Source organism: Diabrotica undecimpunctata, chromosome 3, assembly GCF_040954645.1.
Source record: "Diabrotica undecimpunctata isolate CICGRU chromosome 3, icDiaUnde3, whole genome shotgun sequence".
NCBI lineage: Eukaryota > Metazoa > Arthropoda > Insecta > Coleoptera > Chrysomelidae > Diabrotica > Diabrotica undecimpunctata.
The window spans coordinates 101,814,039-101,935,066 of NC_092805.1; the positions used below are offsets into that span (position 1 = coordinate 101,814,039).

Genomic DNA, 121,028 nt, shown 5'->3' on the forward strand with positions numbered 1-121,028 from the left:
GTTCACTATTATTGTTTGGCTGAGTTTTAAGACTGCTTTGTTATAGTGCCATATTTAGCAGCCTTTGACCTCTCGATGTTCTGAAAAAATACAAACCAAATTTAGTACAATTGAGTTTGGGGAACCTCAACTGTACCTCCAAAATAAACTGTAGACATATGACTTTACGTAGACTTCTTCGTATCTGCAAATTTATTTATCCACAATATTTCACTTAATTGAAATTATTTTACAAAATTTTGTGCAGTACGCCTACCTAGAATATTATGTAAAACTCTTAACTCCAGTTACTTAACGAGCTGACATAAACTATAAAATTTTAGCAAATCTCGTATCTCCATGCTTTTATTAAATCATTATTATAAACTCACTACTTTTGCATGGTACAGGTTAGGCTTAAAAATTAAATTGTTTTGTACTTACTTTTCCATATTTAAAGTTCAAAAGAGCACTTAAATAACGTCAAAATACAACAATAAAAGAACGATCAGTCTAGATGCTTCTCATAGAATAACAACATGACAACTGGGAGTTAGAAGTTGTGCCAACATGAAAACGACAGACTGGAGTTAAGAGGTACGCTAATTCTTTAATAGAACACAGAATAATTTTTTTTTTTCAACTCTGCCTGGATTGGTATGGGGTGAATTGAGTAGCTCTATAACCAATGCAGCCGGTCCCAAGCCCGGATAAAAGAGGAGGGATAGAGGAGTAACACCTCCAAAAAAAATCAGGGTTCAGCTGACCCAGCTGATAGCACCCTGTGAGGGTCCCTGCCTGGGGTACAGGTGAAAACCGGTCAACGCTTTCGAGAGCAGAGGATGGCTAGAAAAGTCACAATGGTCGAGAGGGAGGAAGAACCAAGAGCGTCTGATCCAGAATGGGCGGCTAAAGAATAGGTCCTCCAAACGGGGGTTGTGGCGTTAGGAATTAGCAACCTAATACACAGAAAAACATAAGGGTAAGAAGAACGAAAATCGCAAGATGAAAAAGCCAAATACGGAAACACATCCCCAGTGTGGAAATCCACACTTCTGATGGAGGGAGCCCCATCGGATATGGGGGGGGGGGGCAATGTTGCGAAGATGTTCGAAGACCCAGTCTTATCAAAGCTCAACCAAAAATCAAAACGAAGAAAAGATATAACATTCATATGTGCAACATGGAATATGGATGGAACAAAAAGGCGACGGAAGTGATCAAGGAGTTTAGAGAAAGCAACATCGACATACTAGTAACAATAGAAACCAAAAAGAAAGGAAATGGAACGGAAACAATAGAAGACCATATCCACTGCTAAAGCGCAGTTAATAAAGAATGTAGAGCAAAGGCAGGAAGGGGAATACTAATCAAAAATAAGTGAAAGAACAGGGTTAGAACATGGGAACCAATCAACGAGAGAATAATTAAAATGCATATAGACATATACGGTAAAGAGACAGTGATACTCGGTATATGCAGTATATGCACCAACAGACGATTCCCCGAGAGTAGAAAAAGAACATTTCACGAAACAAATTCAACATCAAATAGAGCTAATTAAGAAGAACGTGGAGATAATTATAACAGGAGACCTTAACGGCAGAACCGGAAGGAAAGAAAACGATAAAGTAGTGGGGAGATTTGGAGAGGATGAACAAAACGATAACGGAGAACGTCTGATTGAATTATGCGAACTAAACAACCTAAAAATCACCAACGGATTCTTCAGACATAAAAATATTCATAAATATACATGGACGCAAGAAACGCGAAAGATAAAATCGATAATAGACTACATGATAATCAAACAAGATACCACAATAAAGATCAAAGATGTGCGAGTCATAAGAGGAGCAGAATCTGGAACGGATCATAAACTACTGACAGCAAAAATGGGCATTAATTGGAAACATAACAAGACCCCCTCTACAGAAGAACCGTTGAACACTATAAGAGAAAGACAATACAATATAGAACTACTCCAAGAACAATCAATAAGAGAACTATACCAACAACGTCTAGACCAAAAATTAATAGAATTTAGATACGGCAACATCGAAGAAATATACGAGCATATAAAGGCGAGTATAAAACAAGAAGCATTCGAAGCCCTTGGAGAAAAAGAACATATAACAAATAAACAGCACTATTATGAAATAAATGAACCAACAAAAAGAATAATTGAAGAAAAAAAGCAACTATACAGAAAATGGCTGACTACAAACAACGAAGAAATTTATAAAGAATATAGAGAAAAAGATAGAGAAGTGAAAAAACAAATAACACAACAAAAGAATGAAGAATGGGAAAGAACCTGCTTAAATATTGAAACATACATAGGAGATACAAGAGCTTCGGAGTCATGGAAAGTACTGAGAGGATTGAAACAAAACTCAAAAGAAAAAATTTAATTGGGAAATATACAGGACAAAGAATGGAAGGACTATTACAAGGAACTGTTAACAGAACAAAGACCACAATTCATTGGAAAAGAAAACAGGCGAAGACGAAGCAGATCCCCACAACAAGAAATAGAGATAACAGATAGGGAAATGAGAACGGCCATAAAAGCAATCAAAAATAAGAAAGCACCGGGACCTGGAGGCATCTCACCTGAGCTTATAAAATACGGATCAAAAAAATTACACCAGATGATACAATGGATATTTCAGAAAGCAATAAATGGAGAACAAATCCCAAAGGAATGAACGGAGGCATATATGACATCTATATTTAAGAAAGGAGATAGAAAACGACGCGAAAACTACAGAGGAATAAACGTAATATCATCAATAGGAAGATTATATGAGAAGATACTGCGAGAAAAGATAGAGCAAGCAATAAAAGGCAAAATCGGGGAGGATCAGGCAGGCTTCACGGCAGGAAGATCATGCATAGACCACATATACACACTGGAACAACTGTTGGAAAAGAAAAAAGCAAAAAATAGAGATATACATTTGGCATTTGTGGACTTGAGAAAGGCGTATGACTCTGTACCAAGGTCAGAACTATGGGAGGCAATGTAAAAATTAGAATGTAGAGCTAGTCCAACATCCGGTGACATTCCACTCTCCAATATTTACTCGTTTATTTTAAATTGTGATTATACTACCTGGGAGTGAAACGACCAGTTATCGAGAGCACAAATGATGGTAGCACCGCAGAAAGTGAGTTTATCATATTTGTAACCCTCTGAATAAAATTTACTATTTTTGATGTGACTATATGTTTCTCATCTGGAAACATCAGAAGAGAAAGACGTACCAGGAGTGAAAGATCTGCTCTTTGAGTCATCTTTAAATGAAAAACATTAATCAGTTATTTAATAATACCACATATCCAAATTTATTAATACTGATTGCTATATGCATTAATACGCAGTATTATCACTAAAAATTGCATTAGAAGTTTTAAGATTGCACTTGAGGTTTTTCTCGAGTGTGCAATCTAAAATGGGCATTGAGATTACTTTTCTGAGTAAACAGCTTAAAACAAATTTCACACTTGTAAGGTTTTTCTCCAGTGTGTAACCTCAAATGTACTTTCAAAGCCCTTTTCTGAGAAAACTGCTTAAAACAAATTTCGCACTTGTAAGGTTTTTCTCCAGTGTGAACTATTTTGTGTCCATCCAAAGCATTTTTATGAGTAAACAGCTTAAAACAAATTTCGCACTTGTAAGGTTTTTCTCCAGTGTGAACTATTTTGTGTCCATCCAAAGCATTTTTATAAGTAAACAGCTTAAAACAGATTTCACACTTATAAGGTTTTTCTCCAGTGTGTAATCTAAAATGTACTTTCAAAGAACCTTTCTGAGAAAACTGCTTAAAACAAATTTCGCACTTGTAAGGTTTTTCTCCAGTGTGAACTATTTTGTGTCCATCCAAAGCAATTTTATGAGAAAACTGCTTAAAACAAATTTCGCACTTGTAAGGTTTTTCTCCAGTGTGTAATCTAAAATGTACGTTCAAAGAACCTTTCTGAGAAAACTTCTTAAAACAAATTTCGCACTTGTACGGTTTTTCTCTAGTGTGAACTATTCTGTGTGCATCCAAAGCATTTTTCCAAGTAAACAGCTCACAACAAATTTCACACTTGTAAGGTTTTTCCCCAGTGTGTAATCTCAAATGTGTTTTCAAATTAATTTTCTGAGAAAACTCCTTAAAACAAATTTCGCACTTGTACGGTTTTTCTCTAGTGTGAACTATTCTGTGTGCATCCAAAGCATGTTTCTGAGTAAACAGCTTAAAACAAATTTCACACTTGTAAGGTTTTTCTCCAGTGTGTAATCTCAAATGTGTTTTCAAATTAATTTGCTGAGAAAACTGCTTAAAACAAATTTTGCACTTGTATACATTTTCTCCAGTGTGCAATCTCAAATGTAGTTTCAAACTACCTTTACGAGAAAACTGCTTAAAACAAATTTCACATTTTAATGTTTTTTCTTCAACAGGTCGATCCATACGTTGTTCTTTATTACATGAACGCACCGATATCGTTTTCATGGTTTCAGATGTCTGCTTTTCTTCGAGAAAGGCTGAAATAAAAACAAAAATGTATGTTTTTTATTTTAAGGAAAAATTGAATCAATATTTAATCCCATTATATAAACTGACTCGCAGAAGTAACCGGACACTAAGTTTATCTTAAGTAATGTTACGTAAAAATATGAGTCATAGTTTTAACCTGTAAACATGTTTTTATTCACATGTTTATGTTTTAGATTTTACGAGAGGCTTCTATTTACCTGAAGGGACCTTCCAGAAACGATCGAGCCGATGTAAAAATACCCGTTTGCCTTACCGTTATAATTTCGCCGCTAGTCGAGAAGGCTGTTCGATGGTTCTAGCGTAAAGGCAATGGCATATATAAAAGGACATTTTATTTGGAAGGGACAGTTAGTTAAGATCCGAAGACCGCGCCCGCGATTTTTAATTGTCACGTTCGCTTTTAAATAAATTATGTATTTTTAGTGATAAATAATTAATATAAGTTATTGTGTATTTTAATAAATTAAGATAAGAACCTTTTGATAAAGACATTATAAATTAAAGTCATAACAATAAATAAACTCACAACAAATGGTGTCAGAACAGTGGAATACTTAAAATAAATTGTGAAAATGGCTACGATTTATGAGCTGACAGTGACTAATTTAAGAAGACATCTCGAAGACAGAGAATTAGCTTCTACCGGAAAAAAGGCTGAGTTAGTCCAACGACTAAAGAACGCTTTGCTAGAAGAAGGACTAGATCCAGAGACTTATATATTTGAAGATGCTGTCCTCTCGTCGATTTCGAAAGTTTCTTCTGATGTAGCCAAAGTTTCTGGTGACATCGCATCATTAGAGAACAAAGTTTCTGGCGATATTTCGAAAGTTTCTGGTGACATCGCATCATTAGAGAACAAAGTTTCCGGCGACATCGGAAAGCAAAGTCTCTGCTAATATCTCTTTGGAAATCTCTAAAGTAACTTCTGAGATGTCTGCCCTAGACGATAGAATATCTTCGTTAAAAAACCAAGTTGCTGCCGATAAGTTGGCCTTCGAAGAAAAGATTAAAGAGATGGAAAGGAAGATGGAGGAAACAGGGACAGCAGAGAGAGGAAACAATCCAATTACAGTGGAGACAAAAGAAGAAGAGACGAAATGTAAGTTGGAAACACGGCCGAAATTTGAAGGAAGTGGAGGTTCTGTCCATGTGAAAGTCCCAACCTTCGATGAAAAATCGTCATGGAACAACTACATGAAACAGTTCGAATCAGCCGCAAGAGCAAATGGATGGTCTGAAAAAGAAAAGGCGGTAAACCTGACTATCGCTCTTCGAGGAGATGCCTTAGATGTGCTTCAGACCATAGCCGTAGAGGAGACCGATGATTTCGAACAACTGAAGAAGAGGTTAAATATGCGATATGGCCACGAACATTTGGAGCATGTATATCAGTCGCAGCTTAAAAATCGAAGACAAAAGAAAGATGAGGCTCTTCAAGAATATGAGGTAGATATTGCCAGATTAGTACGATATGCTTATCCAACAGCTCCCGAAGATATGATGGAAAAGTTGGCCGTTCAAACGTTTATTGATGGTCTTCGTGATCATGAAATGCAGAGAACACTACGATTAGCTCGTCACAAGACGCTGGTTGATGTCTTATCCGCCGCCCTCGAATACGAGTCAGCTACGCAGGCCTCTGGAGGATACAGTAAAGTTAGGACTGTAAAAGAGGAAGGAGATGAAGATAAACTTGACCAGCTCGTTAATATGATGAAAATTATTACATGCAAGAAAACGAAGACCATAAAATCAAGAAACTCACCATCAGGAAAACCAGAACGAGTCGGCTTTAGGGGAGCAGCTTCGACCCGGAACTTTTCCAAAGACCCTCTTATACTAATAGCTTCTTTGAAATGTCGTGAAGATAGTGTATATGTAGATGGAGAAATAAATGGTAAAAGACATACGTTGTTGGTGGATACCGGAGCGACCAGAACCATTATACGCCCGACATTTATAAACAGCCGAAAGAAACTGTTACCAACGAGGTTGCGACTTCGGACCACTACAGGTGAAAATGCCAACATTCATGGAGAAATCCAGGTACAATTGGGAATTGGAGCAGAAAAGTTTGTCCATACTGTTATAGTTGCTGACATCGAAGAGGATGTTATATTAGGAATGGACGTAATGAATATGTATGGATTCCAATTGGATTTTAAGAATAAGGTAATCAAAGTTGGCAACGAGGAAGTATTTCTCCATCCACATAATGACAACACTGTGCAAGCAGCCATTAAAGAAGATACAGTCGTGCCTGCGAGAAGCGAAACGATCATAGTAGCGCGGCTACGGGGAATTGTGGACGAAGGGAGACCTGTTATGATGGAGCCTTGGAACCACGACGATGAGGTTGGCCGTGGAATCATAATTGGAAAGGAATTGGTGACTTTGGCTAAGGAAATTCCTGTGAGGCTTATCAATGTCAATGACTACCCAGTGACCATCAAGAAAGAGACAAAGGTAGGAACTTGTGTACCTGTGACATCCATAATCCGTCAGGCGACAACATCTGATAATGCCAACGACAAATTCGACCAAATGGTTGCAGTTGCAGGACAGTCTCTAAATCAGATGGAGAAAAGGAAATTAAGGGAATTTCTTCGGCAGTATCGTGATATTTTCGTACCGAAAGGAGGAAAGACGGGAAGAACTACCGTTGTTAAGCATAAAATTGATACTGGTAATGCTAAGCCAATTCGTCAAACAGCTCGACGATTACCACAGGCGAAAAGAGAGGAAGCTGAAACGATTGTTCAGGAAATAAAGAAAGACGGGGTGATAGAACCTTCTACGAGCCCATGGGTCTCTCCGGTGGTCCTGGTTAAGAAGAAAGACGGAACGACGAGGTTCTGTGTGGATTACCGTTTGCTGAACAACGTTACCAAAAAATATAGTTATCCTCTGCCTCGGATCGATGACACATTGGACACATTGGCTGGAAGTAAATTGTTTTCTACTTTGGATTTGAAGTCTGGATACTGGCAGGTAGAAATGGACCCAGTAGATAAAGAAAAGACAGCCTTCACCACAGGATCTGGATTGTGGCAATTCAACGTTATGCCATTTGGACTCTGTAATGCTCCTGCGACATTTGAGAGGCTTATGGAAAATGTGTTGAGAGGGATATCTTGGAAAACATGCCTGGTTTATTTAGATGACATAATCGTCTTGGGGGAGACATTCGAAGAACATCTGAAAAATTTAGAAAACGTTTTTAATCGACTTAAAGCTGCCCAATTGATGCTAAACCCCAAGAAGTGCCAGCTATTTCAAGGTAGAGTCAATTATCTGGGTCACATAGTCAGTAAAGAAGGAGTGGCCGTGGATAAGGGAAAAATCGATTCCATTAAGGAATGGCCAAAACCAACTGACAAACATCAAGTGAGAAGTTTTCTTGGACTATGTACTTACTACCGGAGGTTTATTAAGAAGTTTGTAGATATCGCTAAGCCATTAACGCGACTTACAGAGGAAGCAAGAGAATACCGCTGGGATACAGACTGCCAAAATGCCTTTGAGACCTTAAAAAAACATCTAATAACAGCACCAATTTTAGGGTATCCACTGCCAGAAGGAGAGTTCATCTTAGATACGGATGCAAGTAACGTGGGAATTGGAGGAGTGCTGTCTCAGATTCAAGGAGGACAGGAACGAGTCCTCGGATATTTTAGTAAAGTTCTTTCAAAACCTGAGCGGAATTATTGCGTCACGAGAAGAGAACTTCTAGCAGTAGTTAAATCAGTAGAGCACTTCTATCAATACCTCTATGGCAGAAAGTTTCTAATCCGAACCGCCCTTAAGTGGTTGATGCAGTTTAAGAATCCAGAGGGTCAGATAGCCAGGTGGATCGAACGACTCCAAGAATACGATTTTAAAATTGAGCACCGGGCCGGAGTTAGCCACAGAAACGCTGATTCTCTTTCCAGAAGGCCATGCCCAGCAGAGTGTTCCCACTGCAACAAAACGGAATCCAAGGGAGCAGCAGTGCTAAGAACGACGATTGTCAACGACGACTGGACGCCTACTAAGATAAGGGAAGAACAAGAGAGAGATCCAGTTATACAGAAAATCCGAAAATGGAAAGAGGAAAGCCGTCGACCACCTTGGCAGGAAATATCAAACCTATGCTCAGTAGTTAAGACGTATTGGGCCCAGTGGGACTCATTTATCATCGAAGATGGCTTGCTTAAACGAGTCCTGGAAAATGATGACGGTTCAGAGAAGAGAAGACAGTTGGTGATCCCAAAGAGCAGAATAGCCGAAGTACTTCGTCAGTTACACGACAGTCCATCGGGAGGGCATTTTGGTGTAAGGAAAACCCTTCAGCGAATTCGGGAACGGTTTTATTGGATGAACAGTTCCGACGATGTAAAAGACTGGTGTAAGAAATGTACTATTTGTGCCACGAGTAACGGGCCTTACCGAAAAAGGAGAGCTCCTATGAGACAATACAATGTTGGAAGCCCGTTTGAAAGAATAGCTTTGGACATCGCTGGGCCATTTCCAGAAAGTGAAAATGGAGGCAAGTACATGCTGGTAGTAATGGATTACTTCACTAAGTGGGTCGAGATTTACGCACTTCCAGACCAGAAGGCCGCCACCGTTGCAGATAAGTTGATCCAAGAATATATCAGCCGATTTGGAGTGCCTTTGGAGATCCATAGTGACCAAGGCAGGAACTTCGAAAGCGATCTATTCCAACGAATATGTGATAGACTAGGCATGAAGAAAACAAGAACTACCGCGTATCATCCGCAATCGGATGGTATGGTAGAACGAATGAATAGGACGGTTGGCAAGTATTTGAGAAAGATGGTGTCCGATCATCAGCGAGACTGGGACCAATACCTTCCGTTCTTCACAATGGCCTACAGATCTGCTGTTAACGAATCAACAGGCCAGACACCAGTCAAAGTCCTATTCGGACGCGAAATGCGACTACCTTGTGATCTAGAGTTTGGGTGTCGACCTGGAGAAGATGTAGCAGGTGAAGATTATGTGATCGAATTACGAAGAAGAATGGACGATGTACATGAGTTGGCCCGTTCCCACCCTCAGATCGCTAGCGACCGAATGAAGAAACGGTACGATACACAAGCCGAAAAGGGTTGCTTTAAGAAGAACGACAAAGTCTGGCTGTATAATCCCAAGAAGCGGAAAGGTTGTTCTCCCAAATTGCAGCAGTTTTGGGAAGGTCCATACCTCATCATGGAGAAGATCAACGATGTCATCTACCGAATAAGCAAGATTCCGAGGGGAAAGCCGATGATAGTACACCATAACCGGCTGGCGTCTTTCGAAGGTGACCACGACGTAGATGAAGAAGTGGAAGTAAACCAAGTCCAAGATGTGTCTGACCTCACGTTTGAGGAATTCATGGGTGCCTATGGAGGTACCGGTAAAGCGAGACATGGTGTTACCACTGAAGAAAAGCAAGATCTACTCGCGCTCCCCGATGACTACTCGCTGGCCCTTACCATCCCGGCCAGTATCAAAGACGCACCAGGGTTGGCATCCGTCTTTCGAAGGAAGTTTGGTCGAGTTGCAGAACTTCAATGCCAGGTGCCAGCTCCCGGTAAAACCTTGAAACTCCAAGATGCATCACGTTACCTTTTCTACCTGGTAACAAAAGACACTGCCCGTGACCAACCTACCTACCGAGATGTATGGGAAGCCTTACTTCAACTGAGAGAGCACGTACTAGAGTCCGACGTGCAAAAGTTAGCCATGCCAAAGTTGGAGTGCCGCCAATTAGATTGGAGGGTTATCCGAAATATGGTGGAGGAGATCTTTAAAGACACCGAAGTCCAGGTGTTAGTCTGTTGCAATCCGCATAGTTACTGGTGCAGAGAGAAAACCGTCCCTTGTCATTTTTATACAACTGGAAGTTGTAAAAGAGGGTCCAGTTGCCGATACCAGCATACCGTTCCAGTTCTAGTCCCGACAAGGTTCCAGGAGGAACCATCTTTTGAGAGGGGGGCAATGTTACGTAAAAATATGAGTCATAGTTTTAACCTGTAAACATGTTTTTATTCACATGTTTATGTTTTAGATTTTACGAGAGGCTTCTATTTACCTGAAGGGACCTTCCAGAAACGGTCGAGCCGATGTAAAAATACCCGTTTGCCTTACCGTTATAATTTCGCCGCTAGTAGAGAAGGCTGTTCGATGGTTCTAGCGTAAAGGCAATGGCATATATAACAGGACATTTTATTTGGAAGGGACAGTTAGTTAAGATCCGAAGACCGCGCCCGCGATTTTTAATTGTCACGTTCGCTTTTAAATAAATTATGTATTTTTAGTGATAAATAAATTAATATAAGTTATTGTGTATTTCAATAAATTAAGATAAGAACCTTTTGATAAAGACATTATAAATTAAAGACATAACAATTAATAAATTCACAACAGTAAAATAAAAAGAATTAGAAAAACTTCAATTTTAATAAATTATTTTTGTTTAATAAAAAACCATAAAATAAAAAACAATTTCCAAAACAATGAATAATGTAACAACAAATAAAAATTTACATTTTTTTTTATTCCTGAGTAATATATTTTTCAAATATTTTTAAAATTAAAATACTAAAATCGAGCATTTGCTTCACGAACTCGAATAATCGCTCTTATCAGTTCTGGCATTCTTCTTCTTCAAGTGCCCTCTCCGCTACGGAGTTTGGCAATCATCATTGCTATTCATATCTTTGAAGCTGTTGCTCCAAATAATTGGGTTAGATGTGCACTGGAACCAATCTCTTAAATTGCGCAGCCAAGATATACGTCGTCTCCCCACGCTTCGTTTACCCTGAATCTTTCCTTGGATAATTAACAGGAGCAATCGGTACTTTTTCCCTCTCATCACATGACCAAAATATTCCAACTTTCTTCTCTTGATGGTGATCAACAGCTCCCATTCTTTGTTCATTCTTCGAAGAACTTCACTATTTATTACTTTGCCTGTTCAAGGTATTTTCAAAATTCTTCTGTATATCCACATTTAGAAGGCCTCTAGTTTATCAATATTGCTCTTGTTTAAAGTCCAAGTCTCTACTCCGTACATCAGTATCGAGAAGATGTAGCATCTAACCAATCTTATTTTCAGGTTTAAGTTAATGTCATGACTTCCCAGAATGTCCTTCATATTAACAAAAGCAGCTCGAGCCTTTCCAATTCTAGTTTTTATTTCTTCTGTGATGTCATTGTTGTTATTAACGCTTGTTCCAAAATATTTATGTTTGTGCACCCGTTCGATTTCATTATTGTGAATGTACAGGTTTGCATTCAATCTTTGTTTTTTTTAAATAATCATTAATTTTGTCTTCTTGACGTTCATTGTTAACCCTTTCTCTTCACTAGCTGTGACTACCTTGTGTAAAATGGCTTGTAGGTCTTCTACTGTCTCCGCCATTAAAACCGTATCATCTGCGTATCTAATATTATTAATTCGTTGGCCGTTAACTTTTATCCCAATCTCTTCCTACAATGCTTTCTTCATAATTTCTTCCGAATAGAGATTAAATAGCATTGGTGACAGCTTTCCTTTTTTTTTAATTTGAATTTCATTTGTTGTGCTATTTTCGATGCGTGCGACTGCTTTCTGATTATAATACAGAGTAGATATTATTCTTATATCGCGAGTGTCTAACTGTTTAGCTTCCAAGATCTCTAAAAGTTAGTCATGCTTGACGTTATCAAACGCCTTGTTGTAATCAATGAAACAAGCAAATACATCTTGATTCACATCCAAACACCTCTGTGTCAATATGTTAAAGGCAGATAATGCTTCGCGAGTTCCATATCCCTCCCGAAATCCAAACTGAGTTTCTCCGATATCTTCTTCCAATTTTCTGTAAACTCTATTGTGATTTATTTTGAGGAATATTTTTAAGGTGTGGCTCATCAGACTGATCGTGCGATGATCACTGCACTGCTTAGCATGTGCCTTCATGGGTAGAGGGGCAAACGTTGATCTTAGCCATTCTTCAGGAATTATACTGTTTCATAAATCTTGTTAAATAAGTCTACTAACAAGTGGATTCGATCTTCGTCTATCAACTTTAGTATATCCGCTGGTTCTGGCATAGACTGGAAATCATAAATCTCGTTTTGTGGTATTTGTTCCCACTCGTTTATTTAGCGCCTGTTCTGAAGCTGCCACGGTTTCAAATTCGCCATAATTTTGCCTAACTACCCTTTTTAAGTTGTCCCACAAATGCTCTATCGGGTTAAGGTCTGGACTTCTACATGGCCAGGCTAGTAACTGAATACCTACATCTATAAAGTATTGCATTATTACCCTGGCTATGTGCGGCCGTACATTACCCTGCATTGGGAAAAATGTTTACCTACAAAATGCATATAAGGAAACACATGTTCTAGACATTCTCTAATGTACCTATCAGCATTAAGGCCACCTGCCTCTAACATAACAAGATCTGTATGTGATTCCAAAGAAATGCCGGCCCATACCACTATACCTCCACCACCTGTATTTTGTAACACTTGCCGTGCTACAATAATATATACAAGGCCTGAATCGCTCACTGTCGAAGAGAATTGGGCGGGGTTTTCTTAAACATATAGAAACTATATCGTATCTTAAATTCAAGCACAATTAGATAATATGAAATTATAATTTATTATTGGATGCCACCCCTGGTTTATCCTCGAAGGGGAAGAGCAAAAAAAAATTAAGATTTATTGAAAGTTTACAAGAAAACTATTCTTTATTATTTCTTAGTAATGAACAAAAAGAAAACATTAAAAGTTACGTCATCCCAAAGGGATTCCAAAATATTATTTTATGTTAACATTATCATAAACAAAAAATCTTTGTATCGTATTAAATTAAGAATTGGTTATAAAGAAAATGAATGTATATATATATATTAACCCCAAATTTCGAAATTTGTTTACATTGAAAATAATATAGTTATTTATCAACTAGGAACAATGAAGAAAATAAACCTTTAAATTAAATTAGAACACTTCACTATATTTTCATTTTTTTTTGAGTTCATAATCATTTCTGTTGTCTTGAAAGTAGGTATAATAAAAATTGGTACAACCTTAATCTGCTCTGTTTCTCTTCTTATTTAATCAGTCACCAAATAAACCATTGATTCAGCTACGTACTATATCAAATCACCACCATCCTAGATAAGAGGGGTTAGGGATTCCATAAAAGATACTGCTACTGGGCCATGATCTGGAATAACTCCATAGCAATACTATCTTGCGACGAGTATTAGAAATATAATATCAGCATTATAGCCTCTCCAATAAGGGTCTAAAAAGATAAATATCTATCTGAAATATGGACAAGAAAAGGATTTATTAGCTCACCTCTGAATTGAGACCCACTTTGGAAACACGTCTTAACGGTTGGACGGTCTTAACAGAAAAGAGCGAAACGCTATTATTGCGCTCTCTGGAAATTGGGCGTGAGTGACAAGTTGATGAATAGGCTCATCTACCGGAGATATTTGGGAATTACAGAAGAATCCTTGAGTCGGCTACAAGTAGGTACTTGACAGATAGATGGGGTTAGAAGTTTTATTTAAAAAAAAATAATCGAAATATATAATGAGTTTCTTTTAAATCTTTTGAAACGGTTACACAGCCCTCCCCACGATTTCAACTGGGTACCAGCGTGGAATCGGACTAGGCATGGTGGCACACCATACTAACCTTTTCAAAAGTGGGAATAGAGATACGGAGAGGTAAGACAAACAGAATGGACAAATGTAGCTACAATCTGGACTCACAGAATCCTTCTTTCACAACTCACGTGGGAACAACTCAAAGATTTCAGAACAAAGCGAAACAGAACGCATAGAATATTTATGACTCAACTATAAAAATGTAAACAAAAAAAAATTGCATTCTCACTCTCAAAATGCATGGGGTATTTCACCTATAACCAATATCATGAACAAAGCGGAATAAAACAAAACATATCTACAAATCATTATTTGAGACCAAATGCTCGCATTTAATCGAAATAATATAATTAAGATATTACCATTTGAAATTTCATAACTAATATAAAGAAAAACATACTAGTGTTGTCACCAAGATACAAAACAGATAATTTACTGCGTAGTCGTTATGAGACCTAATGTACCCTCTGGATGATCGATTGAAGGTTACACAAAGAACGGTACTAGGCTCGGGCTTCAGTCTGGTAGAGGTATCTTGGTCGGGGTTCTTGTTACAGCTCAAATATCACGGATCAATTAAGGAAGTACTTACGACACAAAGACAAGAAGTTAGAAGAGAAGATAAGAGATAAGAGAAGAAAAGTTATTTGGGCACCACCCTATTTTTAGAGGAACAGGGAAACCTTAAGGCATAGAGAATACGATAATGAGAAAGATAAGATACAGTTAAGATACGCGAGAATAAAATAAACCGTGAGAGAAAAGGTATCTTGATCGTGCGGTACACACTCAATATTTCGACACAGATACACTAATTATACGATAAAACAAATAACATAAATCAGTAAAAATGCCTGAAAGAGATACACCATGCACAATAATATATATTCATATCATAACAATAAAAATAAAAAGCAAAAGGTTCGTCAACAAAATTATATTGAGGTATATAAAAAAAAATACACTATAACAATCTTTACGGCACAGTTAGATGACACGAGATAAGTGATTGATTAATTTATAATCGAATAAAAACAAAAAATATTTTTTTTTTGGGAAAGTAATTCTGCATAACGTAGTATTCTCAAGAATAGAAGAAAGCAAGGGACATTATAATAGTCAATATTCGTCAAACAAATTATTATTATGCCTTGAGAACACTTAAACGTTTACCAAAAATTTTTTTATTGAATGTGATCACCTCAAATCTATATATGAAATTTAACATAAATATACCCTACATTAATATAAAAGAAATGGTCCGTAATTTATACATATATTATATCGTAGGTTCAAACTCATAATAGTTCGTTCCGTTTAACCATAAACAGCAAGGTCACTAAACTAAACGTTGTAAATCAAATTCTTACGGTTTAGGTATCAAAGTTGAGCTTTAGTCAATAAAATTTACTACTCACAATTAATATGCCACAGGTGGATACAGATAGTGGCGTTAGGCCTTCAATAAAGTCACCTGACACTTGGTCCTCGGCAACAGGTAGCTACAGCAACGAATTACGGTTTGATTTCGGCAGACGAGAAGATAAACAGCCAAACAGGAATAGCACAGGTAATAATCGGTAGTAGAGATGAATGATGAATAATGCACAATGAATGGTGAATATTAAATAATGGCCAATGGCTAATGGCTAATGGCTAATCGTTAATGGCTAATGGTTAATCGGCAAACAGAAGTGACCTCGTTCCTTCGAAGTGGAACACGTCTGTTGGACAAAAGAGAAAATATTTAATATAGGACTCACTGTGTAAAGATAAATAAGGGTGAATTGAAAATCCACTTACCGCCGATTGTCGAAGATAAGACCGCTTGCCACAGGAACCAACTTGGAAATGAATATCGGATTGTGAATTTAGAAGGGCTTAGACAAGCGAAGGTTGAAAATAGGGAAGGGATATTGGCTGAAGGATGCCACGCGAAATTGACATTAAATAACCGGAATATTGGGGTTCATTTTCGTAGCGTTTACCAATAGAAAGTAAAGTTTCTACGAAAAACAACTCTTCTGATTTTCTGAGAAGGTAGCTCGGAGATTTCACAATAGGTCCTTTTTCCTTTGTTATTAGGAAAGATTTTTATGTAGCAAAACAAGATAAAAAGAAGAAGAAACATTTGGCGAAGTTATTTCTTTGTTAAAAAAAAGGCGTAACAAAACGAAGGTATGCAGGCATGGGCGGCGTGAAAATAGTTTATTAAAGGGAATAATTTAAAGAAATTATGAGCATGCTTCACAGCCCTTTCCACGATGTAAACTGGGTGTACTGAGTTTGCATCGGAACTGTGAAACAAGGAAGCATGGGAGAACTATCGTAAAGACAAGTTGAGAAAAACAAGGAAAGTTTACGTTACTACGATAACACATACGTACAATATGACCAAGTAACATTATAACATAACATAAAAGATACACTAAATATTATCTATCTAACACAATAGACAAAACATAAAAGTAATTCTACAAGTTTTACAAAAGTTATAAAGGTATATGCTTAATAATTATAATTTTTACAAAAGGTATGAAAGTACAAGCTTAATGAATTTATTTAACCTATATAATATTTTTATACAACTATGTTAATATATACACTTATGTGTCAAAAGGTATAAGAGGGTATCCGCTCGATATTGTTACAGCAAAATAGGACACGTAAGGCAAACAAGGCAATATGGAGATCGTTAAACAATGAGCGAGAGAGTGAGTTCGTCGCGAGATTGTTAACGTGAGGCACCTTGGTTTAAATAACACTGTATCAATAGATAGTCCGAGTATTTTGCGTAGATATCATCACTAGAAAGATAGACTTAACCTAGTTTCAGTGGTGTAAGAAGATAGCTAAAAATCCATATAACGGTACTTATTGAAATATAAGCGGTAATAATAGACGATTAATATGCCAACGTTTTTCGTAACCCGGCATAAAGGTAATAAGACTAATGTTAAGTTTTGGTTAGGTAGGTAGGGAGTTTGTAACTAACAAGGAGAATTGTAATGAGGATTTGCGTACTTAGTATCTCTTAATGATTATCAAAAGTCTATGCAGTATTAACAAGAGATTGAGATTTAATAGAGTTAAAAATTATATTTCAGTAATGTGGTTGCAAAAACCCGAGGTTTAGGAGCAGGGGGTACATATGGTACATAATTTTTCAGGTGCACATAGGGTATTTATTCTGGTATTGATGGGACTAACCTCTTAGGCACCAAAATTAACACTAAGAGAGTCATTTAATTGGCCTCATTCCGGTTGAAGAACGACTGAATTCTTACCACAGATGGTCAATAGAAACTAGGATCCAGATACTATTTTCGGCGAGTCAACTGGCGAACGTCCGCTAACATCAGTCCTAGCCTTCCTCAGTGCCTAGTATCTCTGGCAGATGCTGATCTCTATGACGAAAAGGGGTAGAGAAGATGTTATTTCTATGTTGGGTCTCACATCAAAAGTTAAACCAAGTAGGAAAGAGAGTACTACACGATTTGGGAATTCTAAACACGACAGAGATGTCACAGCCGGACAGTGTGTTTAGGGATTTAGGGGAAGTCTTGTTAGAAACACTGTATCAGTAAAGATAAGGTATAAGGCAATTGTACTTTTTAGAAGGTAAAGGCAAGAAAATCTTAGGTTTTCTTAAATAAGGTAGTCCTTAATTATTCCATTTGGAGTCAAGGTAGTTTTATTCAAGATACGATATGTTTCCAATTTTCTTTGGAAGGTAAGGTGTGTTTCTAACAGATAAGGTACCCTTCAATTTTCATTTGAAGGTAAGGTAAATCTTTTCCAATTTTTGTTGGAAGATAAGGTATATTTTCAACAGATAAGGTACCCTTCAATTTTCATTTGAAGGTAAGGTAAATTTTTCGTTGGAAGGTAAGGTATATTTCCAACAGGTAAGATATCCTTACATTTTTATTTGAAGATAAGGTAAAAAATTTTTAAATAAAGGTAACACGATAAGATTTCTTCGCTTGTAAGGACTACAGCACAGCCTATATAACGATTATTTTATCAACGCAATGAGGTAAGGTGTGTTATAAGATAGGACGAAAAATTTAAGGTAAATCGCATGACGTCGAAAGTAAAAATAAAGACATAGATAAGTAGAAATCAAAGCAATTAAGACTAACCATGAATTATAGGGGTCTCAACAAACATCAATTTACATGGACAGGTAAGATACATCGGTAGAAAGACATGAGAGGTGTTTTCACGAATCTTGTTACAACAATGTATGTATGAGTGTCAGATAAGAAATAGTAGGAAATAGTAAAATAACCGTTTTTACTACAGACGTATCATAACATATATAGATATGGGAGGTAAAAGTTCCTAGTCAATAAAATTAGATGTGGGCGTTAGACGACAGTTACAAAAGGTATAATATATATATTTCTAGCATGGTAAATAGTTATTCTTGCTCATTTTCTGAGACTTCGGAATCAAAAGAGTCACTATAACACGGCTTTAAATCTTTTATATGCCAGCGTCCAGCATTAGTACCATCTTCGTTTTTTATTTGATACACCAGACGAGAGAATTTTTTAGATATTGTACCCTTGACATACTTGGGAGCAAGCTTAGACATGAAACGTTTTGGAGCACTACTAAGAACAATATTTTTGCGCCACACGGTATCACCAACAGAAAATTGAACATCTCGTTTGCGGAGATTATAGTATTTGGCATTCCTTTCATAGGCTTTAGATAGGTGGGTTTGGACTTCCTTGAAGACAGTTGACAGTCCAGTTATTTCAGAGGCATATTCGTCTCTGTTACCGGGAGAGAATTCGATATTTTGGAGCTGGTCATAGGGACGATTATAATAATCTCCTAATAAGGGAACGTTGCGGGCAAAATTCAGAAAAGCTGGGGAGTGTTGAGTAACTTCATGGCGGGCGGTATTAATAGCTTGTTGAATTTTAAAAATTTCTCTATCCCATTCGGAATGTTCGGTAATATAGCTGCGAATAGCGGTACAAATGGTACGATTACTTCTTTCTACGAAGTTGCATTGGGGGGAATAAACGGCAGTGAACCAGATTTTTTGAACTCTGTATTCATGACAAAGATTCTTAAGAATTTTGCTATTAAAATTAGAGGCATTGTCGCATATGATGTGTTGGGGAACACCGAAAGTTAAGAAAACATTATTTTCTAGGAAGTTAGCGACATTCTGAGCGGTAGCTTTGCGTAGGGGTTGTATTAACGTATATTTAGAGAACCAGTCAGTCACGACGAGTAACCAAGAGAAACCTTTTTTACTGCGCGTGAGGGGACCGATAAAATCAATAGCAATTATTTGCCACGGGAACTCGGCTTTCTTCTGATTTCCCATTAAACCCATTTGAGGAACATTTGGAGCTTTCTGTGCTCCACAGACTTGGCAAGAACGAACGTATTTGAGGACGTCTCTCCTCATCTTCGGCCAGTAAAATCTCTCTTTGACCCGGGATAAAGTTTTAAAATAGCCTAAATGGCTACAAGTAGGAGGTTCATGACAGGATTTGAGAACGTCGTGTTTCTGGGGAGAAGGTACTAAAATTTTCCATTCTATTTCGTTAGATTTAAAAGGTAGACAGGTAGGTACATACTTATAAACATATTCATTTTCTACTTTCCATTGGGGGAAGTTATCTGGATTAGCGATAATTTTTGACCGTAAGTTATCGTACCAGGGCTCGATTCTATTTAGATCGACATCGAGAGAAGCTAATTCGGGACTTACAGGAGTTTCGTCCAGAGGGACTTGTTCGTGCATTCTACTGAGTGCATCCGGTACTTTATGGCAGGATCCCTTTCGGTGAACAAGAGTAAAGTTATGTTGTTTGAGGCGCATGGCCCAACGACAAAGACGACCAGAGGGATTTTTGAGGGTAGTCAACCAGAGAAGGGAATAGTGGTCAGTGATGACGGTGAACTTGGTTCCTTCAACGTACGGACGAAATTTTTCAATGGCGAAAAGGACGGCAAGGCACTCACGTTCTGTGACAGAGAAATTTCGCTCGGCTTTAGTCAGAGATCGACTAGCGTAACATATAACTTGTTCGCTATCATCTAATTTTTGCGTCAAAACAGCTCCAACTCCAGTATCACTGGCGTCGGCTTGAACGACGAAGGGTTTCGAAAAATCTGGTTGAACCAGTACGGGGGCAGATACTAAGGCTTGCTTGATTAAGATAAAAGACTTTTCAGCTTCAGGATTCCAAGTAATGGTTTGTTTCTTTTCTTTTCCTTTACCCTTTAGGAGATCGTTTATTGGAGAGACAAGGGTAGAGAAATTTTTAATAAAACGGCGGTACCAAGAGCAAAGTCCAATGAAGCGTTTAATTTCGGTAGTGTTTGTAGGTCTGGGATAGGTTATCATAGCAGATATTTTTTCGGGGTCCGACCGAAGAGAATTATCACCAACGATATAACCGAGAAACTTAAGGGAAGTTTTGAAGAACTCGCATTTATCTACGTTAATGGTAAGATTTGCGTCCTTTAGCTTTTCTTTAACTTTAGAAAGAAGAGAGATATGTTCTTCAAAGGTAGGGGAACATACTATTATATCGTCAAGATAACAAAAAATAAAGGGTTCGAATTCAGGTCCGAAAATTGCATCTACCAGACGTTGTTGTGTTTGTGCTGAATTACACAAACCGAAAGGCATAACGGTAAATTGGAATAACCCTCGACCTACTACGGCGAAAGCAGTTTTTTCACGAGATGATTTTTCCAAGGGGATTTGCCAGAAAGCTTTCTTAAGATCAATAGACGAGATAAATTTTGCACCTCGTAAAAGAGAGAGGATCCTATCGATATTTGGAAGCGGGTAGGTGTCATGTTTAGTGACATCGTTTAAAGTACGACCATCAAAACAAAAACGAAATTCGTCATTTTTCTTCCTAACCAACAAAACGGGTGAACACCAAGAACTACAACTGGGTTCTATCACACCTAGCTGGAGCATTGAGTCTAGTTCTTTATTTAAGATATTCGACATATATGGAGACATAGGGAAAGGACGTCGCTTGAATGGTTTTGAGTCGCCTGTATCTATTGTCATTTGAATTTTATTTGTGCGGCCTATACCTTCAGCGCTACTAACTTCGTTAAAGTTATTAATAATTTTGTTCGCTAAGGTACGGTCGGCTGGACTAAGAGATTCTAACGAACAAAGATGCGGGAAGATAGCTTCTGGATTGGCCATAGAAAAAGGATGATTTGGTTTGTCGGACTTAGTATTCCATTGGTTGGTATTAAAATCAATTGAGAGACAAAATTGTTCAGCAAAATTACTTCCAAGGATAAAAGAACACGGTAAAGAAGGCACTACAAGGCATTGAATTACTCTAAAGACATTATCGGCAAGAATAGGTAAATCTATGAGACCAGTTACTTTTTTATTGGAACCGTCTGCTAGAGAAACTGTCGAGTTAACGGATTTATTTATTGGAATTTTATTTTGATTAAGAAAAGCGAGACCTTGTTGTCCGGCACACGTAATGGAACAACCGGTATCCAATAGTACAGTAAAATCTTGATTGTAGATATTTACAGATATGTAGGGTCTTTTATCAGTCTTTTTAGAGATCACAAGGGGACAGACTTTATTATGAGAAGGAAGACGATAGAAGTTTCTAACTTCCGTAAGGTAATTTTTCCACTCATTTTCGGTCAAGCGGTAGGAGTTTCTATGCGAAAAGTCTCGGTTCTTATTCCATTGTTTTCGCTGACGGGAGTTAAAGGTACTTCGGTGAGATGTAGGAGAACGGTAATCTCGAGGTAGATTATTCTGAATTCTATTTGAAGAATAACTGGAGGATCGGGAGATATCGGACTTCTTGGGATGTCTGGGAATAGAATAGCCGATAGTATTTATTCCGTACGTTAGTTTTTTGGAGGATTACAATTTGTACATTGTGGGAAGGTAACTTGAGATTTTCCACATCGATAACAAAATATTTTCCTCGGACGACGACATTCACGGTGACTGTGTCCTTTGCCTTGGCAATTCCAACACGCAGTGGAAGAGTTTGGCTTAGAAGTTAAGGGAGGTACGTAATTCTTGCCTGAAGAACGGTTCGTGGGAAAGGTATTACTAGAAGAATTGTTTCTAGACTGAAAATGTCTCGGAGGGTTTCTCTGGGCATCCCTTTGGTTTTCTACGCTAGAAATAGAAGGAGGGTCACGTTTGAAAACTGAGGCAGCATTTATTTCGACGGTATTAATGAGAGAAGATAATTGGTCTACGGTATCCACCGTACTAGTGGCTATCATAGTAGAATATTCCGGTAGGAGATTTGAACGAATATAAGAGATTATGGTTTTTTCGGAGGGCTGTCTCGGTAATCTCTTTATTAAATTAAGTATGTCTGCTTGATACAGAACGAAAGGTTCATTTTTTCTTTGCTTACGGCTTTTGATCTGATCCCACAGTTCGTCTTCATAGCCATGCGGAAGGAATGTGAATTTAAGTAATTCGACCAGTTGTGGCCAAGAGGTAAGTTTAGATTTAACGCTGCTAAACCATTTAGCTGCGTTACCTGAGAAAAATTCCACGGCAGATCGGAAAAGTATCGCATCGGGAATATCACGCGATTCAGCAAGATTTTGAATTTTTTCCAAGACACTAAATAGATGCTTAGGATCACCGGAAAATTTAATATTCCAATCACCTACATTGACAGGAGTATTAACATGGACGATAGGGTTAATGGCTGGCATAGGAGCTTGTGAAGTTAAAGGTATATATGCAGGATTCGAGTCGGTAGTGATTATTTTATCATCTAGGTTTGCTTCTAACAGAAGGCAGGTAGAGATAGCTTCGTCTTTAAAATTCGATTCCACAGGTTTCTGTGGATCTGGGGTTAGACGTTGTAGTCTTAGGGAAAGATGCAATAAATGGGCCTTTGTTCTTTTGTAGACAGAATCACTAGGGTTTCCTTCAAATTCAGAAATAAGATTTTCGACTTCGGAAAAGATAGTTTCGATCTGGCTTGATTCATCTTCAAAGATAAGGGGATTTTCCGTTAGATCGATAATCGGAGTGGCTTTCTGAAGGGCTTTCTTAAGGATAGATTTTTTTTCGGAAAGAGTTCTATTTGACTTAATACCTCTGATTTTCAGTTCGTAATCGATCTGATTTACCTTGAGATAAGAGATAACAGAAGAATCCATTTTTAAACTCGTTTAGATAAAAAATAGTCGAGAGAAGAGAAGATACTTATATTTGAAGACTGCGTTGCGGTGCTATTTTTTACCATTTAGCTACCACATTGGACGATATTTTCTTGCTGTTAGCTACCACATTGGGCGCCATTCTTTTCTGTGTACCCTCTGGATGATCGATTGAAGGTTACACAAAGAACGGTACTAGGCTCGGGCTTCAGTCTGGTAGAGGTATCTTGGTCGGGGTTCTTGTTACAGCTCAAATATCACGGATCAATTAAGGAAGTACTTACGACACAAAGACAAGAAGTTAGAAGAGAAGATAAGAGATAAGAGAAGAAAAGTTATTTGGGCACCACCCTATTTTTAGAGGAACAGGGAAACCTTAAGGCATAGAGAATACGATAATGAGAAAGATAAGATACAGTTAAGATACGCGAGAATAAAATAAACCGTGAGAGAAAAGGTATCTTGATCGTGCGGTACACACTCAATATTTCGACACAGATACACTAATTATACGATAAAACAAATAACATAAATCAGTAAAAATGCCTGAAAGAGATACACCATGCACAATAATATATATTCATATCATAACAATAAAAATAAAAAGCAAAAGGTTCGTCAACAAAATTATATTGAGGTATATAAAAAAAAATACACTATAACAATCTTTACGGCACAGTTAGATGACACGAGATAAGTGATTGATTAATTTATAATCGAATAAAAACAAAAAATATTTTTTTTTTGGGAAAGTAATTCTGCATAACGTAGTATTCTCAAGAATAGAAGAAAGCAAGGGACATTATAATAGTCAATATTCGTCAAACAAATTATTATTATGCCTTGAGAACACTTAAACGTTTACCAAAAATTTTTTTATTGAATGTGATCACCTCAAATCTATATATGAAATTTAACATAAATATACCCTACATTAATATAAAAGAAATGGTCCGTAATTTATACATATATTATATCGTAGGTTCAAACTCATAATAGTTCGTTCCGTTTAACCATAAACAGCAAGGTCACTAAACTAAACGTTGTAAATCAAATTCTTACGGTTTAGGTATCAAAGTTGAGCTTTAGTCAATAAAATTTACTACTCACAATTAATATGCCACAGGTGGATACAGATAGTGGCGTTAGGCCTTCAATAAAGTCACCTGACACTTGGTCCTCGGCAACAGGTAGCTACAGCAACGAATTACGGTTTGATTTCGGCAGACGAGAAGATAAACAGCCAAACAGGAATAGCACAGGTAATAATCGGTAGTAGAGATGAATGATGAATAATGCACAATGAATGGTGAATATTAAATAATGGCCAATGGCTAATGGCTAATGGCTAATCGTTAATGGCTAATGGTTAATCGGCAAACAGAAGTGACCTCGTTCCTTCGAAGTGGAACACGTCTGTTGGACAAAAGAGAAAATATTTAATATAGGACTCACTGTGTAAAGATAAATAAGGGTGAATTGAAAATCCACTTACCGCCGATTGTCGAAGATAAGACCGCTTGCCACAGGAACCAACTTGGAAATGAATATCGGATTGTGAATTTAGAAGGGCTTAGACAAGCGAAGGTTGAAAATAGGGAAGGGATATTGGCTGAAGGATGCCACGCGAAATTGACATTAAATAACCGGAATATTGGGGTTCATTTTCGTAGCGTTTACCAATAGAAAGTAAAGTTTCTACGAAAAACAACTCTTCTGATTTTCTGAGAAGGTAGCTCGGAGATTTCACAATAGGTCCTTTTTCCTTTGTTATTAGGAAAGATTTTTATGTAGCAAAACAAGATAAAAAGAAGAAGAAACATTTGGCGAAGTTATTTCTTTGTTAAAAAAAAGGCGTAACAAAACGAAGGTATGCAGGCATGGGCGGCGTGAAAATAGTTTATTAAAGGGAATAATTTAAAGAAATTATGAGCATGCTTCACTAACACAATAAAACACAAAAAAAAATAATGTTATCGTTTGTTCGGAAGCGTAGAGTCTTTCATCTATGACTTAATCCACGAATAACATAAGAATAATAATACAATCGTATCAATAACGCCATAAGATACAAAATACAAATGTGTCATCGTTTGTTCGGAAGCATAGAGTCTTTCATCTATGACTTAATCCACGAATAACATAAGGTAATAACGCAGCGCGTCATTATAGACACATTTAGAAATACACAAATAAAAGGAAAGAGTTACTAATAGTTCAAAATTGGGTACATTAAAGTTCTACAAAGACAAGCCTTAATAAGTTTACTGGGAAAGGTAGACATCAGAATTTCTGTAAGACACATCTATATTTAGAAACAAAAAAAGCTGATGTTTAGTTATTAGTATGACAACTAGAATTTGTGATAACTAACGTGTATCATCCGCCTATAATAGGGACAACATCGGTAGGTCAACTTCGGGTAGGGTTAACTTCGGGTAGGGTCTAAATAATTCTAGATTACATAACTAAACAAGTATTGGAGAACTAAAAAAGTTTCCTGACGCGGGAGGCTGTTATTCTAGATTTATTACTGAAATAAAATTATGAATGGCTTATCATTCCGACGAGTTAACTAGCGGGAATCCGCTTACTTCATCCCTAGCCTTCCTCAGTGTCTGGCCATTCAGAATATAGGATGTTAGACAGCAATAATCTTTTCAAACATTATTTTGGGGGGTTTCGAATAGAGAGTCGAAATTCGAAGGTCTTCACACTAAGAGTAAAACTTAGGCAAAATGAACAGATACTATAATGAACTATCATTGGTAACTAGACAGAGGAATCTTGATATCTTTGGTATAGATACCAAAAAAAAAATTACTTGGATTTATAAGTCCGTAAAATAAGATAAACTGAATTTTGTATCCACTTGAAGACAACTAAAGGTATGTACAATTCATTGTAATATAAACTACCATAAGCATAAAAATATCACATTCTACCAAGGCATTCTAAAAATAAAATGAGATTAAATTTTGCAAACACCCTTAAAATCAATATAGGTTCTTGGTCGGGGTAGCACAAACTCAAGATCTCGATCAATACAAACTAGAGAGAGAATAATACCGAAGTAGAATAAGATAAGATAAAAATAAAATTTATGTCGAAAAGAAATACGACATATATACATATATATATATATATATATATATATATATATATATATATATATATATATATATATATATATATATATATAGACATATTGAACACAATAAATGATCAATATTATAATAATAAAAAGTAAAACAGTTCAACGAACTGGGGTGCGAGCCAAACTGAGTTGCTCTGGAGATCGACGTGCGGAGTCTCCTACACTACTTCCAGAGGCTCGTCTCTTTGCGACAACATCTGAGATACACAAAATTATTAATTGGAATAGGGATAGGTCCACTAATCCACTTGACTATAGCAGGATGGTCCCTGACTAATAGTCAACACCGCCTACATAAAACAAGGGTTGTCGAGACAGCTCAAAAAAAATTGAAACGTGTCAATTTCCTGAAGGGAAAGAAGCACTAGGGGACAGATTTGCCGAAGCAAGGTGGTATTCAATGTACTAAGTACTAGGGTATCAGTGCTGTACTGATTTGATGAATCGACATCAGGTACAGTTCGTTGGCTATTAGGCACAACGACCAATGGCAGATTTCTATAAACATGGCTCTAACCTAACCAAAAGTGTGGAACAGACCAGTGTTAAAGTTTCTGGGAGCGAAAAGAGGGATGCTTCCAGCTCAACAAAAGCGGGTGGCCAACAACACAGCTTAAACAAGCTTCGCTATGGTTATCCACTAGGTAGACAACCTAAATACCATCAAACAATAATAAAGTTGACTATGACAGTCAAGCAATGAATGAATTTCCAACCACTGGTTGAAAATTAAACTAACGCAAAAGAAGAAAGACAGGATGGCCAATAGTTCCATGAGAATATCCTCTGGGATTGATCACAGCGGAAAATTTCCAACAAGGAGACTCTCAGAAGGACAAAAGAAGAAAATAAATCCAAACCGTTAATACACAATCCTGGAGAAGCAGAAAGAAACGGGGTATATGGCTTACAAACCATAATCGATACACAAACAATTCAGTCTAAGACTGATGTTTCCAAAAGAAACAAAAAAAAGAATCATAAGAGTCTTCCACGAAACAAAAGCTTACGATAAGACTTAAAAGGAACGGAAGAATCATTACAATCTTCCTAAGAAATAGAAAAATATTACAGTCCATCGTCAATAATAAAAAAAATCGTGATGTTGGATGTAACACACCACAACAAAAAAAGGTTGAACAGTAAAACATTTTTGACACCTAATTGAATCCAATATGGTCGTCGTACAAATCACAAAGAAATGTTTACCATTCTTTAGCAGAACTCTAACAGAGTCAAAATAATATAAACTTTTATTTCTGAGTGGGTCATTTAACTGTAGTACCAGAACTATTTCAATTGTTAAACAAACGTGGTCTTAACGTTGACATAAAGATAAAAGATAAATTCACAATAGGCGGAAGCGGGTTGTTTCACCTCTGTTTATACAAAGTCACAATAGACAACAGTAAACTACTCCAACCTTCACTTGTACCATATCATGAACACAAGATAATAAATGAAAGCTTTTGAGCCTTAGCCAAAAGTCTCAAAGCGAAAAGATATATGTGGTCTAATAAACTATTAGAAGACCGCAAAAATGTCAACGACAAAAAAAAAGAAAGCTGCTGGATATACCAGTAGTCTGACATCACACAAATAACTCAAGATACAATAATACAGGTCACGTGCCTGTACGTCCTACAGGACATCTCGAGAAAAAAAAAAGGTAAAACCACAAATAATAACAAGTTCCAGTACCAAAAACATACTTCTACTACATCTGACCACACAAAGACATAAAATTAACATAACAGAAGGAGAGTAACAATATTTCCGCCCTATATTCTCAACAAAGACGCCTTAGGCAGAGAGAAACGAAGTCATATCATTACTTCCTTATACATTCAAAACAAAAGGACCATGGACTGTAAAATATAGAAAGCATTTTCCTTTTCAGGAAATAAAATTTTCTTTTCAAAGTACGAAAAAGTTAAACTATGAAAAAATAAATTTTTAAAATAAACGAAAAACAAATTAAAAAGAAAATTTATCAGGTAACAGATTAAACATATTAAAAACATCCAAGATCAAAGAACTCAACTTCAAATCCTCGCAAAAAAATATTTCGCGTAGTATTCTGCACGAAACCAGATAACACATTTTAAAATTACGTAGGGACAGCCTGTATATAGATATAATTCCCAGCTGCGAATAAAAACCATGAGTCAAGGTTAAGAAATCAAATTCACTTAATTGATTTTTCAAATAACAAACGCTAAGAGCCATTTCGTTTATTTAAAATAACCACATAGAGGAATATAATTATTATGGTTCTTATAAACAAAATAAAACTGAACTGCAAAGAAAATGAATTGAGGACTAGAATATAAAATGCTTGAACATACATATTAGCCGGAATAATTTCAAGGTTTCACTCAATCTAAACACTAAAAAAGAACGACGAAATATTATATTACTTACAAACGCTTCTAAGAAAAGGCCAGCGTTTAGATACCAAATCAATTATTTCATGAACGTAAACAAAATTTCTAACATGGAATGTTTATTTTAGACGAGTGTGGAAATACACCGCATTAAGAATACCGACAAAAAGAAAATGCATGGCAAGCATTGGCGAATGATTATATCATCCTAAATACGTATCAGGATCTCACAAAATAACAGACGACAACATTTCTACGTAATTTTACGAAGATTAAAAACGAATACATATAAATACTTTGCAAAAAATTCTAAAATAGTAGCAGTGTTGATTTAATGAAAAATTGGATAAAACAAATACACAATTTAACCAAAAAAATGGTTCAAAACATACAGACTTAATTAACCACATATACAGGGGGGTACAAAACAACTAATAATATTGAAAAAAACTCTGAAGATACAGGAATATTCAAAAGCCCCACGTTGGGCGCCATTTTGTAACACTTGCCGTGCTACAATAATATATACAAGGCCTGAATCGCTCACTGTCGAAGAGAATTGGGCGGGGTTTTCTTAAACATATAGAAACTATATCGTATCTTAAATTCAAGCAAAATTAGATAATATGAAATTATAATTTATTATTGGACGCCACCCCTGGTTTATCCTCGAAGGGGAAGAGCAAAAAAAAAATTAAGATTTATTGAAAGTTTACAAGAAAACTATTCTTTATTATTTCTTAGTAATGAACAAAAAGAAAACATTAAAAGTTACGTCATCCCAAAGGGATTCCAAAATATTATTTTATGTTAACATTATCATAAACAAAAAATCTTTGTATCGTATTAAATTAAGAATTGGTTATAAAGAAAATGAATGTATATATATATATATATATATATATATATATATTAACCCCAAATTTTGAAATTTGTTTACATTGAAAATAATATAGTTATTTATCAACTAGGAACAATGAAGAAAATAAACCTTTAAATTAAATTAGAACACTTCACTATATTTTCATTTTTTTTTTTGAGTTCATAATCATTTCTGTTGTCTTGAAAGTAGGTATAATAAAAATTGGTACAACCTTAATCTGCTCTGTTTCTCTTCTTATTTAATCAGTCACCAAATAAACCATTGATTCAGCTACGTACTATATCAAATCACCACCATCCTAGATAAGAGGGGTTAGGGATTCCATAAAAAGATACTGCTACTGGGCCATGATCTGGAATAACTCCATAGCAATACTATCTTGCGACGAGTATTAGAAATATAATATCAGCATTATAGCCTCTCCAATAAGGGTTTAAAAAAATAAATATCTATCTGAAATATGGACAAGAAAAGGATTTATTAGCTCACCTCTGAATTGAGACCCACTTTGGAAACACGTCTTAACGGTTGGACGGTCTTAACAGAAAAGAGCGAAACGCTATTCTTGCGCTCTCTGGAAATTGGGCGTGAGTGACAAGTTGATGAATAGGCTCATCTACCGGAGATATTTGGGAATTACAGAAGAATCCTTGAGTCGGCTACAAGTAGGTACTTGACAGATAGATTGGGTTAGAAGTTTTATTTAAAAAAAAAATAATCGAAATATATAATGAGTTTCTTTTAAATCTTTTGAAACGGTTACAATTTTAGGAGTGAATTCCAAGCGTTGTCTTTGATGAGCTGCGTCTAGTAAAGGGCCTGTGGCAGGTATATAAGATGATACATTTTGTTCGCTTAATCTTCGACGTACGGTGTCAGGTGAAACTACGGTACCATGAACATATACCAGTTTCCTAGACAAAGCTACAACAGTAACTGTCCGCTTTCGAAGCAATGAAAGTCTAAGAAACAGGTCTTCTAAGGGATTTGTTGACATTGGTCTTCTCTGTACAAGTCTTATTGAATAAGAATCAGTTTCTCGAAATCTTTGTAAAACATCGGATATTGTGCTTCCAAGCATATCTTCGATATATCGAATGAAAAGTCCATCATTATGAGGAGCAACAGCTTGTGCTACTTGATCTGGCCTCGTTACAAATTATTCTTTGTTATTAAAAACACTTTTCATTCCCGAAAAAGCAGCCAACATACACCAAAAAGGAATACAATTAAGTTAACGAGCAATATTTTACGTAAATATTCGATTGATAGAGAGCACCTTGACAATAGTTATTGAAGCGGTGTTTTATGCCGTCCTGTAATAAAAGCACCTTTATTTTGAAATATTCGCATGCGCAGTTTTGCGTCTCTTATTTTTGTCCTTTAATAAATACAGGACGCCTTTATTTAAATTAACTACAGGTCAGAGAACCTTTATTTAAAGATAACTTATTTTGACGTAACCTGTCAAATTACATGTAGAAGGGAGAAATACGTGTAACTTTACTTATATTTATATAGATATTTGATCAAACTTGTATGTTCTGTTTTATTTAATGAATATTATCCAGATTGAGCCATACGGCTCACACTCCCTCTAAGGGGAAAATTAACTCATCCCAGATACTTACCGTATCAAAAGGATTAAGCTTTCCTGGTGGGATTCTTTCCGTGTTATCGAGCCCTAGGTGACTTGGTACGTCGGAGTATCTCCCAAAAATTTTGAGAGATACTCTAGATGTTGAGAGCAGTACTGCTTTTTGCATGGTCTTATAGAGATATTCATTAAGAGCCGTTTTATGTTCTCTAAGAGGCTCTTCGGAATAACTCCAGAATTAGAGAGAATAATAGGTATCGTCTGAGTATTTTCCATTCTTCCTTGTATCCTTATTTGTATTTACAAATTTCCGTATCTGGCGATTTTTTCGTTGTATTTAACACGCAGGTTGTTATTGTTAGGTATAGCCACACATTGTTAGGTAAGTTTTTTTTAACTAGTATGAGATCCGATCCATTATGTGTCACTGGTTGGTTTGTGAGCATAGTGCTGTCCAAGTAAAGTTTATAGTTGTCGTTTTCAAACATCCTCTCAGGGACATATTGATCATAAGGGATATGGTCGTTTTGGAGAAGTCCCAGTTTACTAGCTAGTTCTTGGTGCAGAATCTTTCCTACTGAGTCATGGAGTTCTTTGTAATCAGTTCCGACAAACGCCGGAATATTATAATGAATATCCAGATTTAGTCATACGGCTCTCACTCCCTCTATGGGAAAAATTCACTCATCCCAGATACCTACGGTTAAAAAAGGATCGAGCTTTGGTGAGGCTCTTTCCATGTTATCGAGCCCTAGGTGACTTATTATACTGGAGTATCTCCTAAAAAAATTCGTACACATCTGGACGTTGAGAGTAGTACACTTTTCTGCATGATCTTGTAGAGATGTTCATTCAGATCCAGCTCTTTTATATTTTCTAGGAGGTTCCTCGAAATGACTCCAGTAGTAGAAAGAATAATAGGTATCGTCTGGGTACATTTCATTCTCCATTGTCTCATTATTTGTATTTCCAGATCTCTGTGGTTGGCGATGTTTTCATTGTATTTAACACGCAGATTATTCTTGTTAGGTATCGCAACGTCGATTAGTAATGTTTGTCTCGTTAGTTTATTAACTAGTACGAGATCTGGTCTATTGTGTGCTACTGTTTGGTCTGTGAATACAGTGCGGTCCCAATAAAGCTTGAAGTTGTTATTTTCAAGCATACTCTCTGGGATGTATTGATGATATGGGAGATGGTTTGCTTGGAGAAGTCAAAGTTTGATTGCTACTGCTTGATGAAGAGTTTTCCCCACTGAATCATGCCGTTCCTTGTATTCAGTTGCAGCAAATGCCTGGCAGCCCCTAGTAAGATGGTAGATGGTTTCTTGGTCTTGACATCCATATCGGCATTTGTCGTTTTGGACTTGAGGGTCTTTGGTGATATATTTAAGGTAATTTTTTGTTGGTATAACCTGATCCTGAATGGCAAATAATGAGCCTTCTCTTTCAGGGAACAGCCAATAGTTCGACGCTACATTGTCGACACAGTCTTGACTGACTTGATTGAAATGTCGCCCATGCAGAGGTTTACCCATTCAGGTGCGCATTTTTTCGTCTTTATTAAGATGATTTATGCGCATTTCGAGTTCCCTCAGTTTTATCGGTGTTGTGTCACCTACTGTACAAATCGCTTAAAATAAATTCTTAAATTAGTAATCTGGTTTTCTAATTGCGCACTTATATCCATAAGTCCTTGTCCTCCTAAATACCGCAGTAATGTCGTTCTTTCTACTGAACTTCGAGGATAGTGTTTTTGTGCGTTTGTGAGGTGTGTGATGAGGTGAAGATTTTCTATATCCGTTTTTGTCCACTTAACAATACCAAATGAATAGCTAAGTGCGGATCATGCGTAGGTGTTTAGTGCCTTAAACAAAATTTTACTCTTAAGGTGTGAATAAAGCAACTGTTTCATTCGTATAAACTCAGTAGTTATCTCAGTTTTCATTTGCTTATGGTCAATCTTCCGCGCTTGCTTTATTCCGAGGTATTTATACATATCGTTTTCACACATTTCTGGCCATTTTGCACATCGAATCCGCCAGGCTGAACCTTTCCTTTGATTATATTTAAGACACGGCACTTGTCAAGACGGAAGTGCATACTAATATCATTAGAGACATTTTCTACTGTTTTCAATATCTAATCGATGGCTTCGAGTAGAAGCCAATAGTATTAAATCAGTAATTATTAATGAATATTCCAGATTTAGCCATACGGCTCACACTCTCTCTAAGGGGAAAATTCACTCATCCCAGATACCTACGGTATCAAAAGGATTGAGCTCTGGTGGGACTCTTTCAGTGTTATCGAGCCCTAGGTGACTTGGTATGTTGAGAGTATCCCCCAAAAATTTTCTTACACCTCTGGACGTCGCGAGGAGTACAGCTTTCTGCATGGCCTTATAGTGATATTCCTTTAGACCCAGCTGTTATATGTTATCTAGGAGGTTTTTGGTAATAACACCAGTAGTAGATAGAATAACAGGTACTGTCTGGGTACTTTCCATTCTCCATTGTCTCCTGATTTGTATTTCTAGATCTCTGTACTTGGCGATCTTTTCGTTGTATTTAGCAAGAAAATTAATGGTGTGGGGAAACGCCAGATCAAAAAGTGTTGTATGGTTAGTAAGTTTAGTAACTAGTATGAGATCCGGTCTATTATGCACCACTGGTTGGTCTGTAAGCACAGTGCGGCCCCATTATAGCTTAGTTGTCATTTTCAAGCATTCTGTCAGGGACGTATTGCCTGGCAGTCACCGGTAAGATGTTGGATGGTTTCTTGGGCTTGGCATCCATATCGGTATTTGTCATTTTGGACTTGAGGATCTTTAACAATATATTTCAGGTAATTTTTAGTTGGAATAACCTGATCCTGATTGGCAAGTAGGAAACCTATCTCGGGAAACATCTTTCCTGATGTCAACCAATAGTTCGACGCTGTATTGTCGACATATTCTTGGCTGATCTCATTGAGCTATCGTCCTTGCAGAGGTTTACTCATCCAGGTGAGCTTTTTTTCTCGTTGAGTCAGGTGGTTTATGAGTATTTCTTGTTCCCTCAGTTTAAGCGGCGTTGTATCATCTACTGCGCAAATTGCTCGATGTAAAGTAGATGTCTCAGCCTGTACCTGAAAATAAGTTCTTAAATTAGCAATTTGTTTATCCAATTGCTCACCTACATCCATAAGTCCTCTTCCCCCTTGATACCGCGGTAATGTTGTTCTCTCTACTGCACTGCGTGGATGATGTTTTTGCGCATTTGTGAGAAGTGTTCTTACTTTCCGCTGAAGACCCTTTATAACCGTTTTTGACTACTTTATAATACCAAATGAGTAGCTCAGCGCGGAACAGGCGTACGTATTTAATGCCTTAAAAAAATTTTTACCATTAAGATATGACTGATTTAGTTGTCTTAATCTTCGCACGAACTCCGAAGTTAGTTCAGTTTTTATTTGTTTATGGTAAATTTTCCGCGCTTGTTTTACTTCGAGATATTTTTACATAACATTTTCACCCATTGCCTCGATGTTTTGGCCATCTTGCACATCGAAACCTCCGGGGTCCGGGCTGAAACTTTCCTCTGACTATATTTAGTGTACGGCACTATACTAGTCCAAAATGCATACTGATATCATTTGAGAAATTTTCTACAGTTTTTAGAATCTGATCTAAGTTGTTTAGAGTGGAAGCCATTAAATCATCAAAATACAACAAATGATTAAGCTTCGCAACAACATTATTGTTATTTTTGATGCTAAAACCTGAGCCAGTGGAGTTGAGTAGCTTAGATAGTGGGTTCATCGCAGAACCAAAGAGGACCCAACCAATCCCCCTGGAAAAGGCCCCGGTTAATTGGGATATCTTCAGTTTCGATGTTGTTTTCACCGGGTAGTTTAAGGTGAATTTTAGTCTTCCACTCCGTCATTATATGCTTTAAAAAGGTCACTATATTATCATCGACTTTATATATTTTCAATATATCTATAAGCTATTCATGCGGTACTGAATCAAAGGCCTTCTTGTAGTCGATGAAGACGGTAAAAAGGTTGCCCATGGAACCCTTAGCTCATCCCTTCTGTTGAGGTTCTATGATATTGTTTAGATAAGTGTTCGTAGATACGCTGGGCTACACAGGATGTGTCCAATTTGTACAAAGTTGGAAGACAAGTAATTGGACTGTACTTGGCTGGATCTTGGGTTGTTATTTTGATCCTTCGATATTAGATAATTGGTTCCCTGAGTAAGAAATGGTGATATTTCCTGCGGATTAAAAATAACATTATTAATTAATACTGTTTAAAGCTCGTGTACACTCCAAAACTTCTTTACTCAGAAGTTTTGAACTCCGTCTGGTCCAGGGGATTTCCAATTATGAAGTTCTTTGATAATGTTCGAGACTTCTTCAGTGGTGAAAGGTTCATAGGAAATATTACTGTAGCGTTGACAGTTGTTCGTTGTTTCTTAAATCCATCCAGCATTGTTGTTATGAGTAGCTGGCGTCGAAAGTTGTTTTCCCCAAAACTTATGAATTTCTTCTTGGCTTGGGTAGGATTTATTTGCATTTTCTACAGTGGAATTAAGTTTCCTATAGAAAGCCTTCTCTGCTTGTTCAAAAAGTATATTGTCATATTTCCGGTTGTTACTAACTTTAGGCGATCTGAATAAACGCAAAGTTATTGTTTTAACGCGTCCAGGCAGTGCTGAGCTGTTTTTTTCTGGATCATATTGAGAGTGTCTTGGAGTGTTCAGAATTATTTCTTCAGCTTTCAGCTTTCTAATGAATATTATTTTTAGTATTACTATTATTCCCAATTACTAAATCTTCATGATTATTGTTTTACGTTATACCGATAATATTCGGTTATACCCGATAATAACGGTTTACTCTTATCTTATTTTAATTTTTAATCTAGGATAAGTTATACGAGTAATAGGATCTTATAGGCATGTATAGGTTATTTATATTATAAAAAAATATTTGATGTAATTTTTCAAAGTAAAAGAGTTCTTTAACATGTTAGTAATAATTCTTTTAGACATGAAGTATTTTGTACTTCATTAAAGGTAATAAAGGCATCTGTCATCTCATGTTTTCAATCACAAGCGAATGGAAAAAAGCAACTTATATTTTGATAAATATATTTAATTATACAGGGAAATTCAACAAAACTAAAAGGAGAAAACCACGGAATTTCCCGTGTCCGGTTACTTTTGCGGGTCAATGTGTTTAATATCAAGTGCTTACCTATCAACTAGTACATAATAGGCATTAGCATATAATAAGCCATTAAACGTTTTTATGTATATATTATTACATATTAATTATTATTATATGTGAAAGAGAAATTTTAATACTTTTGTTTATTACGAATTTTGATTTGTTTTTGTTTTGATTAACTTTAACTAACTAAAAGTAGTGTGATTAGGAGCCGTTTAACGGGTAATCAAAGCATTCTAACCTTAAATTTATAAAATAAATTATTTTGTTTTTGTGTGAATGTTAGAACTACATTTATTTAACTTTTTTTTGGTAAATCTATTTTACATCAAGAAAATGGACCTTCATAAACTTGAGGAACATTTTGATGATGAAAGAATATTTTTTTTTAAATAACGTCTGGACCTATACCATACGAGGACGAAAAAATTATATGGAAGATGGAAGATATATATTTGATGATGGAGTTTTTGTTAAGGTTTCGTTTTCATAAAAATACTGTGAGGCAATTCATAAAGAGCATACAATGCACATTCCCGTCTAAGGTCGAATTATTAAGTGTAATCTAGAAGTAACTGGGCATATACTTCTAATTTCATAATGAAACATTTCACGCTTTCCGCGCAATACAACATGACAGCCACCACCCCATAGCTTTCGTTGCATCTGGTTTTTAAACTCTTGCTACGAGTACCGATATGAAAATCTTCATGGGAAAGTATTTTTATGTAGAAGAATAACAACGTTGGGTACAGATGTAGAAAAAAATGCGTTAATGCAATAATACGTATTTTAAGATGAAACTCGGGCTGGTAAAAGAAAAGCATCTATAGTGTAATTAATTTAAATATTTTGAGGTTAAATAAAAGAAAAACGGTTTGATATAGGTTTCAGTTGCTCCGGTAAAATTCTACATATGAGGCAATTCAAGTTTTCGGGTAACTGTTTCTGTAGATTCCAGTTACCCAATATAATTGTACTGTAACTATAAGTTTAATACAGTTGATATTCGTGATATCCTTCCCCTTTCATTTAACGTATCACATGCTCCAATCAGACGAAACACAACCTATTCGCTACCGTCTCTCCTTTCCAATGATGTATCATACGTCACGATCCGACGAACTATTCTACCCCACCACAAAATGCTCAAAAAATTATTTAATTCCACATAATTCTGTTTAACCTGATTTAATTTTATTTAATTCTATTTACCTTTATTTAATTTAATTTAATCTTTTTAGTTGTTATTTTATTTTATTTTATTTTGGTAAAGTAAGGTACAGTAACCTATGTTTTTAGCAATTTTCGAAAAAAATAATTAACTCAGATTTCTTTAAATTATTTTATATTAAATTCTACCTTAAAAATATTATTAAAATTAATTATTAATTATATGATTAGGCAATTAATACAGTATTATTAATTAAAAGTATCGTTTATAGAACAAAATATGATTGAAATATGGTAGTTCATATTTCTTTCCTAGATGGCTCCGTTAGTTTACTCGAGAAACAGTGTGACCTGTCATCATAGCCTTTTATATATAATATATATAATATATATATATATATATATATATATATATATATATATATATATATATATATATATATATATATATATTATATAGCCTGTCATCATAGGCCTCTGGCTTCTTTAAGTACAAAAAAAAACAACTGAACGAATTCTAACATGCGATATAGCAAATGAAAGAAGAGGATATAACGAATATATTCAGATACAAAAAAAAACAAACAAGGCGACTTCCAAAAGGGCACTACACAGTATCTTTATAATTAATGAAATTATAGCTACATATGAGATATCATAGGGCAATATAGATAAACATAGATTTTCTATAAGACTAATTTTGATTTATTGACTTCAAGAAGGCCTCAGGCTGATTACAAAATAAACAACTGATCGAATCTTAACATGCGACGCAACAAATAAAAGTGGAGGATATAACGAATATATTTAGATAAAAAAACAGACTACCAAAAGGGCACTACACATCGTCTTCGTTAATAATGAACTTATAGCGACACATGACACTATGGATGATAGTAGACATATTTGCTTTATATATAAAGTTTAAGGTTATTATAAGGTAAATTTGCTTTATTGATCTGAAAAAGGCATCTGATTGATTACAAAATAAACAACAAGTCTAATACCAGCATATTACACAACAAATCAAACGACGTGAGACGTATAGTACATATTTAGTCGACGTGAGACGTTTAGTATGTCAGGTCCGAAGTGTACCAGATCATACTTAATATTTACTTAGATTATATGGAAAAAATTTATTATTTTAAAAATTTATTAACTGACTGTAGATGACAATTGATTGGATACCCGTCGTTTGCGACGGGCAAAGTTACTAATACATTGATAATAGATTGTCAGTCAAAAAGCGGCCGCAAATATTTTTAATTCAATTATGTAATAGTAATTAGTTTTTGACAAATATTTTACTTCATTCATTTATTTTTTAAATAAAATACGTTGCTCATGTCTCAAAAACAAAAATTTTTTTCTTAATATGATGATAGAAGGTTGCCTGAGAAAAAATGATCTCAAATTAGGGTTGCCAGATATTAAAAACGCGAGGTATCAAAGATAATGTAAAATAGAGTTAGGACGTAACGACACTGGTTTGACAAGTGATAATATGTATATTATGGACTACCAAAGTCTGAGTTTACAATGCGCGGGGCTTATAAAACCTTTTCCAACATTTCTGTTTTGTGTGTATTTTTCCCATAAGAAGTTGGAAATATTAGTTTTTTAATTATTTGAAGAGTAAATACGAACTTTTGGACATGAACATTCATTCTGTGCGATTGGTATTATTTGTTGGTCGTGAATTTGTGAGGTAAGAATATAAAATTATTAAGATAACTCTAATGTATTATAGAGGATCGCATTAGCTATGACAAATCTCAGCTGCGTCAGGTCTTCCGTTTACTTGGCTTAGAGCAAGAGGAATCCACCATATCACATGTTATCCAAGTTGGCAAAGTGTCCAGCTACAATCAAGCTAGACCAGTCAAAATTATTTGTAATGCTAACACGGTGAAATTGGCTCTTAAGTCTAGTAATAAGCTTCGAAATACTGTTTACAGAATCTCAAAGGATCAAACTAAGATGGAACAAGACGCTTACAAGGCAGCTAAAAAGAAACTAAAGTAAACAAAATCTGCTGGCGATGAAAATTTATGCATTAGATACCGCAGCGGTGTTCCTACAGTTTGTGAAGTTAAACTACAAAAAAACTAGTATCCTTCCCATTAACAGTTTTTTATCAAAATGTTGGATTCATTCGTACAAAGATTTCCGAGATCCTGAAAAGTATTTCCTGCTGCTAATATAATTATTTTAGTGGAGACTAACTTGAATGATAACATAACTGATTGTGAAATTGAATGTCATGGTTTTAGTATCTACAGATGTGATAGATCGCAGAGAACCAGTGCAAAGTTAAGTGGCGGTGGTGTACTTAGTGTTTGTTAACAAACTAAAATCACAAATCATTAGTATTCTTGAAGATCGCGTTGAGCAAATATATATCTTATGCCAACTTAATGAAGTCAAGTTTGTGGTCGGTAGTGTTTACATACCTCCACAATCATCTCGCGAAGTATAGAACTGGCATTGTCAAACTGTGGAAAACGTTGTTCTGCAATACTCAGCACAGGATATCTATGTTTTTGGAGATTACAATCTTCCCAATGCATCATGGGAGAATGATGAGTTTGGTGTAATGGTGCATTGTCCTGCAAGTGATCCAGCTTTAAATATTGCTCAAGCCTTTGGCTTTTTAAAATTGTATTAACATAATCATATTCCCAATAATCGTAATGTATTTTTGGATTTAGTTTTTTCTAATGTTAGGGAGCTTAATATCTTAAAAGCAAGTTTATCCCCTTGTAGATCCTAGCATATAGAATCAAATCAAAAAATAGAAATACGTTGGTTTATGATGAGTTGTTTTATGATTTTCGGAATGGTGATTACATTGCGCTTAACAACTTCCTTGCTTCCATAGACTGGCAGGTATGTATGGTTAACGATGTTGAAGTTGCTACAAAATTATTCTATGAAGTTCTCTCTATAGGACTTGCTTACTTTGTGCCATTATATATAGAACATCAACTTTTCTCAAGTGGTTTTCTGGTGATCTTAGAAGATTGACTCTGGAGAAAACATATGCTCACTATATTTATGTTAATAATCGTACTGATGATGACTATATTAGATTTCCCCCCCCTAAGAGCTGAATGTAAACAACTGTCTGAAATTGTATTAAAGGTATAGATACTGGCCTAAGAAATGATCCAAAATCATTTTGGAAATACATCAATGATAAGCAATCTAGTCATAACCTACCTAACTCCTTATTTTATCAAGTCCAATCTGCAACAAATGGTCAAGACATAGCTAATTTATTTATGAACTTCTTCCAAACTGTGTGTTCACAAAATAACAACAACCTTTACATACCTATCCATCCATTAAATAGCAACTTTAGTAAAAATATTTGTCTTTCTAAGGTTACCATGAACGATATTTTTAATGGCATAAATGAGCTGCCCAATAAGCTTACTGCTGGTCCAGATGGAGTGCCTAATTTTTTATTAAAAAAGTGTGTATGTGCCCTTGTAATAACATTTGTTATATTGTTTAATAGATCTCTGGAAACCTCTGTGTTTCCTTCTTAATGGAAAGAATTAATGTTGTTCCTATATAAAAACAATATTGAAAATTATTGTAGCATTTGTATACAATCTGCAAGTCATAGCAAAGCAACTTTCTTGGTTATGTAAAGACTTAATATCTCAATCACAACATGGTTTTCATAGCATAAAATCCACTGTAACAGACTTGGTTTGCTATCAATCTGATATATTATTTCATATGGAAGACCATAAAGAGGTAGATGCAATATACACAGATTTTTCCAAAGCATTTGATCGTTTAGATCACCAAATACTTTTGGGCAAATTAATTAATGTAGGCTTTCATGTCAGGTTTGTTGAATGGAATAAAAACTCTACATCTGGGAGAAGTCAAAGAGCAAATGTCTAATGTTGGCAGATGACTTGAAATTTTGGAAAGTTATAGATAGCTTAAAAGATCAAGCCTTGCTACAAGATGACTTAGACCAACTGCAAAATTCAGTTTGATTCTATATTTATTAAATTAAAAGAGGTAGATCCTTTTAATTTAAGTTTAAATAAATTTAAAACCATGATTTATAGTAAAATTTAGAATTATTTCTAAGTATTGTATTTTAGATTATAAAAGATTATGAGATCTTTCTATGCATTGCTGGACTTCATAGTAAACAGCACTTTTGTTTTTTATAACTAGGTATTCTTATTAATGAATGAGTTTCGATTTACGATTGATCTGCATTTGCGATTTCAAATCTTTATTGATAGTTCGTTAAATGATTTATTTATTGTAAATATTCAATTCAGAATTATTTTTCTTAGTCAAAATTATTGACCTAGTATAAGAATAATAATTTTATTTTCAAAAAATGCACATTTGTAGAAGATGCAGCTTTTATGGTCCACTTTCTGAATATTGCAATGATTGAAACTTCTCCTGACGCATTTCTGTCCGTTTCAACAAAATCTACTACAAGTACTGACATACTGCCACCGCCACCCAAGCGTCTAAAGATGATGGATACTTCCATTAATAAAAATATTAGGTTAGAACAAAAGAAACAAATAGATATGGATTTACTAAACCTATACAAAGACTCGTTTCATCCGTTTTCCATAGTTAAAGAACGAGCTTTTAAAAAGTTTTCAGGGTGGATTCCTGGATATAAACAGCCAACAAGAAAAACTTGTTCATTACGTCAGGTACATTACTTCACGAATGTTATATCCAAACTGAGCAAATTATTAGATCACAAGTTGTTAAAGAAGTAGAAAATATCTGTATTACTACTGGCCTCTGGACATATGGAGTAACTGAGTTACATCGCATTAACAGGACAATATTTAACAGAAAATTTGGAATTTAAAACGGTTTTATTAGGCTGCTGCCATTTTTCTGGAAACCATAATTCAGAAAACATCGCTTTTGAAATTAGTGAAATTATTATCAGTGGGGTCTAAAACGAAAAGTAAATTTTGCAGTAACTGATAATGCCTCAAATATGGTCAAAGCTATTAAAGATGTTTTGGAATGAAAACATTTAAATTGTTTTGCTCATACGTTAAATTTATTGGTGAAGGACGCACTTAAATGCTGTCGTGTACAAATAGATAAAATAAAAAGTCTTTTTTCGACAATTCGGCAAAAAACACATTTCAAAAAAAGTACCTTATCTTCAGAAAGGCTTTTAAAGTATCAATTACAACATAACAAAGTTCCCAAACGGCCAATCAAAGACGTGGAAACTAGGTAGAACTTCACCTATTACATGTTAAAAAGAATGACCGAATTAGAAGAGGCAATCCGTTCCACATTGGTATTAGTTAATACAGACTTAGACTTAGACCAAATCTAAATAATGAAGACTGGATTATTTGTTCTCAACTTTCCCACATTTTACGGCCTTTTAAAGAAATAACAAGTACAATGAGTGGCCAAAAATACTTGAAGGGTAGTTCAGTGATTGTTATGGTACGCTGCCTGCAAGAATCTTGCAATAAAATTTTAGCAAACAGTAACCTTACATCCATAGTATCCGACGTAGTACCGTTCGCGTCATAAAAAACTGGTACAACTCTTATTACCGAAAATCATGTTTTTCAAGTTGTGTAAGTTGATCTTGTCACATGTGTCATTCTAATTTCTAGGGCACTGTTGCCAGTTCAACGAAAATATTATATGAAATCAGCTAAAAGCAGGGCTGTGTGACAGACCGCCAGTTTTGAGTATTCTAAAAACTAAAACATCGAGCATTCTCGATCAGTCAGTCACATTAAATTTGTTTAAACATGCATCCTAAAAAATTCTCATATTAATTTTGTAATTTTTCATTATCACAATTAAGTACTCTAAGTACTTATACCTTGATTTGTGTTTTATTATAATTTATAAAAATATTTCAATTCAAATATAGTGATAGATAAAATCAATCTAGACATAACTTTAAATTATTATAATAAAACATTACAGTGAGGTATTGGATCTGTCACTTTATAATCTACGTAGGATAAAGTATAATGTTAGTTTTTGTTAATGTTATCGTTCATATAATAAATAATAAATTAATTTTGGTAGTTGGCCTGTGACTAAACTTATTGATACAAAATACAGTTCGTGTTTGCTAGGTAATTGAAGTAAAAAATTAGATACAGTAGATGCGTTCCAATGTTCCCTGTGCCAATAATCTAGGTTTAAAGATCCTTCAAATATTTTGGATATTAGCTGAACCCTATCTCTGGTTATTAAATTTATTAAATACGGTTTTTTATTGTTAATGATAAAAATAATACCTATCTAATAATAACTTTATTTTTTTTAATTAGATTTAGTGCAATTCCGTTATCTGTGATGGCAACAGCGAATTAATTCACGAACCACTGTATCCAGTCTGAACCCAGGTTTACATTGGGAAAAAAAAGTGTACCAGTTTTATATGACGGGAAGTGTACAATTACTAATATCGGGTTTAGCACAAAGATTGAGAGGGACAGAACAGAGTGGCACATTGTCATTATCTACATTTATGGATTCACGATTTAAACTGCAGGGATTTTCTGATAAAAATGCAGATAAAAAAAAACAAAAGAAAGAGCTAAGAAGCTGGTAATTTCTATAAAAAAAGAAAAAGAAGATTGTACTATTGAAAATCAACCAGTACAAGAAAAAATAAACCGATAAAAATGACTTAAGTCCATGGTGTAATTAATTGGACATGACTCATCTAAACATACACCTGTATCGAGAGTCCATTACAATGGTGGAAAAACCATCGCCATGTATATCCTAACTTAACCACAATATTTATAAAGTGTTGTAAATGTGAACACATGTTCAAAATCTGGTTTAATCTTAAATAAAAGAAGAACACGGTTAACAAGAAGTAAAGTAGAAAAACTTATGTTTTTAAATGTCAATTTAGACGATTCGCGATTTAATAATAACGTGTAATGTAAATGTAAGTACGATTTACTATTTGTATTGTTTAGTTTATTTTTGGGTTGCCGAGATGAAAACCCTAAGAACAATAATGGGCAAAACAAGAAGAGACAGGGTGAGAAATACAAACGTTAGAGAGCAGTGCAAAATTCAAGATATTGTAAGATGGGGAAGGCAGCGTAAAAGGATGTGGTACAGTGATGTAAGACGAATGGATGAGAATAGACTCCCAAAAATTGCCCTAGAAAATAACCCGCCCGGTTCAAGACCACCTAAAAGATGGAGGGATAGTTGGCAATCTACCTCCCAGGAAATTAACAAGAGGCAGCTTCAGAATTAAACAGATCGAAAGTTCTCCAAGAAGTAGAAGAAGAGAAGAAGAGTTTATTTTTCAAGTTATAATAAATATATCCTTTATTAGTTTCTTTCACTTCAATAAATATACACATAAACGATAATAGTCATTATGTGTGTTTATGTAGGTACTCTCTTACTTGAAACTACTGTTAAACAATTATAGTTACTTGTTTACAAAAATCGATTTTAAGAGCCGTAGGCGCAAAATTTCAGGCCAATGCTTTTTAAATGCATTAATTTTTTTCGAATCCTGAGAAAACTAACAAATATTTTTGAAAAATTTAAACGCAGAATGAAAGATTACATTATTACCGAGGGCCGAAAGTCCCTTAGAATAAACAAGAAGTTTTTTTGAATGAGATATTTGAAATTCAAAATCACACTAAATTTTCTCTTTTTTTTTTCACCCCTGTAACTTATTAAAATAAGCATTATAGAAGTTTTCAGGGACTTTCGGCCCTCGGTAATAATGTATTCTTTCATTCTGCGTTTAAATTTTTCAAAAATATTTATTAGTTTTCTCAGGATTCGAAAAAAAAAAGAATGCATTTAAAAAGCATTGGCCCGAAATTTTGCGCCTACGCTCTTAACGATAAAAACGTCAACGACCCATCCCTAGTCGTTCTCTTTACCTGTATCCCTATTTTGATTCGGAGCTTTGCCCACGCGACACAAGATGTTGCCAAATAATTTTGTATAAAGTTTGTGGCGTTATATGCAGTTTATTATTTTTATTGGAAATAAGGCACAATGTGACTTTAAAATAAGCTTATTTTGATGTTTAGATTTTTAATTCGGAAATCGTACTTAAAATACGAATCATTAATAAATTTTATTTATATAAAACAATTTCGAAAGTGGAAATCAAAATGTTATATTACACTTATTGTAAAGTAAAATTGTGGCATATTCCCAATAAAAAACAGTAAGCTGCCATTTCAATCAATTTCGCCCAAATTTGATTATCTTAGAACATTGTTCAAATGCTAAAAAGACAACAGGTCAAATAAAACCAATAAGTTTGGCAACATTGAAATTCCCCTTTTTTATTATTTCCACTCATGTATTTTCGGCGATATTTAAAGGGCGGACCTAATATACCTCTCCCTTTTTAAACAGGTGTTTCTCACTCCATCTCACGTAAGGTCCTTACCGACCATAAACTTTTACCTATACTGTATGGGAATCAGAGATATTTTTTATGTACTATGATGGGAATGTCCATAAACTATGTCATAAAAAATATTGACTTTTTAATACCCCCTCTCACCTTCGTCCTAAAGAGCAATTTACAGTCGAGGCCCTCCTTCATGTTGATGTCACAATTACAACTCATGACCTGCCCCTTTTCAGTAATTTTTTAAAATTTCAATGTTATTTCTAACCTTTTTAAAAGTAACTACAAAAAACAAGACTGTATTTAAGAATATGTCATAAGAGCTAGTAAAAGGTTCCATTTATAGAGACAATAGTGATAAATTGGAATAAACCTATTCTTATTCTTTATACTATAGTACTATACTCTATACTAGTATCCAATAACTTAGTGTCATGAAATGAACCAATGAAAACATTATACCAATACAGAATTTCTCCAATATGTAAAACTCTAGTAACATGTACCTATAGATAACAAAAACAATACACAAAAATCTCACCTGAGTTATACTTATCTGGCTCATTCTTCAAATCTCCCAGTTTGAGAGATGTTGATAACTGACTCTTTATATATCTAGAGTCATCTTCACCAAACTCTTCCTTCATTTCAACTTTTACTGCCATAACTAATAAAAAATAAGAATTACATGACATTGTTAACTAGGCTTCTATTATTGGTCTTACCTGAGCTACCTTCTGGTTCATTCTTTAAGTCTCCCAGATCAAGGGATGTGGATAGCTGACTTTTTATATATCTTGACTCATCTTCAACAAACTCATCCTTAATTTCAGCTTTTACTTCCATAATTATTTACCAAGAGAGTAGCGCTTTAATGGTTTTTTTGCTGGAAACTAGTATAAAAGTGCTCAAAAATCATGAAATATGAAAAAAATAAAATAAGCAAGTATATAATAGAATAACCAAAAAAATTTACATGAAAATGAAAAGCAAACAAAAAACAAATATAATATATATATATATAAACGCATGCGCCATGCGTCTATTGTCTATTCCCTTTCTCAACTATAGGTGGCAGCACTTATTATGAAAAATGGCGGGTAAAATAGGGATGTCTTTTGTTGACATTGTAAATTTGATAGGGAGTTTTAAAACACCTCTAGTTGAAGGGGAAGCAAGCTCAATATTTTTAAAATTTGATGAAATTTATACCATTTTTAAACTCTAATTTATTCAAATTTTTGACATTTATCCCTATTTTACCCCTATTAGTTATCTACTTTGACAGCAGTTGGCAGAACAATCGTTTGAGAACGCCAGTACTTCTTCTTTTTTGTTTATATGGTTCGACTCCACGCCGTGGTGAAACGCCAGCTCAATTTGGTGGTGACTGTGGTGAGGTGGTGACCACGAAGTCTAGCTCTAACCCTAGCTCGAGACCACTCGAGGTTATGTCAGAGCATAAGGAACAATTTTTGTGTCTATGCTGTGACATAGGGGCACAGAGAGGTGACATATGACGAAAAGAAAAGAAAGTCCTTTGACTTTTGACTTGGCTATTATGCGATTATGATTATGACACGAGTTAAAATGTCAAAAGTTGGTAAAAATTTATGAAGGAATTTTAATCTTAAGAGAAAGCTTTTTTGCTTTAGTTTATTTACAAACTAAAAGTGTGTGTTATATGTATGATATGCATAAAGTGTAAATTTTACCTAAAAGTACAAAGATTTGTATAAAGTAAGTAAACGTAGGTTATTTGTTTATTTAGCAATATGTCAAACAATTCAAAATTTTTGTAAAATTCCCACAATGTTGTTTCTCCCGTAAAAATAATTCTATTTTCTTTCTGTTGACAGTAACGTTAGTGAAATTCCTTACGCAAAAAGAAGATACATCTTACTGAATTTTCTTGTACATTTATACATTTCAAATACTGTAATTCTGTACCTCTGAGCCAGACTCATGTAACTCAATTTTGCCAGTATTTGCTATCCTATTGTAGTGATTTTTCTTTACTCTGTGCAAATAACAAAAACACATTTTTAAGAATATAGAATTGGATGTTTGTCTTTCCAACCATAACCACTTTACCATAATGAAAAATGTTTGGATCATATAATGAATATGGTCAAAAAGGAAAAAAGCATAAGATTAGAAGCATGTTAGTCAAAGATTGGGTAAGAATCTCTTAAGTGAGGGATGAGTTATGACTTATTTGGGCATATTATTTTATGTACTGCACTCACCATATATATATTTTAATAATATATATTTGTGTATAATTAACAATTTCGTAAATTGTGTACAGATTTTACCTATATATTAAATGAGAAAACACAAATATTTACGATTATCAACAAAAACTCTTGATTTTTATAAAAACCTCTGATTTTTGTATTAATTGTTTTTCATAATAGAAATTTAGAGAACAAGTTAGAACAAAGTGGCATTATTAGGAATTTAATATCTGCTAATAGCATACTTTGTAGAAGTACATAAATGATTTACTGCTTACTTACTAGATGTCTTTTATTAATCTTTTAAGTCTTGATTTTTTTAGAACTATTTAAATTGTATGTTATTTTAATATGGTGACCTAGTTATGTTAAAATTTATACTCTAAACCCTCATAAATCTATATTTATTAGAATCTGGTTCCCAGTATCTGGGTTTGGACTCTTTGAATTTATATTTATGATATATTAACATTTAACATGTACTTATATTTCTTGTACATGTAATTTTTTTACTATGATTTGTTTTAGGACTCCTAATGTTTTTAATAATGTTTTTAGAACACACAATAAAAAATATCTTTTATACTTTGCTACATAGGCAATATCAATTTATATACACATATATACATACATACATACAGTAGAATCCGGTTATAATGACAGGCAAAGGACCAGTGACTTTGCGTCATGCTAACTGGAAGTCGTTCAAGGGAATGACAATTTTAATTTTTTTTGCGACATAATATTTACATATTAATGTTTACATGACACATCGCCGAAAAATAGACATTCAAATCAAAACATTTATTTATTTCACATTACCTACGTAATTGGAATGAAAAGAAATGAAAAAATAGTTTCACATAAACTTTGCTAAATACATATAACTAAAATATAACTAAAAATAAAATATCTACTTAGTGGAAAAGTCTGTAATTTTTGATTTTTATAGTAACAAGTACGGACTGCATTATGCAAACGAGACATAAGACTTATCATATTGTCGTCATTAAAATTAGAATGCACAAATACATTCAGCACTTCTGCAGCTTTGAAAGCTTCATTTACACTCGGAGAGGTACAATTTTCTTCCAGGCAGTCATCTGTATTATCATCACTATCTTGGCTGTTGATGATAATCTTTTGTAGAATAGTTTTGTCAGTAGGCTCCTCACACGTTGCTAGATCATTATCAATAGCAGAATATTGTTCAAGTTCTTCATTTGCTATAGGTAGTCTTTTATTCAGATCTCTCGCCTAGAGAGACAGTGGAACCTGATCATCATCATTATTGTCAGCAGCCACTGGGACTATCTCAAACAAATCCAGCATGTTTATAACAGTTGGAAATCGTCGCTGCCGTAAGCTTGTTCCAGGCATCATAAATCATTAGAATGGTATCCAGTATTGTGATCGTCGGAAACTTTGCACTGGTATCTTCATTTGCATCAAGACTGACGACAATTTTCACAACCAGATTTTTACAAAAGTTTGATTTTAACACTTGAATTATTCCTTGGTCCATAGGATGATATAAACATAATGAGCAGAACAGTGAATGCAGCAGAAGAAACCTACGTTGAGTTGAAACAGAGTGCAGAAGCAGTAGGGCTAGCAATAATTACAAATAAAACAAAACTGCTCATACAAACCAGATCAAATAGATAGGTGCAACAACACTTTATTGACGATATAGAACATGTAAATAGATTCACATACCTAGGAATGGATCTGGTCGCAAGCAATGAAGAAGAACCGAAAATAAATAGAAGGCTTGTGCTGGCAAATAAAGCCTATTTCGCGATGGGCCACATATTCAAATCGCGAGACGTACACCGGAAAACAAAATTTCGGGTCTATAAAACAATAATCAGGTCCATAGTAAGTTATGGTTGTGAAACATGGGTGGTGACACAGAAATCTGCCAATGCATTAGATGTGTTTGAAAGAAAAATATTACGTAGGATCCTGGGCCCAATAAGTGAAAACAACAACTGGCGAATTAGGTATAATAGAGAAATATACGAGCAATATAGCGAACCAACTCTAGCACAACATACTAAACTGCAGAGATTACGGTGGGCAGAGCACGTGTTCCTCATGCATGAGAATAGAATCCCCAGAAAATTATTAAATGCACGAATGCAGGGAAAAAGACCTGTTGGAAGACCTAAAAAGAGATGGGAAGACGAAGTCGATGAGGATGCCAGGAACTGCCTGGGAACGCGTTCATGGAAAAGAACAGCGGTAAATCGAGATGATTGGAGAAGCCTGTTGAAGGAGGCCAAGGCCCGATTTGGGCTGTAGCGCCATTGGATGGATCCATAGGTTGCAACACAGATGTTGTGTTAGGAGGAAGGAAAGTGAGTTATGCCTTTCAAGTCATTGATTGAGGGATGAGCTGGACAATTGTCAACCCGAAGCAGGATTTTTTTCTTATTTTTAGTCAGTTCATGGTCCCAATCGCATACCCATTTGATAAAAATATCAGATGTCATCCAGGCCTTGCGATTGCTCTCATAATTTACCGGCAGAGATTTTACATTTTTAAAACATCTTGGGTTCTTTGATTTGCTGATAATTAAGAACTTTTTTATCATACCACTAAAGTTAGCTGCAACAATCACAGTTATTCTATTTTTCGAAAGTTTTCCTCCCGAGCATTTTCCCCTCTAAATTTTAATGTTTTATCTGGAGTTAGTTTATAGAATAATCCAGTTTCGTCGTCACTAAACTTTTCGAGCAACTTAGGCCATTTTTGTTAGCTATTCGGTCACATCGTTCTGCTCAACTGACAAAGACTCTCCAGTAATTTTTCCGGCGACAATATTGTGTCTACTCTTGAAACGGTTAATCCAACTTGCCAAACAATCAAAATTAAAAATGTTTAGCTCTTTAGCAAAAAAATTTGCCTTATATTGAAGCATAGGCCCATTTACAGGTATTCCTCGATTACGTTGCAGCTTAACCCATTCTAAATGTGCACAGTCAATGATTTTGAGTCGACTCTCTCACACGTTTCGGTTTTGAAACATTCGCATGGAATAAAGGTTCTATCTTGTGTTTATTTTTCTTTATTGTCGATATTGTGGAATGATTCACACCGAATTCCTTTGCAATAGTTAAATTTGACTCACCAGCTTCTAAACTTTGTATTATAACACTTGGATACAATGGAGAAACATTTTCGTTTTCTAGAAGCCATTTTTGTATGCGTAATCACTAATCGTCTGCAGATTACTGCCGAATAATAAACAGTCGCATTCCAATCTGCGACCTTGGGGAAAAAGAGGTGCGCGGGGTGGAAACAGCTCCGTATCTATGATTTTTTATGTGTTGTATCAACGGTCATCGTCACTGTAACCGGACAATAGTGTTTAAAATTCCGTCGTTAAAAGCGGTCGGTCGTTATAAGCGGAGTAAACGCTTGTCTTTTCATATTGGCTTATATATGCGTTTATTACGAATCCGCAGCCCCTTTGTAATTAAAGAATATAACCGCCATATGGGAGGCGTTGATCTCAAGGACAGCCATATTGGAAGATACAAACTTTCTGTAAAAAGTAGGAAATGGTACCTCCGGGTATTTTATCACTTACTTGATTTAACAGTTGCCAATTCCTGAATACACTATAAAAGAGCGACGGTTGCTAAGAATCCACAGGAAAAGCTCTTAACACAAGCAGCTTTTCGCACAGAACTTGCAGAGACTTTGTGCAAGATGTAACCACAGCAAAAAGAGGGAGACCAAGTACATTGGAAGCTGACATCCGAGACAAGAAAAAGAGAGGACCAGCTCAGTACATTTCCCCCAAAGATATTAGGAGGGACCAATCGATTACACACATCCCTAATAACTTAATAGCTTAAGGTACGTTTTTACTGGGGCATCTGTATCATCGTTGAGCGATCCGTCACTTAGCAATGATCGCAAGCGGAGTGTTTTTACTGAAGCGATGATTTGGTCAGTTGTTGCAACGATGAGCGTATGTAAAAAGAAACAATTATTGTTAAAATAAATGCCAGCAGAAGAAATAGAAGACGAAGAAATGTTAAATAATCTAAGATTAGAAAAACATGCAATATTCAAGAGAAGACAAGAATAAGGATACTTCAAAATTTGGATAAACAATCATTTATTGGGAGATGATAAGTTTTCACAGTTCTTCCATTTGAATGAACTTCACTTTGATTTTGGGTTAAGTTTAGTAAAACAGGATATTATGACAAAATCGTCTACAAACTGTATTCCGTATCCAGTGTCTCCAGAAGAGAATCTCTCAAATAAAAACTCTCAAAATCACAGTCACAAGCCACTATAGTCACTCAGCGTTTGCGACTGTCACTGGTATTCATAGTGCTTCGCCTGGAAGACTCGCCGGCGGTTCTTCAGTTAGCGAACACTCCATCATCGAGATTTCATCCCCTGTTTCATAGTCAATCTTCGGAGAACCGCTAGTGGGCGATCGGTTACTTACTACTCGATATGAAAACATAGACGTATTTGATGACAAGGATCTACAGCAATCGTACTTGTGAACTAGTCGACTGGAGTTACAATTTGCCAAATTTAAATGTAATCGTTTCTACTCATTCATATTAATATTATATTGTACAATATATTAAAGTTTTTAATATTGGTAATAGTATTAAAGCTTTTAATATTGTTTTTTAATATTAATAATAATATTAAGTAATTAAATATTGCGCCTTGCTTAAAAAAAGTACGAGATAAATAACTCGTTTTTTTATATGAAAGTGCAATTTTCTTGCAAATGCTTGGTTTTTTTTACAAGATAATACAAATTGTATGAAGAGTAGCTAAGCGTTGGGTAGTCAGTGGCGAATCTACGAGGAGGGAAAAAGAATCTTCTGAATTTGCCAATACTTTGACTGAACACACAACCAAGACAGGATGGAATGTTGTCAGACCATTATCAATATTGAAATATAACCAGTACGTGACAAAAAACGATGTAGAATATGTTGTATGGATAAAATTTGAAAAAACACAATTTACGAGTGTGCTGATTGTGACAAAAAAAAACCTGGACTATGCATAGGATATTGTATTAGCAAATACCATTTAACCAACAGATAGATTGCATTCAGTATATTAGTTTAAATAATAATTTTATTTCTAAAGACCTTTTAATTGTTACCTGATGTCCCACTAACAATTTCTAATTTGATTTTCTATTTTATACACATTCATATGTTATAATTACTCGTACATACATTTATTTTTCTTGATTTGTTTTTTATTTATTGATATTATAATGGGAAAAGTGATAGGTTTGTATGGAATTTTGAGTAGTATTGAGCAGGAAAATTAGGAATTTTAAAAAGGGAGAATTGTAGATATTTATTAATTACTTCAACACAGCTAAGTGAAAGAGCGCCAAACGGTGTAACATAAAATTGAAATCAATTAAAATGTTCAATAAGTCTTCTTCGTACAATATGTCCAATATTTTGAGCTTGATTCGGTATGTGAGGTTCATTATCATCTAGTTCTTCTTCCACATTATCTTGTTCATCATTTACATCATTCACTTTGATCCCAATATTGTGAAGAACTGCACATGCCACAATTATTTCTGGAACTCTTTCCAATTTATTATTTAAACCCCGACTCAAACAACACAATCTTTTTTTCCACAATCCAAACAATCTCTCAATGGTATTTCTCGTTCTAATATGAGATCTGTTATACCTTACTTCTTGTTCAATTCCAGGATTTAAAAGAGGCGTCATTAAATACGGTAAACAAGCAAAGCCACTATCTCCAAGAAGAAATCCTGTTAAACTGCCATTCTCGAAACGGTGTTTCACTGAACTATTATTGAAGATCATCGAATCATGTTCTCTTCCAGGTCAACGAGCTACAACATCGAAAATTTCTAAATTGGGTCCACAAACTACTTAGACGTTTATTGAAAAATATCTTTTCCTGTTTCTATATACCTCGGCCATATTCCCTCCAGGACTTTTTATTGGTATGTGGGTACAGTCTATACACCCTGTTACTTTGGGAAAATTGGCAATATCGTGTATATTGCCAATAGCAATATTGGAATCAGACAGCAACAGTACGTCTTCAAAATTCCAACGAAACAGAAGATTTCTCCATTAAAAAAGGAGTAAGGCAAGGTTGTATACTGTCTCCAATGCTGTTCAATTTATACGTAGAAAAAGCCTTCGCAGAAGCAGTGGAAGACTCTAATAAGGGTATTAAAGTTAACGGCATATTTATTAATAACATCAGGTATGCCGATGATACAGCCATAGTGGCAGATAACATCGAAGATCTTCAGTGCCTTTTGAATGATCTAACTCTTGCAAGTGAAGCTCGGGGTTTGAAAATAAATATCAAGAAGACAAAATCAATGATTATAAGTAGAAATGATTACCCCAACGCAAAGATATATGTCTCTGGAGAAGAAATCGAACAAGTCAGGCAATTCAAATACTTGGGATGTTTGCTGAATGAGGGTTGGGACCCCGAGAATGAAATAAAGAGCAGAGTTGAACAAGCCAGAAATGCTTTTTTGAGGCTTCGTAAGTTTCTGACTGATCGCAAATTGGACTTCAACCTCCGATACAAGATGCTTAAGTGTTACGTGTGGCCTGTTCTCCTGTACGGAATGGAAGCATGGACGTTAAAGGCCAGTTCCATTAACAAACTTGAAGTGTTCGAAATGTGGTGCCTGCGTCGAATGCTCAGAATATCATGGACGGACAGGGTCAGAAATGAGGAAGTACTCAGAAGAGCGGGCTTACAGGATAGGGAACTTTTTAATTATGTAAAAAGTAAGAAGACTGCATACTTGGGGCACATTATACGAGGAGAACGATACACTTTTCAGCAACTGATACTCGAAGGGAAAATAGAGGGTAGGAGAGGTCTCGGACGTAAAAAAATGTCATGGCTGCGCAATATTCGACAATGGACAGGAATCCACAGCTATGAAATGCTTCGCAATGCTGCTAAAAACAGAATTATTTAATCCTGACTATTTAACATCTCACCTGACAAGACGATGTACGGTGGACGCCTACGCAGAAATGCATGGCACCTTAAGAAGAAGAAGGCAATATCGTAAAACAGCCTTTGGTTCTTTCTCTGGTTTTCGAGACCTTCAGGAAATTTTATATATGTGGGTAATAGCTGAGCAAGTAGGTGGGAAATTTTAAAAATGCATCTCGAAACCGTGGGTTGTGAAAATCCTCTAAGATCTCCAGTTACAATCTAAAAATTAAATTAGAATTAACTATACTACTATCTACGATATAATATATAAAATAATTTCAATATAAATTAGAATAAAAGAAATATTTCTTACTTATATTAACTTACACGTATGCAACTTGCATTACTGTTGACCTAGTCTCGTGTTGCATATACACAGTTTTGTATTAGCTATTTTTAATCAAATAGTTCAATACAATTATATAATTGATGTGATTCATAGAATCCTTTTGTTTCATTTGCAGCTCCAAGTTTTGAACCTTGGACTGTTGGAAATTGTAATTAATATTCACCTGTGGCTGATTAACCATCCAAAACGTTGACGATTTATATATGAGTTTTTGGTTTGACCTCACTTGTTTTGTTTGTTTTTTCTTAGCCGATCAATGGGGGAAATTTGGTGTTATTAACCACCTTTCCTTTTCATTTATTGGTTCCTTACAAGCAGGTTGTCACCCAAACTCATCCTATCATTTAAATAAACCGCTCTATCATTAGGGTTGGTATTTCACCTTGCTGTTCTGTCATAATTAATGACCTCAAGGTTTTGACTGTCTTTTACGTTGATGGCGTGATTGTCTTATTTGAACTTCCATTTTACCGGCAGCATTCAAGAAGCCAGGAGTGGTAATTTCATTATACATTAAATTATTCAATTTCAATATTAATTAATACAATAATGCTACCTAAAGTAAAAATTAAATCATAACTATTGCTATATTGTTGGAAGTGATTCTTTGATTTTCTTAGTTCTTCATTCTCTTTTTTAATGTTTTTTTTAACTTATACATTTATATAATAAAAAAAAACAAAACCACATTTTTAGCTAATACAAAACTGTGTATATGCAACACGAGACTAGGTCAACAGTAATGCAAGTTGCATACGTGTAAGTTAATATAAGTAAGAAATATTTCTTGTATTTATTTTATTTAAATTTATTATTTATATGTGTATATGTTTTTAATTATTTAATAAGAAAATTTGAAAATATGGTAAACTTGTACACCTTAAATGACAATGATAAAGTAAATAGCTTGTTAAGCCTAATTCTGCAATATTAAAGCATGATATATTTGGCTCAAGTTACTGATGTCTGTCCTCTTGTCAAGAGCATTCGGGTGTTTAAGTATTGAACACATTTCCAAAAACTGTCTTTTGACGAGATTACGTTCTGTGCCAAGAATCTTAACTTCATTAAAGTCTATCTTATGCTTGGTATCAATAGCATGCTGGGCAAGAGCACAAGTATATTATATATATATATATATATATATATATATATATATATATATATATATATATATATATATATATGTAAAAGATATAATCTTTTAGCGAAAGCCGCTATCGCTTTATTAAATTAAATGGCCAAATATATGGCCTAGGAGGACAAATTCGTTAAACTTCCCGTGCTCGAATCGGTATCAATAAAGTGTTATGATCATTTCGGCCTAGCCCAGCCTCATCAGACACTTTGGGCTGATACAAATTCAAACTCGGAAAGTCCAACGAATGTCTCCCAAAACTTCACTACAACAGTAGTTAGCTACAAAGGCGCCACCTGCTTTGGCGGCCGTGAACGAAAACGATATGATAATATCGTTTTCTGTATCCTCTGCGCTATGCGAAATGTGTAAAAGATATAATCTTTTAGCGAAAGCCGCTATCGCTTTATTAAATTAAATGGCCAAATATATGGCCTAGGAGGACAAATTCGTTAAACTTCCCGTGCTCGAATCGGTATCAATAAAGTGTTATGATCATTTCGGCCTAGCCCAGCCTCATCAGACACTTTGGGCTGATACAAATTCAAACTCGGAAAGTCCAACGAATGTCTCCCAAAACTTCACTACAACAGTAGTTAGCTACAAAGGCGCCACCTGCTTTGGCGGCCGTGAACGAAAACGATATGATAATATCGTTTTCTGTAATCGTATAGTATCGTTTTAATAAAGCGATAGCGGCTTTCGCTAAAAGATTATATCTTTTACACATTTCGCATAGCGCAGAGGATACAGAAAACGATATTATCATATCGTTTTCGTTCACGGCCGCCAAAGCAGGTGGCGCCTTTGTAGCTAACTACTGTTGTAGTGAAGTTTTGGGAGACATTCGTTGGACTTTCCGAGTTTGAATTTGTATCAGCCCAAAGTGTCTGATGAGGCTGGGCTAGGCCGAAATGATCATAACACTTTATTGATACCGATTCGAGCACGGGAAGTTTAACGAATTTGTCCTCCTAGGCCATATATTTGGCCATTTAATTTAATAAAGCGATAGCGGCTTTCGCTAAAAGATTATATCTTTTACACATTTCGCATAGCGCAGAGGATACAGAAAACGATATTATCATATCGTTTTCGTTCACGGCCGCTAAAGCAGGTGGCGCCTTTGTAGCTAACTACTGTTGTAGTGAAGTTTTGGGAGACATTCGTTGGACTTTCCGAGTTTGAATTTGTATCAGCCCAAAGTGTCTGATGAGGCTGGGCTAGGCCGAAATGATCATAACACTTTATTGATACCGATTCGAGCACGGGAAGTTTAACGAATTTGTCCTCCTAGGCCATATATTTGGCCATTTAATTTAATAAAGCGATAGCGGCTTTCGCTAAAAGATTATATCTTTTACACATTTCGCATAGCGCAGAGGATACAGACAACGATATTATCATATCGTTTTCGTTCACGGCCGCCAAAGCAGGTGGCGCCTTTGTAGCTAACTACTGTTGTAGTGAAGTTTTGGGAGACATTCGTTGGACTTTCCGAGTTTGAATTTGTATCAGCCCAAAGTGTCTGATGAGGCTGGGCTAAGCCGAAATGATCATAACACTTTATTGATACCGATTCGAGCACGGGAAGTTTAACGAATTTGTCCTCCTAGGCCATATATTTGGCCATTTAATTATATATATATATATATATATATATATATATATATATATATATATATATATATATATATATATATATATATATTAAACCTAGAGCTAAGATTAATACTATTATAAAAATTAATATTAAACTCACCATTCTTCCGGATTCAACCGCGTCGATGTCCATTGGACCGAACTTTCGACATCCTTTCTGATGTTTTCTTCATGGCTTCCGAGGTCTTAGTCTCCCGAGTCCCCAGACATTACTACACACACTAGTCACTTCACTACTATTACTGGGACCAGGGGACGGTTCATTTATACCGTCAATGGTGACGTGGCCTAGTTGGGGGTTAGGGTGGGGATTGGCGCGAGAGTTGGCGCGAACATTTCCGACAGTGGGATTTTAATTCAACGATGGAGTGGGCGATATTTTCTTTATAATTTATTTTTTTAGGGCTGATTGTGTATTGATACGGTCGAAACTGTCCCATAATATAGGATGTACATTGAAAGAATGAATAAAAGACCAGATATTAAAAAAAAATTGTTATTTGCGACATCTAATATATATATATATATATATATATATATATATATATATATATATATATATATATATATGCAAAATAATATATAGTTAACTTTATGTTTGTTTTAAGGTACAACAATGTCTTACCAGTCAGGGAGAGTAAGAGGTAGGGGTAGAGGTTCTAACTTCCGTAATATTAGAGGAAATGATAGAAAACTGAACACTGGATATTCAACTGATACCAACACTCCTAGTGTTTCGGGCATGAACATATCCAAACATGACAATAACTGCTGCTCAGAAATTACTTTTTCTCTAGAACTTGACGAATTGAGCCAAAATTTCTTCACGGAATTAAAAAATATATGGAATATGTGTAAGTTTAATCTTTAACTTTAATCTTTATAAAGTTATATTTAGAAATGTGATACTTTACGATCTGTTACAACCAAGATGGTTTTAACAGACCATAAATACATAGGCAATAGATTTCCTGCAATTGCTAGGAATAGTCTGGAGAGAAAGTTAGCCTTTTTAATTTATTATAATTTTTTATCGTGTTTGTGATAATATAACTTATTTCAGTTTGATCTTAATTTTTAATTGTTTACTTATTCAAGTTTTTCGAGACTTGGCTCATTTTAGCTATTTAATATATTTATTTCTTTATTTCTTCTGTCCAATAGGTGGTCTTGCAATAGCTTCAAATTGTTTGAGATAAATGGACCTGACTCCACCACTTAATTTTTTGTGGTCCTCTTCGATATTTTGGTTTAATTTCGTTTTTTTATTTCGATGTCCAGCACAAGCATATCTTTTTATGTATGTAATGGTTATCATTAATAAATAATTAAGTTGTTAAATTAAAATTGTATTGTTTACTGTACTTTCTTTTTTTATTACAGTCTTAAGCAAAAAATTAATTATTTTTCCTAATGAGTTTTAAGTGTCAAAAAAAAATATTTTGTTTAATTTTTATGTGAAAAAAAAATTGATGAACAGTTATGACAAAGAAATCCTTGCAGATATTATTGTTTTTACGTACTACTCCAGATTATCAAATTGGTCCATTATTATAAGACATTTTAAAAAATATTCAGGAGCAGTCGGTTTCAGGTATCAACTTTAAATTTCGGCTTTTTTTTTTCGGCACCACTTTTCAGGTATACAATTTCATTGAGGACCGCTCACAAAACCGTTATGTATCACTATAGAATAAATACTCCTATACCTATACATGTGGTGATAACTGGCAAAGATAACCTACAACTGAATGATATACATGCCTAAAATTAATTTAAAGCTAAAAACAATACGAAATCAAATACTTACAAAATAGTAATATTCCTCGAAACAACTTCATAAAATTTCTACTTTGTGCTTTGTTTCTTCGAAAAATTATGCAGTCAGTAAAATACCCCCACTCACTATCTAAATAGAAGTATTGTAGTTAACCCAAAGCCATTTACCTTTAAATTTATGATAATTGCTGCCAACTGACAAAAAAAAAACAACTTGATCCCCAAATGGGGATCGTGGCAGGGAGTTGGTTAATACCTACAGTTATTTTGAAGTTATACTTCTATACGCGCGTTCGACGTTGGAAATTTGTACGGGAGTGAATCGGCAAAATCATTACATATGTAAGATATAGGTAAGAGAGAGACAGAAGATATATTTTCTCTCTCTTTCTCTCTCGATAATGTATTACCGAGTATATATGAGTTCGAATCCCAATACGAATTTCCTTTTTTATTTTTGAAATATTTAAAAAAGCCATGTTAATCTTATTAAATATATGTAATATACGCAAAAATGCGATATTTTAAAATAAAATGAAAATTTACAACATAATCCGAGTTGTTGGTTTTTTATTTTTACAGTGGAACCTCGATTATCCGTCTCTCTATTAACCGTCACCTCTGTCAACCGTCAGCGTTCATACATAAGTTATATTGACTACATAAGTAAAAATTTAGTCCTAAATTGCCACAGCACAATAATTATTACAGTCAATATCTGTGTGTCACCATAATTCAGTTTGATTCAAATTCGAACATTGATTGTGTCACTTAGTCCTTTGATTCATTAAGTTTTAAAAAATGGAGCCTTCCACATTTGGAGCATCAAAAAGAAAACATGTTGTTTTGTCAAACGAAAAAAAAAATAGAAATTATTGCATAACGAAAGAAAAGTGTTTCTGCTATAATGTTCCGAGAACAACAATCTTAAAGAAAAATGCTGAATGAATTGAAAAGTATACCTGGGGTGGCAATGTTGATGATTGCAACTCACAAAGATTTGCGTGAAGAAGCTAGAGAAGCTGCATCGCACATACAACAATTCATCGAGTGGAATTCTCGGCAAGAAGAAACAAATAAGGTAGATTTGACGATTTTACGTCGATTAAGAAATTCAGCCGTTGCAAAATATAAAGTAACAATAAAACAAACAAAAATTTCGGAATATTTTAAATCAAATTGATTCGACAACATAAATCCCTCTTATATTGACAAATAAAACATACAAATAAAATTTGGGAGTTATACTATGAATTTTTTTAATGTTCTTTTAACCGTCTTTTCGATTATCCGTCATACCCTTGGTCCGGTGCCCTGACGGATAATCGAGGTTCCACTGTATCTTCCACAAACATTTTTTGAAGTTATACTTCTATACGCGCGTTCGACGTTGGAAATTTGTACGGGAGTGAATCGGCAAAATCATTACATAATATGTAATGATGCACCATATACCTAATTCTGTTTCTCTTTCTGGTCTCTCTCTTACCTATAGCATTACATATGTAATGATTGTGCAGATTGACTCCCATATAAATTTGTAACGGCGAACGCAAATATAGAAGTATAACTTCTACCGGCAGTCCCACTGGACTGCCACACCCGTTTTTTATGCGAATGTCCTGCATAGGAAATTATTTTTTTTGTGAATAATTTGCATCTGTTCATAAATTTCAGTAAAGAAGAGCCCTCCAGTTGTAAGCAAACTTCACATACACTTTAACAATACAGATAACCCATATACACAAGTATTAAGGCTGCTCTACAATTGTCAGGAATTTCATAATGCCAAAAGTAAATCTCTGCCAATGTTTATCATTGAAGAGTTCAAAATTTGGAGTACAATGAATAGGGATAATATTAAGCATCTTTTAGTACCCCAGACTAAAACTGATGCCTTTAAATTATCTTTAAGACAAAATACTTTGGCGTTGAATAAATTGCTTATAGATGCGTTTGAGATGAAACAGGAGCGAGATTTATTTTTGAGTATTATTAGGTGCCTAATTGACAAGAAACAGTATAAAGAGGTAAGAAGTTATTCTTTTTAGTTATTAAACAATTTTCATTTAGAAATAATGATTTAGACTATAGAAAATTTAGATTTAGAAAAAAATACACCGGTTTTTTATATACGAAAAAACAAATTAAGTAGTATTTTTTTATAATTCAGAAAATGGAGCTAAGATCATCTGAACATCTCGTATCAATAAATAAAATAGAACAGAATAATATTTGACATGATGTATGTAAAGAAGAATTTAACTTATCATTAAGGCTTTTCATTCCTGATGGAATTTTTGCCGCTCTTACTTAGAACTCTTTATTTAGCTTATGACCTGATTCTCCCATCTCTCTCTAGGTCTTCCCATTGGTCTCAGTTTCTGGCTTCCATCTGGTAACCTTTTTAATCAGTAGGCCGTTTTTCCTCTCTACTTGTCCCAGCCATCTCAGTATCTGCGCTTTAATAAATCTAACGATATCTGCCTCTTATTCATGGTTCATTCTTATCGGACCCATAATACTTCTGAGGATGTTTTCGAATATCATTGAGGCACCTCAGCTGCGGATGTAACTATTGGTCTGTATATTTTCAGTTTTGTATTTCTGGATAAGTTCTTGTCCTCTATTAGCCAGTATGTTTTGTTGCCTGCTAGTATTCGCTCCGTTGCTGCTTCATTTCTCTTATGTTTGCCATTTACAATATTACTCCTAAGTATTTAAATTGTTGAACTCTTTCAAATTTGTAGTTTCCTATTTTGATTTTTTTGTCTTGTTATCTTCTCTGCTAGAGCAGCTAAGATATTTTGTCTTCCTTCGGTACTTTCTAGACTTCTTTTCCGTGCTTCATTTGCCAGGATTGTTACTGCTTCTTTTAATCTTTTCTTATATCTTCCCACAACAACTATGTTATCTGCATATGCTACTATTTGTGTTGAGGTGTGGGCTATAGTAATTTATTTCTAAAGTCTACGAAGAGGATGTGGTGTTCTATGTTGTTTATGTAATTATGTGGATCGCACCTGTCGTGGATCTGCCTTCCCTGAATCCTTCTGATAGTCCCTATTTTTTTTTCTCTGTGAATTGAGTGAGTTTTTGTCTGTTGAGGACTGTTAGAATTTTCTATGATGTACTTAGTAGAGATATTCCTCTATAGTTGTTACATTATGTTACTTCTCCTTTCTTAAATATTGGTATACTTTTGCCTTCTTTCCAATCCTCGTTAATTTCTTCTACTTCCCATATTCGAACTATTAGGTTGTAGATGCTTGTTGATAATTTTTCCTTTCCGTTATTAATCAGCTGGTTGGGAATTTCATCTGGCCAGGTGTTTTTTTCTGTTTCATTTTTTAATGATATTTATACAAATATTCATCATACATTGGTATCCTTTTTTCATTATATCTCATGTCTTCTGTTATATATAACAGAAGTGTGTTTCATGCTATATAGTTCTGTGAAGTGTGTTTCCCATGATCCATTGTCAATTTTAACCACTGGTGTGCATTTTCTTTGTTGATCGTTCAGTATCCAAATAGTTTAGAGCTGTCTTTACTATTGTCTTCTAGGTGCTTTAACAACTCCTCCATCCATAGACTTTTTTTGTTTTTGCATTGTTTGCAACATTGGTCTGCCACTTTTTTTTCTTTATAATCATTTCGATGGTGTTGTTTTTTAGTTATTATCCTGTTATTTCTTGCTTGGTTTTTCTGTTTGATTTTGGTTTCGCATTCTGTATCGAACCATTATTCCCTTCATTTTATTTCCACTGTTCTAGCACCTCCTCAGCTGAATTTAAAATACAATATTTTATATTTTTCCATATTTGCTCTATGTTATTTGTTAATTAATTGTAATAATCACAAAATTTTGCTAAATATTATTTAAATCTCCTTCTTTCTGCTATATTATTCATAACAGGTTGGGTTACAGATTTGTATATTCGCGTTTTTGTTTATATTTTCAGTTGTTTATGTCTATCTTTGAGGCACCAAGTCTGCATCTTATTGGTTCGTTTGAAGCTACTAGACTTTTTTTATGACGGTATTTTCATGTTAAAAACTTTTTCCTTAGTATTTGAGGTATGTAACATTTTTTGTAGATCTCCTTCATTCTTTGTAGATGTATTCATTCATTCTCCTTCATTCTTGTAGATCTTTTTGTAGATCAGAACTGCTTCATCTGCATAACATACTATCGTTATTGACTTGTTCTCTAATCGGTATCTTTTTTTTTTCTTTAAATAATAGTGTATTTCCCAGTATCGTAAAGTGTATTAAACAAAATTACTAACAGATCAAGATTATTATTTTCTATCAATTTGAGTATTTCAGGGTAAACTTCGTCAGGTCCAGGGCTCTTGTTGATGTTTAATTGTTCATCTCGAGTTTTAGAATTGGTGGACTCTCATTATTATTATCCAGAATTAATTAGCTCTCATTATACAGAATTATTTATCGTAATTTTCATTCTTGCATCCCGGAACAGCTCTTGTATGTATTTTTCTCTTTCTTGTATTTTATCTTTGGCATTATAAATTCACTGCCCGTTGTTATTTACGAGAGGGCAATGTTATTTTTTATTAATATATGAAAATTCTTTCAATATTAAAAGAATCACGCCTCTTTTCTCATTCTTCTAACCTCTTTCTAAACGTTTGTATTCGATTGTATTCTTATTTTTATATTTTCTTCTTTCGTCTAATCTTTTTTCTTGTATATACAATCTGTTTAATATATTTTATAATCTCTTAGAGCACTCTAACTCTAAGGGCCATCGCTTAAGCAAAATGAGGCAAGTTGTACGAAGAATGCAATGTGTAAAAGCACTATTATAAATAATAAAGTTCGTTTTTTTAGGCTTGTCAATATACTACAATGCTAAACCTTCATGAGTGTTTCGATATTGATGATTTCTTAATACCTCTCATATTACAAGATAGACTTTACGGAGTCGATGATTTTTTAAAAAATAATCCGAAGCATCAGACAGAACTTGTTAAATGGATGGATGGAATATTAGCGAATACGTCTGTTAGGGAGACATTGGGAGAATATGTAGCGTAAGTATTGTAAATATTTTTGGAAGTTGTTTTATATACAGTAATATTGAGTCAACGAGAAAAATCGTAATTGTGTACGTTAATAAATAGTATTGTAGTCAAATTATGTTATGTTTATATTATTTTACAGAACTATCTTAAGTCTCAAAACACATGAATTTAACATGTCCTTTATTGTACATAATACTATAAAGAGGTTTTTCTTTCGACGGCTTTATTTTAGAAGGTATATTATAAACTATAAATTTCACTGATTACTCAGGCCAACGATGAAAAAACTTTTTTACTCAAAATACCTTTTTCTTAGACGCTAAATCAAAATTTGATACATACTAAGCTGAATATCCTACCATACTAAGCTGAATATCCTACCAATTCCTCACATAGTTAAATTTATTTAATGGATGTTTTCGTTATAAAAATGTAGAGCCTAAATTGTTAAATCAGATTTAATTGAACGACTTGGTTAGTAATATTGGCTTGATGAAAGAAAAAGCTGAGTTGCTTGGATCAACTTACCAAGACCAAAATAAAAGAAGCTGTTGGTAGTTGGTACCAGCATTGATGTGTATAGGAAGAGCGATCAGTAATTTTCCAAGTATTTTAAACAAGAGTGTTTGATTTGTTGTATTGCTTACACCAAATCTCTAGGAACTGATCAAATTTGCAGTGAGCTCTACAAGAATGGTGGCGACGTCCTGCTACAGACACTGCATAAATTTTTACTTCTTTTCTGTCAAAGTGCTTACAAAATACTAGCAAATATTCTCCACGAAAGCCTACAAATTTACACAGTGGGCATAGTTGGTAAATATCACTCCGGATTCACTCCAGTAAGACCAATCCTTGAGAAAACATAAAAATTTAACATTGAAACCCATCACTTATTCGTCTACGTAGCCGTATACGACAGTGTCAAGAAAACAGTACTATACCAATCAATGCGTGAGTTTGGTACACCAGAAAAACATCCGATTAACTGGCATGGCAATGTAACTTAAAAACCAGTGATAGGATAGAGGGAGAGAATTCTCGATCTTTTAAGATAAAGGATGGACTCAAACAAGGGCATGGCTTACCTCCTATTTAACATTGCCTTAAAAAAGGCAATCCGAGACGCACGAATTAGAGACGGCGGTATTATTTACAATAGATCGATACAAGAGAGAGCGTAGCGTAGAGAAATATTTCCTAGAATTGGAAACAACGGCAAAACAGGGCGGTCTAGTCATCAACGAAGACAAAACCAAGTACAAGTTGTTACTAAGGATTCTATAGCAAATGAGGAACGGGAAACCGTCTTTGGAAGTCATATCTTTGAACGCGTTGACAGCTTTACATACCTTGGCTCGCTAGTGACTACTACCAACAACACAAGCGAAGAAATTAAAATACGAATAAACCTTAACAGTAGGACACACTATGGACTCCAAAAACGATTTCTCTCAGAAATATCCAAAGAAGAACTAAAATTATTATATACAAAACACTGCTGAGGTCGGTCCTCACATATGGGGCGGAAACATGGACTCTAACGCAGAAGGATGAAGGACTTTGGAATATTCGAGCGTAAAATACCCCGCAAAATATTTGGAGCTATAAAGAGATTGGTATGGTATTGATACAAGCATGCTATTTAGGGTGGCAGTGAATAAAATTAAGATAGCTATGATGGTAACCAACGTTTTGAAAGAACATGGTTTATGGTACATGAAGAAGAAGAACGACCAAGGACATGATGCAAAAGATATAGTTTCGAATTATACCAACTCTTTAATGAACCAGATGCCGTAACGTTATTACACAATTTTACCATCTATACCTATTAGTCGTTCAGTACATGTGCTCCTGGGTCAAAAAGGTGGTTTTAACGAATTTTCAGGCTTCTTGTGTGAATGGAACAGTGGGCTAGGGATCAACATTAATGCAGATAGAACTAGCTTGTGAGGGAGTCTTTAAAACCGGGCGAGAAGATCATTCTAGACAAAAACCTACAAGGATAACTTTGAATTCACAATGACCTTAAATGAGAAGGAAGGAAGGAAAATAGTGAAAAAGTCTTGCTTAGAATTTGTAACGAAGTAACGAATTAAGTATTGGGAAATAAAAAAACCTTAGAATATGTTTCTATTGTAGGAAACATTTTAAAGAAGTTTCAATAATTAGGATGTTTGATGAACCTGCAAGTTCACTTTTTTGAACATTCACCTTGATTGCTTGCTGGATAATTTGTGTGATGTTATGGAGGAGCAAGGTGAACGTTTTCAAGAGGACAATAAATTGTTCTTACATACGCTACCAGGGCAGCTGGAACAGCAACATGATGGGGAATTACTTTTGCTCACTTTGATCACGGAGAAGTGACTTATAGTAGAAAAATCTCTACAAGAAGCTTTAAACAAAAACGAGAAAGGAAGTACTTGTACAAACTAAACTAATTCAGTCGAACAGTGAAGTGTGCATTACCGCATTATATTACTGTTTTAAGTAGTCTACTTTAAATATAAACCATGCTTATGCTTTATGTGATTATTATAACCATGTGATACAACAAAATTAAAGCCAGATTTGGATTCAGCTCCCAAGAATCTATAAAAGTTAGCTATTAAAGTAAACAAAGCTTTCAAAAATTTTTTGTTGGCCTATGTATTGACACAAACGTATTTTTTCATTATAGAAACCGAGTCATACCAGATTTAAAGTATAACAAAATGCATGCGAAACCTTGGAAAAAATTAATAACCAGAATGGTGAAGATGTTTAAGTTGCCAGCTGATTTGACTCCCAATTTAAACAGAAGAAGAAACGAAGGTGCTCTAAACTTCCTCTTGCACAAGAGATTTATTGAAAATAGTTTTGGTAAGTATCATTCCTTATAAGCTTAATTTCAGTTTAATCAAACGTGAAAGTTCCTAGTAAATAGTAGACACAATAAATGCACTTTGGATGTTCGTATTTCGGATTTTATCTTCTATCGTATGTTGGCTCTCACATTGATCCAGATCATCTTGTCGAACTGATCTGAACAAGATGTTAGTTTTTTCGGTCCACTGTCTAAAATTCTTGAGTTCTTCTATCACATCTTTGCTTGACTCGGTGGTTACTTATATTATTATTTGGAGAAAGTTACATTTTGTATTTCTGTAAGATGCCACAACTATTCAAGTTTTCTGGTTTTTAAGGTATTTAAAACGCATTTCTTTTCGCACATACTCTATAATCATTGTATTTGCCACTTGCAGCCTCTCATGTGACATATGCTTTGATATAATTTATTGAAGGACCGAATTTTTTTCTGGACAAAATACCGCATTCAATAACCTTAGCTTGAATGGCTTCAATCCTGTATATACGAGGCGTGTTTTTTAAGTAAGTACCGTTTTGGAATTAAAAAAAGACGTGCAAAGATATGGCAATAATTTTATTTTTACATGAAAGCCTGTACCTTAATCTACTTTTCTACATAATTTCCGTGAATATTGAGGCACTTGTCATAACGTGGCACCAGTTTTTGAATACCCTCCTGATAAAATTCTGCAGCCTGACTTGTTAATGCATCACTGCATCACAAATGTTTTGACTTCGTTATCGTCTTGAAGACGCTGACCGCCCAGGTGTTTCTTCAAGTGCTGGAACAAATGGTAGTCGCTGGGCGCCAAATCAGGGCTGTATGGAGGATGATCTAGAGTTTCCCATTTAAATGATTTGATGAGATCTTTGGTCTGATTAGCCACATGTGGACGGGCATTGTCATGCAGCAAAACGATACCCTTACTCAACTTGCCACGTCTTTTGTTCTGGATTGCACGACGCAAATTTTTCAATGTCTTACAATAAGACACTGCATTAATTGTCTCATTACGAGGCAGCAACTCCACTAGCAATACTCCTTTTCTGTACCAAAAAACGGTGCACATGATTTTCCGGGCAGAAATTGTTTGCTTAAACTTCACTCTTTTGGGTGATGATGAATGTCGCCATTCCATGGATTGTTGTTTCGATTCTGGTGTGACGTAGGCCACCCACGTTTCGTCACCAGTAACAATTTGGTCTAAAAAATCTTCACCTTCACTGTGGTACCGCTCAAGGAAAGTCAATGCACTGCCTAAACGTTGGGTTTTGTGCAAATCCGTCAGCATTTTTGGAACCCAACGCGAACACAATTTCCGGTAATTCAAGTTCTCGGTAACAATGCGATACAAAACACTACGAGAATACTGAGGAAAGCAGTCGGACAATGATGAAATTGTAAAGCGTCTGTTTTCTCTCAGCTTTTCGTCCACTTTCTGCACCAAATTTTCATTAACGACCGAAGGATGCCCACTCCGTTCTTCATCAATTCACTTTTGTGCGGCCATCTTTAAATGCTCTCACCCATTTCCTTACCATTCCATCACTCAATGTTTTGTCCGTAAACTTCAACGATCTCACGATGAATATCGATCGGTTTTACGCCTTTAGCACTAAGAAATCGTATAACAGCCCGTACTTCACAATCAGCGTGACTCACGATCATTGGAGGCATCTTAAAGACTGGAGTAAACAAGTATACAATGAAGAATCAGACTGTAATGGCGTCAGTGCGTAGACAAGAGATGTAGGTAACCAGCGCTCATGCGCGGAACGCCGACCGTAGCGCTGCGGCGGCGAAATCGCAAAACTGTACTTACTTAAAAAACATGCCTCGTATATATACACATTTGGAATTTATTATATGGAACATAGGCTTTTACAATAACTCAGATTCCATGATTTGCAATTAACCAGTGTAAATTTCAATATAACGTCGCGATGTTTTATAATTAATATGTTTGTTCCACTGGATCTTGCTCTTTCGCGATTTGTAGCAGCATATTTGCGTACACCAACAGTGTTGCTCCGTCTACCGATATATTCCTGAAACTCCGTTTGGAATATTCGTAATTCTGTATTTTTGTGCAGATAATAATGTTTATTAACAACAATTTTGTTTATTTTCATTAGGTATTATTGTTGAATTGGTTAATTTATACTTTAATACATTTAATATTAAAAATATTGTATATAATTATTTATAATTTACATGACCTATTTGCCAACAGTCCCAAGGAACATCACTGGCCAAGCAAATCAAGTACCTTTACTTCTCATTATATTGCCATAAGCTGAAATTAAAGTAATGTTTCTAACCATGTGTACAAACGAAGAAAACGTACAAATCTTAAAATGGTATTTTGGGGGAAACTCGTACCGTGACATTATAAATTTATTTACTTGCGCCTATGAAGATAGGCCAATACCGACACAATCAACTATTAGTCGTATTATTAAAAAATTTTAATCGTTTGGTTGTATACAAAACTGTCGAAAATGTACGGATCTACCACGAGAGAAAATAATCAACGAAGTTCGGCAAAGTAGGGAAATTGATGTTTGTAGTTTTGCTGAAACTAGTGATCCTAGTTGTTTTAAAGTTCCAACTACTCAAGAGTTATTAGCCTAGGGCAATTTCAAACGCATGGGATTTTTTGAACTCATGATGAATAAACAAAATGAAAATGAACATTTTTTAAAAAACATTTTGTCTACCGATGATTCGACATTTTCGTTACATCGGAAACATAATCCTCCTGTCGTACGATATTGGTCTCGGCATAATAAACACTTGAGAATTCCAGTACGAACACAATATCCCCAAAAACTTAATGTTTGGGCAGGTATTTTTTATTGATGGAAATATCGTCGGTCCATTTTTTATTGATGGAAATTTAACGGGCAATAAATATTTAGAATTGTTGCAAAATCAAATTATTCCAGCAGTTCAATTACTTCCTGTTAACTTTGACGATATTTGGTTTCAGCAATACGCTGTCCTGCTCACAATACACGAGTTGTTCAAAATTATTTAGAAACCATTTTTGGAAATAAATTAATTTCTTCTTGGGCTACGATTAAGTGGCCTCCCAGATCACCAGACTTATCCTGAAATGATTTTTTCTTTGGGGATATTTGAAAGCAATTGTTTATCGACATAATTTTAAAAGAGCCCGAAATTTAGCGGAATTGAGGGACAAAATAATTCATATTTGTGGAAGCATTGGATCGGAACTGCTCAGGGATAAGAGAGTATTTCTGTACAACAGATTTGGTTTTTGCTCTTCAGAAAGAGGTGGAATATTTGAACCCCTATTACGTTAAATTTTTGTTTTTAATATTATTATGCTATTTTTGGAATTCCTTTTTATTTTTATTTTGAGAAATCTACTTTTTTTTTACAAGCCATTTTGGCAATAAAATATAACAATTTTTGGAACATTTGTAAAAGTGTACGTGTTCCGATTTTACTATATATATATATATATATATATATATATATATATATATATATATATATATTTATTTATTAAGATAGGACATCTGAGGTGGATAGGGCATGTAATGCGGGTGGAATAAAATGACCCAGCTAGAAAAACGATCTTTCTCTTGATAGACCCATTGGTCAGAGAAGAAGGGGAAGACCCAAAACAAGGTTCCTTGATAACATCGATGAAGACATGAAAAATATGGGAATACGTGCTTGGCGGAGGAAGGCGATGGATAGGACGACTGGAGAGAAATTCTCGAGGAGGCACTGATTACATTACATTACCAGTAATGCATTGGTTAGTGATCAGTGTAGTAGTGTCTGGGGGCTCGGGAGACTGAGACCTCGGAAGCCCTGAAGAAGACATCGAAGAGTACGTCGAAAGCTCGGCGCAATGATAATCGATGCGGTTCAACCCGGTTATGGTATTAATCCTAGCTCTAGGTTTACTATATATATATATATATATATATATATATATATATATATATATATATATATATATATATATATATATATATAATATGTGTATAAAGAAACACCAAATATGTCCGCTTACAACGTCTTCAATAGGCTGGCCAAGAATTTCGAATGGAACAAATCAGGCTGCCAAAAAAAAACTGTTAATTGCAAGAATGCAGGAAACAAGCCCTATTGGGAGATGGAGAAATCGATAGAAGGACGATGTGGATGAAGACGCAAGAAATCTCCTTGGCAGTCGACCGTGGAGGAGAATGGCTACATATCATAAAGAATGGAGAGGTGTGCAGGGCTCGAAATGGGCTGTAGAGCCATAGAAGAGATGGGAACTAAAATTTGCGAAACAGTAAACGTGGATTATAACTACGTTTTCTGAAAGCTTAAAAATATGATTTATATTCTTATGTTAAAGTTTTATTGGAAACCATTTACCAGTAACGATAGTTACGAATCATTTTTGCGTGTTATTCATTTAAATGTATTAAGAACCTTCCTCGGTGAATAGTTTTCTTTGTATGTTGTAGGTGACGAAAGTTGGAAAGAAATGGTACAAGAAGCTGTCGGGGATGAGGAGGAATTACAAAAGGAATTAGTTTACCAGGTTGCTCAATATGGTGATTTTGCAGAAGCGCTTCGGTGGGCACATTTTTATAATCTTGAAAGGAACGAGTGGCCGCAAGCAGTGAGAATGCTTGAAGAAAATCCGGATGGCAATAGGTAAAATAATATAAATGTTTAATCTAGTATATAATAAGATTTGGAAATTACTTTGTTTAATTTTATGTTGGACTTTATTAATTGAATGATAATTCATACTTTAAACTATGCTACAATAATATATTTTTTCGCATTTTTGACTTTGTGCTATTTTAATAAATACAAAATCGTTTGAATAAAATAAAACTAATCTAGCTTTATGTCATTCGTTGTCAATTTCTTTGAAGGTCGTATATGGTGTCCCTTTAAAATAGTAATGTACTAAGAATATGCTAACATTTAATTTGTCATCGTTTGTTATACGTATTTATATCTTTTGATCTCAGATACGGCGTGAAATGAAGACGAGATGAGAAATATGTCGGGTGGTTAATATAAAACCTTTCAGTCAGATATATGATTCTCGGAGTGACATCATGTTTCAAACTCTGGAATTGTGATTATCCATTATTTTCTGTCTTGGAATTCTAGATTGACAATTTCAAAGGGATCGATTGGCCTCAAAGATCTCTACACTACGACCTGTAAGATCTTTTGTATATACAAATATCTATATCAGAAAGGAGTACTTGCTTCTTCTTTAGCAAGACTACCAGCAATCCCATTACCAACAATTCCTTTACGCTCTGGCACCCACAACAAAGTTACTTTGTTACGCTCTGCCAGTTCCTTAAGGGAGTTTTATGGTTCCAAGACTCATGAGTTATAGACTTCAGAATCTACACAGTTCAGCTTGATTTAGATGTTAGGGAAGCTTCGTGTTAAGGAATATGCAGATAGTTGCTTAGACTTGCTGAAGAAAATGTCTTATCCGGGACATACACATATGGAAAACATTAGAGCATTAAGACAACGTAACGAACTGAGAAAAAATATTATATAGACTTGTATGTCCGAGAGAATAACATTAAATCACATGTCAGTGATAGACCCGTAAGCACTATAGGCAGTCTTGTCTGTACATTGTTGTCGAAAGAAAGTTTATTTTTTCGATGGTCTGGGGAAATATTTCAACGATGTGATTACAAGATTTAAAAGCAGGTTCATATCTTAGATTCTTCTTCTTAAAGTGCCTATCAATTCCGGATGTTGGCGATCATCACGGCTATCTTTACTTTATTTATTGCAGCGCGGAACAGTTCAGTGGTAGTCGTGTTATACCACTTTCGTAAATTTTGAAGCCAGGAAATGCGTCTTCTTCCCGGTCCTCTCTTACCATTTACTTTCCCTTGGAGAATCAGCTGGAGAAGGCCGTAACTTTCTTGATTTCTCATTACATGTCCTAGATATTCCAACTTTTTAGTTTTGACGGTCATGAGAATTTCACATTCTTTCCCCATTCTACGCAGGACCTCCACATTAGTAACTCTGTCAACCCAGGATATACGTAAGATGTGCATATAACACCACATTTCGAAAGCTTCGAGCCGATTCATAGATGCAACAGTCAGTGTCCATGCTTCCATTCCGTAGAGCAGAACTGTGAATATGTAGCAGTTCAATAGACGGCATTTTGTTTTTAATGATATGTCTCGACTGTTGAAAATGGTTCTCATTCTAACGAATGCTGCTTTTGCTTTTATTATTCGCTGTTTAATTTCTGTTGAGTGGTCCCATTGGCTATTTAAATTGGTGCCTAAATATGTATATTGCTCGACTCTTTTGATATTCTGTTGGTTGATTGTAAGTTGAGCGTTTAGTATTGGTTTTTTACTAATTGTCATAAATTTGGTTTTCTTTATGTTAAGAGCTAGTCCGTATGTTTTGATATCTTAGATTAAATCAAAATTTTCTTTAATTTCAATTCATAGAAGATAACACAATAAATTCTTAACGGCATAAATTAAAACAATTTATTCTAAAAAATAACAATTTTATAATTTTAATCAACACTATTTTAAATAAATGTTCAAAAAGTCCACCACGTTCAGCCAAGCAGTAGCCCAATCCATTGTATAATTACTTTCTGGTGTTCGACAACATTTCGGGTGTTATACTTTGAAAGGCCTGATTGATTTTTTGACGTAATTCGTCTAAATTTCCGGCACGTTTATATGCTCATGTCGGCAAATTTTTTCTTCACATAACCCCATCCGAAAAACTCCAAAGGTGCAAGATCAGGAGAGCGAGGTGGCATTTTTATGATACCTTTTGTACTAATAACTATCTGGAAACGTAATGTTTAAAAAATCTAAATCTTCCCGTGCATTGTGAGCTGGAAAGCGGTCTTGCTGCAATCAAATTTCATCCATATTAATAGGTAATGCTCGAACTGCTGGAATTATGTGATTTCTCAGGAGATCAAGTTATTTACGACGACACAAAGTGCCCATAATGAAAAAAGAGCCAATTACGTTCTCAGCTAAAATACCAGCCCAGGCGTTAATTTTTGACGGTATTGTGTTTTGTAAGGAACACTTATGTACCTATTTTCTGCAGAGCCTACGGTAACAGATGGATTGTGATGATCAGTTAAAGAAAAAGGCTCATCTGTAAACGTTCATAATCAGCATGGAAAATTTCCTGAGTTTTTTGCAGTTTGTAACTGTTGGAAAACCAACTAATTTTTCACTACTCAAATTTAACCTAACGTCGCCTCTGTAGTGTGAATATCAAATATATATTGGTAAAAAAAGACCAGACGATAGTCAGCGTATTTGACACCACTTCAGCCCGCACAACTCTCGTCACTTTGCCACCTCTAGCAGCATATAAAGTCAGTCGCATTAAGTCTTTCAAATTGACAAGTCGCAAAAGAAGTTGTTCTCTCTCCTCGTATCTCTCTCTTTCTCTCTTTCAACCGTGCCACACAAGAGCATATAAGTTAGTTTTAGTTTAGTGTTTAAGTTGTAAAATGTTACCATAAAAGATTGTGGAAGTACAATAAACCGATAATAAAAAGGTGTTGTGTATAATTTTCACCCCCACAAGAGACACAATAAACGAATCAGCTACCCAACAAATCCTGTAACAAAAAAGACAGGTCGTCACGAGGGTTTGCCCTCATCCCCATCGTTTCCCTTTAGTAGCAATGGTACTTGTTTCTTTTTAAAATATTTCGTACAGTTCTAGCACTAATACCAGTTTCTCTTGAAATTAGGGTGGTGTTACAACGAAAATTGAAATCAGCTAGACTACATACGGCAGTTTCAAGCTGTTCCCGTTCTTCATTAATTGCACGAGCTGGTTGATTTTTATTTTCATCACTATCCGTGCATTTTCTACAATTCTTGACACAACCAGTTTTTTCAAATTTAAAAATACTGTTGTGCATTGTAGATTTTCTTGGTACAGGGCCTTCGTATGAAAACGAAATACTTCCGATTATATCATTGGCACTACTTCCAGAATAATGCCATTTAATAATTTGAATTTTAAGTTCAGTTGTGAAGGTTACCATTTTCCTAACTTGAAATAAAATTTCTTTATTGTGTTTTTTTTGCGAACAAAACCAGAATTATTAATAATGAAAAAATAAACGTATATTTGACGTTTACGTTATCAAAACTGAATGTCACTTTGACAAAACTAGAATTCAATCTAATGGGTGTTAGAAACAAGTTCGTTTTCAGATTACCTTAACTGTATACATAGTTAAAGGCAAAATAGAAAGCCGTAGAGGTGAAGGAAAAAAACAGGTTTCTTGTTTAAAAAACATGCATCAATGAACTCAGATATCAAATGTAGGACAATTATTCAATGTGGCAGAAGATCGAGAAGCCTTCGCAGTGGTGATCACCAACATTGAATAATTCTAATATAACACGTGAAGAAGTAGAAGAAGATAGTTGAACCGAATTGAAAAGTGTACAAGACAACATTACGCCCTATTATGACGTACACTGCACAAAAAATGTCTCATTTAAGTAAAATAAAACGAAAAATGAAAAAAAAAAAACAGAGATGAAAATTCAAAGAAGAATAACCGGCAAAACTTTGTGTGATAGGAAAACAGGTGAAAAAATTACTGGGCATTGCAAAGTAGATAACACATGAATACAACAAAAATAGAAGGAATATTCTTCAGTCTGTTTGCATCCATTCCGGGACAAAAGTCTTCCCATCTCCATTCTCCACTATTTTCTGTTATGTACTGTTTGGTGCCATTTTCTCCCCACTTTGGTTTGATGTCGCCTAGCCACCGTTTTTGGGACCTTCCTCTACTACGATTGTGTTTGCATTCTCTCCAATGTACAATGTTTCTCGTCCATTTTATGTTGTCTTGTCGTGCCACATGTCCTACCCAGCTCCCTTTCAATTGCCCAATTGTTCCAATTATATCTTCCACCTTCGTCCTGCTTCGCACGCCCTCATTTCGTATAATGTTCTCTTCTCTCTGGTCGCAACTGGTAGAATACAACTGGCGAATACCCCTTTCTTTATTTTTATTTTAGGTGAAATCTCTGACGATTGGACTACATAGGTGTCATTAATTTTTTAAATTATTTATGGAATTATATTACTGAGATCATTGTTAGAATAAATATAAAATTGAATTTTGGACCTGCATCTAACTGCATATTTATATGTATTTATATTTTTTAGGGTACAACAGAAAATAGTACCGCAGGATATCATCTGGGATGAGGATGAAATCCAACAGCCGTCTGAACAAATAGAGTATCATAAAATGCCATTGCCAATGAGTTCAATATGTTTAATAGATGATCCATTAAGATTCGAAAATTTTTTAGACATGGCTTCTCAGGTATTTATATTTGATATTCGTTTTATCAGTAACCAAGTTGTAAACAGTAAGTGGTAAAATAAAAAATAGGTTGTACTGTTACGAAGAAGTATTTAATATTTTATATTAGTATTAAATAATAAATTCATAAATAAGGTTGTACTACCCAAAGTATTTTTGTTTTTGTTTTATTTTGTGAAAACTTTGAAAACTGTTTATGAAAGTAGAGGTTCCAGTCTTTATTATGAAATAACTCTTATTCAGTATCGATGAGTACAGAGTAACTAAAAACATTCATTTATATTGAAAATTATACAAAAAATTAGATTAATTAGGATTGAAGTTCTGGAAGGGTAAGATTTAAAAAAATGGTTAAATATTGTGTAATTTCCTTCCTAGATTGCGTACATATCCATAATTGCGTCTTTCACAAAAATCACTTGAAATATAAAAATAAGAAATACCAAATCGTACAAAAAAGTGTAGTAAAATCTCACAACCAAACGCAGCCAAAATGTGATACGAAATGGTTGCTGTAAAATTTGTTTGTAAAGGCTATTTAAGGTAGGGGTGGTTCCGCATGAAGTCAAATATAACTATCTAGTTTCGGGACAAGAATTGACCCGAAATGCTAGTTTTTGAAATTTCCCTTTTTGGCCAGCTTTTTATGTAAAATACCACTCAGAAGTGTAGTATAGATTGTGTGGGTCGGAAGAATAACAAGGGGACGAACTAAGCTCAAAAATCTGGACGATATGGTGAAAGATTTGACATAGATTGGATTGAGGAGGTGGAGCAGACAGGCACTCAACAGCTAAGGATATTTTGAGGCAGATCAAGGCTCACAAGGACTGTAGCGCCATGTGATGACGATGATGATCATAACGATGCAGTTTTCACGATAAGAAAGCTGATGGAAAAATACAGAATCAAAGAAACAAACGTTCATATGGTATTTAATTATTATGAGAATTCGTATGATGGCAAACTTCTAAAGGCTTTGCGGTGTAGTTAAGAAACAAAGGTTGCTCATTGTTTTGGCAGCTTGTCAATTTCCTCATTTTCGCCAATCTTTTTGACCAGGCACCACATCAATGTTACCTTGTTGTTTGTTGCTAATTTCTTAAGATATACATTGCTTATTAAGTTTCTTTTTTATTATTATATAACAAGGTGGACTATATGCTTGTGTTTACTAGAATATTGTTAGTTTTTCTTCGGGTTCAGAGATTAAATGAAGCCAACGTGGTGTAACTAACTTTATTTTTACTCCAAAATTCTCACTAAATTACAAATATCATAAATTCTAATTACATGAATAATTATCGCTTACAATTTACTAATTATCAAAAGCCGCCTAGGGAGCTTATATAATAAGAACTAATGTTCTTGAAATAGGTAGCAAAGAGACGGAGGCCGAATCCTCGCGATAATAAAATTCCAGAACATTACAGGCGACTAGAACAAGTCCGCATCAATAGAAACGTCGAGTAGAACATTTGACGGTTCGGCGGTGAAAGATAATGTTGGACTCGATAAAGCGCAGGACCGCAATCAGGGGTGACACAACAATATTTTGACTTATCTCAATAATGGTTAATTTAGTTTTATAAAATTAAATATTTTGCTTGTTTTTATACGGACCTTGATGATTTATTGACGCTATTCATAACAAAAACATAGTGGCTTATTTATTTTAGCAAAATATTTTTATTTAATATGGAAACACTTTAACTTGGTATACAGGCTTCTCTTTTCCAACACAAGAATCTTATTGAATTTGGGGTTCATATGTTATTTTGGGTCACCAAAGTTATAGATAAATCCGGATACAAGGGATGTAGTCTTGACATTTTTGATATTTGTAGACGTTCGACATCGTTAAATTACATCAGATCTACAGACGGATTGCTGCTATTCCGCAGGTTAGACGTTCTTCAAAGGTTTTCGTTACGTTGGAATTGGATCGGTTACTTCAATATACTTCGTTGTATCGGTTTATTTTATAAGAATTTGATTTCAAGTGTTTTGTTTCAGGAGGTAGATATAATTGGCATCGACTGTGAGTGGAAACCTAGTTTTGGTGGTCAGCTAAACGAGTTGGCTTTGATGCAAATTGCTACCAGGAAAAATGTGTTCATATTAGATATTATCAATATTGGCAACAAATGTCCACATTTGTGGCAAGAACTTGGAAAGTTCATTTTTAACAATTGTGATATATTGAAAGTAGGTAAGTGGATCTTTAATTATTATAAGTTTAGTTTTTGAATATATTTCTATACTCACATTTAATTAAAGTAGATCGTCGATTATCCACCGAACTAGTTGGAAACTATCGAAGGTATTAAAACGTAAAATTCGGATAATCAAATAACTATGTAATTTAATAAATACCGCATTGATTGAACAATGTACATACTTTATTATTCATACTATTAATATTTCTTTAGTAGTAAAAACTGAGTTGTGTAGCTCCTCTTTTTCTTTTCAAACCATGCCATCTCAGTATTTTGGTAGCCCAGGCGTGAACTGAAAATTCATATATTTCACCTAAAAATACAATATTGATATTCTTAAAGATCTTAACTCGTAGCTAGTAAATTGTAAATATGCAGTAATCGTGTACGATTAGTCTATAAATTCAGTGCCGTTTGTCCGTTTTTCTTGATCGATGATGGAAAAACAATACGCATTCGATTGTAGCAGTGTGGAGAAAAACTAATTTATTAGTAGTTCGAAATAACTATAATTAATCAAAATTTCATACAGCGATGACTAACGCGTTAACGATTCCATTTCACATGGATTCCACAACAAACATGTGTGTTTCTTTTTATTTATGCAATATAATGCCTCCTATATGAAATTTAATGTTATGCAACAAAAACCTTCTTTAGCGTATTGCAATATGTTTGATATAATTTAATTTTAAAATATCTATTCAAGAAAGTAAGTATTAGCTAATGTGAAATTACATTAAGTTGAGTAATTGTAATTGAACATATTAGCATCTGAAATTCTGAAATTAGGAATCTCCGAAAACTACTGACATATCTGTGTATATATATATATATATATATATATATATATATATATATATATATATATATATATATATATATATATATATATATGTCTTGATATCAATTCGAGATCCGTTTGTATCATAAGCTATACAAGATGAGATCCATTTTGCAAGGCGAGATCCGATTTTGGATCTCACCTTGTATTCACGTGTATATAGTGATATCTCGATGTAACAATGATGGGGGTACAAGGAAATCGATTTTTGTCTGGACCTCATTTTGCACCCCTTTTGGCGAATTTTATATTGCAGTAGTTCCACGAAATTCGCTGTAGAGGTCAGGGCGAGTGATCCGTTGTGTATATGCCAAATATACATTTTGTAGACAACCCGAGATCCGGTAAACTTGGCAACATCGCAAATGAATTTTACAGTCAGCTCTCTCCCTCCCCCTCTTCTTATTTCTGGTTTGAATTATAATATTTACATTATTAAAGAGCTCTGTCCAGAAAGGCGGTTGTCAAATATCTCGAGAACTAGACGTCGTATCGGAATATTGTTTATTTGTAGTATTATTTTTTTACAATTTTTCTTATATATCTTCTCCATTGTTCGTTTTACAAAAAATGTTAAAAATTTATTTTAATCGCTTTTAAAAGACCTATAAAATAAACCCAACCGCTTTCAATTTGATTGAAAGTTATTAACACAAATCTATTTTGCATATAATTTATAATTAAGGGACCAACTATGCTGTTCACGTACTATATTGAGATTCCAAGGAAATATTTTTCAATATATGTAGTTCATTTCTGCTAAACTTGGACACTGTACGTCAAATACACACACACACGCGAGGCGTTCAACCCAACCCCTAGTGACATGTGTATACCACTGCTAGTCAGTGGGATCCACATGTCCGAAGATCAAACCGGTCTCGCTCCAGAAGAATCAATCATTCTGGTTCGGTACCTATCTGACCCCCAGGTTTTTCCTCCACCCCTTCACTACGTCTGACATATGCAGTGAAGGCTTATGAACTTTACGTCGGGCGATTTGGGTAATAAACAACACCCTCCGTATCTACATGGTTGTGGTTAGGCCACCTAAAATCAATGGGTAGCTAGAAAGCTTTTCTCCCTAATTACGTTACTGAGTTTACTTTGGTGTTAGCATTACTTTGGACTGTTGTCCCTAAAAAAGTGTGTGCCCTGCACGGAGAGGCACCAACCTAAGTTGGTGTCCCTCCGCACAGGGAAAGTGTGTGTTCGGTCACTCAGCTGCGGATTTGGCAAAATTTAATTTGTTCTCCTCGCCAGCTGGGCACCCGACTGGTCTGGCCACCGAGCCCATGCTTGTCGCACATGGCCTCGATGCTCAGAAAATCGCGGTGCTGGTCTCCCAAATAGACCTGCCTTAAGGGCCTAAGCCAAAATTTTGGCTGTACGAAGAGAACTTATGGTTCTCTTTGTACTCTCGCTTGGTGCATATGTGTGTGCGACAGGGTCAGTATCGCGCAGATTGTGGGTTGAAGACCCGGAAAACTATGAATAGGTACTAAACTATTCCTTGCCACTATAATTTATTCGCGGTGTTAGAAGGTATTTTCCCGATTTTTATACTAATACTAAGACTAAAACTAAGATATTTTTTTGGTGAGCAAGGCCTGGTGTCCGGAACTCTAAAATGCCAAGACCCCAGTTCTTACCTTTTTTTTTCTACTCCTAACCCGCGTTGCCTTTGACTACTCTGTGCCTATTTCAATCCTCATATGTCTTTATGCTATTGGGACATATCCAGCTATCTGTTGTTTAGGTCGTCTATGTGTCGTCCTGATATTTGCATCATAATCCGTTAGCTCTCTCAGCTTTCTGTTGGGGTGGTTTCTTATTTCGTTGAAGATCTCGTATGCCTTTTCGTTCATTGTATGAAGGATTCTTTTCTGCTTTGTATCTCTGTATAGGTACCTTAGTGGTACATATCTCGGTACGTTTAGTGCTTCTCTAATTAGCTGGTTTTGTGCTACTTGTAGTTTCTTCCTGTTTGATTTACAGGTATGTCCCCACGCTGCTGATGAGTAAGTTAACGTTGGAAGGATTATGCTATTTGCTACCCTTATTTTTGTGAAGAAATTTAGCTTGCTTTTCCTGCCTATTAATGAGGCAAGTTGTATCTTTGTTAGTTTTGCTTTATAAACTACTTGGTTCACGTGTTCAGTAAATGTGAGCTTGTGATCAAGGGTCACTCCTAGGTATTAAGCTTGATTGCTCCATTCTACGTTTTCATTAGCTAGACTTAGTTCCATGTTTGGTATTTGTCTTCTTTTTCTAAACATGACGGCCTGTGTTTTTTCCGGGTTGAGTGCTATTTTCCACTTTATACACCATGCATGTAATCGATTTAGAGAGCGTTGTAAGTCTCTTGTTGCGAAATTTACGTTTCTATTGCTTGTTGCAATTGCCGTATCATCTGCGTATAGGCTGAGCAGTGTTTTGTGATCACTGGGTGTGTCTGCTGTATATATGGTATATAGGTACGGAGATAACACCGCTCCCTGTGGCACACCTGCCTCCAGAGTTCCGACCTCGGACAGGGCAGGCGCTATCCAAACTCTGAATCTCCAGTTCGTCAGGTATGATGCAAGGAGACATGTCATTGCCTCACTATATCCATATTGACTCATCTTATAAAGCAGGCCTTTATGCCAGACTCTGTCAAAGGCCTTACTGACGTCTAGGAAGGCTGCCGCAGTGTACATTTTCTCGTTGTATCCCTTAGTGATAAATTCGGTTAGTCTAAGTACTTGTAGTTCGCAGGAGTGTCTGGATCTAAAACCGAACTGTGATTCTGGGATCGTTCCAATTGTTTTTGACTCTGTTTGTGGTCTCTTTAGGATTGTTCTTTCAGCTATCTTACTTATTGATGATAGGAGACTTATTAATCGATAATTCTGTGGAAAGCTCTCGTTTTTCCCCGGTTTTTCTATCATTATAACTTCTACTTCTTTCCATCTGTCTGGAAAGTATCTTAGTCTTAGTATACCGTTAACTATATTCGTGATATACACTATGATTTTGTTTGGTACATTTTTAATTGCCCTGTTTGTGATTTTATCTGGCCCGGCTGCTTTCTTTGGATTTAGTACTTTGATTAGTTCTTTAATTTCTTCTGGACTTGTGTGTTCTAGGCCTATTATGCCTTTTCTTCTTCTTAAGCGTCTGGCGTTTCTTTCTACTTCCTCCGTGAAGTCTAGGTCTTCTGCCGGGTGAAAGTTTTTCATATTATTGGATTCGAGTGTATTTCGCATTACTTCAACTTTTTCTTGTTCGGTATATACCATTCCATTTTCTCCGTGTAGGGGCGGTATGGGTTTTTTATCCTTTCTGAGTATTTTTGATACTTTCCAGAATGCAGATTTATTCGGATTTAATTCTTGGATATATTTGTCCCAATATTCACTTCTGTGTTCGTTTAGCCTTCTTTTGACTTCTCTGTCTAGTTCATTAGCAATTCTTTTGTCTTCTTGATTTCTTGTTCTTTGTGCTCTTCTTCTTTTCCTATTCTTTTCTTTAATGAGATCTTTTAGCTCATTTGATATTTCTTGGAATCTTCCTTTTTGTGTTGTCTTTGTTTTCGTTTTTGAGCTGGCATCGATGGCATTTATTATTGTTTGTTCTAATCTTGTTATACTTTCTTCGAGTTCTTCTATGTTGTTAATTGTTGGGATTGCCCCGATGGTTTCGCTCAATACTCTTCTGAAGTTAGGCCAGTTTGTTTTCTTTATTTGATGGGGCTGCAGTGAATTTAGTTCCACTGCACCTAGGGTCATGACGATTACGTTATGTGTGGAATCGCCTTCATTTATTGATTTTATTTAGTATTGTTGCCCTATATTGTGTAGAATTGCTAAGTCTATGTGCGAGGGAAGTTCTCCATGGAAGCATGTTGGGTCCATTGGACCCGCTACAGTGGTGTTGTTTTTGTTTTCGACATAAGCACAGAGTCGTCTGCCGTTCGCATTTGTCCGTCTATCAAACCAGTTGGGCGTAGTTCAGCTTTAAGTGCTTCTATCATAGTATTAATGCCATACAAATCTTGTAGAGGAATTAACAATCTGCCTAATCCACGAATTTTATTTGAAACAGCACTTCTTATATGGGTCCTTTTATGCTTTCTTACGTAATCTTCCGCATATTGGCATATTATTACATCTCCCTTTTATTTAATGAAATTTGATCAGCCTGCATCGAATTAAAAATTTCAGATTTCAATCTTAATTTATCCAAAAATCTCTTTCGAGATTCTGTGAATGAAAGCATGGTTTGGCTTTCACTTGCATATTTAATTCCTGCTTTGTTTTCCTTATTGTAATAACATTTTTTTGCATGTCGCTTCAGGGATTTTTGTTTATATAAACCTTTGCAGTATATACAGGGTAAGTAATCTGCTGATACAGTATTAGAATTTGAAAAAGACGAAGGTCTCTGGACAGGTCTAATGGTATCGGCTGCATGCAAATATGAAAAATTCCCTTGCTTTCTTAGGAGATCTAACATATGCTTTCTAGCAATATCTTTTTTTTGTAACATGGTTATTTTTAAAACACTCTCCTCTTTAGGATGTGTTCTAAAAATATGCCTCGAAAAATTTGTTACGTTCAAACTGCAGTATAGGCAGCGGTCTCTCTTGTTCCACACCCTTCCTTTCCGCAGACTACATTCTACACTTTTGCCCTTCGAAGTGCTGACCTATTAAAAAAAAGAAAATAAATCAGTCTACTAAAGTCAAGGGAATTATTTAAAACAAATCACAGTGAGAAATTCTTACTGACCAATATCTAAGAAATTACAACATTTAAAAAGCCACAGCATAGTTAATTTAAGACAGAACAAATTTATTGACAAATAAGTAAATAATAAATTTTTGTCAGTAAAAACACGATTAGAATGTTACAATGATAGCTTTTCTTATACAGATAAACTGTTAATTTTAAATAATTTCCCCTTTTTAATTTTGTACATTAATAATAAACAAAAATAGCTTTGAGAATAGAATTCAACAAATTCAATAAAACAGAGCATTTCAGTTATTCGGTTTATAAAGTTTATGTTGAATTATTTGATTAAATACAGAAAAATTATAATCATTACTTACCTTTTGTTATCTTTGAATTTTGTTTCACTAATTCAACTAACCGCTGCCCTCGAGACATTTATAAAATATAAAACACCATAACCGCAAATTACTTTACTCCTTGAGTAGGAAATATGCAATACAAGACGAGCTCTGCTCGCTCGACTAATACCCTTTAGAGCTGGCAACAGTGTGGGATCTCGCGTTGATCGGAAAATATCTAAAATTTTGTATATAAGTCTTCCCCTTCCCTTTTCAGCTACGGATCTCGTTTCGCTTTTAATTTATCAGAAAAATTTAAGTTTAAAAATATTTTCCCCTCTAAGTGTGCCATGATTAATATGTTAATTATAAATATAGTTATGAACAATATACTCAAATAATTAATTTCCTATTGGTGGATCTCGGGTTGTCCTCGATTTAATCGGATCTCGCCTTGTTATGAAGACGTATATATATATATATATATATATATATATATATATATATATATATATATATATATATATATATATATATAATGAAGTTACGATTCGCAGCAATTATCTAGTTCAAATCTAATCTCGTTACATAATGTTACTTGTGTCATGGAGTGTCAAGCGGGGTGGTGTAATGAAAATCAGTTAAGTTTGGTTATGTGGGTTTTCGGGAGCGAGATGAGCCTAGATGCAAGGAATTTGATTCCCTGCATCGGGACAGGGAATTCCCTGCAAGTTAATTTCTTTTTCCCTTTCCCGTGTATATCCGGATTTATCTTGATTGTCTCTTCAACATAGTGTAAATTGCTGTAATTTATTGCAAATAGATTCCTTGAGACTGGGAACGAGCGAATAAAGCTAGCTTCCACTAACCACGGGAGAATTATGACTTTCAGCAGGTTGTATTTCGTTAGTATTTCACAATTTATATTGCTTGTTTTACACATCTTTTCCAATCTTTAATCATATCATCCGTTTACCGTCTAATATTCCTTGTTTTTCAGACGTGTTTTTCCTTGATTCATAAATTTCCTAAATGCTAAATTTCCTCGATCCATAGATACTTTGCAGATATGCTCCGACTATAATTCTGAGGATGGGGCATATATTTTGTACAAGTCTACATTTGGCGGTTTAAAAATATTAAGAATAGTATGCCAAAAAAGTAATTTTTTCCACATATAACGTATTATTTTTCCATCGCCGATCGGGAATAACGAACAGAGGGCACTGAATTTGTACATTGGTCCTTCGAGCCGGATTGCCTTTGTTTTTTTTATATAACTTACTTCTTCTGCTCTGGAATTTTCCATTTAAGACAGGGAACAATAACAGGGAATATTGGCCTTGTAAAATACCAAATTAGAGATGATGGGGTCATTATTGAAAAATTTAGTGTTAACAATTTTAACCAGATTAGTTTAATTGTTTGTTCTATCTATCTAGTATCTGCTTCATTAACTTAATATTATACATAAGTCTCTCTTAATTTTTTTCACTCTTCTCAGTTCCTTTTTATATTCAACCACTTCGGGCCTGTGAATTTTTTGAGGTAATCTACCAATCTCGTTTATTGTCTTACTTTTCCTCTCTAGTGTTTCTTAAGATGCCTTTATGTTGTGTTTCAAAGGAATATTCTAATATGTAATATAAATTTTGTTGAGTTTAATGTTTATGGTACAAACTATGTCCTTTAATTATACAAAGTTGGTAACTTGTTTCAATTCATTACGTTATTTTAACATCCCCGGAAATAAAAATCAAGAAGTGGTGCAAAATCTTGGGGAGATTGCTTTTAATGCACCTCACGTACTACTTAAACGTCACACAAAGGTCTGTTAGTCTATTAGAAGTAATTTGACAGTATCTGTACAATAAGCAAGGTGTAACCGTCATATTGAAACCGAAAGTTAGTTGATATTATATTATACATCAGTTTATATTTTCTTGAAAAGAATTTCCTCCCTCCAAAGTACCACTTTAAAATGTAATACTTTTTCAACATTTTAATACTTGTATAGGAATCTGCGAGGCTGAAGCAGCACTGGGTCCGGTATGTTGCTAAACATACCCGACCAAGAGAAAAAACAGCTTAGATATTAATACAAACAAATGGAAAAGGCATATGTCCAGCAGTGGACTAACATGGGCCGAAAAAGAAGATAAGAGAAAAGAAGTATTTTGTGTTTCCATATTAAAACAGCAAGTAAATCAACATAAATAGGGCACAGCGTTGCTTCTACTACCCTTGGGTCGTGAATACATTTCTATAAATGGATAGAGTAGAGCGATACAATACAATTTTTACTTCAGTTTGTTCTGTTTTCTGTAGGTAGCTTTCTTTCAAGCTGCTCCATGAGGCCGCTAATATATTATATCAATTCTTGAGATTCTGATAATAAAAAATAAACTATAAAGACATTAAGGTTTTATTTATTAGCGACGGGCTAGGAATCAGGTCGCCGATAGCGGTATTTGTTTTCATTACTTGCCGCCGCGGCAATTCCGGATAATCGACACTCTACTCTCTTTCTCCCACTCTCTCCCTTTTTGTATATATGTATATATGTATATATGTATATATATATATATATATATATATATATATATATATATATATATATATATATATATGTATATATAATAAACCTAAAACTAAGATCAATATTATTAAAAAAAAAAAATAATAAACTCACCAGGCTGTCTAGGTTCTATAATAATATTCTTAGTTTTAGATTTAATTGTACTAACCGCGGAAACATTTTACTAATTCAAATTTTTGTAATTCTTGTTACTATTTCATTAATAATATTTTGTTTCTTAGGTTTTAGTTTAACTGGTGATATTCATATGATAAGGCAAGCACTGCCTAATCTTAATTTTTCTACAAAACAAGTAGGAGTATTGGATCTGTGTTCATTCTGGAAACATTTGGAAAAATATCCAGAAGTAAAACTACCATTTGAAGGTAAACGTTTTATATTTTTATTAAAGTTTAAAATTGATATAAAATTCTTTTCAAAATTTTATTATATGACTCCCAATTTATATAAAAAAACGCTAATTAAGGTACAGTGTCGTCGCAAGGAATTTTAAAGAACTCTTTTAGGGGCATTGATTAATTTTACTATTAGAAAAGATCGAAATAATCATGACAACAGTGGGTCTTAAAACAATTAGAGAAAAACAAGGCTCATGATAAAATTCCATGAAATATCCGTCGACACCAAAATAAGATTCATAAGTAACTTGGTTTTTCCAGTTTTCCTGTCGTCTCTGATTGCTGGACTCTCAAGGAGAAAGATACAATGCTTATATATGTGTTCAAGAAGTTCTGTTGGAGACGCATGCTTATAATTCCCCTGGGTGACCCTAAGAACAGAGTTAATACAACTAAACATTAAAAAATACTAAAAACGCAAGTAATATAACAAATTATAAGCTATTTTGGGGATGCTTTTGGATGGAATGGTGTCGAGAAACTTAGCCTACAAGGGAGGTTTGAAGGTAAAAGAGGTAGAAGCAGATATCCCTCAATAAACGCGAACGACATAGGTGTCCGAATGGGCCAGAATGACAGAACATAGAGAAAAATTGAGCCATATTGGAAATACTTACGAAGTCATTTATCTGGATACCTGTAATAAGTTAACTACTAAAAGGAAGAATGCCACGAAAATAGAGGCAATGAAAAAGTGGCGGGCGTAAGTTTGTGTGAATAGCAGAAATTTAATACTTAGCAGTAATCAACACTTTACTGAAATATTTTATTTAATTTTTCATATTTCATGTTTCTATGATATTCGTCGTTTCATTAACCTATGTTGCTTTTATAAGATGCTGGATATTAGTATCTTTTTCGTAAAATTCTATTGAAAACTTTGTCTATTTATGTACAGTTTCGTTTTTTTTTATTTTCAACTGTCATCAACGTACGCTTTACAAAATATTCTAAAATTCATCAGATTATTATGACATTGTCTAACCATACCAGGTTACAAATTTACTCAGTAGTTATTACAATAATAATTGTAATCATTAATGAGTAACGTACATGTCACAAAAATATCAAATGATCTAAAATTGCATAAAAAATATGTTTTAGTACAAAAAGGGGGCCCTAGCCTAAGCACCTTAGTCCATTGCTGTTTGGGTTCTCCTCTAGATAAGTCCGACCAATTTTCTAATTGGGAGAAAAGGCCTTTACGGGACAGTCAAATAACATATGCAGCCTTGGATGCTTATTGTTTGATACAATGTTACGACGTTCTACGTAAGAGCTGTGAAGAAGTGGGGTTTCCCTTCGAGGAAACGTGTTACCAACTCATGACGAATCCAAAAAGTACGAAGAAAATAAACAAGAAAACTGTAAAAAAGGTATTTTGATTACTTTTATAAAAATATCTGGTTTAAACTTAAAAAAATCCTCTATCCGATTACCTCTAAATATTTGTTTATCGATGGCTATTTTAGACCTATTTTAGACTTCTTCTTCTTACAGTGCCCTCTCCTCAATGGAGGTTGGCTGCTACAATTTCAAACTACTCTCTGTCTTCAGCTGTTTATTTGCCACGATAGTCTTTTCCTTCCTAGGTCTCTCTATCACTCGATTTTTCCTTTCAATATTAATTAGTATAGTGATACTTTTTATTTCTCAGTATGTGGCCTAAATATGATGTTTTTCTAACTTTCACTGTGTTGAAAAGTTCTATTGCTATAGCCTATGTTCTGATCTATTTGTTTACATTTATTGTCCCACTTTTTACCTTTAGCACTGTTTTTTGACATCTTCACGACATCGTGTACTATTTCCGGTAATCTGTACCATGGAAAAATGTGTGGTTTAAAACCAGACATACCCCCAGTCGTTTTAAATTTAAAAATTTTAAAAATTAAATAAACTTAAAATATTGTAATTTATATATATATATATATATATATATATATATATGTATATATATATATGTATATATATATATATATATATATATATATATATATATATATATACTTAGGTTTAATGTTTGGTGGATTTCAAAATTTAATGGATTAACCTCATGTTGTAAGTTTTTGTGTTAGTTTTATACAATGTTTTTAATTCTAATTTCGTTGTGTTTACTGATAAAATAATTGTAACCATATTTTAGCATATCCTGAAGAAGCAAATAAATTTTGCCAAAGCTTGATAAAAGAACAAAGAGTTTTACTTATCCTGCCCTAATAATGACTCAAAATAAAACTTTAGTTTATATATATATATATATATATATATATATATATATATATATATATATATATATATATATATATATATATATATATACAGTAAAACCTCCGTTAACCGAAATAATTGGGGGGGGGGGGGCGTTTCGGATAACAAGAATTTCGGTTAAAAATAACATTGTTTTTTATAATATTCTTGATCAAAGTATTGGTATTAAAAAATACTATGAGGTGATTTCGTAATGTTTTCTAATAAGTAAATACAGAATAAAGTAATAAAATTAAGGAAAATGAACAAGTTTAACATGCTTTTTTAAAGAAATCTGCTATTTTTTTTGCGTTTTCGTTTGACAACGATGTTTCTCTCTCCCTCCATCGTTAATTTGCAGAACGTCATGAGTTTGCCTCATTCCATTGTTCGACGAAACGTAAAGCAATCCGAAAAGGACAAAACTTTATGTAATGACAACAAAAATTAAGAATCTAGTCGTGTCCCTAACTAATTAGGCCTACTGTATAAAATTCTTTCCTCTTAAGCATTGAAAATTTCGTCGACGGTCTTGTGCTGCCTGTTGCCTCTTGGGTCGTCATCTTCGTCATCTGATATGCTCAGGTTGTCTTGATAAAGAACCATATCAATGATATCCTGGTCGATTAATTCACGTTCTGAGTCATCAGCTGCTAACCAGTCACGTATCTCTTCTTAGTTAATTTCGTCCAGTCCCGGCAAATCTTTAATGAAAGGTTTAATTTCTTCTGTCGTTTTCTTACCATTTTCTTCTTCGGGATCGTCAATCAAAATCTTATCAAAAAGTTTGTTCCAGCATTTTTCCAAAGTTGAAGATTTGATCTTGGCCCACGACTCAGCTCACCAATAAAAATGTTTTATTGTTAAAGATTTGAGAATTTCGGGAACACTTTTGGATTAATTCGTCTCCTGTAATAACAGATGTCTTAAGAATGCTTCTCTATAATGTCTCTTGACTGTCTCTACGACTCCCTGGTCTAACGGCTGGATTAAGCTTGTGACATTCGGTGGCAAAAATCTGACAATTGTCACCATTTTGTAGATTTTGAGGGTGAGAGCGTATTGTCAACAAGCAACAATGCTTTGATGAGAAGGTTTTTTGATTTTAAAAAGGATTTTACACTTGAGACGATTTCATTTTCAAACCATTCTAAAAATAAAGTGGTCGACATGCATGAACTTTTTTGGCTTCTATACCTTAAAATGCCTTTTCGGAGGAAATATCTTTTAGAGCTCTTGGTTTTTGTGATTTTCCAACACACATAGACATCAATTGGTGAGTGAAACAAACGGAATTGTTTACGTTTTGCGACCAACATTTACTTTTTATTGATGAAATTATTGAAACTGTCAGCCGTTTCGGTTAAACGATGTTTCGGTTAAAAATGTTTTGTTTAAGGGAGGTTTTACTGTATATATATATATATATATATATATATATATATATATATATATATATATATATATATATATATATATATATTTATATTTAATTAATTGACTGGTTGTTTAGGATATTTTCTTATTTTTCGTTTGTATTGTATTTTATTTTTATTAGAAGGAAGCCGCCAAACCCAAAGAAGAACTCAGTCAGCCTCCGTCTCCACATAGTGACCAAGTACCTGCCGAACAAATGAAAGTCGTCTGTGATACAATGCTACAAGGTCTTGGCAAAAAATTAAGGAGTTGCGGTATCGACACTGCCATTCTGGAAAATCATCAGGACCACACAGAGTGCGTTAAATATGCCATCGATGAACGAAGATATATTTTGACGAAAGGATACGAAACATTCAAGCTAGTAAGTAAATATATTTGTCTTTAGTCATTGAAATATATACATACCCTAGATAAATAATGTAAGATATGCGTATTAAGACATGTTTTATTGGTTTTTTTAATATAATTCTTTAAAATATTTCACGTTCCCATTCTGATTTCTAGATTTGCTATTTTTATCCATAATTCTTGCTATTTATTAGCTCTGTAGCTCAGTGGACTGGAAGAGCTCATTTTATTGCGAATCAGTATAATTATTGTAGTTGGCACGAGCCTCCCGACAGCCACACATTTTTTAAACCTGGTAGTCTAAAATTCCAATTGAATAATAGAGTTAAAATTTGCGGGTAAATCAAGTCTCCATGAGCGGCGTGGGTACTACGATGATAGATATGGCATATGACTCGTTGAAACTCACTAGTTGTATTCCAGAAACCATATGCCTCTAGGACCTGCAGCGATGACTGTATTATTATACTTTCATTTGTGTGGATTTTATTTATCTCAAGTAATAGCAAATTTCATAAAAAAACTCTTAGATTATTTCTTTTTGGTATTGTTTTTGTTTGCATAGTATTATATTACCATGGTTAGTCAACTTATTTTACATGAAATATGAACATTCTTGTTTTATGTCATTAATTGACCCAAAGATTTACTGACCTTAGACTTAGTATTAACTAAAGAAAGCCTTCTATCTCTAGTTTGCTTCTCCATGACTTATTTTACTGATTAGCTGTTTACTTGTAAAGCAATTGTTGTGAATTGTCTCCTTTATACAACACAAGAAGCGGGCCAGAAGTTGAAACTGGCTAAGTAGGTGGACTTGGATTAAATAATCCTTCGTCGAAAACAATTTCTACGTCGAATTGGTAATAATAATGCTTTGTTGTATTTATTAGCACTTTATTTTACGTTGCACTCTAGTTTACAAAGATTTAGTTTACAAAGGGATTTAACTAACACTAACTATTTATTTTTCTGCTATGTGTACGACGGTAAGGTTTCCGTAGAGGGCGTGTAAAAACTATCCTACTTGTGTATGATAGATTTCGAGTACGAAGTCTGAGAGAGGGAGTCTTGAAGTAACTCTTGAAAAAGTAACTAGTGTTCGTCACGAAGACTGGATACGAAGTCTTACGTAGAGCGCATATACTTTTACACCAATTTTGAGAGTCTGGTGTGTGAGAAACGAGAGAGAAGTCTTGAGTAACTACTGTCCGGTAGGAGCACCGAGAACGAAGTCTCTGAATGCCGCATTGATCCAACCTTTTATAGGGAAAAGGGACCGCCAATTTTTCAACTTTTATAAGGAACTTTAACGTTTTTAACGAACTTTACATGTCCCAAACAGTGGGTTCTAAAAAACCACTTTTTTTATACATTACGTAGAAACTGCATAAAACAATAAAACTAAAAATTGATTGCCTTTTACAAGTTCCGAAAAACGACTAGATATTGTTGACCCAGTTATAGGTAGATAAAAAACTTGTTTTTTGTAACGAATTCGCGAGGCGGTTGGCAGTTTTGGTCGAAAAAATAAAAACTTTTTATATTAAAAGGGGAGAATCCCCGGTAACATAATATCGAAGTGTGTAAAGAATCAACCTGTTTTTAGCGGGAGTCTGAACGACACAAACAATTTAGGCTGAGATTCATCTAAAATAATAGAATATATTTTCGTGTTTTCTTAATAATTGTAACAGAATAATGAAGGATTATTAGGAATATGTTAAGACTTTAACAGCACTATTTACTTGAAGTACGTATTATACAGTGTCACAAAAAGATTGGCCATATATTACACTACGAATTGTAGAGATAAAAATAAGTCGATTTAACATAACTTAACTATATTAAAAAGTGTACCCAAAAAAAGTTACGGGGTGTTAAATTTACAAAATAAAACAATTTTTTAATATTACTCCAAAACGGTTTAAATTAGAATTAATAATGAAATTTACTGTAATGGGAAATTCCAAAAGAATGGCTAATATCTGAGTTCATCCCAATACCCAAAAAACTTAACGCATGAAATGTGAACGCGAGTGTGAGTATAGAACGATCGGCTTGATGAATTATGTCTTAAAAGTCTTCTTGCGAGTGAAACATGGACATGTCTACAAAAACCAAGACGATAGAAAAACAGGAAACCAACTGCGATTTAGAAAAGAATTGGCACCTGAGAGGCATTATTTACTGTACTAACACTCATAGCAGTGGCGGCTCGTGGCTTGAGAGACAAGTTCGGCAAGGTATTTTTTGTCTCCTCAGATAGGTATACCGTCTAATAAAGACTTCAATCATCATAGGAGATTTTTTGTTGTCTTCTTTTTTTTTCCTATAAATTTAGAACTTAAACATGTTTATATATTAACTCTAGTCTACATTGTTTGGAAGTAGCAAAATGGGTTATAACGTCATTGTAAAATTTATTAGAGTTTTGGAGAGGTTTTAAAAGTTTTTTTTCTATTGACATTTGAGACAAGCTTGACATTCTCTCTTGTTTCATGGTATTTCGACAATACGTTTTGATTCTTTTGAGGAAAGAGAAATCTCGTTCAGTTGAGGCAGGCGTTGGTGGTAATGAGAGAATTAATGACAATTATTTATTAATTTCGGTAACAGTTTGTTGTAATGAATTACAGTATATAAAATTATACATATCTTGTAACTTATCCCACCTTCCGAAAATATTTGGATCAGCATATAAAACTTTGAATTTATTATCTAATTTTATTTTATTAAAGAATGATGGATAATTTTTAATTAAAAGAGGTCAAAAATTTGCAAATCTTCAAAATTCGAAAAACGAGTATCTATTTGCATAATAATAGTATCCAAAATTTCAAAATATACTCGTTTTTCGAGATCTGTTTCTGTGTCATGCCTTTGTCTTTTTTTGGGGGGTTCGGAAATATCAAGCGAGTCCAAAACGTCACTGCGTATATACTGGAAATTACTATCATTACGAAAATCTCTGAGATTTTGCACCAGTCTTGTTATTCTATTTTTGGAATGAATAATGTCAGTTAACTGATTTTGAACAACATTGAATATCAAATCGGTTTGGGTAAACACTTTCTTAAAAATATTTAAAAGTATGTTAAAAGAGTAATCATTTAATAAAGTTTTCAAACCGATTGCTTCACGGATCGAGATATCATCACTTTCAAAATCGTCGCATTCAATAATAACATCAAAAACTTCCAAAAGCTGTTCACGAAAATCTGCTACAGTGAAAACTAACCGAGATTTAAAATTCCATCGCGTCTGACAATCCGTTTAGGCGAGGTTGAGGAAAATGAAGCAAATCCGCTTAAACTGGCAAAAAAAAGACGACATTCTTTAATTTTTTTACATGTATCCTGCAAAACTAAATTCATTCTATGCGCATGACAGTGAGTAAATAAAGCTTGCGATGCAATAGTTTTAACTTTTGCCTGGAGACTATTTAATTCACCAGACATCACGGCAGCGCCGTCATAAGTTTGCCCTACCAATTTATTTTTGATATCAAACCTCTCATAGATATTACCACGTAACGCGTATCGAACAACAATTGATAATTGTGAATGACATGATATGTCGGTAGTTTCATCTACTTCTAGTGAAAAGCAAATGGTTTCCTGAATCTTAGATTCAATAAAGTTACTCAAAATGTAACTAATTGATTCTTTTAATTCATTTTGGATTGTTTTAGATACACCGCTAAATGTCTTCGAGTCAGAAAGTAAATTAGAAAATTTCAAATCGTATTTCTTAAACATTTTTATTAGTTCTCTATAATTACCTTGATTTAACGAATGTACCGATTCATCGTGTCCCCTAAAAGATAATTCCTGACAACTTAAAACAATTACAATATCAATTAAACGACGAAAAACTGCGTGATTATTTTTTACAAATTCGTTATGTTTAATAGCATTTTCACGTTGGGCATTATCTAATGAAACATAGATATTTTGTTTTCCAAATAAATCTAATTTAATCTGGCTGTAAGTATGATCTTTCGAAATATTATGTTTATGTAAAGCCCTAAATAATTCCTTTAAATTATCGTAACCAGATTCACACCACGGATTTTGATATTTGCCCCTATTTGTCGAAAATAAAATGCAAGGTCAACAGAAAAGTTTGTTTTTTATTTCACTCCCGGTAAGCCATGAGTACTTGCTGTACCAATTATCTGAAAATGATCTATTACTTCCCTTACCCGCACTAATATTTATAAGCCGGGACATTTTAGGCAAAGGACGCCCCTTATTTTTAATAACAATTTGTTCTTCGTATGGAATAGATGAAAACCCATTATGCAAAATATAATTTACAATATCAGACTTATCGATACTTACAGTTTCTCTCATGGCTTGCATTTTTTAGGTTAATTTACCTGAATTTGTTTACACTTTATTTAAAAAAAAAAACTTCTAATATGTCAAAAAACCCTTTAACCTTTAACTATTTACGGCAGACGTAACGTATCACAGTATTACTTTAGAAAATAAAAATTAATCACAGAAAGAAAGGTTAGTTCGTGCACTGAATATCACTTCACTTTACTACTTACGTTCTTATATGAAATAACATTTCATCCCGCGCTGGCAATGTACAGTTAGCGACCAATCACCAATCCCAATGAAGCATCGGCAAATTTAAATTTGCCGTACTTGGTAATTAAGTTCATATGGAAAGAAATGTATATTTGGTTGCTAATCAACTAATATTCCGTTGATTTTTACAAGTAAATCGTCAAGGTTAGGATCGGCTTGCCGAACACTCAAAACGTGCCTCTTTAAGAATTCACTGGCGGATGGATGTCTCCGATATCGGATCATCAATTTGAAAAGTGTCTACGCAGGGATCACTTAACGCTCAGATTGGACGTATTCTTTTAAAAACCATGAATAAAATTTAGTCTGGTCGAATTGGTCGAATTCTTTTAAAAATCATGAATAAAAGTTAGTCTTTATTATCTCACATATATTTTTTTATTTCTCAAAAACAAATGACATCAACTGATTACCTGCCACAATTAATTATTGAAATACTGATTAAATTAAATATTAAAAAAACTATAATATCTATAAAGGTGTGGGTCGGCACTGCCGACCCTGCCGACCCTGACCGGCCGCCACTGACTCATAGAACGGTGTGAGATATCAACTGTGAAGTCTTCATATCTCTAGTTGACTTTGAGAAAGCCTTCGACAAAATACAACACAGAAGGTTTGAAAACATATTACAGAACACAGAAGATAATCAGGATGTGGGAATTATTACAAATTTATACCGATATCAGAAAGCCATAATACGAGTAGACCAACAAAAACCTAAGGAGAAGAGTGCGACAACGATGTGTACTATCCCCTATACTTTTTTATATGTGCTCAGAAGAAATGTTTAAAGAGACACTAGAAGACATCAATGAAGGCATATCGAGACGAAACACTAGTGAATAATCTCAATGCAGACGATACAATACTCCTTGCGGACAGCAGATAAGGGCTGCAAATTCTGGTTGATCGTACTACGCAGTACTTCGAGAGGTAACAAAATTGAAGACGAAACAATCTACGTTAAAGAAAAAGCTCTATATAAAGTATATATTAAGCGCCTATACAGTGGATGATCACAATATTACAGCCAACTGATGAAATTTTACTTTTTGCTTTTACTAAATTTTATTAATGGTATGTAATTGAGCTATAAAACATATTTTCGTGATTGATTTTATTTTACTATGATTTAGAACGTATAAAGTTTACAAATGTTAAAACGGAAACGAGTAATTACATGAAAACACTTAAAATTATGCCTTAAAACTAATACTTGCTATTGTCACCCTTTGCATCAATGAATGCCTGGCACCTTCTTGGCATACTTTCTATGCATATCTGACAATTTTGTTGACTTGTTCTACTCCTGTACCATATTGCTATTAAGCGCTCGATAAATTGATGCTTTGTAGTTATAATTTCATTAAACATTTCTTTCTTTACGAGATTCCAAAGATCTGTTGGATTTATAGTCCAAGGAGCTATTGGATTCAGATATGAAGAGGTTCCAGGCCAGTCGAGCACCTTTATCTAATTGTTAGCAAGGAATTCTGTGAAGGCGCTGAGTTATGCATAAACGTGAAACTCTTATTCGGGAACCACTCCTGGACCTGGGGAAGCATTTTTGTTTGCAGTACTCTCAAGTACTGGTCCTGCCACATTGTTCCTTCGACAATGTAGAGTCTACCAGTTCCTTGACTGCTTATGATAGACCACATCATGATACTCAGGGGTGCTTTACCGTCCTTATAATACAATCTATTTTGTGTTTTTCCCCAGATCTTCTCACAAATTCAGCTATATCCATAAGGATATGCACGGTAGATTCGTCCGAAAAGCAAACATTAACTGCTATTAAATTAGAATCGTGGACAAATTGATTAATTTAAAACTACATAAAAGAAAATCAATGTTAAGTAAAGTTATTTACCTGATTCCAATCATCAATGGTCCAATATTTATGATCTTTAGCCGATTGAAGCCTTTTTTCTTCATGGCTGGTATGAGTAGCGGCTTTTTTGCCGGGCGACAAGTTGAAAACCCCAGATCCTTTATTCGCCGACGAGCTGTCATTGGTGAAATATTAATGCCAGACTCCTGCATCATTTTCGTTAAAATTCTTCGAGGTTGTTTTCTGTTTGCCAAGACAATATCTCGAACTATTCTTTCATCTCGTGGTATTGTTATTTTTTTTTATTGTTTATTTTCATCCCGTGGCCACATTTTTGTTTGTGCCGTGGGGTCAAATCAAAATTTTAGTCGAGTTTTTTCTTTATACGGTCCACAGTTGCCCTTGAAATTTTAGATATTGATGCTATTTTTCTATTGGAGTGATTAGTGTTCAATAATAAAGTTTTTATTTCCGCTATTTTCCTTGATGAGATATCTTTGGCTTTTCCCATGATGTTCTGGTACCACTGGTGTAACGAACATGCAATGTTTGCTAAATTCACAAAATATAGTATACGACTGTCAGAATATCGCTAGAGAGCAATGGAAGAGCTTCCATACTCTTTTGGTAGTCAACGTCAAATCCTCTATTTTCTTCCTACATAATTTTAAATCATTTGAAACCCATCCCTCACTTCTTCCGCAATGTACAATAATTAGCTTTAATTCTTTATTTGCAGGCATTATTGATATGTACATGTTTGAACTATCTGTCCATCCTTTCTTAACTGTATTGTGACTATCATACCAAGTTTCATCTAAATCGTAATTTCGCCTACTTTCTTGCCTATGTTTAGTAATTTGTTCTAGGTATATATTACGTCTGTTGACTATTGTTTGGCTTTCCATAACTGCTTGATGTTTATTTATTGTTTTAAGTTTATAGCACATTTTCCTTATCCAATTTTGAAGAGTTTTCTCACAGCAGTTCATATTCCGACCGGTTGTTTCCAATTTCTTTCTTATTATTTCGATTGCAGGTATTTAATTGCTGTTGTAGCTATCGTATATTGTGGTTTTCAATAGTTTTATAAGCGAAGAATATATAGGTCTTGAACATTTGTAGTCACATCGCTTCTTATGTTAATAGGGTTCATTTTTAACTATTTTGTATACAGTTGAAAGTGGAATTTCTCTTAAATCAGAAGTTGTTTGTGCCAACAGTTTTTCATCGAAGCCAAATTAATTATGAAGATTTTTGTACACATTGAAACATTTAACGTTTGCTGTGTTTCAACATTTAAATGTATTCGAATCTTCTTTAAAAGTACGTTTTTTGGGAATTACATTTACATACACACCGGCCCTGACACTGGCACTTTGTACAAAATCATTATTTTCAAAAACAATATTTTCAACCACATTCTCCCATGGACGCCACATCACTATTCAAAATATGTAATTAAATTACAGCAAACAACACTTAACACTCTATCCACGAACTGCTAAATCACTATTCAATATAATTAAATTACACCAAACACATCTAACCGAAAGAAGATTTGCCGCTTTGAGATGTGGTAGTGGTGTTATCGAAGAATGTGGAAAATATCATGGACAAAACACATAAAAAACACGGAAACATTAAGAAAGATGAAAAAAGAAAAAGGTTTGACACTATAAAGGAAAGAAAAATGAGCCATTTTGGTCACATACTAAGTTGTAAGTATTGGAGTGGAAAAACAACAATAGAACTCTCAGAACTGCTGCAGATAGAATAAAATGGGCCATGATGATCGCCAATGTCCTTAAAGGATGAAGCACACGAAGAAAATATTTTTTTTTCGATTTTTCTAGTTTTCTAGATGTTTAGAGATTGTAATCAAAACTCTCCCCCTCTAACCCCCCAACTTTCTTGTAGTATCACATTGGATTAAAAATGGGACGTCAATGGAATGAAATACCTATTTTACAACTTTTTTGTCTATTTGTATTTGTTTGTCAAATCATTAATTTAGAAGATACAGCCATATTTAAATGTTAAGCTAAAATAAGCAATATTAATGTTCACAAATATAAAGTTTATTATTCGAGTAGGTAAATTGTTGTTGTGTTCTATATCTTACAGTTTTTTTGAAGTGGCAAATATGCACCTAGCCTTAGGTAAGAGTAACAGAACGGAATATTGATTGTGGCTAACTTTTTCATCATTTTTTAATTAGACGAATGGCGCGGCGGCAGCAAGGCGCTAATGTAAAAATGTTCACGCAAAAAATCGTGCAAATGATAATGCTATTCTAGATCGTATTACTGAACACCCAGAAACAAGCATAGGGGTGATAGATGCCAAATTAGGGGTATATCGTATGAACGTGTGGAGAACGGTTAAGAAACAGTTACTTCACCCCTTCCATGTAACAACAGTTGAAGGATTACTTCCACAAAACTATCCCAAATGTATAAGATTTTGTGATTGACCTTTAGAAGAAAATATACTGGAAATAAAACTGTATAATACTCTATTTAGTGATGAAGCAATCTTTATAAGAAATGGAGTCATTAATCATCAGAATACTTATGTCTGGGCCGACGTAAATCCTGACGGTAAAAAAGTGCGTCACTATTAGAGTAATTTTAAAGTAAACGTTTGGGCTGGAATTGTCAGTAGTTATTTAGTAGGGCCAGTATTTCTTCCCGATAATTTAAAGGAAGAAAATGATTTATCATTTTTACAAAGCGATCTGCCTCTTCACTTGGAAGATGTACGGTTAGCTCTCAGATAAAGTGTGTGGTTTTTGCAGAATGGTGGCCCATTCCATTATAGCGACAAGGTTAGGGCGGAAGGGGACCCGATGCATCAATTAAATGGGCACCGCGCGGTCCAGATCTAAATCCAATGGGTTTTTGTTTTTGGTTATTTATCCAAGATTATGTTTATTCCGCGGAAATAAATAGTGCAAATCAAATACCTGAATTTTAGAAGCTGCTAATGCATTTCGACAGACATTTGATTTTTCAAAATATTTGGTATTTAATATTGAAACGATGTAGAGTCTGGATACAGGAAGGGGAGGTTAAAAATGTAATATTGCATTTAAAAAAAGTGACTGTATCTTCAAAATTAATGATTTTACAAACAAATACTAAGAAACAAAAAGTTGTAAAATAGGTATTTCATTCTATTAACGTCCTGTTTTTAATCTATACTGCAAAAACTTGAGAGGATAAGGTTTGGAAACCCCTCTTAACATATAGAAAAATCGAAAAAAAAATATATTGGCTACTTCGGTTTTATTGGCCATGGCTTGTCAACACAATATAAAGTTTTTAAACCGTCTTGGAGCAATATTAAAAAATTCAGTTTTATTTTCTAACTTAACACCCTGTAACTTTTTCTGGATGCACTTTTGCATATATTCGCATATATATTTTGCATATTTATTTTCACAATTTGCACAAATCGATTTATTTTCATCCCTATAAGTCATGATATAATAATTATTTATGACCAATCTTTTTGTGACACTTTGTTATAAAGTAGTAGGTCTAGGCCTACCAATTCATTCCAATATTGATTCAATTTCTTGGAACTTTTTTTTTCGTTTTTTTTTTCTACTTGTTAGCCCATTTTTAAAAAGGGATCAATATTCCGAATGGGATTTACATAATAGAAAAACCGATGTTTATTTATAAGATCAAATAATAAACAAATATTTATTTTTTTTTTAAATGACCCGACGATGTATAACAATATTAACCTGTTGTATTTATTACAGTTATCTGGATATGTTCCTAAAGGACATTGTTTAAGAATAATAAGTGAGAACGTAGAAGAACAAATAAAAGAGGTGATAAGTTATTATAAAGTTCTCGTTACGAAAAGTCATGTCTTCAGTAGATGCCAGGTAAAGTAATATAATATAATAATATTAATTAGTATACCAAGAACAAATTTTGAACATTGTGATCATGAAATATTTAGGTTTAGATAAGGAATATCTAAAGTGGGCGGTGGCGAAGGAAAGTATCCGACAGGGCAGAATGGAAGAACATTGTTAAGCAGGCCAAGACTCACAAAGGGTTGTAGCGCCACTAGAAGAAGAAGAAGAAGAAGATAAGGAATATGCCATAAAATTTTAAAAATTATTTGTTAATCAATTATTTTATTTAGAAGATACTTTTTATCATCATCATCATCATTGGCTCGACAATCCTTTCTGAATCCTGGCCTGCTTCAAGATTCGTCGTCACTCTGTTCGGTTTCTGGCGACCTGTTGCCATCTTCGGATTTTTAATATTAGGTCGGTCTTAACTCCATCTAATCACCTAATTCGCAGTCGGCCTCTGCTTCTTCTTCCTACAGGTGTTCCTGTGGTTAGCTTTTTAGCAATCGTGTTGCATAGTTGCACTACTGCCTTTGGTCGCTTATAACTCCAAATATTTTCCAGAATATTTTACCCTCGAATATTCCCAAAACTCCCATCCTTCTGCGTTAGAGTCCATGTTTCCGCTACATGTGTGAGGACCGGTCTCAGCAGTGTTTTGTATAAAATAATTTTAGTTCTTTGGATCTTTCTTGAGTGTAATTGTTTTTGCGGTTCATAGTATGTTCTATTTGTAAGGTTTGTTCGTCTTTTAATTTCTACGCTTGTTTGGTTGGTAGTAATTACTAGCGAACCAAGGTATGTGAAGCTGTCAACACGTTCAAAGATATGATTTCTAGGATCCTTTTTTGCTTCTTAAGCCCAGGTTCCTCCAAACAATTTTCAAAAAATCGGTTTTTTCAAGAATTCTCTCAGGAATAGTATCGAATTAGTTCCGAAGGCCCGCGCGATTTTGAAGTAGGTAGAGAAGAGCGAAGAGCGGAGCGCTCCAGGCGGGTAATCTGGCCTCTCAAGCGGGCCGGGTGACCCTAATGGGCTTTTCTCGAAACCGCTTTTTTCAACTGGGTGTCACTCGTATTTTGAAACTATTGCACTTATCAAGATGAACCAAACGGCATTTTACTCTTTAGATGTTTCTTTATGGTCGGTACTACAGCCGAAAATATTCATTGTTATTGTAGGTAGCCTTTTAACTTAGCTACTTACATAAGAGCGTTGAAATTCTTTCGATTTCAAGCCTTACATCAAAGGACTTCTTGGTGGATGTATCTCCATAGGTAGGTTTTTTACAGTGAATTATGAGGACACGTTTGGTGAGCAAATACAAGCCCAGAGAAAAAAAACACTTGTAATTTAACAGTTTATAATGAAAACTTTTAACTAGAAAGGCTTAACGCGGCCGTACGTTATTGTACAATCTTAAATACAATTTTTGCTTTATATAAAATATACGAAATACCGGTTTAAGAAATACCCAAATTTTACATGATTTCGGCGACCGCAGCGTAAGACACGTCTTAATTACTGTGGTCTGCCGTACTGTGTGAAAATTATTTTAACAACCAGACGGGCAGTGTTGCGTGGAAACTTGACCAAATGACGATTCTACACTGAAAAAATAAGAATATAAATTGAGTCTTAGGATGTATACAACACATAACTTTAAGTATATTTATATTTTATTTAGTTTATATTTTAAAAATTACTATGTTCGTTTCTGAAAAAGTTATTTAAAAAAATGCCAAAAAGGTCGAAAAATTCAAAAGTCCGCCTTTTCGGTTTCATTGTAGTACCGACCATAGCCAATTCGATACAGAATATTAAATCATTTTGTTTTTTTGCTTTCGAATGATTCGATTTTATTCCGTTTATGATACCAATAGTTATCTTCTAATATCCAAGATTTGGATTTCCTCTTTATTTTGATTAATATTTAGGGAAAGTATTATGAAAGAAATCAAAGAAATAGTTCGAGTAAATCTTAGTTAAATTTATAAACTTCAGAAGTTTAAAAAAATAGCGATGATGATGATGATTTTTCTGAATGATTCCCCCAGTTTCCTAGATACACAATTATCGAATATCGATTGTTAAGTAATCGATTTTTTCTTTATTTTTTATTTTATTTTTTAGATCGACCTATAAATAACTATTTTTGATATATTTTTAGGCTTGTAATGGTAACAATTTCGTCAAATTGTCAAAATCGACAATGGATGCTTTAGAAAAATCACAAACGTATTGTCCTCCCCCTCCTTGTTATTATGAAGACGAAGCTACAGGGTTTTCAAGTGATGATGCAGATGACTATTATGAGGAAATTCCCCAAAAATGGACACCGTCAACTGGACGAAAATGGGATCTATGTGCGTATATAAGATACTGTTAATAAATGTTAGTGATCGTAATGATTATTCATCTTTTATTAGCTACTAGCGCGGTCTGATAAGTTCTCGGCTTCGTCTAAACCACTGTACCACAATTCTAGCGAGTGACTCATATTTTCAATGTGGACCTTTGCGGGTTTGGGGGAAAAGGAAATCCACAAGTCATAGGCGTGCATTATTAAAAAATAATCAGAATTTTAGAACGAATTTATTGTCATAAAAATTATTTTATTATTATATAGATGTCTTAGCTGAAGAAAACTAATCCTTGTTACATATATTTTTTTGCGTAAAACCTTTTATTCGTTTAAATTAATAAACTTATGAATGATTCAAGGATTAAATTTAATTCCTATTGTCAAATGAGATTTAATGACATGGGATTAGAAAAAGGGTTGTCTAGTAACTTTTAGCACATGTAAAACTGAATTACTAAAACGATTCTTGGTAAGAAACAGTACTAGTAATAAATGATTCACATCAACGGAATATTTATTTCCATAAAATATAAAAATTAACATTATATACAATCTAATCTGAGTAGTATATGTCATCTTTAGATTCATCAGTATTATCTTCGTCTAGATCCACAACTACTGGTTCCATGGTCATTTCAATGAAGTTATCAAGGTTCCACATATTCTGCTCTTCTTTCACTACATGCTCGATATATTTTAGCCACGACTGTGAGGTCACATTGCTGACGGCACTATTAAGCAGATTTTTTTACATAATTGAATTTCATTCAATGAATACTTCATTATTATTTAAGCCTACATAACTTCTATCGGGTTTAACTCACAATGGTATGCCCTCAATCGAACTACAATTATGCCTCGTTCTCGCTCCATTTCATCTACTACATATTTAATATATTTATCTTTATTACACCAAGTCATATCTTTATGTGCCAAGTTTAGTAACTCGATTTTTAAAATTGGTTAATTGAATTTTTTAGTAAGCCAATCCGCACTCTCGGCTTTTCTCCATTTATTGGTTGGTAACTGTTCTACTCGCCGGCAGTGATATGGAGCGTTATCCATAACAATAACAGATCCTGGTTCGATTGTTAACAGAATATAAGAATCCATTCATTTCCTTATGGTAATCTCCAGTTTTTCTAGAAACAAATACATTTAAACCTCCTTCAACAAATCCTGAGTCGCTACCATTATGGCTTTTTTGGCATAAGACGTTTTCCCTTTCCAGATGGGACTTTTAAACCTGTCGATAAACCATCTAGGAAAGCTTGTCGTTTATTTTTCACATTTAAATCATGCCAAATTTTTGTTACAGTATGTCCTTCATTTAACCATATTTCATCTCTTCGAAATTTTGCTATTTGTTTCAGAGACTTTCTGCGCCATAAAATTATTTCTTCTTTTTCAATAAGGCTACTATTCCTCTTTCTCTTTAAATACCTAATTAAGTTCATTTCACTTAAAATACGTAACAAAACACGTCTTGATATTTTTGGAATATTTTCATTAGATTGAAGAGAAGAAGCAATTCTTTTATAGTTTGTAACTCCTTTTTGAAGTACAATTGATGTACTGACAGACAATAAAATATCTATCTATTAGGCGTTGGGCAATGCTCGAGCAATGGCGTTGTTGTCAGTTACATCGCCTCAATTTGCAATGACCTTGTTATCTCAGATATTATCTACTGTTAGAGAAAGATATAAACTACAACATTCCAGATATCTTCAAGTTGAATCATACACGCTAACAACGTTACATTTTCCCTAGAACCCAAATCTTTGCCAAAGTTTAACCAAAGTGCCAAAAACAGTTTAAAAATAGACCAGTCAAATTATTGAAATTTGTTTCATATAAAATGAGATCTCTTCTATCTGAACGTATATTCTCTGAATAGTCAGAAGAAAAAGGTTTTTGTCAATTTTTAAGAGAATAAACACATTCTGCAATAATTCACCAATCCACTACCTTGTTTATCAACTAATAATAACTAAATTTTCTCCGTTAGTCGGACCAAAAAAAAATTTATTTAAAGGAAAAACGTTCAATTTTACTGGCTTATTAAAATCATTAAAACATGAGTCACTTGTCTTGCTACAATTGTGGGAGTTAACTATAGAGATTGCAACACTACTGTTTTGCATTGCTCTTAACGATAACTGACACAACATACGAAAAAAAAGTAGAACACGGTGTATATGTCCGGAAATATCAGAAGCTTGGAAGCGTAAAGGCGAACTGCAAAAACACGTTTCTAGAAAACTGAGTATAAAGTTTAAAAAATGTTAGAATAGTAAGGGCGAACAAGTTTTATTTTATTAACAAAACTTAAAAGATGATAAGTTCTGAAGCTATTTATTTGTGGCATACTTGATAAAGGTATAGTTTTATGGGATTTAGCCACAATTGGCTGTAATGATAATTACATTTTTTTTTAAGAAAGAAAAAGTTTTCTTTTTAAATGTAATTATCATTACAACCAATTGTGACTTAATTCCATAAAACTATACCGTTATTACAAGAGGATTTTGCAAGATTTGCAAGATTTTTATAAAATGAAAAGAAAAGAGGTTTAATAATAGTTTTGTTAACAAAGTATGTGGAAGCTAATAGCTGTAAAATAATTTGCAAAATTCACAAATAATGCTTTAATTAAACTCAATTTGATTTTCATCGTCTACAGTTTCTTCGACTTCAGTTATACTAATTCTTCCACTAATAGTTTCGTGTAAAGCACGCTTGTGAGGCATGGGTACATAACCAAGAAGATCTTGTAAGTCCTTTTTTTTTCTTCTGTAAGCTTGAGAGCACCCTGGTATTTGAGAGGAAGTTCTGTACTATCTAAATTAAAATTTATTACATTGAAGTTTCTTTCGTCCCTTTTGGAGTATGGCATTTGTAGGAATATCCATGTTATATGCGATTAGAATATGAAAAGGCTTTGGACAGCATTGAACACTGGGCGGTGGAAGAAGCTCTGGTCAATAGTAGCATAGATTCAATATACCTACAATTGATACATGATATTTACCAAAACCCAACCATGACCGTAATTCTGGATGACAAATAATAACGGATAATACAAAAGTTAAACGAGGAGTCCGACAAGGCGATATAATTTCACCTAAACTGTTTACCTTGACCTTCGAAGATATAATAAAATCAACAGATTGGGAAAACAGAGGAATATGTATTAACGGAAAGTACCTAAATCACCTTAGATATGCGGATGATATACTCCTGATCTCCTCGGAACGACAAGAACTAGAATTAATGCTGAATGAACTTCATGAAAAATCACTGCAAAAAGGCCTAAAAATTAACTTCAACAAAACAAAAGTAATGACAAACACGGAAGACCAAGAGGCAATAAAAAAAAAAAATAAAAATACAAACAGAAAAAATAGAACAGGTACATCAATTTGGATAGGATAAGGAAGGCACAAAGAGCGATGGAGAGACAAATGTTGGGTATATCACTTAAAGATAGAAAACGTAACCAGTGGATCAGAACCAGAACAAAGACAGTAGACGCGATAGAACAAGCAGCAAAACTGAAATGGAAATGGGCTGGACACAATGAACGTCTCCAAGACGGACGATGAAACAATGCCATCGGAAAGTGGCGTCAATACAATGCAAAGAGATCAAGACGCAGACCACAGATGAGGTGGAAAGATGACATCAGGAAACAAGGAGGTTCCACATGGCAGAGAACAGCTCAAGATAGGGAAAGATGGAAAGAACTGGGGGAGGCCTATATCCAACTATGGAAGGATAGAGAATAGGTTCAAAAAAAATGCGATTTGAAGTTTAAAGCTTATCTTAAAATCTTTTGAAAATTCGAATATTCTTCCATCCTTGTTAGCTCCCAACTTTCGAGATTTAGTTGCTGCTTTTTTAAGAATACTGAAATCCATAACCATTTCCTTTGTGACATTAACAACTTGGAATTTGTTCTTTTTTTTTTAGTGCGTGTAATGAAATGTGGTGTTGTTTAGAAAATACCTTACAGTCCTTGATCTTTAATTTAACTGAACCAAAATCTCGATCACATCCCATCATCGAATGCCCTGACAAAACGTGCTTAATAAGATCAAAGCGATTTGCATGAATGTGGCGAAGATTAGACAAAACAACGTTTATGTTCTTATTTTGCCAGGCACAGTTATCACTAAAAATTATAACTTTTCTCACATATTAACAAAGTTCTCCAAGTAGTGACTAAGAAAACTGGTTATTTCGCACGATCCGCATTTATCGATGGTTTCATCTCATACATACATTATGGCTGCTCCTGTTTTAACGTTGTGGATTCCTAAGTTGTAAGTCTACATTTTTCTTTTGTAGTATTGTACGTTGCAGGTAAGTTTAGGCATGGCTTATGCTGGTTGTAAATCAATACATACAACTTCAGTATTTTCATCCTGGTTGCTTTCGTAGCTTTTCATCATATTCTGAGCAGCTTTCTGGTTTGCTAAATGAACCTTCAGTTCAGTATCCAATTCAGCTATTCTGGGAGAATTCGGGTTGCTAGTCTTTAACTAATCAAGTTCAACTTTAATCTTAGAGCAGGTATTACAATCATCAACAGAAGGAGGCTGGACACCTATATTGAATTCGTTGACAAAGATATTCCGATAGTAAGACTCTATCACAGGCTGTTCTTCAGGATGTGTGTTTCTTAGCCATTCCATAGCTCCATATACTACAGTAATTGACGAACCCGGTGGCATATATTTTCGAAATGAACTTTTGGCTCTGCTATAGTGACTGGAAACGGTAACAAGTAAATCAATGTGATCTCTGACCAACTGCTTTCTATATCCAAATATTTTATCTCCTGGATTTAGCTTCCCTCTGTTATCACCCAACACAGTTCCTGTAGTGGTCTGCTTGTCTAAAACAATGCGAACTCTTTTTTCGCTTATGCCGTGGATGCTAATAAAAGCCTGGCGACAAACATATTTTCTTTCTCCATTTATTGAAACACTATATTCTGTGGTCCGAAGCTTCCTACTAGCTCTGTCAGTAATTAAAGACTTTTTACAATCATTCCAACTTACCACTTTTGAAAGGTATTAGTTTTGATTATCGTAGTTGCCGATTTGCCAAAAGTTATTGAAAATCATATTGATATTGTTCATGCCCAACTTTTCAAAACACATTTTACGACACTTACATGGCAGTCCGATTGTGTGCGCATATACAGTTTTCTTTGTATTTCTTATTTTTCGTATATTTTCGTATTATTAACAAGCCATTGTTCCGTTTTCTTTTGCTTCCGCCTTGCCGTTTTCTCGGCGTTCATTTTGAAAATAAATCAGAAAAAAACAAAACAACTTTAAGGCTAATGTAACGTCGGTTTTTTCTTGAATTACGAGTAATTAAAACTAAAACAACGCATACATTATATCAGACTATCTCTCACCAACTACAGAAACACCGGCGCGTTGATACGGTTACAGAGGAGAAGTGGCGAACCTTGAACGAAAACGCAACGACAATCTGTGGGTTCGCCCTTGCTCTTCTAGGCGTTTATGTAGTTCAGTTTCTGACTTGAATGGATTGGTATATTATTTCTTACAGAATTTTAGGAATATGAAGGGCGAAACATGCTTTTATAATATACACAAGTATTCTTTAAAGGTTTGTGATAAAGATAAGACCGTTTTTGAATCGTCCGCTTTGCGAGTTCGCCCTTACTCTTCCAAGCTCCTGATATATCGTTACACATATTCACATTCTCAATATAAATATAACATTTTAATGAATACAATTTTAAATTTAAAACGTTTATTTGAAAATAAATTGCTTTATTTTAGATTCCGACGAAAAAGTGGACGTAGGATTATGCCAGACTCGTCTAGGCGCTAAAATTCAGGTCAATTCTGTTCCCAAGCCTCTTTTACAAAAATACGATTTTTTCTACATCTGTGAGGAATGTGGGAAAGTTTATTGGGACGGAACTCATTTTGACCGTGTAGTGGCTGGAAGGCTTCAAGGAATTGTGCAATAAAAACAATATCTTTTTTATTTAATATTAACCGTTGTTAACAACAATATTATTTTATTATGGTTTTGATGATTAACTGAAGTACATTCAATAAACAGTTTTACTCACATGTAGTTTCATATTTCATTACTTCCCGGGAAAAGAAGTGATTCTTGTGATTTTAAGGCAAGAAAGATGCATACTCAATCTATTTAAACTAAATTATTATCCGACAAGCGAGAGCTGGCGGGTTGCGCGTAGAACAAATTGAAAAGTGGAAGGGATGCTCATTTCTATTGCTGTCGGCTACGAGTTCACATCTCACATCGTGGGATTAGTGCTAGATTTCTGACTAGATTTACATTTTTATTTGGAGTGGCCCTATATTATAAACTATTATTTATATTTATTAAAATGGCAAGTGTATTAAAAGGCAAACCTTTGGTATCTCAAGCACGAGAAATAATTTTCAATGTTTTTAAGTTTACAACCTAAGAAGCTAATGCAGATAAAGTCGTAGTTGATTTAAAAAAGATACAAGAACGTGTAGCTCATTTTAAAGTTAATTATAATACTCATTTTCAAAATAAATTCAGATTTAAATAATTTAATTTAAGTTATAATCAATAAATAAATAAAAAATTACAGTTCATTTGTCCGCGATACATACAACAATACCTTCTCTTCGAGAATTAATTACGAATTACGAAAATAAATATTATTAATAGTTTTTTCTACGTTTTATTCAATATTATTATTTTTATTTTGTTTTCGTGGTAAATAAGTTTATCACACACGCATCCACATAACCACGGAACATATCTACTAACGTAATTTTCAGATCCCAACTAAATTTTTGATACGGCAACTACGCATTTGTGACACCCGCGAATAAGTACCTCTCCTATCTCTCTTAGAATAAGTCCTTTTCTATTTTCGCGCAGCTCACCCGCCAGCTCTCGCTTGTCGAATTGTAGCTGTTTTATTTTACAAGAAGCGAAAAATATAGAACTACTTTTTTAACGTTCCCAAGTAACAACCCTCAAATATTGGTATTTCCATTTCCATAATAATTTCCGAGCATTGCTTAACGAATTCATTCAAATTACTTTATATTGTATACAAGGTTTCCTTAGTTACAATATCAATACCGAGTATTAATCTCCAGATTTCATATTTGACGTTACCGAATAGGTTTGTATTTATTTTTCCAATCTGTTATAGAGCAGGGCGGATCTGTGACAAAAATTACTAAAAATGTAGTTTTTTTTTTCTACGTCCCTTGCTTATAACTTTAAAACGATTCATTTCGGAGCCAAGTCTTATTGGAACAAAATAGCGATAATTGAATTTTCTATAACATACGACTGGTTAAAATTGTTTTAGTATATTAAAAAACTAGAAGTTTTGACATCAACGCACTCCACCTATCTAACGTACTTTTTACACGCATCCAGTAACTGACACCAGTCGCACTGGCACGATAGCGCTGGCATGGTAGTGTCATCATGTAAACACTTTTTTGCGATTTTGCGCCAGTTCAGCGCTGTCTCGAATAGAGAGCTGGTCTATTTTTCATGCCAGTGGCCTTCGTCCGCGTCCCCTATAACCCTGCGCCAGCGGTTTTAGACATGAGTAAACACATCGTTTCAGTCGCTGGTTTCTTTACCTGTAAAGAGTACAACAAACGATTGACTTTGCCAAGTAGGAACTGGCGTGCCAGTGAGACTTGCACGCCAGTTCCAAATCGAAATATTTGGGCGGCCCCAGAAATGGCTTATAAACAAATGGAATATCTCGGTAAATATTAGTTTAAATTAAATTCAGATAACGGCGTTACAAAATACTCGGTAAGAGGCTTCTTTTAAAAGAAAAAAAGTTGAATTACTGAGATACAACCGGCACAATTTAATGCTAAAGAATCAACCGGTCAAATTTGACCGGCATTTGCGACGAAATTGTAAACAGTAGGATGGTAATCTTTGAACCAATACCTTTTTATTTCGGAGCTCGGAAAAACTGGAAAATGTCGTTATAAAGATAATTTTTTTCCCAGTTGGTCATGCATTATCTTCGTTATAAAACATTGCTCTGTGAGTGGTTTTGCAGGATTGTGATTTACTACCTTTTTTTATTTATTAAATTAACAATACACCTAATCCTAAGACTAATCTGCTACTTTACTGTCTAGGTACTCGCAATGGTTCACCTTAAAATCTAATAATAATTATTGTTCATGCTTCACTGTGGTATAGGGACACATCTGTATCGTTATCTTCTTGTAAGTATAGAGAAATTGATGGTCGAGCTTTTGAATTTTGCTGTTTATTGTCTTCTTGTAGGATTTCGTCTATTATTTTTTTTTCTTCGGAAGTTAACGTTGCCGTCTGAATTTTTTCGATAATTTTTTCCTAGTCGCCTACAGGGGTTGATTGAAATTTGTTGCTCGGTCGGTTAGAAATTCTTCTAGCTCGGATAAAGAACTGGGGTGATATATCACAGATATATCATCGTCATCCTTTTTTGACAGGAGTTCCATTATTTCGTCCATGTTCTCATCTACACTATTTAGGTAATTCTTTGACACGGGATAAAGCATCTACATTGGTGTTGGATTTGTCTTTTTATATAAAACTTCATAGCCAAATTCTTCAAACGTTAATCTCTATCCGAGCGGTCGATGGTTGGATAACATTTTGAATTTTCTTCCTAAAAGATACGTGCGGAAGTATTTAGTAGCCCAAATAATTGCTAACATTTCTTTTTCGATAGTAGAATATTTCTACTCGGTTTCATTTAAAGTTCTGGATGCACAGGCGATATGTTTATCGTTTCCTATTAGACCCTATGATAGATTGGCTCGGCTCGTATAGCGAAGTTACTTGCATCAGTCGTAAGGTTGAAGGGTTTAGTGAAATCTGGGTATTGCAGAAGTGGTTCATTAAACAATGTTTTAATACAGTTAAGAAATCTTTTGTGTGTTTAATTTTGACATCCTTTTTTAATAAGTGGTTTTGTGATTTTGGCAAAATTGGTTTTATTTCTTCACAGGTTACGGCATGGTCTAAAAATCGATTTCTTTCCTGAGAAATTCTTACTTGTCAACTTGTATTTTAAATCTTGTTTCTCGTAGTCTTTCAAATATCTTCAGAAAAATTACCATCATTCTTGAAGAGAAGAATACAATAATATCGTCCATGTAAACTAGGCATAGTTCTCATATAAGTCTTTTAGCACATTCTCTATTACTGTGTATTTTTTAGTCTACTGGCATTTTTAGATAGTCATAGGGGCCATTTTCAACATAAAATGCAGCTTTCTGGATATCTTCTACGGCCATTTCAATTTGACGGAATCCACTGGGTAGATCGAGGGTGAAAAAGTATTGGCAGCGTCCTAGTTTATCCAAAATGTCTTATGTTTAGAATAGGATATCGTTCATCGATTGTTTTTACATTTACTTTTCTGTAGTCGACAACCATTCGCCATTTAATATTTCCTGAGTCATCTGGTTTCTTTGATACGATCCAGATTGGAGATGACCAGGGTGATTGACTCGGTATGATGATTCCTTGATCGAGCATCGAAGTTTTCTACTTACATATTACATCTTGATTATGGATGTGTTACTGCTACTACTTGGTGTAAACCTGAACTTCGCCTTTGGTTTGTATGTGATGTTTTATTAGGTTAGTAAATGTTAACGGATCGTCTGGATGATGAAATATTTCTGCAAACTTCCTGCATAGTCTTCTTATGTGAAATTCTTTTTCTGTATTTAGATGATCGATTCTAAGGAGAGGATCGACATATCGACATCTCTTAGATTATTAGCTTCGATGGGTAGGAGATCTGGTGTGTATGTATATTCTTGGAGATTTATTGGTTGTCTTTTGATAGGATCAGTTAGTGCTACTTAAATATTTCATCGATGTTATTGATTAGCTTGGTCCAGGAAAGTTGATTACATGGTGACAGTTTCTTTTTGGATGGCACCTCCGACTGCTTTTCTTGGTATTACGATTGTACCTGATGTTTCGTTTACTGGCAACCTGACTTGTGTAATTGTTTGGGGCTCTAGCTAGACAGTAAATAATTGCACTTTGTTTGTGATACAGTAATTAATAGGAAGAATAAAAGGCTCTGTAGTAAGAGTAGCTTGGGTAAAATCGAGATTTTGCTTTCAGAAAAAAGACCATAAAATAAGACCATCAAATGTTTTATGAAATTTGAAAAGATAAAATTTTAAGTTTATATCGGAGTTAAATTCGAGAATAATTGGAATTCCTACACAATAATCTTGTGAATAATTTTGAAAAATTGAAGTAACGACAAATGGTTCGTATTTAATAATATTTTTGTAGAATTTATTGGCTATATCAGGATTAAAGAAGGATTTAGTGGCTCCTGTATCAATAAGAAGTTAAGAAAAGGATTTTGAGTTTTAATGTAAGGGAGCTCTTTTTTCTCACCATAGGAATACAATTCTATTACGTTTTTTCTTGAACTGTCTCTTGAACTTTTGAAAATTTACATCTTCATATTCTTGTCTTTCTTATTCGTAGTAAGGGTAATCTTGATATGTGCCATTCTATATATCTTCATCGCAGTTGTTCTCCTCTTGTTGTTCGATCTTAAGAAACTAGTTCTATAATAAATTGATGATTAACTAGATTATATTGGGATCTATTAATGCCTGTTTGACGTGCGCATACACTCATAAGTGTTGGCTTATACAGGGTAAGTCATGAGGAACTGTATAAACTCTATAATACCTTGTATGGATGCCCCTATAAGGAGTAACAAATCTTTAAAAAGTGTCTCATCTCATTGTTTCATAATATACAATGTGAGTTGTAAATTTTGAATAAGTTTTCTTGCGTGGAAAAATATTCCACTGTGTTTGCTTATTTGTCCAAATTATAAAATTTTTATAAAAGTTTTCAAAAACCGTATACAGGTTGAAACTTTCTCTATGAACAAAACGAACTAACTATTTAAAACTAAAACTGATTTTTTTCCAGTTTGAATAAATCAATCTGGAAAACAGGTCCAGTTTGTTTGTTAAATATTTGTTAAAAAAATTTAATTTTGCAGAACCGTTACATTTTTTACATCTATGGTTCACTTTGCCAAATTTTTAATTCATAGTCAAACTGGAAAAAATTAGGTTCGGTTTGTTTATTAAATGTTAAATTAAATGCTTGTTCAAATAAAGTTAATTTTTGCAAGGAAAGTTACATTTTTTTACATCTATGATTTTTTTGCTTTGCTAAACTTTAAATTCATAGTAAAATTTGATTTTTTTAATTAAAAATTAAGAAATCATATGGGGAAAAAATTAGAACAACGAGTCAAATTGATCACCTCTTCAATGATTCAAGGCATGGAACAGACGTAATAAACTGCAGAAGTTTATAGGCGCAAATGTAGACTCAGATCATTGCCTAGTGATTTCAACATTGAGGACTAGAATTTCAAACACCAGTAAAGAAAATAAAATGGATAGAAAAGAATGAAATGTGAAAAAGCTGAGATATGCGACAATTGCAGAACGGTACTCGAAAAACATCACCAACAGACTAAGGAATCAAAATGTAAATGAAGAAGACCAGACAGATATAGACTCCTATTGGACCAGAATAAAGGAAGACATTGAAGCAGCAGCGAAAAATGAAGGAACAGAAATTTGTACCCTTAAAAATCGTTCTCAACGAACTAGAACAACTGTAGAGAATTACCAAAGAGAAGAGAAGAAAAGAGGATACACAAAATAAAAAAACGAAACCACTTAAATAAGGAACTTAAATATATAGAAAACCTCAACAGAGAGAATGAATTCAGAGCATTCAATAAGAAAGTTAACATCAACAGAAAATAATCACCACAAGGCAACAACAAGTCAATGCAGAAGTCAGAATGGCTATTTATTAACAACAAGGAAAGATGTATTGAATAGATGAGTGGAAAACTCTAACCAGGCACTTAATATAGAGGAAGAAGAAGAAACCTGGAAGACGAAAGAGATGAGGCAAGGGGAACAGACGAGAAGGAAGAGGAACCAATAAAGGTTCTTGAAGTTAAAGATGCAGTTAAAAAACTAACCAGAAATAAATCACCCGGAATAGATAATCTCCCAGCTAAACTATATAAAGAGGGTGGCCACAATACCATAATGGCATTACAGCAGCTTCTAAAAGAAATATGGACACAGAAATCCCTCCCCTTGATTGAAATATTGAAATACTTACCACCATACACAAAAAAAGAGATACTAACCACAGAAGAATTACGCTTCTAAGAGCAACATATGAAGTATTTTTCACAGTACTATGTCACCGTAGAGCACCATATGCAGAACGGACAGTAGGAAAATACCGGGCTAGTCTCAAAAACAGTAAATCGATAATTCATTAGATTGCAACCCTGAGACAAATTTTAGAACAAACTCTGGAATATGGCATAGATACTCATCACATATGTATAGACTACAAAGCAGTCTACGACTCTGTGAATAGAAAGGAAATGTTCAAAGCAATGAAAGAGCTAGGAATACCAAATCAGTTGATAAATTTACCGAAACTAACTTTTGAATAAGTTGAATATAGAGTACAAATTCAGGGGGAACTGTCTGAACCTTTTAAAACAAATACGTATGTCACAAATCACATAATAAATCAGTGCAAATCCCTGCCTATGCTGACGATATCAATATTATTGGGAAGATGGAAAACGCTGCACGAGAGGCGTATGTAGCATTAAAAGAATCAGCTACAAAAATGAGTTTAATAATAAAAGCCAACAAAACGAAGTATATAAAATTTATCACGCAACCACAAATCCTACGACCACTTGTTATAGAAAACGACATCATCGCAGTGAATGAATTTGTATACCTAGAAGCGCTCCTTAACACTGAAAATAATACGACCGCAGAGATAAATCGCAGAATTTGCATGGCGAACAGATGCTATTTGGGGCTGAATCTATTCCTTAAATCCACAATTATATCGAGAAATATAAAAATAAAACTGTAAAAAACAATAATACGCCCAGTCCTAACATATGGGTCAGAGACAAAAGTAATGAAAAAAGGCGATGGATAGGGACGACTGAAGAAAAATTCTTGAGGAGACTAGGACCCACGCAGGGTTGTACAGCCATAATGATAATTTGGAAAACATTAATATGCAGTTTTAATTGCTCATTTGGCTAATTTATAAAATTCCTATGAGAGTTTTCAAAAACCTTATACAGGGTAAAATTTTGTCTATGAACAAAACAAACTAATTTTTTAAAATCGGACCTGATGTTTTTCTAGTTTAAATAAATCAGTTGATTAGGTGGTAATAGTGTAACGTTTGACCAAAATATGAGACACATCGAATTTACCGTTCAAAAGTTGCGATAATTAGAAATTTCGGTCCAAATTCACAACTCACCCTGTAGATTACTAAATCATGAGAACAGAGACATTTTTAATGGTCATTTGATATTCCCCATAGGGGCCTCCATACTAGGTAGGAGTAAGTGCAGTTCCTCATGACTCACTCCATATGATTGAAATGAAACTGATTTATGAAAATTGGGTTGATTAGCTCTAGAATTTAGACTTTTACTACCTGTTGATTTAATTATTCTATCTCACTTTCAGGAGAATTGTTAAACACGAGGCCGTTAGTAAATACCTAATTCTGATAATGGTGTTTCACCATTTTCTCAGAGAAATTGCACTTATGTTTTAGTTTTTCTATTTCGCTTTTAATACTATCAAGGGATTTTTGAAAAGGTTATTCGAGCATTTTAATTATGTCCAAGAGGTTATTTAATTTGGAATTACATGCAGAACTCGCATCCGTATTTTGATCCTGAATAATCGATTTTAGGTTCTCAATGTCACCTTTCACGTCAGTTTCTAGCCGCTTAAATTGACTTTCAAGATGTTCCTGATCCGACGTATTCGGCTTCTGTTGTCGACGGGTCTTTCTTATTCATTCATAACTTACGTAATCAATAATAAATATCATAAATTTAAACTATTAACAAACAATGATCACTATTTGTCACAACTTATACAGGAGCCAACCTAACACAATGTACACTTACAGCGCCTTCTTGATATGAATGAATTTGAATATGAATGTATTATGTGAATGCATTTTCCTACTTTTTACATAACCCTTGCATGTTCCACGCTTTTATAAACATATTCTATTTCCGCAGCGTATGTCATCGCATTTTAATCAGATTCTGAGGGTAGCTAACACAACTCCCGAACCCCCTAGCCTTATCCCATTATTAAAGACGAATTGTCAATGGACAATTTCTTTCTCATCTAGCTTACTCCTAAATTATTTACATATAGCTTTCTAAGCAGATCCTAAACTAAAATATGTAATTAAAATGTTATACTAGGACTTCTAAAGGAAGTTAGAAAAGAAAGGAAGTTAGAAAAGATCTGAGACGATACAATACGATGGAAATAACTAGAGTAATAGAAGAAAACAAAAGGTTGAAAGTACTCAGACAGAGCATGTCCATTGGAAGAAAAAACGTCCACAAATTAAGAAATGAACAGGGGCAGAAATGACTAGAAAATAAATTGGAATTTTATCAGCCCATAGAACAGGCGGGTTTTAGAAAAGGCTATGGAACAAGCGATCACCTACTGGTAATAAAAAATCTTATAGAAAAATGCACCGAATACAATAAACCACTAGCTTTAATATTTGTCGACTATGAAAAGGCATTCGACACCGTAAATCAACAAAAAATGTTGGAAGCCTTGACAGAATGCCGAATTGACTATCGGTACATAAATATAATTAAACACATATACCAAAATGCAACAGCCAGTGTTAGAGTGGGTGATCGTCAAACCCAGAAATTCCCGATACAACGTGGAGTACGCCAGGGAGAAACCATATCGCCGAAACTGTTCACTACGCTTTTGGAATATATATGTAAATGGGCAAAACTGACCGATAAGGGCATAAACATAAACGAAGAAAAGCTTAGCCATCTAAGGTTTGCAGATGATATTGTACTAATAGCTGATAGGATAGATGAGGCCAAAGAACTTTTAAATCAGCTCTACCTTTCCTCGCTAGAAGGGGGATTGAAAATAAATATATCTAAAACCCAGATGATGACAAATCTTGTAGTCAGCGAAGATATATGCGTAGGAACAAGATCCGTAGACCAGGTAATGGCCTATAAATACCTAGGTCATGAGATTCGCATAGGAAAAGATAACCAAACCGTTGAGCTTCTCCGTCGTATAAGACTGACTTGGGCAGCCTTCGGCAAGCTGAACCATATTTTCAAATCGTCTGATATACCAATATGCCTTAAAAGAAAAACGTTTAATCAGTGTGTTTTGCCAGTCTTAACTTACGGTACGGAAACGATGACCATGACAAGGAGAACAGTTCAAAAGATCCGTGTGTGTCAAAG

The 121,028-nt window shown here is 34.5% G+C and overlaps 2 protein-coding genes across 4 annotated transcripts; one reads left to right on the forward strand and one right to left on the reverse strand.

Moving 5' to 3' along the window:
- Nucleotides 1-3,381: 3,381 nt before the first annotated feature.
- On the reverse strand, nt 3,382-47,213 carry LOC140437104 (uncharacterized). Its single transcript, XM_072526425.1, has 3 exons — nt 46,943-47,213; nt 46,759-46,884; nt 3,382-4,519 (listed from the first exon to the last, which is right to left on the reverse strand). The coding sequence occupies exons 1-3, from the start codon at nt 47,061-47,063 to the stop codon at nt 3,396-3,398; spliced, it is 1,371 nt and encodes a 456-aa protein (XP_072382526.1). The 5' UTR covers nt 47,064-47,213; the 3' UTR covers nt 3,382-3,395.
- A 534-nt stretch (nt 47,214-47,747) lies between these two features.
- Nbr (exonuclease mut-7 homolog) lies at nt 47,748-111,706 on the forward strand. 3 transcript variants are annotated; one of them, XM_072526428.1, is made up of 14 exons: nt 47,748-47,957; nt 59,248-59,493; nt 62,096-62,448; nt 65,278-65,480; nt 68,158-68,339; nt 72,828-73,020; nt 77,566-77,728; nt 79,745-79,940; nt 88,671-88,814; nt 89,952-90,223; nt 92,659-92,898; nt 103,102-103,230; nt 105,380-105,575; nt 111,403-111,706. In XM_072526428.1, the coding sequence occupies exons 2-14, from the start codon at nt 59,256-59,258 to the stop codon at nt 111,594-111,596; spliced, it is 2,703 nt and encodes a 900-aa protein (XP_072382529.1). In that variant the 5' UTR covers nt 47,748-47,957; nt 59,248-59,255; the 3' UTR covers nt 111,597-111,706. The 3 variants fall into 3 exon arrangements, with proteins under 3 accessions (XP_072382529.1, XP_072382527.1, XP_072382528.1); XM_072526426.1 differs by having other exon boundaries at nt 47,750-47,957; nt 92,656-92,898; XM_072526427.1 differs by lacking the exon at nt 47,748-47,957 and adding an exon at nt 48,037-48,397 and having other exon boundaries at nt 92,656-92,898.
- Nucleotides 111,707-121,028: the final 9,322 nt, after the last annotated feature.

What these genes read in the sequence shown, in the direction of transcription:
- LOC140437104 (XM_072526425.1), bottom strand. Translation starts at nt 47,063, where the DNA reads ATGGAAGTAAAAGCTGAAATTAAGGATGAGTTTGTTGAAGATGAGTCA. An exon ending in TGAACCAGAAGGTAGCTCAG is followed by an intron (nt 46,885 to 46,942) that starts GTAAGACCAATA and finishes ATTTTTTATTAG; the next exon opens with TTATGGCAGTAAAAGTTGAA. An exon ending in GCCAGATAAGTATAACTCAG is followed by an intron (nt 4,520 to 46,758) that starts GTGAGATTTTTG and finishes TTTTTATTTCAG; the next exon opens with CCTTTCTCGAAGAAAAGCAG.
- Nbr (XM_072526426.1), top strand. Translation starts at nt 59,256, where the DNA reads ATGTCTTACCAGTCAGGGAGAGTAAGAGGTAGGGGTAGAGGTTCTAAC. An exon ending in AGTAAAACTACCATTTGAAG is followed by an intron (nt 88,815 to 89,951) that starts GTAAACGTTTTA and finishes AATATGTTTTAG; the next exon opens with TACAAAAAGGGGGCCCTAGC. An exon ending in GATACGAAACATTCAAGCTA is followed by an intron (nt 92,899 to 103,101) that starts GTAAGTAAATAT and finishes TATTTATTACAG; the next exon opens with TTATCTGGATATGTTCCTAA.